This window comes from Hypanus sabinus, chromosome 26 (genome assembly GCF_030144855.1).
Source record: "Hypanus sabinus isolate sHypSab1 chromosome 26, sHypSab1.hap1, whole genome shotgun sequence".
Taxonomy (NCBI): Eukaryota; Metazoa; Chordata; class Chondrichthyes; order Myliobatiformes; family Dasyatidae; genus Hypanus; species Hypanus sabinus.
Genome location: NC_082731.1, coordinates 38,573,193 through 38,717,371, shown reverse-complemented (window position 1 = coordinate 38,717,371; position 144,179 = coordinate 38,573,193). Strand labels below are relative to the sequence as shown.

Here is a 144,179-nt window from a genome sequence, read left to right as displayed (position 1 = left end):
GTAAATGGTACTGCTCCAGGAGTGTTCATGAACATTGGGGCAATAGACAATAGGTGCAGATTATTCCAGCGTATACCAGCCCAGTCTCTCTAACCTCTCTGCATAAGACAGTCCGATCATCCCTGGAATTAACATCGTGAATCTACGCAGCACTTCCTCTATAGCCAGGATGTCCTTCCTTAACCCTGGAGACCAAAACTCTACACAATACCCCAGGTTTGGTCTCACCAGGGCCCTGTATAAATGCAAAAGGATTTCCTTGCTCTTGTACTTAATTCCCTTTGTAATAACGGCCAACATTTCAGTAGCCTTCTTCACTGACTGCTGCACTTGCTCATTCACCTTCAGTGACTGATGAACAAGGACTCCTGGATCTCTCTGTATTTCTCCCTTAACTAACTCGACATCGTTCAGATAATAATCTGCCTTCTTGTTCTTACTCCCGAAGTGGATAACCTCACACTTATTCACATTAAAGGTCATCTGCCAAGTATCTGCCCACTGACTCAGCCTATCCAAGTCACCCTGAATTCTCCTAACGTCCTCATCACATGTCACACCGCCACCCAGCTTAGTATCATCAGCAAACTTGCTGATGTTATTCTCAATGCCTTCATCCAAATCGCTGATGTAAATCGTAAACAGCTGTGGTCCCATTACCGAGCCCTGTGGCACCCGACTAGTTACCACCTACCATTCCGAGAAACCTATCTGCCAACCAGTTTTCTATCCATGTCAATATCTTCCCCCCAATGCCATGAGTTCTGATTTTACCCAACAATCTCCTATGTGGGACCTTATCAAATGCATTCTGAAATACAATTTGTAATACAAGTCCATCTTTCCCTTCAACTGGGAGCAATAGTAGCACGGCTGTGGAAGTGGGTATATGGTCTGTTATGTTTCGCCAATTTTCATGTAGAATGTAAGATAGGATATTCATTGTAATAACTTTATATAAAACACTGGTTAAACTACACCTGTAGAGTTTGTACTGTTCTGGTCCCCACACTACGGAAACATATGCGAATGCACTGAAGAGGATGCAAAGAATATTCACCAGCATGATGCTTGGATTGGACTAGTTCAGAAATAAGGGGAGATTGATAGACTGTAAGAGTTCTCTTTGGAGCGGGAGAGGCTGCGGGGTGAACAGACAGAGTGAAACAAAATAATGAAGGTTGTACATCTGGCAAATAAAGAGACTGTTTGCCCCGTGAAATAAATGTCTAATATAACAGGTAAGAGGCTTCAGGTGAGAATGACGGGGTATTGGTGATTGTTTTCTACACTGAGGAGGTGGTAGGACAAAATATTTTAGAGGCGTTGTGTACGCATAAGAGACTAGGCAACAAGAACAAGTATGCAGTATAATCTATTTAGTTGGTTACTTAGTTGGTAGATTTTTTTTTGTATTTGGGCACCTGTCTTCTTTTGTGTATTTGCTGGGTCTTTGTAGAGAGATTTTCATTCATTCTATTTTATTTGTTTCTTCTGTAGTGAATGCCTGCAAGAAATTGAACCTCAGGGTTATACATGCTGACAGATGTGTAAGAATTTTAACAATAGAGTTACATTGGTTTAAACTTCAGTAGAATCAGACTAGAGGAATTGTATCCCCTATTACAACTGGTTACTCTACAGCACGGCGCAATGAACAGAGAATTGTTTGACTTCCAGTAAAATGGTCCCCCTTACTCTTTCTCTTTGCTCTTTAGCTACTGAGTTCTTCCCACATTAACCTCGGCCACGTGTCTCTTTTTCTTTCCCGTCCCAGACCCACACTATTAGCCCGTCACACACACAGTCCTCCGACTGGTTCACCTCCCCCTGGTTGCCCGTCTCCCTTCTCCCTTCATTCACATGACTACATTCTCATTCTCCTGGATTGCTGGATGTTTTGCGTTCTTGTGAGTTTCTATTTTGTGATCAGTTTTTTTGGTAGTAAAATGTAAACATTACTGAGCAAGGTATATGATCAGTAATTCTAATCTCTCTCTCTCTCTCTCTCTCTCTCTCTCTCTCTCTCTCTCTCTCTCTCACACACACACACACACACACACACACACACACACACACACACACACTTGCTTTCTAGTGAACTTCGTGGCGATCGAGATCCTATCCCGGGGCAAGTGCGGTCTCTCCAGATGCACTACTCTGTACTTGGTGTCCATGGCTGCGGCGGATCTATTGACCATTATCACTCAGGTCATACTACGACGGATCAATATTTACTATTTCCCCTGGAATGTCCTGCGCATGACTCCTGTCTGTAAAGTCCTCTACGTCCTCAGGCACGCAGCCAGGGGCTGCTCCGTCTGGTTCACCGTCACTTTCACCTTTGATCGATACGTGGCTATTTGTTGCCAGAAGCTAAAAGATAAATATTGCACCGGGAAAACTGCAACGGTGGTTCTGACAGTAACTGGCGCTCTGGTCTGTTTCAAAAACATTCCCAAGTACTTTATACTGAAACACTGGGTAATCATCGATGGCATTTCTTGGTTATGCATTTTTAAGCCAGTTTACTTCACTGAACCGGGGTGGGTGGGATTTGACTGGTTTGATGCAATTTCAACCCCGTTGCTTCCATTTGGTTTAATCTTGTTGTTTAATATTCTGACGGTCAAACATATATTGGTAGCCAGTCGCGTACGCAGATCACTAAGAGGTCAAAACAAAGGTGAGAAGACCAGTGACCCTGAGATGGAGAGCCGTAGGAAGTCTATAATTTTACTCTTCACACTCTCCGCCAGCTTCATCCTCCTGTGGCTGCTCTACGTTATAGACTCCTTCTTCTATTCCATTGCCGGGATAGCTACCAGGGATTACAACAATGCTCAGTACATCTTTCGTCACGTCGGTGTTATGTTTCTGCATTTAAATTGCTGCACAAACACGTTTATCTATGCCGTGACTCAGTCCAAGTTCAGAGAGCAGATTAAGGGCATGGTCAAATATCCTGTAACTTCAATTATTCGATTAATTAATAAATAATACAATTTGAGTTCTACTATTATTTGAGTTCTACAAGTCTATTGGGTCGGGACAGGGAGTGGACTCCGTGAGTGTTTGCAAAACTAAGCCGAGGTTTATACGTGTAAACCAAAAAAAAAATCACATGGACTCGGCTGTTACCTCCAGAAGCAAATTTCTCTTTTATTATCAGCGGATGTCAGCTGGGAACTCAGTCGTCCCTGTGTGAATGTCCCTTATCCAACGTGTTCACTCTTCTTACGCTATGTCGGATGTGGTTTATCTCCACTAAATCTGCCCAACATGCACCGTATTTATGGAGAGTTTAATCGGCCTTTTGCAGTTTGCCACAGGGCCTGCGCGTTGCGTCAACTGTGTGTAGTTTCGCTTTTACGTCATATGTACAATGGGAAGCCTCCGTCCTGCAGGTAATGGAATTGTGAGGGGGATAACCAGGCGTGAGTGTACTACAGTTTGTAGCTCGGACCTGTTTGAGCCTGTGACAGACTTTCCCTAACTTGTACCAACCCTGTACAGTCCCCAATCCTCCATGTGCAACATAATTATCCACCTACCTCTCTCTGAACTTCAGGGCAACTTTCCCTACTACTGAGAGTCAGTTTGTATCCTGCTGATTCCCCTGTGGCGAGATGTGCCCATGATGCGAAGGCAAAAACCACGAATCTCCGCAGCTTCGTACATTATTGCGCATTTAATTTATCCCACAAACCCACCATATAACCATTTAAGTTCTATGCCTATGACAATGAAGGCCTACCTCACCAACTGATATATCGGTGCTGACACCTTTTTTAATTACTGGACTGAGATCCCAGGTACCAACGCTCCCTCTATTTTTAACAGCTGCACAGACCACCCATTGCTCTGTGAGGGAATTTTTTACACGGCCTGGTCGTTTAGCAGCTCTTTAAATGTTATTTTATAATATAAATACTTCGAATAAAAATTTAAAATTCAATTCCTTTTGATTCTATTTATTAATTGAAGAGTTTAATAAAATACAGCACAACAAAGAAAATCTTTTGAGATTCGTAAACTTCTTATTTCTGTCTTTATTATGAATCCATTACCCACAAACACGGACCAGACTAATTTCACATCCAGGTGAAAGACGCACCTTCATCCTCATTAGAGAGTTGACAGTTCCTCAAATTCTTCATTTCTAAGCACTTAGTACAAAATATCAGTGAACGTCTTATTTGCATCAGTGTTAAATATCTCTGAACTTCCATTATGAGTTTCTCGTTACAATTTGTGTCAGTGTTGTGATGTGAGGAGCTGAAAATGCAAATACGTTGAAGCTCTAACATGTTTCAAAGTAAAGTTTGTAGTACGTTTATTTAGAAAATGTATGGATTATATTCATTAGCAACATTACTTACATAGTATTTCACAATTATCAACAATTTTCATGTTACTTGTAAACTTATTAATCACAAACATTCATAACCAGATCGTTAATGAAAATGACAAACAGCAAGGGTCGTAGCATCGATCATTAAGGTAGACCACTGGACTTTCGAGTCACCATTCTCCCTAATTCCTGTCACCAAGCCAACTTTGGATCCAATGTGCCAACTTGATCTCGTTTGTTCTAATCTTATGTATTGGTCTCCTACGTGGGACTTTGTCAAATGTCTTGATGAAGTCCACGTAAACTGTGCTGCCCAAATCAATGTGTTTTGTTATTTCTTTGAAATGAAAAACTAATTACAGCAACAGAGTCATAGAAAAGTACAGCACAGAAACAGGCCTTTTGGTCTACCTAATACATGTCGAAACACTTCAACTGCTTACTGCATCCTCCTACAGCGGGACCATAGACCTCCATACCCCTACTCTCCATGCGCCTATCCAAACTTCTCTTAAGCCCTGAAATCGAGTTTGTATGCATTACTTGCACCGGCAGCTTGTACTACACTCTCTCGTCCCGCTGAATGAAGAAGTTTCCCCTCGTGTCCCCTTTAAACTTTTCACCTTCAACCCTTAACCTGAATACTCTGGTTGTAGTCTCACCCAGCCTCACTGTAAAAGCTATCTTGCAGTTGCTCCATCTATACTCCTCAAAACTATTTTTCATTCCTTCTTTTTACCCTGTGTATTTACTGTATGCCCATGGCAATAAATTTGAGCTTCAATCAAAGTTAAATTAAGTCATTGTCTTTCTATATCACTGACACCCATCATCTTCTGTGCTTCGTTGATTCAAGTCGTTGACTCTGCCCGCAGTGGTAACTTTATTAGATTCTCCTGAACTCCTGCTCCTTAATGCAATATATTTAATCAGCCAATCATGTGGCAGCAACCCTATGCTTAAAAGCATGCAGACATGGTCAAGAGGTTCAGTTGTTGTTCACACGAAACATCAGGATGAGGGAGGAATGTGATCTATGCGACATTGACTGTGGAATGATTGTTGGCGCCAGAAGGTGTGGTTCGAGTTACTTCAGAATTTTCTGATCTCCTGAGACTTTCAAGCAGAACAGTCTCTAGAGTTTAGAGAACTCTGTTGAGCAGCTCTGTGGGCCCAAACACTTTGTTAATGAGAGGTCAAAGGAGAATGGGCAGTTTGGTTCAAGACGACAGATGGACAAAGTAACTCAAATAACCATACGTTGTAATGGTGTACAGAAGAACATCTGTGAATGCACAACACATCGAGCCTTGAAGTGACGGGCTACAGCAGCGAAGACAGATATAGAAGATACCTAAAAGAAAAAATGGCCACAGGGTGCATATTAATATTGTGAAAGCACCTGTTTCCAGCATGCCATTGGGCAGTGTTTCAACTTTCAATACCCTTTGGATGAAAACAAATATTTCCATCCTCTAATCTTACACTTCACATATTAATTATATTCTCTTTAGTGTTAAGAGATCTCCTTTATGGAGAAAAGCTCTCATCTTTAAAATTAATGCCACTTTAACAGGTTCCAACTCAGTCCAAGGAAATCAAGCACAGCCTATTCAGAGTATACTCATGACAAAAACATTCCCTCCTAGACAGCATTCCGGTGAATCCTATCTGCACTTTCTCCAGAGCCATCATGTTCTTCCTGTTAAGTGGTGACCAGAAATGCCCTGTGGTCCAACCAAAATGTTATAAAACATGACTTCAATGTCTTTTGTTCTCTGACCAGCTAATAAAAAGTAGCAGATTACTTCTTTACCAACTTTTCTACTTACTTCTTTCAGGAACAAATGAACGTGTACCAACTGTGTTCCTCAATGTTCCCTGTGACCCTACCATTAAATTTATATCGTACCTCAGTCCTGACAGACTCGTCCCGAAATGTTCACTACTCATTTCAACGGATGCTGCCCGACCTGCTGAGTCCATCCAGCTTTTGTACATGTTGATTTGGCCACAGCATCTGCAGTGTACTTTGTGTTTACATCCAACCTCTAGTAGACCTCTCAAAACGCATTGACTTGCACTTATAAGAATTAAATTCCATCTGCAATTACCATGCCTGGTTTGGCAGCTAATCAATACCTTCAATAATCTAACACCATAATTATGAATTTGCCAGAAGTTTTCCCTTCGCTGGATATCAACTTCAACTTCAAACAACACACACAAAATGCTGGTGCAACACAGCGAGCCAGGCAGCATCTATAAGGAGAAGCACTGTCGACGTCTCGGCCTGAAACGTCGACAGTTCCAGCAATGGCTAGCAGTCTCTTCAAGTGTTCTCTGCAAACTTTATTTTTAGCTCCAACTTTCTAATTTACACAAGAGAGATTTGACTTGCATGTAGTAATCTGTCATAATTATTTTTAAACAAATATCTTAGAAGGTTCCAACTTTGAAATCTCCCCAGAGATCTTTCAGCATATAAGAGAAATGTTCAGAGACGCTGGCACTTCGGAGCTGCTGCTGCACAAGGTCGCACGTCTCTTCAGGCCGAACATGCATCTACCGGTTCAAACCGCTGCCAAGATCTGGTACACGATCATTGCTTTTATGGGAGTTCCTGGTAGGTTCCTACTACCTTCACCGTTTAATCAGTCTCTGGTTGTGGGCGGATCGTTTCGTCTGAGACTATTTTGGTTAAAGTGAAGGTTTACTGTTGAGCACTGTATAAATCAGAAATTAGGAAATCGGATTGTTGCACTTGCCGTCCTGAATTAGGGCGGCACTTTATCCCGCAGCTAAAATTAAACTTGTGCTCAAAATGCGGTAAACTTCTGGATTTTAAATCAAGTTACTATTGAAACATATTTGGACAATGTATCATCTCCTGTCCATACGGTTTCACTTATTACATACCATCCTCTCTTGCTACACACCTGGTTCTATTTGCCCATCATCTCCTCGTCTGCCCGTTGTCCTCTCCCCATCTTGTTCACATCCCCCACCAGCCTCCACCCTAATGCTACTTACCAGCAATATTTCCGTCCGCGCACACCCTTGTTGTAACACCTCAATCCGAAAAATTAACTTATACCTTTTGCATTCACAGAAGCTGATCTGAGTTCATCCAGAGCTTTGTTTTTATTCTAGTTTTCAGAATCTATTTTCTCTTGCACAACACAGCATTGAGAACACATGGCACTAAATGTAGCAAGCTGATTCGGGTGTCATGGAGTGTGTAGGCCTCCGTCAGTCTCAATAGACCATGGATTTGCACCTTGGAAAGTTTCCAGGTTGCAAGCCTGGGCAAGGTTCTATTTTATGGAAGACCGGCAGTTGCCCAAGCTGCAAGTCTCCCCTCTCCACGTCACCAATGTTGTCCAAGAGAAGGGCATTAGGATGTCAGTTGGGTATTTGTAACTGAACTTTGTACTATTCCCGTGTTCTAACCAGAGGGGACCTTCCTAATGCGGCTGTATATTACTGACAGTATGTTGCACTAGAGAGCTTTGATTTTTGTGGGCTGCCAGCTGGAATGCAATGCTTAACTCCATCAAGCATGTTACAATGTAATTTTCTGCTAGGTATGTGCCAAGATCTTGGTTTGAGAATCATGACCTCAGTGTGTTAACGTCAACATTTATCACTGATATTTACTGCCTGTTAAAAACACTGGGATTCCGGAACGTAGTCACTAAATGGAAGTTGATCCTATCACGTACAAAGTGATGCAGTTTGGAAGGTTAGACAGGTGTTGGATGTACATGGTAAATGGTACTCCGCCAGGGAGTGTTCGTGAACATTGGGACGTTGTAATACAAGTACATCGCTCCCTTCAACTGGGAGCAATAGTAGCACGGCTGTGGAAGTGGGTGTATGGTCTGTTATGCTTCGCCAAATTTCATGTAGAATGTAAGACAGGATATTAATTTTAATAACTATATAAAACACTGGTTAAACCACACCTGTAGTGTTCTATACTGTTCCGGTCCCCACACTACGGAAACATTTGCGAAGAGGATGCAAAGAATATTCACCAGCATGATGCTTGGACAGGACTAGTTCAGTAAAAAAGAGAGATTGATAGACTGTACGAGTTCTCTCTGGAGCGGGAGAGGCTGCGGGGTGACCGGACAGAGAAATACAAAATTATGAAGGTTGTACATCTGGCAAATAAAGAGACTGTTTTCCCCGTGAAATAAATGTCTAATGTAACAGGTAAGAAGCTTCAGATGAGAGTGAAGGGGTTTAGGTGATTTTTTCCACATTGACGAGTTGGTAGGACAGACACTCTCAAAATATTTTAGAGGCGTTGTGTAAGCATAAGAGACTGGGCAACAAGAACAAACATGCAGTATAATCTATTTAGATGGTTACCTAGTTGGTCGATTTTTTTTGTATTTGCGCACTTGTCTTCTGTTGTGTATTTGCTGGGTCTTTGTAGAGAGATTTTCATTCATTCTATTTTATTTGTTTGTTCTGTACTGAATGCCTACAGGAAAATGAACTTCGGGGTAATACATGCTGACAGATTTATAAGAATTCTAACAACAGAGTTATATTGGTTTGAACTTTAATAGAAGTATGCGAGAGGAATGGTATCCACTATACATACTGGTTACTCTACAGCACGGCACCATGAACAGAGAATTGTTTGACTTCCAGTAAAATGGTTGCTCTTACTCTTTTTCTTTGCTCTTTAGCTACTGAGCTCTTCCGACACCAGCCTCGGCCCGGTGACTCCTTTTCTTTCCCGTCCAGGAACCACTCTATTAGCCCGTCACCCACACAGTCCTCCGACTGGTTCACCTCCCCCTGGTTGTCCCCGTCTCCCTTCTCCCTTCACTCACTCGATTCCATTCTTCTTCTCCTGGATTGCTCGATGTTTTGCGTTTTTGTGAGTTCCTATTTTGTGATCAAATTGATGTTTCTGGTAGTAGACTGTAAACTTTACTGAGCAAGGTGTATGATGAGTAAATTCTAATCTCTCTCTCTCTCTCTCTCTCTCTCTCTCTTTCTCTCTCTCTCTCTCTCTCTCTCTCTCTCACACACACACACACACACACACACACACACTTGCTTTCTAGTGAACTTCGTGGCAATCGTGATCCTATCCCGAGGCAAGTGCGGCCTCTCCAGATGCACCACTCTGTACTTGGTGGCCATGGCAGCGGCGGATCTATTGACCATTATCACTCAGGTCATACTGCGACGGATCAATATTTACTATTTCCCCTGGAATGTCCTGCGCATGACTCCTGTCTGCAAAGTCCTCTACGTCCTCAGGCACGCAGCCAGGGGCTGCTCCGTCTGGTTCACCGTCACTTTCACCTTTGATCGATACGTGGCTATTTGTTGCCAGAAGCTAAAAGATAAATATTGCACCGGGAAAACTGCTACGGTGGTGCTGACAGTAACTGGCGCTCTGGTCTGTTTCAAAAACAGTCCCAAGTATTTTATTCTACAACCCTGGGCTGTCATCGATGGCATTTCATGGTTGTGTTTTCTCAAGTCAGTTTACTTCACTGAACCGGGGTGGGTGGGATTTGACTGGTTTGATGCAATTTCAACCCCGTTGCTTCCATTTGGTTTAATCTTACTGTTTAATATTCTGACGGTCAATCATATATTGGTAGCCAGTCGCGTACGCAGATCACTAAGAGGTCAAAACAAAGGTGAGAAGACCAGTGACCCTGAGATGGAGAGCCGTAGGAAGTCTATAATTTTACTCTTCACACTCTCCGCCAGCTTCATCCTCCTGTGGCTGCTCTACGTTATAGACTCCTTCTTCTATTCCATTGCCGGGATATCTACCAGCGATTACAACAATGCTCAGTACATCCTTCGTCACGTCGGTGAAATGTTTCTGCACTTAAATTGCTGCACAAACACGTTTATCTATGCCGTGACTCAGTCCAAGTTCAGAGAGCAGATTAAGGGCATGGTCAAATATCCTGTAACTTCATTTATTCGATTGATTAATTAATAAATAAAAGAATTGAGTTCTCCCATTAGTGTGTACGAACTGCGGCACGGTAGCGTGGTTGTCAGCACAACGCTTTGCAGTACAGGCGACCCGCTGCCTGTAAGGAATTTGTCCATTCTCCCCGTGATATCATGAGTTTAATCCGGGCGTTCTGGTTCACTACCACAGTCCAAAGACGTACAGGACGGTAGGTTAATTGGTCAGCGTAAGTTGTCCCGTGATTATGCTGAGATAACTTCGGGGGAATTGTTGGGTGGAGCGGCTCGACGGGCCGAAAGGACTTCATCGGCGCTGTATATTAATAACTAACTAACTGACTGAACAGATGTATTGAGTCGTAGACACGTGTAAACGAAAAATAAATCACACGGAATCCGACGTTCACCTTCAGAACAAACTTTCTCCTTATTACAAGCGGACGTCAGCAGTGGAGTCACTCGTCCCGGGCGAACGCGGAGGTTTTCGCAAATAAAATGACATGAGTCCTTTTTCCGTAAAAGAAAAGCCGTAACATCACATTAATTGTTCTCCAAACAGTAACCACAAAAATCAAAGGGAACAGAACTTCGCCTAATACGTCATCACGTCCGATCAAACTCTTATGAGGGCCCCCAACTAAATGTCGGTGGTTTGAGAATCATACGTGTTTCTACCAAACATATTACCCGGCACAGCCCCACCCCAACCCAGAATTCACTAAAACGTGTGTTGTGCGCCTGTCGCGAGCTCGGACGAGCCGATGTTCGGGTCCGATGTTCCCTGCGTGCAGAAACAGCAGGTGCTTCTGACTCTTTCAGAGGTGTGGTAATCCGCTCACAGACGGCAGGGGCATGGTAGCGCAATCCTCCACAGTTCAGTGGATCGCTTTAAGGCGATACCGAAACACATGCGGATTTGCCCTTCTTATCTGGGATAAAATCTTTTCCCTCCGTTCCAAAACGCGGAACGGGCCATCATAAATAGGCCTTAAGGGATGTTAGTGTGCATCAAAACCGACGAAAACAAAGAAGCCAAAATGTAACTCAAGACTGTTGCACTCCATGACGGGAGGTAGGAATAGACGCAAAGGAATTGATTTTACTGAGGAGAGTGGAATTCTATTGATGCACCATCAAAAACTCTCGGAGACGGGAGGCAAACGATAGGCTTTTATTAGCTTCAAAAGTGACCACAACATCTTGGAGACTGAGGGAGGAGCTGTGCCTCCAATCGCCTTTATACATGGGTCTGTGGGAGGAAACACAGGAGCAGTCAGCACAGGGGCGTGTCCAGACAGGTATACACACAGTTTACCACAACTATTGAGAGGCCAACCAGGTGGTCATGATGGTGCCCGTCTGCCAGTTCTGCTGCAGACCACTTCAGATCCTCCTTTGGAGCTCCTCTGAGCCTCAGCAGAGCTTACGGGAGATGAATATGACCGAACTTATTGGTCAGGGAAGCTCTGAACAGCCTTTAAGGAGCGCTGTGAAATCGCTCACATAGGCCATTGGACTGTGGGTGATAGGCCGTGGTGTGATGCCATCTCTGGCAGAGGTTCTGGGCCATCGCAACCCAAAGGTCTGATATGAACTGGTTACCGTGGACAAACAGGTGGGGTGCCAGCCTCTGGTCAACTGGTGGTCCAGTCCACTATGGGAAAGAGGAACGTGCAACTGTAGACAGGACTGTGAGGCAATAAGGTCCGCATTGACGTTGTCCAGCCATCCCCCCTCAAAATGTGCAATGGTGCCTGTACATGACGGTTAATTTTTGTCTGCGGCCTCTCCACACAGGCTGTACTGCACTCACGCATGTCCTTTCGAAGGACTTGCCACACACATTTTAGTGAACCCAGTTTCTATGGGGTCTTCCAGATGCGAAAGTGCATGTTTAGCGCAAAAAAACAGTCCGTCTCCAGTCTGCGGGCACAATGGTGCGAGGGCGACCGGTTGAAACCGCAAAAGAGAGAAACCCCAGCCTCCCCGAGCTTAATGTCAACCAAAAAACTCAGTGAGCATTGAATCTGGGATGGCTGGCCGTGAGATGCAATCAGCCACAGCATCGTATTTTCCCCCTCGATACGTTGGATATCAGTTGTGAACTCTGATGTGCAGGCCGGGTGGCGTTGGTGTCGTGCAGACCGAGGGTCTGATCATTTGGCCGTCGCATACAGGAGGGGTATGTGGTCCACTAACGCTGTGAAATGGCGACCCTCTTCGAGAAGAAAGTGAAAGTGGAGGACTGCCAGATAGAGACCGAGAAGCTGCAGTTCTTTTCCGGGGGGCGGAGCTGCCGGCTGAAGAGGGCAAGCGGCGGCCACACGCCCCCCACCAACTGATAGTGCACATCACTCGCGGTATAGTTTGAAGCGAGAGTAGTAACGGTAATGGGTGCGTTGGGGTGCAGGTGCGCCATTGGGGTCGCGTTGGAAAGAGCTCGTTTGATCTCCCAGACCAAATGTGCAGGTCAGGTCCGCTGAGCAGTCGAGCACTTGATAAAGGGTATTCTCTTCAAGTAAAGTTAAATTTATTATCATTTAAATTTGTGCAAGTATCTAACGTTTTCAACCATATAACGTGTACAGAAACGAGACAACGTTTCTGCAAACCAGGTTATAAAGAACAGTAGTGCACATAACACACAATACACACGATAACTTATGAAGGTAAGGATACAACCTACAGATGAATCGCACATAAATAACAAACTAAAGTGATTTGATATTCACAGATTAACACTTCGAATACGTTGCGCCTTCCTGAAGTCTACAACTATTTCATTTGTCTTCTCCTCATTCAGGCTTAGGTTCTTCTCCTCTCACCAATCCACCAGCCGCTCCACTTCCTCTCTACACTCCGTCTCGTCTTCGTTCTTGATAAGGCCAACCACCGTTGCGTCATCCGCAAACTTGATGACACGGCTGGAGCTGGATCATGTGAGATAGTCATGCGTCAGCAGTGTGAACAGCAACGGCCTGAGCACACAGACCCGGGGAGCGCCAGTGCTCAGCGTAATGGGAGAGACGCTCTTGCCCACACGGACTGACTGACTGTCCTGTTGAGAAGTACCTTATCCAATTGCAGAGAGAGATGTTGAGACCTAGCGAGGACGTTTCCCCCAATACTTCCTGTTGTATGATGGTGTTGAGAGTCGCAAAGTTCCATAAACAGAATTCTAGCCTATAAGACCCCCTTTTCCAGGCGGGACTGGACAGAGTGGTGGGCAGAGGCTATTGCGTCATCAGTGGAATGATTTGTCTGATAGGCGAACTGGAACGCTTCCAGGGTAGCTGGGAGAAAGACTTTAATCTGCTCCATGACCAGCCGCTAAAGTATTTCATAAAGGTTCTCTCAGCCATCTTGGCAAGCTCCCTCTCGCCTTTCACAGTTGCACTATTTGAACTTGATCAGGCATTTGCTGTATGAAGAGTTCAACGTTGGAGACAGCACGTGGTCCATTAACGCCGGGAGTTTAGCATCGCCGAAGCCAGGCACGCAGTAAAACTTCTTGGCTCACTTAGACTCCGATAGTCGGTAGAAGCTGAGTGCTCAGCGGTCTGTATTTATCGCGTTCAGGCGGGTGTTCTAGTAGACTCGCTGCTCTCGCAGGCGTGGAGTTGCTGAGCGTCGTTACCACCAGACATATTTTGTGTTGTCGGCGGGGATACCTGGCAGCGCGAACTGGGCCTCAGCTCGTACAAACAAAGCAAAGCCATTTTACTCCCAAAACTGCAGTTAACTGCAGTAAACTCGGGCCTGGTTAACAGCTTCAGAATTCCATAAAGTGCAGAATTCCAAAGCTTCCCATTGTACACATAGTGTCAAAGTCACACGGGTGATATCTCCGACCGGTTTGAGCCCGTTACAGACTTTCCCTGCCTGGTACCAACCCTGTAAACTCCCCAGTCATCCATCTGCAACATAATTATCCCAATGTCTCTCTGTACTGCAGACCAATGTCCCCATTACAAAACGTCGACCAGAAACCCTGTTACCGATGGTGCGAAGGGATGGGCCCATGGTTAGGCAGTCCTGCTGAAGGTTCTTGGCCCGAATCGTCGATTATACTTTTTGCTCCCTGGCCTTCTGGGCTCCTCCAACATTTTATGCGCGCTGCTTAGATTTCCAGCATCTGTATATTCAATACTTATTTAGGGATGTCCACATGACGGTTAGCATGGATCTAAAAGGCCATGCTTTATGATTCCGGGACTCTAACACGGAATTTACAGGTTTCAGAAAATGACATTCGAACCTTTTTTCTAATGTTCCAGTAATGGCGATCATTCTTTTCGAGTGTTCTCTACAAACTTCATACTTAGCTTCCACTTTCTAATTTAGACGAGAGAGATTTAACTTGCATGTTGTAATCTGTCATAATTATTTTTTAAACAAACATCTTGGAGAGTGTTGCAACTTTGGAATCTCCCCAGAGATCATGCAGCATACATAAGAAATGTTCAGAGGCTCTACCACCTCGAAGCTCCAGCAGAGAGAGCTCCTACAACACAAAGTCATACGACTCTTCAGGCCTAACATGCATCAACCGGTTCAAACCGCTGCCAAGATCTGGTACACGATCATTGCTTTTATGGGAGTTCCTGGTAGGTTCCTTCTACCTTCACAATTTAATCAGTCTCTGGTTCTGGGTGGATCTTTTGGGCTTGATAAGACTATTTTGTTTTAAGTGAAGACTTACTGGTGAGCACTGTATAGATCAGCAATTAGGAAATCGGTTTGTTGCACTTTGTTGACGTCCTGAATTCGTGCGGTGCTTTATCCCTCAGCTAAAATTAAACGTACTCAAAATGCGGTTAACTTTTGGATTTTAAAACAGGGTAATAATGAAACATATTTGGATAATGTATCATCTCCTATCCATAAGGTTCCAGCTATTACATACCATCCTGTCTTGCTCCCCACCTGGTTCCATCTGCCCGTCATCTTCACGTCTCTCCATTATCTTGTTCACATCCCCCCACCAGCCTCCACCCTAATCCTAATTACTGCTAATCTTTCCATCCGCATGCACTCCTTTTGCACTACGTCAATCCCAAATTTTAACTTATTCCTTCTGCATTTACAGATGCTGATCTGAGTTCATCCAAATCTTTGTTTTTATTCTAGGTTTCAGCGTCTATTGTCTCTTGGACAATACAGCATCGAGTACACATGGCACTAACTATAGCAAGCTGATTCGGGTTTCATGGAGTATTTGTAACTGAACTTTGTGCTATTCCCGTGTCCTAACCAGAGGGGACCTTCCTAATCCGGAACTTCCTATATTACTGACCGTATGTTGAACTAGAGAGCTTTGATTTATGTGGGCTGCCAGATGGAATGAAATGCTTAACTCCACTGAGCATGTAACGGTGCAAAATTGTGCTAGCTATGTGCCAAGATCTAGGTTTGAGACTCATGACAGTGTGTTAACAGGACCATCTATCACTGAAAAATATTTACTGCGGGTCAACAAAACTGGGATTCCTGACCGTAGTCACTAAATGGAAGTTGATCTTATCACGTGCAAAGTGATGCAGTTTGGAAGGTTAGACAAGTGTTGGGTGCACATGGTAAATGGTACTCCCCGAGGAAGTGTTCATCAACAGTGAGACGTTGTGTTATAAACATAGAAACATAGAAACATACACCACAGTACAGGACCTGCGGTCGACATAGATGTGCCGATCATGTCCCTACCTGAGAACTACCTAGGTTTTACCAATAACCGTCTATTTTTCAAAGCTCCATTTAGCCATCCAGTAGTCTCTTAAAAGACTCTATCGTTTCCACCTCCACCGCCGCCTGCAAACTATTCTATCTAGTACCTGTGTAAAAAACTTACCCCTGACATCTCCTCTGTACCTACTTCCAAGCACCTTAAAACTATGCCCTCTTGTGCTAAACATTTCAGCCCTCTGATTATCCACACGATCAATGCCTGTCATTATCTTGCACAATTCTATCAAGTCACCTCTCATCCTTCGTCGCTCCGAGGAGAAAAAGCCGAGTTCACTCAACCTATTCTCATTAGTCATGCTCCACAATCCAGGCAACATCCTCGTAACTCTCCTCTGCATCCTTTCTATGGTTTCCAAGTCCATTTCTCCCTTCAACTGCGAGCAATAGAAGCATGGTTGCAGAAGAGGGCATATGGTCTGTGTAGCTTCGCCAATTTTAACATAGAATATAAGACAGAATTCTCATTGTAACAACTTAATATAAAACACTGGTCAAACCACACCTGTTGTTCTGGTCACCGCGCAATAGAAAAATATGTGAATGCACGGAATAGGATGCAAAGGAGATTCGCCAGCACGGTGCTTGGATTGGACTAGTTCAGTAATAAGGAGAGGCTGATACACTCTACTTTTTTCCTGGGAGCAGGAGAGGCTGAGGGATGACCGGATAGAGCAGTAACAAATTATGAAGGCTGCAGATGTGGCAAATAGAGAGACTGTTTTCCCCATGAAATTGATGTCTAATTAAGGGGAATGAAGGGGTTCAGGTGAATCCTTTTTCCACACTGAGGAGGTGGTAGGACAGACACTCTCAAAATATTTTCGAAGTGTTGTGCAAGCATGAGACTAGTCAACAAAAACAGGTATTCAGTACAACCTATTTATTTAGTTACTGAGTTGGTCTGTGTTTTTTGTATTTGGTTTAAACTTAGAATAGAGGAATGGTATCCCCTATTACAACTGGTTACTCTACAGCACGACGACATGAACAGAGAATTGTTTGACTTCCAGTAAAATGGTCCTTCTTACTCTTTACTCCTTAGGTACTGAGTTCTACCTACATCAACCTCGGTCCGGTGACTCGTTTTCTTTCCCGTCCTAGACCCACACTATTAGCCAGTCACCCACACAGTACTCCGACTGGTTCACCTCCCCCTAGTTGTCCCCGTCTCCCTTCCCCCTTCACTCACTCGATTCCATTCTCCTTCTCCTGGATTGCTGGATGCTTTGCGTTTTTAAGAGTTTCTATTTTCTGATCAGATTGATGTTTCTGGTAGTAGATTGTAAACTTTACTGAGCAAGTTTTATGATGAGTAAATTCTAATCTCTCTCTCTCGCTCTCTCTCTCTCTCTCTCTCTCACACACACACACACACACACACACACACACACACACACACACACACACACACACACACACACTTGCTTTCTAGTGAACTTCGTGGCAATCGTGATCCTATCCCGGGGCAAGTGCGGTCTCTCCAGATGCACTACTCTGTACTTGGTGTCCATGGCTGCAGCGGATCTATTGACCATTATCACTCAGGTCATACTACGACGGATCAATATTTACTATTTCCCCTGGAATGTCCTGCGCATGACTCCTGTCTGCAAAGTCCTCTACGTCCTCAGGCACGCAGCCAGGGGCTGCTCCGTCTGGTTCACCGTCACTTTCACATTTGATCGATACGTGGCTATTTGTTGCCAGAAGCTAAAAGATAAATATTGCACCGGGAAAACTGCTACGGTGGTTCTGACAGTAACTGGCGCTCTGGTCTGTTTCAAAAACATTCCCAAGTACTTTATACTGAAACATTGGGTAATTATCGATGGCATTTCTTGGTTATGCATTTTTAAGTCAGGTTATTTCACTGAACCGGGGTGGGTGGGATTTGACTGGTTTGATGCAATTTCAACCCCGTTGCTTCCATTTGGTTTAATCTTGTTGTTTAATATTCTGACGGTCAAACATATATTGGTAGCCAGTCGCGTACGCAGATCACTAAGAGGTCAAAACAAAGGTGAGAAGACCAGTGACCCTGAGATGGAGAGCCGTAGAAAGTCCATAATTTTACTCTTCACACTCTCCGCCAGCTTCATCCTCCTGTGGCTGCTCTACGTTATAGACTCCTTCTTCTATTCCATTGCCGGGATTTCTACCAGCGATTACAACGATGCTCAGTACATCTTTCGTCACGTCGGTGTTATGTTTCTGCATTTAAATTGCTGCACAAACACGTTTATCTATGCCGTGACTCAGTCCAAGTTCAGAGAGCAGATTAAGAGCATGGTCAAATATCCTGTAACTTCAATTATTCGATTAATTAATAAATAAAGCGGTTTGAGTTCTAGCATTATTTGAGTTCTACACATGTATTGGGTCGGGACAGGGAGTGGACTCGGTGAGTGTTTGCAAAACTGAGCCGAGGTTTGTGCGTATAATCAAAAAAAAAAATCACATGGACTCGGCTGTTACCTCCAGAAGCAAATTTCTCTTTTATTATCAGCGGGCGGCAGCTGGGAAGTCAGTCGTCCCGGGACGAATGCCCCTTATCCAAAGTGCTCACTGTTATTACGCTATTTCGTATGTGGTTTATCTCCCATTAACTCTGCCCAACATGCACCGTATTTATGGAGAGTTTGATCGGCCTTTTGCAGTTTGCCACAGGGCGTGTGCGCTACGTCAACTGTGTGCAGTTTCGCTTTTACGTCATATGTGCAATGTCCTGCAGGTAATGGAATTGTGAGGTATAATCAGGCCTGAGTGTACCACAGTTTGTAGCTCGGGCCGGTTTGAGCCTGTGAGAGACTTTCCCTAATTAGTACCAACCCTTTACAGTCGTATATCCTCTGTATGCAACATAACTATCCCCCTATCTCTCTGTGCCTCCAGGGCCACTTTCCCCACTACTGAAGGTCAGATTGTATCCTGCTTATACCCCTGTTACCAACGGTGGGGCGGGATGTGCCCATGATGCAGAAGGCAGAAACCACGAATCTCCGCAGCTTCGTACATTGTTGCGCATTCAATTTACCCCACAAAACCATAGAACCATAGAACATTACAGCTCAGAAACAGGCCCTTCGGCCCTTCTTGGCTGTGCTGAACCATTTTTCTGCCTAGTCCCACTGACCTGCACCTGGCCCATATCCCTCCATACCCCTCTCATCCATGTACCCCTCCAAGTTGTTCTTAAATGTTAAAAGTGAGCCCGCATTTACCACTTCATCAGGCAGCTCATTCCATACTCCCACCACTCTCTGTGAGAAGAAGCCCCCCCCCCAATGTTCCCTTTAAACGTTTCCCCCTTCACCCTTAACCCAAGTCCTCTGGTTATTTTCTCCCCTAGCCTCAGTGGAAAAAGCCTGCTTGCATTCACTCTATCTACATCCATCATAATTTTATACACCTCTATCAAATCTCCTCTCATTCTTCTCCGCTCCAAGGAATAAAGTCCTAACCTATTCAACCTTTCTCTGAAACTCAGTTTCTCAAATCCAGGCAACGTCCTTGTAAACTTTCTCTGCACTCTTCCAACCTTATTAATATCTTTCATGTAATCCTTCCTTTACCACCATGCAATTATTTAAATTCTATGCCTCTGACAATGAAGGCCTTCCTCACCAACTGATATATCTGCGCTGACACCTTTTTAAATTACTGGACTGAAGTCCCAGGTACCAATGCTCCCTCTATTTTTAACAGCTGCACAGACAACCCATTGCTCTGAGAGGGAATTTTTTTTTTACACGGCCTGGACATTTATCAGCTCTTTTATAAGATAAATACTTTGAATGAAAATTTAAAATTCAATTCCTTTTGATTCTATTTATTACTTGAAGAGTTTAATAAAATACAGTACAACAAAGAAAAGCTTTTGAGATTCGTAAACTTCTTATTTCTGTCTTTATTATGAATCCAATGCCCATAAACACTGCCCAGACTAATTTCACATACACGTGAAAGATACCTCTTAATTCTCATTGGAGAGTTGACAGTTCTTTAAATTCTTCATTTCTTTCCAAATCTTTATTATTATTATTATTATTATTATTATTATTATTATCCAAAATAACAAGAGTACATCAAAGTAGGTAACACAATGTCTCAAAGGGAAAAAGAAAACAATGTTTTAAAGATTGAAAAATATGGTGACACAAAGAAGACAAGGAAAAAAAACCTACTAAAGCAAAGAAAGGTGAGAAAAAAAAAGAAACCATTAGGTGTTCAACCCCGGAGCCACGCGTCATACAAAAAGACCCATTAGGTGTTCAACCCCGGAGCCATGCGTCATACAAAAAGACCCATTAGGTGTTCAACCCCGGAGCCATGCGTCGTACAAAAAGCTTCTAAAGATAAACATCAAACCACTAGCAAAAATAAAACTATACCAAAATTTACAATTAGATCGTGGAGAAAATCTATCAATTAACTCAAATGGTAATAATGAGCAAATGAACCCCATCTTTTCACAAAATCAAACATAGGTTCGACTTCTAATTTTCTCCAAACTTAGACATAACATCACTTGAGAGAACCTTTGTGACAGAGTGGGAGCCGACGTATTCTTCCACTTCAACAGAATGGCCCTCCCAGCTATCAATGTAACAAACGCAATAACATGTTGGTCAGACAAAGAACTATCGCGGGTATTTTGAGGAATTATTCCAAAGAGCGCAGTTAACTTGTTAGGTTGTAAATTAATTTTAAGTGCTTTAGAAATTGTAGAAAAAAACTGACGTTCAAAACTGTTCCAGTATAGAACAAAACCAAAACATCTGTGTCAGTGTAGCTGGCTCAGTTTTACATCTAGCACAGTAACTATCAACATTAGGAAAGATTTTAGACAATCTCTCCTTCGTCAAATAGTAATGATGTACAATTTTAAATTGAATCAGTGAATGACTAGCACAAATTGAAGAAGATTTAACCAACTTCAAGATCCGCATCCAGTCCTCTGTCGTAAAAGTCGAATTAAGTTCCTTTTTTCCAATCTTGGTTAATCTTAAAGAAAGGGCGCTTATCCCATTGTAATAATAAATTATAAAATCTTCCAATGGAACCCTTCGATGAAGGGTTCATACTCATAATAGTATCGAACAGGTCGGCATCTAATATGTAAGGAAAATTACTTAAATTCTTCATTTCTAAGCACGTAGTACAAACTATCAGTGAACGTCTTACTTGTACCAGTCTTCAATATCTCAGAACTTCCATTATGAGTTTCTTGTTACAATTTGCGTCAGTGTTGTGATGTGAGGAGCTGACAATGCAAATACGTTGAAGCTCTAACATGTTTCAAAATAAAGGTTGTAGTACGTTTATTTAGAAAATGTATGGATTATATTAATTAACAACATTAATTACATGGTATTTCACAATTATCAACAATTTTCATGTTACTTGCAAGCTTATTTATCACAAACGTAAATGAAAATGATAGACAGTAAGGGTCCTAGCATCAATCACTATGCTAGGATATGATTTGATGCAGTCCACGTAAACCGTGCTGCCCGCATCAATGTATTTTGTTACTTCTTTGAAATGAAAACCTAATTAGAGCAACAGAGTCATAGAAAAGTACAGCACAGAAACAGGCCTTTTGGTCTACCTAGTCCATGTCGAAACATTTCAACTGCCTACTCTCATCAACCTGCACCGGGACCATAGTCCTCCATACCCCTACTCTCCATACGCCTATCCAAACTTCTCTCAAGCCCTGAAATCCAGTTTGTAGGCATTACTTGGACTGGCAGCTTGCTTCACATCCTCTCAACCCGCTGAATGAAGAAGTTTCCCCTTGTGTTCCCCTTAAACTTTTCACCTTCAACTCTTAACCTGAAGCCTCTGGTTGTAGTCCCACCCAACCTCACCGCAAAAGCTATCTTGTAGTTGCCCCATCTATACTCCTCATAATTTTGTATACCTCCATAAAATCTCCTCTCAATCTTCTATGTTCCAAGCAAGAAAGTCCTTACCTATTCAATCTTTCTTTATAACTTTGGTCCTCCGAACCCAACAACAGCCTTGTAAGTTTTTTCTGTACTCTATCTACCTTATGCACATCTTTCCTGTAGGTAGATAATCAAAACGGCACACAATACTCCACATTAGGCCTCAACAATGTCTTCTACAACTCCAACATAACAGCCCATACTAAACGCATTGATTTATGAAGGCCAATCTGTCAAAAGTTTTCTTTATGACACTATTTATCCTGTGGCAGCACTTTCAATTAATTATGGACATATTCCCAGTTCCCTTGTTCTCCCACAGTCTCAGTCTCCTACCGTTCACTATATAAAACCTACCCTAGTTGGTGCTACCGACGTGCAAATCCTCACATTTGTCTGCATTATGTTTCATCTCCCATTTTTACCAGCTGGTCCAGATCCCGCTGCAAGCCATGATAGTGTTCCTTGCTCTCCATTACACTACAATCTTGGCATCAACCGCAAACTCACTGATCCAGTTAATCACAAGCAGACTTCAATTATATCAGTGCCCAAGAAGACCTTCCTCAATGACTATCGTCCAATAACACTTAACTCCACAGAGATGGAGTGCTTTGAGAGGCTTGTGTTGAAGCATTTCAACTCCTGCCTACGAAGCAACCCCTCCAATCAGGAAGATGGTTAAGGAACTCACACCAAGAGGTTCAGAAGTAATTACTACCCTCGAACCACAAGGGATAACTGCACTCAACTTCACTTGCCCCATGACTGAATTATTCCCACAACCAATGGACTTATTTTCAAGGACTCTTCATCTCATGTTCTTGGTATTTATTGCTTATTTATTATTTATTTAATTAATTTTGTATTTGCAAAGTTTGTTATCTTTTGTACAATTGTTGAACGCCCAAGTTACTGTGGTCTTTCATTGATACTGTTATGATTATTATTCTATGGATTTATTGAGTAAGCTCACAAGAAAATTAATCTTGGGTTGTATATGGTGACGTACAGAATATGTACTTTGATAGTATATTTATTTGAACTTTGAACTGTTCCCCCTGCTCGATGGGTTTTGTGAGAAGGGAACATAGCCTGGATGATTCGGGGGAGTGGGGAGGGTCATTGATTATTGATGCTGATTTCCATTGACAGGATACCTTGTAAATGGGGAGGGATTTACTTGTGATGCATTGTGCTGAGTCCACAACCTTCTGCAGACTTCTCCATTCCCAGGCATTGATATTTCCATACCAGGCCTTGATACAGCCAGGTAGGAAACTCTCCACTGTGAATCTATAGAAGTTTGTCAAAGATGACATGCCGAATCTACACAAACTTCCTATAATTACCTTCCCGGCTGCTCTTCTTCAATAAAGTAAATATATTTTCTTCCCTCCAGTCATCTTGCACCTTATCTGTGGCTAGTAAGCCAGTAAATATTTACAAATCTCTGATTGTTTCCCATCAGTCCCTTCCCTTACTCCTCGTAGCAGTCAAGGATACATTCACCTCGTGGATATCTAATATCTCCTTTTTAAATGTTAACAAGTCAGGAGCGAATAGAGTGCAGATGCCCTAGTTTTCAAAGTAAATGCTATTATTAATGTATAAATACAACATATACAACTCAGATTCATTTTCTTGTGGGCACACTCAACAAACCTATCGAATAGTAACTTTAACAGGATCAATGAACTAGAGTGCTGAAGACAACAGTGCAAATGCAAATATAAACAAACAGCAATAAATAAGGAGAACATGAGAGGAAGTGTCCTTGCAAGTCAGCTCATTTGTTGTGGGAGCATGTCAATGATAAGGTGTGCGAAACTGAGTGTAGTTATCTCCTTTTGTTCAAGAGCTTGATGGTTGAGAGTAATAACTGTTCTTGAACCAGGTGGTGCGAGTCCTAAGGATCTTGTACCTTCCGCCTGGTGACAGCAGTGAGAAGACAGTATGTTGTGGGTGGTGGGGTATCCGTGATATTCGATGCTGCTTTCCTACAACAGCGTTTCGTGTAGATGTGCTTAATGGTTGGGAGGGCTTTACCCCTGGTGGACTGGGCTAAATCCACTACTTTTTGTAGGATTTTCTGTTCAAAGACTTGGATGCCTCCATACCAGGCTGTGATGCAGCCAGTCAATATACTCACCACTCATAATCTATAGAAGTTTGTCAAAGTTTTAGAGGTCATGCCAAATCTCCGCAAACTCCTATGGAAGTAGGAGCGCTGATGTGATTTTTTTTATATCGTGCAGGTCCTCTGAAATAGTAAGACCTAGAAATGTAAAGTTGCAAACCCTCTCTACCTTTGAGCCTCCATGGGGACAAACTCATGGACCTGTAGTGTCCCTCTCCTGAAATCCATAATCAGTTCCTTGGTTTTGCTGACATTGAGGAGCTTGTTGTTATGGCAACTCTCAGCCAGATTTTCAATTTACCTCCTCTATGCTGATTAATCACCACCTTTGATTCAGCCCACGACAGCAAATTTGATTAAGGCATTAGAGCTCTGCTTAGCTACACAGTCATAAGCATAAAGCAAGTAGAGAGGGGGCTAGCGCACACCCTTATGGAGTGCCAGTGCTGATGGAGATGGTGGAGGAGATGGTGGAGGAGATGTTGTTGCCATCCGAACAGGCTGAGGAAATCCAGGATCCGAGGATCTATTTTCAATGATGGGGGATTAAGTAATCTGTTGATTTCTCTAGTTTAGAAGAATAAGAAATATGGCCAAACCTTACATGCAAAATGATTGAAGTATCAAGACCAGGGTCGCAGTATAATAATAAACAGTATGAATTTGGGATCTGAAGAGAGGATAAATGTCTTCTCTTGCAGATGGTAAATCCTTGGAAATCTCGGCTGTGGATGATTACAGAAGTCAGGTGACGACCCGAGAGAGTGTTATCTAACCAGTTCCCAAGAGAACACAAAAATAACCCTCATCTAACCCTTAAAGGCTGAAATCTTCAGCAACAAATGAGGTTTTAAACACTTTTATACTCACTCGACTTCATTATGTTTACTTTCTGTAAGTTATGTATACCTTACACAAAGTTAAGTTTATACTAATGTAAGTTTGTCATGTACTTTGTTGTCATATAAAGAACTATTTTTCATCTTTTTTACATTATGTATGTACTGTATGCCCATAACAATAAGTTTGAGCTTCAAAGTTAAATTAAGTCATTCTCCTTGTACATCACAGACACCCGTCATCTTCTGTGCACTGATGATTCAAGTAATTGACTCTGCCCTCAGTGGTCACTTTATTAGATTCTCCTGCTCATTAATACGAATATCTAATCAGCCAATCAAGTGGCAGCAACTCTGTGCTTAAAAGCATGCAGACATGGTCAAGAGGTTCAGTTGTTGTTCACACGAAACATCAGAATGAGGGAGGAATGTGATCTAAGCGACATTGACTGTGGAATGATTGTTGGTGCCAGATGGTGTGGTTCGAGTTACTTCAGAATTTTCTGATCTCCTGAGACTTTCAAGCAGAACAGTCTCTAGAGTTTAGAGAACTCTGTTGAGCAGCTCTGTGGGCCCAAACACTTTGTTAATGAGAGGTCAAAGGAGAATGGGCAGTTTGGTTCAAGATGACAGATGGACAAAGTAACTCAAATAACCATATGTTGTAATGGTGTACAGAAGAACATCTGTGAATGCACAACACATCGAGCCTTGAAGTGACGGGCTACAGCAGCGAAGACAGATATAGAAGATACCTAAAAAAAAATGGCCACAGGGTGCATATTAATATTGTGAAAGCACCTGTTTCCAGCATGCCATTGGGCAGTGTTTCAACTTTCAATACCCTTTGGATGAAAACAAATATTTCCATCCTCTAATCTTACACGTCACATATTAATTATATTCCCTTTAGTGTTAATAGATCTCTTTTATGGAGAAAAGCTCTCATCCTTAAAATTAATGCCCATTTAACAGGTTCCAACTCAGTCCAAGGAAATCAAGCACAGCCTATTCAGAATATACTCTTGACAATAACATTCCCTCCTAGGCAGCATTCCGGTGAATCCTATTTGCACTATCTCCAGTGGCATCATGCTCTTCCTGCTAAGTGGTGACCGGAAATGCCCTGTGGCGCAACCAAAATGTTATAAAATATGACTTCAATGTCCTTTTATTCTCTGCCCAGCTAATGAAAAGTAGCAAATTACTTCTTTACCTTTTCTACTTACCTATTTCAGGAACAAATGTACAAGCACCAATTGTGTTCCTCAATGTTCCCTGTGATCCTACCTTTAAAGTTACATCCAACTTCAGTCCTGACGAAGGGACTCGTCCAGAAACGTTGACTGCTCATTTCAATGGATGCTGCCCGACCTGCTGAGTTCATCCAGCTTTTGTACATGTTGATTTGACCACAGCATCTGCAGTGTACTTTGTGTTTACATCCAACCTCTGGTAGACCTCTCAAAATGCATTGCCTTGTACTTATAAGAATTAAATTCCATTTTTAGCTACTATGCCTGATTTGGCAGCTGATCAATATCTTCAATAATCTAAGACCGTAATTATGAATCTGCCAGAAGTTTTCCCTTGGCTGGATGGAGAAGCACTGTCGACGTCTCGGCCTGAAATGTTGACAGTGCTGTGCGTTCCTGCTGTGTTCCACCAGCATTTTGTGTGTGTTGTTTGTATTTCCAGCATCTGCAGATTTCCTCGTGTTTGCTCTTTAAATACAACTTCAAATGACTTGCTCTCTTTGTAAGATTCAGAACAGACTACTTCTGTGTGAGAAATCCATCTGTGATGTTGACTAATTAACTCACTGTGATTAGCAATTTTTTATGTTCCTTGACCAATTCCTATCTGTCCATTTGACTGGACAACTCACCCCCTTGGCAATACTGGCCTCACCTAATCACAGATATTCCACATCCTCATCACTCTTCCCACATAAAACTACCACATTATTACTTATTGATCACAGAACCCTTTGACCTGGAATGTTAACTGCTCCTCTCACCATCGATGCTGACTTTCTTGGTGAATGTTTCGCGCATTGTGTGGGTTTTAACACAGATATACAGCAATGGCAGTTTTCTGATTTTCAGTTTAAATTTCGTTCTTTCAACATACAATTTGTCTATTCTTTCAGAGATTGGTTCCTAAGGCTGTTATAGCCGTGTGCTAACGGACATAAGCTCCCACTACCTATTAAATGCCTCTGAATGTTTGTGCCCCGAATAACCTCTGACAACCAAGTCCAGCTCCTGGTTTTTATATGTGTGTTAGCTACTAAGCCCAGCAGAAACTGTTTCTATTGACAGAAGAAAAGGCAAAGGCAGGTTACTGGAGCCTTAAAACCAGTTGTTTCAGGCAGATGGGCTCATCATCTGTGGCTCACAGCTCCAGGAGAAGGAGAACCCTGATCTCAAACCTCCGCTGCTGTCTTGCTATAGCCATTCATGGAGAAGACCTCCGGAGTAAACCCCAAGGGAAAAATCCAGAGCAGAAATTCCCCAAGGTACTGCAATATTGAGTTCAAAACTGACTGGGATCTCCTGTGATGCTGCTGGTGCCAAACTATCAGTCTCTGCCATTCCTTTCTGTACGGAAGTAAGGAACTTGCTACAAGGGCAACCGCATGCTCTCCATATCGTTGTGTTCAGGCTAGCATACCTAGAGGGCTAGAACGCAACATCCAAGGTCAACCCTGTTCAACAGAGACCTCACAGAAAGAAAGACACTAAATGAACAAATTTGTTCTTAAATACAACTTTTATTGCTCATATCTTTACACATGCTACTAAGGCAGACTAAGGTAACATCCACCTGCACTTGTTAATGAGTCAGTTGTAACAGACATCCATGAAAATATTGCCATTTCCATCACAGGAAGTTCTTAGAAACCCTACGGTGCTCCTTCCATGCTCCCTGGCAGTTAATGAGTAGGTTACATGAGGGGGGGTCTGGATACCACAGTTTAAGGAGCATCTCGACTCTTCCAACACACAGGAGGGAAGTTAGATGTCACATGTTCAAAATTCCAAGCGGGTTTCCCTGACAGGAAATTCTCTCCAGGAAGTTGACGGCCAAGGTCAAACACCTTTAGCTACAGGCTGGCTTAATGAGCTTTAATTGTCCTTTATTCAGAACAACCGTTAGCATAGAGAGGTGATTACAGAGTACACTATATAGTAGCAGTTCCAACCATGTTGCAGATCCATTTCTGCTCCATACAATAGAGAAAATATTAGTTGATTTTTTTATGTCAAACATCTGACCTTTAATAGCAACTGCCAAGTCTACAAAGCACAATTACTCACCATTTTGATTATTTTTATTCTTATCCCTCAACTATCAATGATAATATACACAACTTTAATACATTTATATTTTGTAACAGACTTTAGCAATGAAATTCAGATTTGCTGAGGCTACTCCCTAATGTACTTTAGACAATAATCAAACCCTCTTCCCCTGAGTTGCATTCTCCGGTATAGCTCTCAACTTCACGGCAACATATATTTAGTGTCTAAGTTACCTTTAAATTGGCACATTAACAGCAGCAAGTCACACTGTATTGACTATGAAGTTGCCGGAGAGTTTACAGAGCAACAGGAAGTTCTTGACAGAACACTTACAAAGCCAGTTTTCCGGATACACCAATACAAATTAAACCAATGCAAGAAATTAAAGGTTCTGAAATCAAGTATGAACCATGGATAATTAAAGAGAATATTGAATACCACACACCATTCACACAGAAACGTACATGGATTAGATTTAGCTGAGGTGGCTTAGTGTAAACTGAGTAAGCTTCATCTCTTTGTTGGGAAGGATGCCCCATGTTCAGCAGCCAGAAGTGGCCACTGGAATGGTCTGCAACCCTTCTGGAGGATCCCAGAGTCTCAAATAAATTCCCTACACTACTGGGACCACCTTTGGACAAGAAAATGGTATAAGGAGCTTTAGCTGTGCTCTAGTAAACACAACTCTTTGATTAGAGAGGTCGTTGCTGAACAAACTGATTTGCAGTGACTCCATCCATAGCATAGATCCAAGTCTCATCTCTATTCAAAATGAAAATTAACACCAACTGATGCTTTAGAACCAACATGAAATATTTAATACTACCAAATGCGGGGGGGTGGGGGGGGGGGGCGGGCATTAAAAGTAAAACATTATTTTATGTCACAGCCTTTGAGCAAGTCATTGCTGAAGGAGTGTAAGAGGTTTTGGGAACACTGTAGGAAGCAGACTTAGCAACTATTTCAGCTATGAAGCAGAAGAGAGTAAATTGTGGGACAGCAACTAACATACGTCTCCTTGTGCAACAAGGGGAAGAAAAACTGGGTGGTGGTGGAAGATGTGCAGGGCTCATTACAGAGAAAAAACATCTACTAGACCTTCTTCACCTTTTGCATTGAAGACTTTAAAGCACTGGGGCTCGTCAGTTTATTCAAATCACAATGTCCACTTGCAAATAAGCTTAAGGCACTGTGTCCCCTTTCCTCTCTCGTTACACACAAGCAAGAAGGTAGAAAGTGTCCAAAGAGACATCTTTTTGGATCACATTATATGTTTTGAATTCAAGTGTGTGCTTTGAGGAGAAACCTGTAACCTAGAGTTGTGGTGGAAGGGGGAACCTGCTAACATCACATTGCTCTGCTGTGTTACTGCTGAATGACCTTGCGGTCTGTTGACTGAGCTAGTTCCTGGCATAGTTCCTCCATTTGTTTTAATACTTGGTAATCCACTACCTGAAGTGTTGTGAAATACAAAGCCTTTAAATGACTTCACAATATGGACATTGCTACAGGGTGTTTATGCTCACAACCAGCTGACTACGTGCAGTGTCGCAGCCAACACCACTGGATTACATCGGTACTGCTGTTTATGCTGGAAAGTGGTGAGATACTGGAGAAGGAACATGACCCGCAAGCCAGTGGTTTTGGTGACTTCAGTTTGTCATCAGAGAGCTGTGTCGTTTCCTGAAGACCACATTGTCCCAGTCATGATTATGCGCCTGTGTCTTAAGTTAGGAAAGGCAGTCATTCCCACACAACAAGAGAACTTAGAAATTATCTTAACTGTCTGCTCTATAGCACAGCAGTATCTGCAAGCATTATGAATTACTGTGCAATATCAGGAAGGCAATGTCAGATCTGATTACATCCATTGTGAAGAAAAAGCTGAGGGGAAACAGAATGTCCTGTAAACAGCTGAAGATGGATCCTCAGTTATCTCAGCAGGTTTCTCAGCTCTTCTCCACCACTGCCATAAACCTTTGTATTACTGACATCACTGTACCTGAAATCAGGTCCCCATCTGAGTCCTGGGTACACCGAGAGGAAAGTCTGGCTCTGAATTTCACCGTAAGTATTCAGACTACAATGAAGTCTGAAGATGGCAGCTATACGATTTTGGCCAAGACCTTGATTGAGGTACATAAAATTCTGAGAGGTGTTGACAACGCAGACTGCAGGAAATCTTTCTCCATATCAGGCAGATGGAACTAGTGGAGATGGGTTTAGGGGAAGTGGGAGAGAGACTTAGAGTGGATCTGAGGGTGCAACAAACAATCAGCTGGAGGAACTCAGTGGGTTGAGCAGCAACTATGGAAAGGAACCGTCGATATTTCAGATTGAAGCCCTGCATCAGGACAGACCGTGAGAGGGACCTTCAGCAGAAATTACATGAGAAGCACTGCCTGGGAGAGTAGTAGAAGCTAGGTCACTGGCAGCACTTAAGCCAAATGCTGGGAACTGGGGTTAACACAGAAGGGTAGCCACAGGGTCAGCAGTGAAAAGGGCTAAATGGCCTTTATGGTCATATAAGCAAAGATGCGCAGTAGCAGCTCTGGGATGTACAAGCCACCGAGGTGATGTACAGATGTCAATATTAGTCTTATTCTGGGCCAACGCCAGCATCAATGACCAGCACTTCCCATGGACTGAAGCAGAGTGTGCTAATATTTTTCATGTCCACATTTTTTTCACTTTTCTGCCTTCTTTGTCCCAACATTGGACTCCACACACCCTCACCCTGCGCTCGAAGCTTTGATTCCTGTGGGCCATACTCTGCGGGAATTATCTGGTTCCCATTGATGTGAGACAGGATGCAGCAGACTCTCTGGATCTGAGCCTATGTTGAAGGGTAGACAGCTGGGAACCCAGGTTCCTTTCCCCTTTCTGTAATTCACCACAGAACTTTCAAGGAGAATTTCTAGAGTTCCTAACGGCCCTAGAGGACACCTAAAACCACGAGACTACTGCAGAAGGCAAAGTGTCATTTCCATTAATACAAAGGATGGCAGAGCTGACAGAAGCAACTGAAACAAGGTCCAAAAGATTTGCTTCCTTATCTTTGTAATTATTCTCAACACAACAAGCTCTATTTTGTAGTCAGAACACATTAGGAAATATATGAGATCCACAGACCAAAACAGAGGCCAATAAAACACAAACCAAATATCAGAACATCATCTCTCCTCCTAAACCTGGTGGAATACTTCAGTCAAGGAAGAAAAATTGGCCCTTTTAACTGATTTTTACTTTTTTCTTTTAACCAAGCTTTTATCTGAATGTATGAAATAATGTTTTCTGTGTTACCGTGACATATACCTTCAGCCAACTGGCTTACAGGTGTACGGAACACTTGACATCATTCATTTTGAGTTATTTGTGCTGCGAGGGGACAGGGAAATCAGGAATTCACCATCTGCCAGGTTAATAGCCATCAGACGCCTCCAATACCCAACAACCAACACAACTCAGATCTACAGGATGAGAAACTGAAAGGACATCAAAGGTTCACCATAATCAGCCTACATTTTGGAAATCAGGGGGTTAACTGGAAGCCATCTTGTTGACTTGAGATGAAACTCATTGACATGCACATGGAGGTGTGCTGGGTGGAGCTGAGAATCAAGAGTGTGGTATTTACTTTTCAAAATGGTCTAGGGGGTAGTGCTCTCCATACATCTTCAGATGCCTCTGCAGGGCCTCCTGCTGTTTCTTCAGCACGACTGGGATTTCTTCGTACACGTCTGAGAACAAATAGTCCACCTTGGGCTTCAGTGCACGTTCAGCCTCCTCGAAGGCTTCCATCACCTGGCAAGGGGATGACAGTCAGCTGGTTAAACTGCTGATAATCCAGCTGTTTTATTGCACTGGATGTTGTTGTCTCCTAAACTGCATTGACGCAACAGCCCAACCAATGATGACTCTTCAATTTTTTGCTTTTCTACTGAAACGTCATGCCCATATCCCTCAGCCTCAATAGCCACTGTCCCTCCCACAACTGCCCCTTTGAATCCCTCCACCTTCTTGAAATGCACCCTCATTCCCCAACAGCCTCTTATCCTTCAAAGCCAGTGCCTAATCTCAGTGCTGAGAGGGAGGAAGAGAGAATTGAGAAGATGTTTGGATGTTACATTGCAATTGTACAAGACACTGGTGAGGCCACATTTTTGGAATGTCATGTACAGTTCTAGTCATCCTGTTACAGGAAAGATGCCATTATGCTGGAAAAAGTATGGAGGAGATTTTCAAGGATGACACCAGCACTCCAGGGACTTAGTTATGTAGAAAGCTTGGGACGTTTTTTAATTGAAGCATAGGAGAATGAGAGGTGACCTTATAGAGGTATACAAAACTATAAAGGGCTAAAATGGACCTTTTTCTCCTGGTTGGGGAATCAAGAACTCGAGGGCACAGGTTTAGGATGAGAGGTGGAAGGTTTGTTAGAAACCTGAGGGGCAACTATTTGACCCAGAGAGTGGGCAGTATATGAAGTGAGCTGCCAGAGATAATGATTGAGGCCGCTATATTAACAACATTAAAAAGTATTTGCCTTTACATAGATAGGAGAGGGTTGTGGATCAAACATGGGAAAATAGGACTCCTGGTTGATATAAGACCAGACAGCTGAAGGACTTGTTTCGGGTCCTGTATAACTCCATTAAAAAGACTCTGGGAGGAAGAACCCCAACTTCACTAACCTTTCTAAACATACTCCCTATTCCCTGGAACCATTCTACTGTATCCTACCTAATACTCTTACTCCACTCTAACAGTCTGGTAGATAGAACTGCATAAGACATATGCACTTGGAAATCTGGCACGCCTTCCTGGCTTTAGTACTCTTTTGCCTTTACTTAGAAAGTTCCAAATTCTGTATGTTAAGAGTTCCTTTAAGTCTCTTATTATTTGATATTGCCTTGGAACCCTGGGCAATCACTGTTCATGATTCATCCAACATATTTGGTATTATTCGTGGGAATGGGACACATATGCTATCACTATATGCAGATATGCTATCACTATATCTCTAACCCAGAGAAATCCATCCCTGCAGTAATACCACGACTTGATCAGATAAGTAGTTTTTCTGGTTACAAATTGAACCTTAATAAGAATTAACTTTTCCCATTAAATATGCAAGTTCCTAACTATAGACAATCACCATTCAGACTGGTTACTGATTACTTATTTGGGTGTTAAAATTACTAAGAAGCATAAGGATTTATTTAAAGTTAACTTTTTACCCTTAATTGATCATGTTAAACAACTGTTTACTAAATGGTCCCCATTGTCCTTATCATTGATTGGTACAATTAATACCATTAAGATGATTATTTTACCTAAATTTCTGTATCTATTTCAGGCGGTACCAATTTTCATTTCTAAATCCTTTTTTGATATTATTGATTCTAAAAGTTTTTCATATATATGGCAGAATAAAAATCCTAGGTTAAGTAAGAGTTCCATGTGGGATATCAGGCAAGCATGAATTTAAAGGAATGCTAAATAAGTACTTGAAGGAGAAGGTGCAGCAATTTCTGTGTACCTGGCAGAATACTTACCCGTTTCCTAGACTGCTTTCTCCATGCTTTTTCCTGCTCCTCGTCCCACCATCCCTTGTTCTCCATGTAGTGCCGGAGCCTAGAGATGGGATGATCCTGCTTGTCCCAGTAGTTCACTTCATCCACGGATCGATAGGCTGAGCTGTCATCGCTGGTGCTGTGATGGCCAATCCTGGGGAGATTCACAACACAGATCTGTAATCTGTTTCAGCACCGAGAAACAAGATCACATTCCAAATTAACACTCCCCGCCCCTCTCCAGAAGGCACAGATTCCTTACCTAAATGTGATAACACAGCTGAAGTCAACATGTACTATTAACCCAGTAATTGTTACACGCATTAGCAGGTTAGTTAACCACAGAGCACAGCAGGGCATGTGTCACAATCATGGGTTCTGCTGCAGGGTCTAGATGCTCCCATAAGCAAACTGTGCAACAGGTTCAGCAATTGTACACCCAAGTATGCAAGTTCCAGCTAATTATTGTTTTATTATGGCAGCATTTAATTCCCTTCATTTCGTTGCAGTCTTGTCGAGACTTGAGCAAAGCACAGCAACATTATGCTCCCTGCTTACCTTCATCCTTGTCTGAGAAAATCATTTCAACTGACGCTGGAAATGAACAGTATTGCTTCGTATTACATATTACATTCAGCCACAGTGTTGGCGTTTTGCTTTCAGTTTGAGAGCTTTAGTTAACAGTCCAGTTGGCCAATCGCTCCTTGTTTTCCTTTCCTTAAAAATTCTGCAAAGTTCACATTGAAGTCTGTGAACTGTCAACCTGGTGAATTGTCTCTCACTCTCTGAACTTGGGCCACATCCAAACTTCGACAACCTGATTCTCCCTGTTCCAGCTCAAACTAGCGTAACTAGAACTAGCGTCACTCTTTTACCTTGTTATTTCATGCTCATCATTTATATTGATCCTGTTTACATTTACTGTTCCATAGAAGTATGCCCACAGAGAAAAATAATCTCAGGGTTGTACATGGTGATGTGTATGTACTCTGATAATTTATTTTACTTCGATTTTCACTTTGAACAGCAACAGGAGTGCTCAGTGGTACTCTTAAAACTCATGTTTGTGGAGTTTGCAGTCTTACAAAGCACCATGACCCAAGAGTCTGAGGTTATAAGTTCAAAACCTTGAGAATATAACCAGAACAGTGTAATGGTATGTTGCACTACCACTGGTGTTCTCCTTCCATGATTTGTGTAATGAAATTCAATCTCCACTGAATTGGTATTAACTTTTAACAGACTTCCATGGAAATTTAAAGAGCAACACCAGGGACAATATTTAATTGCACCAATAGATCTACTGCAAGGAGCAGAGGTGGAGTGGGTTAGCAAATTTAAATTCCTGGGTGTCACTATCTCAGAGGACCCATCCTGGACCCATCATATAAATATTATTGTGAAGAAAGCTTGCCAGTGCCTCTACTTCCTCAAGAGTCTGCAGAGGTTTGCCACGTCATCAAAAACCTTGGCAAACTTTTATAGCTGTGTGACGGAAGGTGTGCTGCTTTATGACCTAGTATGGAATCACCAATGCCTTTGAGCGGAAAATCCGACAAAAGGTGGTGGATTCAGCCTAGTAGATGAGTATATCTACATGAAACGTCACTGTAGAAAAGATCCTCACCACTAGGCAATGCTTTCTTCTCACTGCTGCCATCAGTAGAAGAGGACAGGAACCTCAGGACGCGCACCACCAGGTTCAAGAACAGTTACTACCCCTTGACTATCAGGATCTTGGACACAAGGGGATAGCTACACCACCTTAAGGACTCATTTAAGGGCTCTGTTATATTGTTATCTCATGCTTGTTATTTTTTGCTATTTATTATATTTATATTTACATTTGCAGTGTCTATACAGTTAACAGTTCCTGATGTTTACAGTTACTGTTCTATAGATTTGCTAAGTTTGCCCACAGAAACAAAATCTCAGGATTGTATGTACAGGCATATATGTACTCTGATAATAAATTTTACTTTGAACTTTGAGAGTGGTTTTTCCTGTTTATTACAGTAGCTACTGTTAACTCATTAAAAAGCCCTCACTGCACTTCATTGGACCTGGAGGCATAATTGCCATTTACAAATGAACACAATGAAAGCTACATAGTCAGAACAGAGAAAAGTTTATCCAGGATTTTATCAGTCTTGATGGAGGGTCTAGATCCAAAACGTCAACTGTTTATTCATTTCCATTGATGTTGCATGACCTGCTGAGTTCCTCCAGCATTCTCCAGCTTTGGATTTCCAGCATCTCCAGACTTTCTCACATTTCTGCTTTATTACTTACTGAAAACTTAAGTCTTGCATTTGCACAACACCTTGCACGTCACCAAAATGTCCAAAGGTCCTCACAACCAATGGGAGTAGGAGGATTACTGGCCAGGAAATTCCCTGCATCTCTACCGAACATCACACTGACTACGGCAGTGTGACTTTTCAAAGCAAACAGATTAGCAGTATTCCTTTAGTGAATGTGTGTGGATGCAGGTTACTGTCTATGTGGCAGTAACCTGCATCCCTGTCAGTTATGTACTGGGTGTGGCGTCTGCATTGGCTCAGTTTCCAGGATGTCAGCAGGTGATGTCTGGCAGAGCCCTGAGAAACCAGCATTAAGATTTCTTAATTCTTTGACATTCCTAAAAGGGGGACTCAATTGAGAGACCTCAATGAATGACCAAATGATGAGAATATCAAATGACTCATTAACTAATAGTACAATGAGGACTCAATTATTAACGAAGCATTGTAATTCAGTACTGGTCTTACTGGACTTCAGTAAGGCCTTTGACAAGGTCCCGCATGGGAGGTTAGTTAGGAAGATTCATTCGCTAGGTATTCATGGTGAGGTAGTAAATTGGATTAGACTTTGGCTCAGTGGGAGAAGCCAGAGAGTGGTAGTGGAGGATTGCTACTCTGAGTGGAGGCCTGTGACTAGTGGTGTGCCACAGAGATCAGTGCTGGCTCCATTGTTATTTGTCATCTATATCAATGATCTGGATGATAATGTGGTAAATTGGATCAGCAAATTTGCTGATAACACAAAGATTAGAGGTGTAGTGGACAGTGAGGAAAGTTTTCAAAGGTTGCAGAGGGATCTGGACCAGCTGAAGAAATGGGCTGAAAGATGGCAGATGGAGTCACAGGTAGATAGGGCAGTAAAGGGCATTGGCCTTTAGAAATCAAAGTATTGAGTATAAGAGTTGGAATATTAGGGTGAGGTTGTATAAGGCATTCGTAAGGCCGAATTTAGAGTATTGTGTGCAGTCTTGGTCACCGAATTACAGGAAGGATATTAATAAGGTTGAAAGAGTGCAGAGAAGGTTTACAAGGATGTTGCTGGGACTTGAGAAACTGAGTTACAGAGAAAAGTTGAATAGGTTAGGACTTTATTCCCTGGAGTGTAGAAGAATGAGAGGAGATTTGATAGAGATATATAAAATTATGATGGGTATAGATAGAGTGAATGCAAGCAGGCTTTTTCCACTGAGGCTAGGGGAGAAAAAAACCAGAGGACATGGGTTAAGGGTGAAGGGAACATTGGGGGGGGGGGGGGATTTCTTCACACAGAGAGTGTGGAATGAGCTGCCAGATAATGTGGTTAATGTGGGCTCACTTTTAACATTTAAGAAAATCTTCGACAGGTACATGGATGAGAGGTGTATGGAGGGATATGGGCCAGGTGCAGGTCAGTGGAACTAGGCAGAAAAATGGTTCGGCACAGCCAAAAAGGGCCAAAAGGCCTGTTTCGGTGCTGTAATGTTCTATGGTTCTAATCAGATTTCAGTTCAGCTTTACAGACCAGAGGAGAGCAAATAGATTAACTGCCCAGGTGAGAGCAACATGCCAACCTGATGCTTGCTCCAGAGTCACAACCAGCCCAAACCATGAATTAAAGTCTTTCCTTTCTGTGTATTTAACACAAGTAATGAGTTATCCGGGAACTTCAGAGGAACGTTATCAGACAACAAAATGGCAATAAGCCAACAAGGCTGATAAAATACCATGTTAAAGAAAGGTGTTTCTTAAAGATAGGTATGTTTAGGAGAGCAGAAACATAGAAAATAGGTGCAGGAGTAGGCCATTCAGCCTTTCGAGCCTGCACCGCCATTCAGTATGATCATGGTTGATCATCCAACTCAGAACCCTGTACCTGCTTTCTCTCCATACCCCCTGATCCATTTAGCCACAAGGGCCATATCTAACTTCCTCTTAAATATAGCCAATGAACCGGCCTCAACTGTTTCCTGTGGCAGAGAATTCCACAGATTCACCACTCTCTGTGTGAAGAAGTTTTTCCTCATCTCGGTCCTAAAAGGCTTCCCCTTTATCCTTAAACTGTGACCCCTCGTTCTGGACTTCCTCAACATCGGAAACAATCTTCCTGCATCTAGCCTATCCAATCCCTTTAGAATTTTATACGTTTCAATAAGATCCCCCCTCAATCTTTTAAATTCCAGTGAGTATAAGCCTAGTCGATCCAGTCTTTCTTCATATGAAGTCCTGCCATCCCAGGAATCAATCTGGTGAACCTTCTCTGTACTCGCTCTATGGCAAGAATGTCCTTCCTCAGATTAGGGGACCAAAACTGCACACAATATTCTAGGTGCGGTCTCACCAAGGCCTTGTACAACTGCAGTAGAACCTCCCTGCTCCTGTACTCAAATCCTTTTGCTTTGAATGCCAACATACCATTTGCCTTTTTCACCGCCTGCTGTACCTGCATGCCCACCTTCAATGACTGGTGTACAATGACACCCAGGTTTCATCGCATCTCCCCTTTTCCTAATCGGCCACCGTTCAGATCATAATCTGTTTTCCTGTTCTTGCAACCAAAGTGGATAACCTCACATTTATCCACATTAAATTGCACCTGCCATGAATTTGCCCACTCACCTAACCTATCCAAGTCACCCTGCATCCTCTTAGTATCCTCCTCACAGCTAACACCGCCGCCCAGCTTCGTGTCATCCGCAAACTTGGAGATGCTGCATTTAATTCCCTCGTCTAAATCATTAATATGTATTGTAAACAATTGGGGTCCCAGCACTGAGCCTTGTGGTACCCCACTAGTCACTACCTGCCATTCTGAAAACGTCCCGTTTACTCCCACTCATTGCTTCCTGTCTGCCAACCAATTCTCTATCCACCTCAATATCATACCCCCAATACCGTGTGCTTTAAGTTTGCACACTAATCTCCTGTGTGGGACCTTGTCAAAAACCTTTTGAAAATCTAAATATACCACATCCACTGGCTCTCCCCCAACCACTCTAATAGTTACATCTTCAAAAAATTCTATAAGATTCGTTAGACATGATTTTCCTTTCACAAATCCATGCTGACTTTGTCCGATGATTTCACCTCTTTCCAAATGTGCTGTTATCACATCTTTGATAACCAACTCTAGCATTTTCCCCACCACCGATGTCAGACTAACCGGTCTATAATTCCCCGGTTTCTCTCTCCCTCCTTTTTTAAAAAGTGGGGTTACATTAGCCACCCTCCAATCCTCAGGAACTAATCCAGAATCTAAGGAGTTTTGAAAAATTATCACTAATGCATCCACTATTTCTTGGGCTACTTCCCCATAATTGGGCAATTACTGTGATGTGCATTTAACTATTGGTGGATGAACATTGACCAGAATTTTATTGAATATACTCTTCATTTCTGAAAAAGTATATACATTCACATATATACATCTAAGGTGCCTAAGACTGTTGCAAAGTACGGTATATGTGGAATGGAGAGGAAGTTTGTAAATATGGCAGGAGCAAATGATGTTGGGAACGGTGAGGGTGGAGTGCCACAGGAGGGTTGCAGGAAAGGTGACAGAGGAGGAGTGCTGGGGCTTTGGGTGCAGACACACTGAGCCCTGTTACACTAAGCAAGATCATTTGATTCCAAACAACTGATGTACTGATCATTACAAAATGTCTCTCTGCTGCTTCCTGCTCCCAGCCCTCCCCCTTCCCCTTTACCCAACCATTATTCCCTTCTCCCTGCTGAGACGTTAAAGGCTTAAAGGGTTGAGAAATGATTTCGAAGTCTTGGAAATAACTGCAACTTCTGATTGTTCTGTTCTAAGTAATCTGCTTATGCTACTTTTAGACTAACAACTTTGCTGTTTTGTGGATTGAGTTCTGCTTATTTGTCACATACTTCCTACTATATGGTTTCGTAAGAATTAAAATAGCGCCCTTTGTCTCGTAAGATCGTTCCATAAATTGTTAGACAAAGGTTCAATATATTTTGTTTCCAAATATGCGGAACTATAGCTAGAAAAATGAGGAATTATGTCATTGCGCACACTGTCCAAGTTGTCTGAATTTGACTGCCCTTTAAGGTGATCAAGTGGGCTTTGCCTCGAAATACTGCTGTTGCTAGACATGTGATTATGAGGGTAGCTAAAAAAATTGTTTCCTGCGTAAGTGACAAAAAAAAGACTAAAAACTCTGTATCTCTGTGCTTTGAGGAGAGAGACCTCCCATATGGACCCCCTGTGTGTGCCTAAGGAGGGCTCTCTCTGGTAGCAAGCTACTAAATAAAAAGCTGTTGCTTTATCCTCCGTAGTACTGAGTGTTCTTGCACCTGGTAACGGGTAATAATTAGAAATAAGGTGTAACACTACCCCCTTCTCATACTCAGTCCAACAATACCCATATCATACAGTACAGAACATTGAACAGTGCAGCACAGGAACAGACCATTCAGCCCACAACGTTGTGCCAAACCAGCCAAAAAGCAAATCAAAAACACCCAAACACTAATCCCACCTACCTACACCATGACAATATCCCTCTTCCTTTCTTACATCCATGTGCCTATTCAAACATCTCTTAAAAGCCACCAAGTATTTGTCTCCACCATCATACCAGTCAGTGCACTCCAGGCATCCACACTTCTCTGAGTAAAAAACTTACCGCGCACATCCCCTTTGAACCTACCTCCTCTCATCTTCAATGCATGACCCCTGGTATTAGACATTTCAACCCTGGGAAACAAATACTCTCCGTCCACTTTATCTATGACTCTCATAATCTTGTAAACCTTTATCAGATCTCCCCGCAGCCTCCAGCACTCGAGCGAAAATAACCCAACCTCTTATGATAGCACATGCCCTCTAAACCAAGCAGCATCCTGGTAAACCTCTTCTGCACCCTCTCCAAACCCCTGACATCCTTCCTATAGTGGAGTGAGAACTGTAAGATATAGATGTAGTCTACATGGACTTCAGCAAGGCCTTTGACAAAGTTCCACATGGAAAGTTAGTTAAGAAGGTTCAGTCATTAGGTATTAATGCTGGAGTAATAAAATGGATTCAACAGTAGCTAGATGGGAGATGCCAGAGAGTAGTAGTGGATAATTGTTTATCGGGATGGAGGCCGGTGACTAGCGGGGTGCCTCGGGGATCTGCTTTGGGCCCAATGTTGTTTGTAATATACATAAATAATCTGGATGATGGGGTGGTAAATTGGATTAGTAAGTATGCCGATGATACTAAGGTAGGAGGTGTTGTGGATAATGAGGTGGGTTTTCAAAGCTTGCAGGGAGATTTATGCCGGTTAGAAGAATGGGCTGAACGTTGGCAGATGGAGTTTAATGCTGAGAAGTGTGAGGTTCTACATTTTGGCAGGAATAACCTAAATAGAACATACAGGGTAAATGGTAGGGCATTGAGGAATGCAGTAGAACAAAGAGATCTAGGAATAACAGTGCATAGTTCCCTGAATGTGGAGTCTCAAGTAGATAGGGTGGTGAAGAAGGCTTTTGGAACGCTGGCCGTTATAAATCAGAGCATTGAGTACAGAAGTTGGGATGTAATGTTAAAATTGTACAAGGCATTGATAAGGCCAAATATGGAACATTGTGTACAGTTCTGGTCACCGAATTATAGGAAAGATATAATTAGAGAGAGTGCAGAGACGATTTACTAAGATGTTACCTGGGTTTCAGCACTTAAGTTACAGAGAAAGGTTGAATAAGTTAGGTCTCTAATCATTGGAGCGTAGAAGGTTGAGGGGGGATTTGATCGAGATATTTAAAATTTTGAGAGGGATAGATAGAGTTGACGTAAATAGGCTGCTTCCGTTGAGAGGAGGGGGGGATTCAAAAGAGGACATAATTTGAGAGTTAGGGGGCAAAAGTTTAAGGGAAACACGAGGGGGTATTTCTTTACTCAGAGAGTGATAGCTGTGTGGAATGAGTTATAACTAGTAGAGGCCAGTTCAGTTGTGTCATTTAAGGTAAAATTGGATAGGTATAAAGGAGTGGAGGGTTATGGGCTGAGTGTGGGTAGGTGGGACTAGGTGAGATTAAGAGTTCAGCACCAACTAGAAGGGCCGAGATGGCCTGTTTCCGTGCTGTGATTGTTATGTGGTTATATGTATGCAATACTCCAGATGTGGCCTAAGCAGAGCTTTATAAAGTTGTAACATTACTTCAGGATCAGGTTTATCATCACTTAAATATGACATGAATTTTTTAATTGCAACTGCAGTATAGTGCAATACATAAAATTACTAGTACTGTACAAAAGTCTTTGGCACCCTAAGTACATATGTGCCCAAGACCACGTGCACAGAACTATATATGTGATATTATGAATCAAATTTACTTTTGAAATATAAACAACAGTAGAAACAAATTCTGCAAGTGTCAATAAACTCCCAAGTTCTACACCACCACAAACTGGCTAAAAAAAACTTGCTCATTTAAAATAAATGTGAAATAAGTTATTCAAGGTCACGTCACATTTTCTTCCTGTATATGAAGCAACAAGGTAGCAATTTACTGTGAGCCTGTCTTAGACTCTGGACTGTAATCACCCAGGAGTGTGGGGAAACTCTGTCTGCCAAAATGAACCATAGGAACTATTAACTAGGAATGGTGCAAACTGATAATCGGAGTCACTGAAAGGCCTTGTGCATGCACCTGCACTTACCTGTAAGTCATTGCTTCAATGAGGAAGGGCTGGTTTTCGGCCACTGCTCTACGCCGAGCTTCCTTAGTGGCATTATAGACAGCAAAGACGTCATTCCCATCCACTCTGATCGATATTATACCATAACCAGGACCTCTGGCAGCTATTGGAACAGATAAAGTGTCAAAGGAGGAAAATGGTCCAAAAATTACCATTTCTATACATCATGTCCAATAATACAAGAGCCGTTCTAGGTCACTCCAGGCCCCAAAGCTTTATTATGTCAAGTTCAGCCAAACAGCACTTCGACATCACCGCCAACCTGATAACACTGTCTGTGTCCCCCTCAGTCCCAATAGTCCCTAAGTCACTCCCAATATTGTTACTCTGTACATCACTCCAAACCCCATAGCCTTGAAAGTCACTCTCAATGTTACCTCTGTAACAGCCCTCAACTCACCAGAATTTTTGGACATCGAAACTTAAGAACGTCAGATGATGGAAAGGGAATTCACCGGGATGACTGAAAGATGGATAATTCAAGTAAAGTGAGACTAGGATTATTCATAAAAGGATATATACATTTGTTCGAAATGTTAGATATCTTGAAGGGTTTCTAAAGATTGAATAATAAATTATTTCCAGTGACGGAGGATTAGTAGCTGGACGGGACAGATGGTAGCTCATAATCAAAAAATTAAGATGCTATTTGAGGAAATACCTTCCACTAAATTAAGGCTATAAAACTAGGAGCAGAATTAGGTTATTCAGCCTATCAAGCCTGCCCTACACTCCATCATAGCTGATTTATTATCCCTCTCAACCCATTCACCTTGACGAATCAAGAATCTTTCACCCTCTGTTTTAGATATACTCAATGACGTGGCTTCCACAGCCATCCATAGCAATGAACTCCACAGATGCACCACCCTCTGGTTATTTAAAGAAATTCTTCCTCACGTCTGTTCTAAATTAAGGTCCCTCTATTCCGAAGCTGTGCCCTCTGGTCAGACTCACACACTATAGAAACATCCTCTCCACATCCACTCTATTTATATTTCAATATTCAATAGGTTTCCATGAGATCCCTCCTCATTCTTCTAAATACAGGCCCGGAGCCACCAACTCTCGTTAACCCTTTCATTCCTGGAATCATTCTCGTGAACCTGCTCTAGACCCTCTCCAATGCCAGCAAATCTTTTCTAAGGGGCACAATACTGCTCACAGTATTCCAAGTGTGATCTGACCAATGCCTTATAAAGCCTGAGCTTTATTATTGAATCTGTACCCAACTCCCGTCGGAAACTTTCAGCTAAATGGGTTCTCTGACTGGCAGGAGGCAAAGAGTGGGAATAAAGGAGGCCTATTCTGGTTGGCTGTTGGTGACTGCTGTTCTGTAGGGGTTAGTATTGGGGTTGCTGGGTACAGATTCAATAATAACTTTCAAATCAGAAACTATTATGAGGAAGTGGCATGTTTTTTCTGTGACCAACTGGGGTTCCCATGGATGCTGCCACCTCCTCTCACATCACATGTGTGTAGGTTGAGGCTGCTGTAAATTACTCATAGTGCTGGTGGGTAGCAGGAGAATCAGGGGGCATCTGATGGGCATATGTGGGGAATGGAGCATATGCAAATACTCTGATGGCAGAACAGACTTGATGGACATAATGGCCTGCTTCTCTGGCATAAGGAAATAAGAGAAAGGAGTATTATATTTATGTTGAGATGCAGCCCTTCAAGTCACGCTGCCCAGCAATGCCCCAATTTAAATCTAGCCTAATCACGGGGCAATTTACAGTTGCCGATTAACCAGCTGACTGGTACATCTTTGGACTGTGGGAGGAAACCGGAGCACCGGGAGGAAATCCATGCGGTCACGATGGGGAGAACGCACAAACTCCTTACAAGCATTAGCAAGAATTGACCCCACGTTGCCTGTGCTGTAAAGCGTCATGCTAACCACTACGCTACATCGCACTACTGGCATGCCGAGATGCAGAGTCCCTTTGTGCTTTCTACCGTCGGACTGGAGGTACAGATGCCTCAAGCCACTACATTCAAGAACAGCTACCCGTCCAGTTCCTGAACCACTTCACATAACCCTGATCACTGCAGCATTACGACCACTCTGTTCACCTTGCACTAAAATGAACATGCTGTTCCTTCTTGCAGAAATTCTGCATAATGTATCATTAGTTTAGGTTTTTCCTGTGAATGCTACTTATATACGTGCCTGTGATGTTACTGCAAGCACGTTTTTAATTGCACCAGTGCAAATATATCTCTGCGCATATGAAAGTAAACTCGACTATCTCAACGCTTTTGGTTCTATGAATTCTTCCTCACATTGTATGATCTAACACCAACACCATCTCCCCTGTACGGTTCTCCCGGTACCTACCAATGCCATCGCCTCGGTACTGCTCGTGAGTTGGTGTCGATATGGCATAGCCATTGTTTCTGCAGAAGAATATGATGGGACACTCCAAAGTGGCCGAGAAATTGAAGCCTGCGTGAGCGTCCCCTTCACTTGCAGCCCCTTCTCCAAAGTAGCAGATGACTGCGCGGTCTGCCTGGCTGATTTTGTAGGCATACGCAGCCCCTACGGCTGGGAACAAAGGAGCAGAGACAGTCATAAATATCGCTGCAATCTGCACCACCAGAAATACAACCAGTACAGACTGAGTATCCCACCAGTGAGGAAGAACAAAACCATGCCAACTGTGGGAGAGAAACTCTGTTAGGCAAGTAACGGTGAAGAGGGTTGGTATTACAGGAAGGATGTGAAGCTTTAGAGTGGGTGCACAAGAGATTTATAAACAAGCTACCTGGAATAGAGAGAAAGTCTTATAGGGCTTTCCTCTTTGGAGCAAAGGAAAACAAAAGGTTACTTCATAGAGATGTATGTAGTTGGTATGAGGCATAGACAGAGTGGACAGCCAGTGTCTTTACCCCAGGTGGAAATGGCTAAGATGAAAGGCACGATTTAAAAGGGAAATACGGCGAGGATATCAAGAGAGAGGATTATTTTTATACTAAGTAGTGGGTACATGGAACACATTGTTGGGAGCAGTGGTAAAGGTATATACATTGGGAACATTTAAGAAACTTGGATAAGCACCTGAATGAAAGAGAAATGGAGGACTATGTAGGAGGAAGCATTAGATTGATCTTGGGAGTCACTTAAAAGGTCGGCACAACATTGTGGGCCGAAGGACCTGGACTACGGTGTACTGTTCTACGTTCTGGTCGCTCCAGCACGCCTCGGGCTGCCCCTTTCCAGCACCCTATAACCCTCCCTCCATGCATTTGTGGTGGCTTTGCAACTTCCATTTTGAGAGTTGGACTGGAAAATACGGCAGCACCTGGCGAGCTTTGAGGAGGCAGCGAGAAGCAGCAGAGGAAAGGTGGTGGCAGGGAGAGAGGGCAAAGCATTTAGATTGGAAATCCTTACCCTGGGGTATTTGTGTTGCTAGGGGAGACGAAATGGTAACAAAATGCAGGTCTTTACTGCTGTAATGAACAGGCATTTGACGGCCCTTGCCCACATCATTGGCACTGGCGTAACACTGCGCCATGAAAAGCTCCAGAGGGAAGTCTCGGTACATTAGAACACCTGTAAGAGACACAACATACAAAGAGAGTAATGGTAATGAATTGGCAGTGTAAATAATCAATCCCAATCCGTATTTTTCTTAACTTTACATTGGAGCCCAGATACACACAGCAAGATTTCATTAATGGCAAACAAGGGATTAAACTACTGTCTTGGGTATTGTGCTCAGAGGAGAATTATTGGCCAAGGTGCTGGAAGAACTCTCTAATCTTCCTCTACTGATGATTATTGTGCTCCAATGAGTTAATGACAATTGTGGAGACACAAGAGACTGTAATATGGAGCAAAATAAAACCGCTGAAGGATCTCAGTGGGTCAGGCCGCACCTCTGGAGGCAGAGAGAGGGTTGAAAGCTTGCACCAAGTCTGAGAGTACAAAGGTGAGACTGTTTCCTTATTCAGAGATACAAAGGAAGCCATTTGGCTGTCTTTAAAGGCAAACCACAGTCAGACACTCCCAGGAGCATGATAAACAAAGACAGCAGCAGGCCTTTATGGCCTGCACCCTCCCCATCTCACACACAAAGCCAGTAGTGTGTACTAGTTCCTTTCACACACTATATTTGCAGAAGAATAGAGAGTGCATGTTGGGACAGCCCCCTCCGCCACAGGACGGTGAATCTGAGCAATTTGTTGCCACAGATGGCTGTGGAGGACCAAGTAGTTAGGTTTGTTTAAAGCAGAGGTTGGTAGAAAACAAAGCTTATGGGGAGAACGCAGGAACATGTTTGAAGAGGATAATAAATAGGCCAAATGACCTAATTCAGCTGATAAGTCTTGTAATGTTCCACCCCTACCTCCACCAGCCCCCATCCCCAACACCCACCTTCACATCATAACTTAGGCACAGGAGAAAGCTTTTATATCTCTGCTATCTTTACAGGAGAGCAAACTAGCCAGCCCCCATGGTCTTCTGTGTTATTTATTTAGCCCCACTGCCCTGTTCTTTCACTACAGGTCAACAATTTTCTCCTCATGTCACCATGCCGGTCTCTGAATGAAAAACCATAAGGAAAGAGCAAAATTAGGCCATTCCACCCGTCCCTGTCATATCAACTTCCACCTTTCAAACAATACATTCCAGATGACACCACTTGCTTTGCACATTTCTTCATTGCTCTCTAATTCTTCTGGCAATTTTGTAAATCTTTCTCCAATGAATACTGTCCCTCATGCCTGTGGATGGACGGACGCACGCACGCACGCACACACGCACACTAAATAGTTAAATTTTTTAAAAATAAATAATGTGAAGTAATGAAGTAGTGTTCATGGATTCCATATCCATTCAAAATCTGACGGCAGAGGGGAAGAAGCTGTTTCTGAATCGCTTTGTGTGTGCCTTTGGGCTCCTGTACTTTCTTCCTGATGGTAGCAATGAGAACATGTCCTGAGTGATTCTTCTGTGGAATGTGCCTTTATCTTTCTATGCTGCTGAACAATCTCAGCTTCCCTAGTTTATTTAATTCCTTTTGTCTCCAGGAACCCTAGTGTCAGCCCTATCCAAGGTCTTAATTTTCTTCACAGTGGAGTCCGGACCTGGAGACGCATGAGATTGCAGATGCCAGGATCTCGAGCAGCAAACAATTTACTGGAGGAACTCAGTGTGTCAAACAGCATTTATTGAAGGAAAGAATTTGTCAACGTTTTCAGCCACAGGACTAAGGCGAGATGGCCAGTTAAAGAGGAGAATGGGAGTGATGAGACAGATAACTGGAGGACTAAGGAGGGAATGACAAGGAAGTGGTACCAGATAGAGGAGAGGAGCAAATTTGAACAGGTGAATTATAGATGGAGGCAACAAGAAAAAAAAGATTACTTTGACTGGTAGATAGGGCATGGTATAGGTTGGACAGCGATGAATGGAGAGAAATAAAGCTGGAAAACAGAGGGCTACGAGTGTTGGACTCTGATAAGTTAAGGAGGTGAGAATGGGAACCTTTAGGGAAGAGAGGAATGGCAGCTAGGACAAGAACCAGATGAAGTGCAAGTTTTAACCAAGAGGTGGAGCAGATAGATGGAACCAAGATGGGGAGAGCAGGAAGGCAAGTGAGGGGGAGTTGGGTGGGGTTTGAGGGAAAGCAGACTAAAAAGGGAGTGTCAGAAGGAGCGAGGAAGAAAAGGAGGGAAAGCAACCCATCTGAGGGGCGGATGACCTAAAAATGGAAAACTCTACGTTCATGCCACAAGGCTCTAGATCACTGAGGCAGAATATCGGATGCCGTCCACTAGCATGGATCCCATTTTGGCAGAGAAAGGACAGGTCAATGTGGGAATGGGAAGAAAAATTGAAATGGCATGCAATTGGACTCAGTACTCCAGATGAAGTCTAAACGGTGCTTTATGGCGAGGTTCATCTGCTCCCTAAACATACATCTCTCAGAGGACTGAATGGGAAGCAGGGACTTGCTGGGAGAAGAAAGACATTGCAGCTTAATCTTTGGAAGATCTACTTAATTGGTAACTCAGTCCCAAATACTCTGCAACTGAGGCACTTCAAATGCTGCAATAAAGTCCCTCCATAAAGTTGTTTGTCGTCATCGGTATTTGGGCAAAGTGAACAAAATGGGACCCATCTCACTCTCCGCACAAGGATGACCACTGAAAAGCAGAGAACTCATCAGCTTTGTAGGATCATACTCAGATGTCTTCCGCACCAGGCCAACCCAGAATGTAGTTGTACAGGCATGATCACACCCACAACTCTGGGGTGGTGAAGACTGAGGGGAGGCATGATAAAAATGTAGAAAAGTTATCAGAGTCGTAGATAGAGTAGACAGCCGTTATATTTTTCCTAGGAGGGAAACAGTGAGAAAGGGAAAGTGGTGGGTGCGTGGAACAGTGGTGGAGGCGGATATAATAGAGTCTTTTAAGAGACTCTTGGATCGATAAATGGAGCTGAAAAAAAAAATAGAGAGCTATGCAGTAGGGAAATTCTCGGCAGTTTCTAGAGTAGGTTACATGGTCAGCACAACATTGTGGGATGAAGGGCCTGTAACGTGCTGCAGATTTCTATGTTCTATGAAAGTGAGTCATAGAGTCATAGAACACTGCAGAACAGAAACAGGCCTTTTAGTCCATCTAGTCCATGCTGAACCATTAATCTACCTAGTCCCATCATCCTGTACCTGGACCATAACCCTCCATGCCCCTCCCTTCCATGTACCCATCTAAATTTCTATTAAATATTAAAATTTTACTCACATCCACCACTTACACTGACAGCTCGTTCCACACTCTCATCACCCTGTGAGGAAAGAAGGTCCCCCTTATGTTCTCCTTAGACATTTCACCTTTCACCCTTACCTCATGATTTCAAGTTATACTGTCGTCCGACCTCAGTGGAAAAAGCCTGCATTTACCCTATCTATACCCCTCATAATTTGGTATACCTCCTACAAATCTCCTCTCAATCTTCTGTTCTAGTGAAAACAGTCCTAACCTGTTCAAAACATCCCAATAACTCCAGTCCGCAAGTCCCAAAAACATGCTTGTAAATTTTCTCTGTGCTCTTTCAATCCTATTTACATCTTTCCTGCAGGTGGTTGAACAAAACTGCAAATACTCCAAATTAGACCCCCTCAATATCTTCTCCAATTTTAACATAACATTCCCTCTCCTGTACTCAATACATTGAGTTATGAGGGCCAATCTGACAAAAGCTTTCTTTACAGCCCTATCCACCTGTGATACAACTTTGAAGGAATTACGGATGTGTATTCCCAGATCTCTCTGTTCTACTGCACTCCACAATGCCCTACTGCTCATCGTGTAAGACCTTCCCTGGTTAGCTCTCCCAAAGTGCATGCAACACCTCACACTTGTCTGCATTAAATTCCTTCTTCCATTTTTCAACCCATTTTTCCAGCTGGTCCAAATCCCTCTGCAAGCTTTGACAGTCTTCCTCGCTGTCCACTACGTCCCCAGTCCACTAATCTGCTATCCTTCAATCCTCCAGCATCTCGCCCGTGGTTAAGGATGCTTTAAATATCTCTTGGTAGGGCCCCTGCTATTTCTTTACTAGCTTTCCATAAGGTCTAAGGAAATACCTTGTCAGGCCCTGGGGATTTATCCACCCTGATTTGCCTCACGACAGCAAACGCCTCCTCTGTAATCTGTATAGAGTCCATGACCTCACCGCTGCTTTGCCTCTCTCCTGTGTCTGTCTTCCAAGTAAATACAGATGAAAAAATCCACTTCAGATCTTCCCATCTCTTTCAGCTCCACACATAATTACCACTCTGATCTTCCAGAGGACCAATTTTGTCCCTTGTTACTTTTTTGCTCTTAATATATCTGTAGAAGCCCTTATGGTTCTCCTTCAACTTGTCTGCTAGAGCAACCTCATGCCTTCTTTTAGACTTCCTGACTTCCATCTTAAGTGTTCTCCTGCATTTCTTATACTCAAGTACCTCATTTGCTCTTGCCTGCCGATATCCACTAATGTACATCTTTCTGTTTGTTAACCAGGGCCTCATTATGTCTCAAAAACCAAGGTTGCCTAAACCTGTTATGCTCAGCTTTTATTCTGAGAGGGGCAAACAAACTCTGTGCTCTCAACATTTCACTTTTGAAGGCCTTCCACCAAGTGTACCTTTGCCAGAAAACAACATATCCCAATCCACACTTGCCAGATCCTTTCTGATAACATCAAAATTAGACTTTCTTCAACTTAGAATCTCAACCCAGGGAACAGCCCTATTCTTTTCCATATTTACTTTGAAACTAATGGCATTATGATCACTAGATGCAAGTGTTCCTCAACACCAACTTCCATCATCTGCCCTGTCTCATTCCCTAATAGGAGATATAGTATTGCTCTCTCTCTAGCTGTGACTTCTATGTACTGATTAAGGAAACTTTCCTGAACACATTTGACAAACCGTTTCCTGTCCAGCCCTTTTACAGTATGGGATTTGCAGTCAATATGAGGAAAGTTAAAATTACCTACCATCACACCTTTATGTGTCTGTAATATAATCTCATTAATGTGATCCTCAATCCTACCCAAAAAGCCTCATTAGATGAGCTCTCCTGTCTAGAGTACTGCTGTGACATAAACACCTCTCCCGCTGTAAAAGAACAGACCCCCGCAACATTGGGCTGCCAGTCCCTCCTGCAACCAAGTCTCACTAATGACTACAATGTCGTAATTCCACACGCTGATCCATGCCCTAAGCGTTCCTACCTTTCCTGCAATACTCCTTGCATTGAAATATACATAGCTCTGAACATTAGTCCTTCCCACCATGCTCAGCTTTTCGATTCCCGACTTTGCACGCAGGCTTAACAACACCTTCCTCCACAACCACTCCACTATCTGTACCCATCCCTCTGCAACTCTATTTTAACCTCCCCCACCCCCACTACCCATGCAGCACCAGCAAAGCTTCTTGCCAGGAAATTAGTTCCCCTTCTAGTTCAGAAGCAACCTTCCCTTGTTTCCATGTCCTGCCTTCTACGGAAAAGAGCCCAAAAATCCAAAAACCTGAAGCCCGACCCTTCTGCACCGACTCCCTGGTCTAGCGTGCACTACTATAAGTAGTAGTGGAAGGAAATACAAAAGAGTTTTCAAGCTGGGCATATGAAAATGCTGAGAATGAGTATCTGTCATCTGTCAAGTAGGATCCTGATTTGGTGGGGACGGACGTGAAAAGCACGGAGGAACATCTGGTGAAACCTCTGAAATGCCTGTTTCGCTGCCACTGCTACTGTGCGATGGAGAAATCTCCGGAAAGGAAGGCCCCGAATCCTCGGCTTTGCCTGTGGCTTGGTGGCCAGGGCCGGGGTCGAAGCGTTCGGCAGAGACGGTGCTCGGTGTCGGAGGGCTGGTCGGAGGCTCGAAGTTTTTGGACGGACTCAGAGTTGGCTGTGGTCGGACGCTTCCAGGGTGCTGCATCGGCAAGTTTGCGGCACTGGAAGTTCATGGCAGGAAGTTTTTCTTCCTTCTACCGTCTGCGTGAGGTGATGGGCTATCGGAGACTTTGAGACTTTTGTTTTTTACCGTGCCCATGGTCTGCTCTTTGTCAAATTACAGCATTGCTCTGCACTGTTGTAACTATATGTTATAATTATGTGGTTTTTGTCAGTTAGCCTTGGTCTGTCTTGTGTTCCTGTGATATCATACTGTGGAGGAACATCGTATCATTTCTTAATGCATGCATTACTAAATGACAATAAACAAGGACTGAGTGTCCTCATAATCTAATCTAATGTGGATCGTGCAGACAGAAGGGATTAAGTGACAGAAGGGATCCTGTTCTGTTCCATACTATGTTCTGACCCAATAAGCAGGATGCACTTGTTTACATGGTACAGCAAATAAGACCTCGTCCGACAGCCCCGGATGCAATCCACACATTCAGCTCACCTGCTTCCCTGTACTGTCCAAACACCAAGTCATCTGGTTCCAGCGCAGCTGCACTGCCTACGTGTGTGCCCTCTTCACCGTAGTTTGTCATATAAAAGGATATACGACCCTGTAAGATAAATGGTGGTCCAGGAACAACTCAACAACACAAACTACAGGCTATCCCAAAGCAGCTCAATCAAGGAAGCATTCGCTGACGTGTAATCTCTGTCAGCCAACTCAAAAGCTAGCTGACATACAGCAACGTATTTACAACCAGGTAAAAATCTGCTGTTCGGAGATGCTGGTTAAAACCAGGAATTGTGTTTATTTGGGGCATATGTAAGATATATAAATTTGAGGTTCCTGGGCAGCACAGTCTGGATGGACCGGAAGGGCCAATTCCACACCTTATCTTAAAAAATAAACAAACAATAAATAATAAGGAAATCAATACAAAACTATTTGGAAACTGCACAGAACTCCCCTTGCTCTCCTAAAAGAGCTGTGGGATCTCACTGAATAACACTGTCATTCAGTTCAGCACCAGGAGCATTAACGTAAAACCCAGGTAAAAATTATTAGCACGCTCAAGGGACAGAAGCAGCGGAGTAAAATCTGAGCCTCTCGCTGTCTTGTGCTCACTTGTCGCTGAGATTCATACAAAATGCGATCCATAGTGTTCAGCAGTGTCATCTTCTGATAGAACTTGAGTACCATCTCCTTCGGCAACTGTGGAAAGGACAGAAAGAGCAGAGTAGATCTGTAAACAAAGGAAATGCACAGCAGCCCAGCCCAATGAAAAGATGACATAACCACCTCAGGCAGTGCAGAAATATAAACACTGCTGCTGCTCCACAAAGTCTTTGAGAAGGGGTTAAAACGCCATCATTTAACACAACCCAGTTCTTGGTAAAAAGAACACTTTCAAGCCTTTCTGAATTCAACATACAATAAAATACATTTTTATCAGGGGTAAAGGGAAGTGTCAGTGGGGAGGAAATGCCACACAAACAATGGCTTCCTTTCGAACGTACAATTTCCATAATCTCCTACTTCCCCTAGATGTTATTAATGCTGTAATATGTAATTCTGAAACAGTCGCCTCTTCAGGATATCCCAAATACTTTACAGATACTGATTAACCTTCACTATTGCAATGTATGAAATCTAGCAACTATGCTGTGATCAGAATCAGGATTAATATCACCGGCATAAGTTGTGAAATTTATTAACTTTGCTGAAGCAGTACAATGCAATATGTAATATAAAAAAATAAGTTACAGTAATTATATGTATATTAAATACTTAAGTTAAAATTTGTAGTGCAAAAGGCAGAAACTAATTAAAAATACAAAAATACAACTGCAGATGCTGTGGATCAAAGAATACGTACACAACCCTGTAAGAACTCAGCAGGTCAGGCAGCATCCAGGAGAAAAAGAGTAGCCAACATTTCGGGCCTTTGCCTCACCTCCATCAGTAATCCTCTGATCTCGATTTCCTTGAATACATATGCACATCTCTATGAAGATCCCTGATAATTTTACATTTCAGTCAAGTTCCATCTCACTCTTCTAAACTACACAAGAACCTGGCCCATACAAACTTGCTCCTCTTGAGCAATGCATCCTTTCCAAGTATTAAAGTTACCTCGCATTCTTTTAAACACCAGCATAGTCTGGCCTGTTCTACTTTTCCCATAAGACCATAAAACAGAGAAGAATCAGGCCATTCAGCCCATCAAGTCTGTTCTGCCATTCCATCAGGGCTGATCTATTATCCCTCTCTCCTTCCTTCTCCCTATAATTTTTGACCCCCTTACTAATCAAGTACATATCAGTCTCCACTTTGCTTCCGCAGCCATCCGAGGCAATGAATTTTGCAGATTCATCACCCTCTGGCTAAAGAAGACAACCACTCATAAGGCAACTCATCCATTCTGGTCGTCAGCCTACTGTTAAACAACTGTGGTCTCCCAACTGCTATTAAGCTATAACCTGACATCACTCCTATGAAACTGAAAGTGTGTGAAACTGAAGAACTGGCATAATATTTACACAATCTACCTTAATCATTACATATTGACTGATAATCCAAGCTTGATTTATGGAGAAAACAAACTGCAATTTATTAATTTTAATCAATGTTTTCAAATCCACCTGATAGGGAAATGTTTTTTAATCTCACTGATGAACTTGCAGTCTGCAATACGAGTTACTGTAGCACTTGCACCACCTAGTGGCTGAATGATGCCATTGCTCTTTAATTGCAGGACAACTAATTACAATTAAACGCAAATAACCAGAAATCCTTCGGGACTGACAGCACTTACGAAACGTCTAGACTCTAGATAAACACTTAAGTGGTCTACGTATAGAAGGCTGTGGGCCAAGTGTTGGAAGGTGAGATTAATCTGGATGGGTGCCCACTGCTGAACATGATGTACGAAATGGCCTCGTTCCCTGCTGTATGACTATAACTTCGGGAGTACCAAACTGACAGATTTTCTGGACTACATTTGATATTGCTCTTATTTAAACACAAAATACTGCTCTTTTTAAGGAAGAAATACGATAAATTTTCCAGTAAACCACAGGAGCTGAAAGGGAGCATGGGAAACAAAGCCCTGGAAGAGCTTAAAGCAACAACGGGCTGTTGAGTTAAAAAGGCATATAGCCAGCCGTAGGGTCCCAGTGTGCCTGCCATAGCATTGGAATCAGAGCTGGGCTGAGTTTTAAAGGAAAATGAGAGTGGGGTTCCAGTGAGTTTAAAGGGAAAGCAGAAACATGTCCCTGATGAGTTTAAAGGGAGTGCAGGATATAAAATCAGATGTAGAACCATTGAGATTATGGGAGATTTGTGTAAAATTTATTATTTACACTCTGAAAATCCAGAGCCTTCACTCAAAAATCTGGTTTTTTGTGAAACTATACAAGCAGTGGCATTTAAGTCCATCCAGATTCCTTGGATTTTAGAAAAATGAGGTAGGGCCACATTGAAAACATAAGATGTTAAGGCAGCAAAACATATACACACCGTGGCCACTTTATTAGGTACATCCTCTACCTAATGAAGTGGCCACTTTGTGTATGTTCCTGGCCTTCTGCTGCTGTAGCCCATCCACTTCAAGGTTTAGTGGGTTGTGCATCCAGAGATGCTCTTCTGCACAACGCTGTGGTTTCGTGTGGTTATTTGTGTTACTGTCAGCTTGAACAATTCTGGACATTTTCCTCTGACCTCTCTTATTAAGAAGCGGGTTTCACTCACAGAACTACAGTTCACTGGGTTGTGCTTTTTTTTTGTTTTTGCACCATTCTCTGTAAACTCTAGAGCAGGGTTTCCAACCTGGGGTCTATGGACCCCTTGCTTAATGGTATTGCTCCATGGCATAAAAAAAATGTTGGGAACCCCTGTTGTGTGTGTTGACTGTTGTGCATGAAAATCCCAGGAGATCAGCAGTTTCTGAGATACTCAAACAACCATCTGGCACCAACAATCAGTCCGTAGGTCAATCACATAAATTATATTTCTTTCCCATTCTGATGTTTGGTCTGAACCTCCTGACCACATCAGCATGCTTTTATGCATTGAGTTGCTGCCACGATTGGCCAATTTGTAATTTTCATTAACGAGCAGGTGTACAGTTATACCTAACTGTACATTGACATGTTACCAGAAATGGAAATGTTTTATACTGGAATCAGAGTTATAAGATGCAACTGACAGGAATCAGAGGTTTCAAGGGTTGAGTCTCTGCCACAGAGCCCCAGCAGTGCAAGTTCAATACTGGTAACTGGTGGCTGGAGCTCAGTTTATTTTCTGAGCTTTAGAGTTCTTCCGGGGGTCAGCAGTGAAAAGCAGTCTTAATTCTAAGATTTTAGTTTCTCTTAGAATACTGTCACATACCCCATAACCGGGTTAGAAAATCTGCAGAAATGGAGAATGCACTGGAGTTTGGTTTTACTATAAACTAATAGTTTATTAGTAACTAAGCAATGCAGTAATATAAATGCAAATATATTGAACAGGTTGGCGTGTGTGTGTGTGTGTGTGTGTGCACGCGCGTGTGCGTGTGTCTGTGTGTGTGTGGGCGCGCATGTGTGCGGAAGTAGGAATGATGATGAAGAGAATTCAGTTCAAGATGGTTAGTTGAGTAATGTTGGGGGAGGAGAGGGGGGCGGAGGAGAGGGGGGGCAGAGGGAGGGGGGAGAGGGAGGGGGGAGAGGGAGGGGGAGAGGGAGGGGGAGAGGGAGGGGGGAGAGGGAGGGGGGAGAGGGAGGGGGGAGAGGGAGGGGGGAGAGGGAGGGGGGAGAGGGAGGGGGGAGAGGGAGGGGGGAGAGGGAGGGGGGAGAGGGAGGGGGGAGAGGGAGGGGGAGAGGGAGGGGGAGAGGGAGGGGGAGAGGGAGGGGGGAGAGATATCGCACCGTTTCACACTGTGAGCCACGGATCAATTCCCCAAATCAATCCTCCAAAACCACACCTTCTTGAGGGTGCAACAAAGCTCCTTCAGTGTCCCAACTGTGTGTCTCGTGGTGCGTCTGTCTGTGTAACAGCGGACCTGGTTTTTAACTCCACATGTTGAACACCAGCTGTCCATCAACCTGCTCCGCCCTCCTCTCTTTGCAGGAACTTTTACAAGCAGGCAAGTGTCCTTGTGGAAAGGTAAATATCTTGCAGAGAAACCATAACATCAATCTTTAGAGTAGTTTCTGTCTCTCTCTCTCCCTCTCTCTCTTAATAGCAGTTCAGTTCATAGGGTCAATTCTGGACCTCAACACAAACTAGGGTTACCCATGACAAGCAATCTTAATTCTAAGATTTTAGTTTACCTTAGAATACAAATAAACATTCAAATCCTAAGCAAACTGAATAAAGAGAGAGGATACTGAGGTACATGATGTGAAGACAAAGGAATAAAGAAGCCAAGACTGCATCTCTGAAAAATCTATCACTTTTATAAGATAATAAAAATTCCTTAGATTGGAATGAATTAGTTAATCAGATACATAATTAAAACAATTCCATCACATGGGCAATATGCTAATACTTAGCCAATGAAAACTGAGAAAGGGATGAACTGTTTGTTTAGCTGCTATACCGCTTTCTGCCAGTGAGCTGGGATGAACCACCAGATACTGTGTGAAAAATACATGTTTGTCAAAAAGTACAAACCTTATTCAAAAAAGTATTTAAAAAAGCAGTGGTTTCCAACAATGGGTCTTATATATTCTGCCTGTGGCTACGTGGGTCTCCTCTGGATTATGGATTCTTCTTACGTCCCAAAGATGATTATCTTAAACGGGTGCCATAGTAGCACAGTGCTTTACACAACACTATGCAGTACCAGTGACCTGGATCAATTCCCACCGCTGCCTGTAAGGAGATTGTACAGTTTCACCATGAACGCATGGGCTTCCTCTGGCTGCTCCAGTTTCCTCCCACCATCCAAAAACATACTGGTTGCTAGACTACTTGGTTATTGTAAATAGTTCCGTGAATTAATTGGGAGACTGTTGGGCAGCATGGCTCAAAGGGCCTGAATGGCCTACTCCATTCTGTATGTCAATAAAAATGAAAATGACAAAGATAAATGGCTTCCAGTGGGCTTCCAATGGTAGATTAAGGGTGGAGTTGATTTTAATGTGAAGAGAATAACATAGGCTTAGTGGAATTGGTTAGTGCACGATGGTTAGTGCATATTTGTTTTACTAAAGAATCTGTTTCCTTGCTGAATGACTTTATGGTTATATAAAAGGGCATCATTTAAAACTGCAGTGCATACGAAGTTCTTCTCAGGGGTTGGCGAATCAGTGGAATTTTCCACCCCAGAGGATGGCAGACACTAGATCACCAGAGGTATTTAGAGAAGTAGATAATTTTCTCTGTCCACCAGAGAAAGCAGGATCTCCCAGTAGCCACACGTTTTAATTCCATGTCCCATTCCCATTCTGATATGTCTATCCATGGCCTCCTCTACTGTCAAGATGAAGCCACTCAGGTTGGAGGAACAATACCTTATATACTGGCTGGGTAGCCTCCAACCTGATGGCATGAACATTGATTTCACTAACTTCGGTTAATGCCCCTCCTCCCCTTCTTACCCCATCCCTGACATATTTAGTTTTTGTTTTTTTACTCTCTCTCTGCCCATCACTCTGCCTGTTCTCCATCTCCCTCTGGTGCTCCCCTCCCCCTTTCTTTCTCCCTGGGCCTCCTGTCCCGTGATCCTTTCCCTTCTCCAGTTCTGTATCCCTTTTGCCAATCACCTTTCCAGCTCTTAGCTTCATCCCACCCCCTCCGGTCTTCTCCTAACATTTCGCATTTCCCCCTCCCCCGCCTACTTTCAAATCTCTTAGTATCTTTCCTTTCAGTTAGTCCTGACGAAGGGTCTCGGCCCGAAACGTCAACAGTGCTTCTCCTATAGATGCTGCCTGGCCTGCTGCGTTCCACCAGCATTTTGTGTGTGTTATTTTGTGTGTGTTGTTGCTTGAATTTCCAGCATCTGCAGATTTCCTCACGTTTGCACTTCGTGTGTGTTGCTCATTTTTTAAAAGATTGGGTGCAGAAGAGAAGTTGAGACCTGGAACAGATTCAATATGATAACACCAAATGGTGGGACAGGCTTAAAGGACCAGGTGCCCTATTCCTGCTCCTACAGTCTTGATTTCCTGCATATGGAATGGAGAAATAAAATAATCTTTCCATAACAACAGTCCTCTCATTCTCCTCCCCCATCCAAGTTCCCATTTGAATTCTCTTCCCAATCATTTCCTACGTCAATTCAATCCCCACCCTAGTTTTGTGGCAAACCACCCATCACCAAGTATGGTCAATGGAACAGTCATATCCTGCACTGGAAGAGTACGAGAGACGACGTACATGTGCACGTGTATAACATGCTGCCACTGCTTTCACTCATCTCAGATTACTCTTTCCACAGTCACAGTGAGGATCTAGTCACTGGGTCAGGTTACAGTCCTGTTTGTGGAGACAGCGCACAACTAACCTTGGGGTCTTCGTCTGGGTTCACGATCTGTCCCTGCCGGTCCATGACCCGATAGATGGGAATGCCGGATATCACGTTGGGCTGAATAAACTCCAGCCTGTCCACAAAATCTGCAGAGGCCCCTGGGAACTGGGGCTTCTCATCCAGGGATGTGAACTGCTGCTGGCAAAGTGCATGCTGGAGAGAAAACAGGAAACTGTCAGGTGCTGTAATAAAGAAAATATATGCAACATACCTACTAACAAGCAGGACTTCAATCCAACAAACCTATTCCACCACTCAATAAGATCATCATACATCAATTCTGAACGTCTACCCCAAAATCCTTTCACCTCCTTGCTTGACAAGAATCCATCTATCTCCGTCTTAAAATAAACTCAGATTCTTCTTTCGTGGCTCTTTGAGAAAGAATTCCAAAGACTCACACCCTCAAAAGAATAATTTCACCTCTTCGCAGTCTTAAATATATTACCTTTATTTTTAAATAGTGACTCCTGGTTCCAGATTCCCCTACAAAAGGAAACATTCTCCTATATCCAGCTTGTCAAGACCACACAAGATCTCATATGTTTCAGTCAAGTCCCTATCACTCTTCTAAACGTCAGTAGGTACAAGCCTATCCTTATAAAAAAATCCCAAACATAAAACTAGTAAGCCTTCTCTGAACTGCTTCTAGGAGTCCGCGGAGTTTCAGCACAACAACTAAAACTTGGACAACATTCTACAGGTGTGTAGTGGAGAGTATATTGATTGACTGGCTGCATCACAGCCTGCTGTGGAAACACCAATGCTCTTGAACAGTATATTCTGCAAAAAGTAGTGGATACGTTCAAGTCAATCACGGGAAAAGCCTTCCCAACCACTGAGCACATCTAGATGAAATGCTGTCGCAGGAAAACAGCATCAATCATCAGGGACTCCGACAACACAGGACATGCTCTCTTCTCGTTGCTGCCATCAGGAAGAAGGTAAAGGAGCCACAGAACTTACACCAGTAGGGGTTCAGGAACAGTTATTACCCCTCAAAGCAAAGGGGTAACAACTCAACTTCATTTGCCCCATCATTAAAATGTTCCCACAACCAATAAACTCACTTTCAAGGACTCTTCATCTCATGTTCTGGATAGTTACTGCTTATTTATTATTACAGTGGCATGCAAATGTTTGGGCACCCCACGTCAAAATTTCTTTTTTTTTTGTCATTTTTTTTTATATAGAAGTTCATCATCAAACATTTCCATAAGATGTATTTCAGACATTGTACCTATCTATCATATAATCATATATATCACAAATCTCCACAAAGTATTTATCTGAGGTATACACTTATAGAAAAGAGTGGAAAGAAAAAAACAAGCAAAAGGAATAAACTATGTACAAGTAGGGAGTGATCTTTTTTTTTTAAACAACATATTCATTGATTTGTGGGAATAAAATCAGGCCTATGAGGCAATATGTAGTTAAACCATTTTTCCCAGTATGAATCACATTGTTCCAGTTTATGATTAACAGATGCTGTTATCCTCTCCATTTTGTAAATGTCCATTGGAATTTCCATCCATGCATTTAAAGTTTTTACCAGCCACCAACAATATATTCATTATTTATCTCTTTTCAACCATTCTTGAGGTATATATCCAAAATATATGGTCTTACTCTCTAAGGGTATTCACATTTAAAGATGTCTTGTAGGGCATTGTGTATCCCCCTCCAATAGTTTTTGATAACAGGGCAGTCCCAAAAAATATGATAATGATTTGCATTTTGATTTCCACAATTTCTCCAGAAACAGGGAGGTTACTATCATAGTGGGATTTCTGAGAGGGTGTAAGAAAATATCTTATCAAGTTCTTCCATCCAAACCCCCTCCATTTCTGTGAACTGGTACACTTCCATTGATACCTCCATATTATCATCCATTCTTCCGCAAATATAATTATCCCTCCTTCCTTCTCCCATTTTGTTTTAACGTATGAAGTTGAATGTGTTTTAAGATTTGACAACCGCTTATACATGCTTGAAATGATTCTACTACTGTTATCTGAATTATATGCTTTTCTAAATAGCTCTATCAAGCATGTACTTGCCTTGGTTACATTTTTAAGCGTCTTATTAACATATTGTCGCATCTGTAAATACCGATAAAAATCTTTTTTTTCTAATAAGTGTTTCTCTTTCAGCATTTCAAAACTGAACAGTGGTCCTTCTTTCACTATGTTGCAAAGAACTGTTATTCCTTTAGCTGTCCAGTCCTTAAATCTAGCATCCAATTTATTTGGTGTAAAATCCAAGTCATATGCACACCATTTAAAAATTACAATATCTCCTTCTAGATTATATTCTTTTATAGTAGTTTTCCATATTTTAAGAGTCAATTTCACCCATAGGTTATCAATAGTACTTATGTACTTTTGCAGGTTGTCATCAGCCAAAATTGCTTGTATGGGGATGGGAAATACCCGTTCCTCAGTGTTTTTCCATTGAGTGTCATATGATGGGTTGCACCAACATATCACAGCTCTCCACTGTGCTGCAAAATAATAATCTCTAAGAGAGGGTAGGCCCCATACCCCCTTTTCCTTTGCAAATTGCAAAATTTTGAGATGAACTCTAGGCCTTTTACCCTGCCAAATATACCTCGATAACATCTTGTTCCATTCATGGAATTGATTTTGATTAATCTCTATTGGTAGGGTTTGAAAGAGATATAACAGTCTGGGCAGTATATTCATTTTTATGGACTCAAGCCTTGAAATGAGACTGAAAAAAGGAATCAGGTTCCATCTTGCCATATCTTCCTTAATTTTGTTATATAAAGGCTTATAATTACATTCTGATAATTTCGCCAAATCTTTTGGCATAATGATGCCCAAATATTTGAAAGACTCTGTGTGCCATGCCCAGGGATATCTACTTTCAATTTCTCTTGGTGGGCTATAGTAATATGAAAGTAATTGGGTTTTATCTACGTTGATCTTGTATCCTGATAATTGACCATATTGTTCAAAGGATTGCATCAACTTAGGTAAAGAGTATGTTGGTTGCCCTAGATCAGGGGTCAGCAACCTTTACCACTGAAAGAGCCACTTGGACCCGTTTCCCACAGAAAAGAAAACACTGGGAGCCGCAAAACCCGTTTGACATTTAAAATGAAATAACACTGCATGCAACGTTTTGTTTTGCCTTTATGCTATGTATAAACAAACTATAATGTGTTGCATTTATGAAATTGATGAACTCCTGCAGAGAAAACAAAATTACATTTCTGCATGCAACAAAAACATTTTGAACTCCGAAAAAAAGACGTTGGGTTGAAGGTTACTTTTAAGTAAAATACTCAACGTCTATTTGAGTCCTTCTTGTATTTATGAAAAACGCCAAACTTAAATTTGCCGCCAGCAGCAAACCAAAAATAACGTCAGCCAGCTGTCAACCTGAAAAATAAAAGGACTATTTCACTGAACAATGAAAACATATGAATATACGTAAAATAATAGGCAATTAAAATATTTATCATACTTGGTCAGGTTGACTCACACCTGACAATGCAGTCGTATTCAGTAGGGATGGATCGATGCTTAGGGGAGTGACCGGGAAGGATAATGTGTTTTTTTCCTCTCTGAACTCACAGAAGCGTTTCCCAAACGATGTTTGCATTGCGATGATTGCAGAATGTAAATACTCCGAATTTATCATGTCGTGACCTTGTTTGAACTCTCTCAAATGGGGAAGTGAGACAATGTGCCTTTCTGTAAATCTCTGGCAAGCACTGTCAACTTGCGCTCGAATGCCAAAACATCCTCCAACATGTGCAGGGCTGTACGTCCTTACCCCTGAAGAGCTGTGTTCAGCGTGTTCAGGTGCGCTGTCATGTCTACCATGAAGTGTAGCTTTTCCAACCACTCTGGCTGTTCCAGCTCAGGAAAGGTGGGCCCTTTGCTGCCCAGGAAAGTTTTCACTTCTTTCAGACACGCGACAAAGCGTTTCAGCACCTTCCCTCTGGACAGCCAGCGATAAAAACACGTTGTAGCGGTGTGCTACACGCAGTCAGTAAACTGCAGTCAAAGATAGCTTTATTCGAACTAAACAGCCTTGCTTTTAAGCCTCCCTCAACCCGCCCCCCATGGGCGCGGATGCTGCAAAAGACACGTACTCACAAACCCCTGTAGGCTATCTCCCTTAGCCTGAACGCTGGCTAATTGTGAGCCGGTTCGGATGTGTCAGGAAATGGGTCACCACAACGTCTTAATTAGATTGTACAAGATCACCATAATCTTCAAATTTAGAATTACATTTCAAAAACTAACATAAAATACATTTTAATTAAATACTGACCAATTATTTCCCAAAGCAACAGGGAGCCGCAGCACAGACGTAAAAGAGCCACATGTGGCTCTGGAGCCGCGGGTTGCCGACCCCCGCCCTAGATAGACCAAAATGTCATCCGCGTAACAAGCCAATTTATGCTCTGTCCCTTTAATAGTAATTCCCCTGATATCTTCATTTTGTCTGATGTATTGAGCTAATGGTTCCAGATATAACGCGAAGAGAAGTGGTGACCATGCACAACCCTGTCTCATGCCCCTTTCTAGAGTAAGACTATTTAATAAATATCCATTGATTTTAATCCTAGCAGTAGGATTGTCATATAGTGTCTGTATAGTTTTAATAATTGTCTTGGAAACCAAATCTATGTAAAACTCTGTAAAGAAAATTCCAATTAACCAAATCAAATGCCTTTTCAGCGTCCACGCTTATCACTATTGTTTTGATTTTATTTTTTTGTACATGATCCAAAATGTGAAGTCTCCTTCGTATATTGTCTTGTGTCTGGCGTTGTCGTATAAAACCTGTCTGATCGTTATGTATCAGAATGGGAAGAAACTCCTCTAATCGTTTGGCCATGATGGAGGTAAATAATCTATAATCTACATTAAGAACGGATATTGGTCTAAATGACCCGCATTCCATTTTATCCTCGCCTTCTTTCGGTATAGCTGAGATTATCGCTTCCTTCCAACTGGGTGGCATGTGATTTTTTTAGAGCCCAGTTCAGTGTGGGGAGTAAAACAGTAATTAATTCATTTTTAAATTCTTTGTACCACTCTGCCATATTCCCATCTGATCCTGGTGACTTGCTTAATTTAATCCCACTAATTGCAGCTTTTAATTCAACTTCAGTTATGTCAGCAGCCATCATTCTATTTTGTTCTTCACTTAAAGTGGGCAACTCTAGAGAATTCAAGAAGTTGTCAATTTGGGTTATGCTTCCCCCTGGAACTTTGGAATATAGAGCTTTGTAAAACCTTCAAAAGCTTCTTGAATTTCACTCAGCTTATTTTTTTATCATTGGGTCCCTAATTCTATGAATTGTATTTTCTGCTTTTTTTTTCCAGTTTCCACGCCAGTACTTTCATAGATTTTGATCCACTTTCATAACGTCTGTTTCAGAAACATTAAATTTTTCCTGAATTCTTGCGTAGCCAAACAATTAATTTCATTCCTAATTCTTTTAATTTCCCCTGATGTATCCTGTGTCAAATTCAATTTGTTTTTTCTCTAGTTCCTTCAGCCTATTTTGTAATTCCTCTAATGTTTTATTCCTTGTATGAAGATATCGCTATAATTTTCCCTCTAAGACAGCCTTCAGAGTATCCCATAAAATGGGATGTGAAACCTCTCCATTATCATTAAATTCTAAGTAGAGACCAATTTCTTGTTTAATTTGTTCCTTAAAGTACAGATCATTGAGTAGACTTGAATTTAGTTTCCAAATAGTATTCTTTGGTTGTAGGTCAAAATCAACAGATAAATATATAGGTGTGTGGTCACTTACAATTATTGTCCCAATTCCACAGGTGTTTATTTTGTCTTTGTCTTTTCCAGATGTTATGAAATAGTCTATTCTTGTACATAGAGAATGGGGAGCAGAATAATGAGTGTAATCCATTCTGTTGGGGAAAAGATCCCTCCATATACCAATTAAACCAACATCCTCGAAAAGTGTATTAACTTTCTTATGTAAGGATTTTGTTTCATAAGTTTTTCTATTGGAAGAGTCTGTTTGGTTGTAATTGTAAATTTAAGTCTCCCCCACATATCAAAAGACCTTCTGTTTCCGCTACCATAATATCGGTAATTTTCTGAAAGAAACCAATATCACTTCCCGGGGGTGCGTATATATTCAATAGAGTAACTAAATTTCCGTCTATATTCCCCCTTACCAGAATATATCTGCCCTCTTTATCTCCCATTTTGAATACTTTTTCAAAATTTAGCTAACTTGAGATAAGAATAGCCACTTCTCTCCTATGTCCTGATTTATATGACGAGATAAACAAATTAGTGAAGCCCATTCTCTTTAGTTTTCTATGCTCATTATCACTTAAATGAGTTTCCTGTAAATAATTCCTGTAAATATACTACATGGGCTTGTTCTTTTTTCATTTTGGATAAAATTCTATTACGTTTGATTGGATTTAATAGCCCATTGACATTTAAAGAAATGAATTTTACCTTGTCCTTAGCCATCTGTATTTATCTGTTAACGTATCATTGAAATTAGCAGAATAAAACCTAACTGATCTACTCCCTGAATAAATAAGAACCAAGAAACGCAAATAATAACAAAAATGGCAACGAACGTGTGATTCCAAGGCTAAGGTCTCTAGTAGATGACCCTGCGCTGAGCTAGAGGAAATATCTAGCTGTGGGGTATAATCCCTCCTACTTGTGAGTTGAGTGCCCCCATTGCAGTATTCATAAAAGTCAGTGAACAAATCCATTACACAGAAAAGATTTCCCTGTGTACTTCTATATCTATATATATATACACACACACACACACACACACACATATATTACATTCGTACACATATATATACTCATTTTGGTGGGGAAAAAGGAGTAAGTGAGCAAATAAAGCATAACAACTAAGTAATATAAAATCCACATTATAATAAGTATTTCTCGAGATAGGTATATCATCGTCTATTTTTGCTTCTGTTTAGCTTCTCAACATCTTTAAAGTAAGCCAAACCTTATGGCTCTTCTGAAGGGGGTGAGGATTGTCTTTGGGACACTCCCGGTCTCTTCCTGATACACTTCTCTTGGTCTCCTCCCGTCTCAATTCCCATATTATTTCCCAAGCGGAGCGGGATAATTCCTCTGCCAGGCTTTCCCTCGGTTTGATCACGCTAACGGGCAACCCTGTGGCCTTCATGTATGTAGTCACCTCTTCCACTCTCTGGTACAACCACGTCCTATCGTCATAAAACACTCGAAGTTTAGCAGGGTATGGAGTTTGAAATCCAATCCTTTTTTGCTTTAGTACTCGCTTTACTTCAGAGTATTTTTTACGGTTCTGCAGGACCACCGGGGGGGGGGGGGTAATCTTGGTCGAAATATATTAATTTATCACCTAAAAACACCCTCTTCCTACCCCAGGCCCTTCGTAGAATCTCTGCCTTAGTACTGTACCAAAGGAATTTCATTATTATTGAGCATGGCTTATCTTGGGTAGACTTTGGGACTAACGCGTAATGCGTTCTCTGGATTTCCAGCTCCATGGTTGAGGGAAGCTCCAGCACGTCCCACAGCAACTTTCTGACAAACTCTGTCATAGTCGGACCGTCCATTCCTTCGGGAACGTTGTAGATTCTGATATTATTCCACCGTGATCTTCCCTTCAGGTCAAGCAGTTTACCTTCTTGGTGATTTACTATTTTTATTGTCTTACTCAGTATCCGTTCCATGTTTTGAACGCGATCTTCCACCTTCTTAATTCGAGTCTCTGCCACCGCTGTTTTTTGATTGATGTTGGCGAGCTCTGACTTAATATCATGTAGCTGCTGCTTAATATCTTTCTTAAACTCCCTTATCTCTTTCAGAATTTCGATCATATTTGCCGCTTCCCCTGAACGAGGCCCAGCGTCCACCTCGCTAGCACGCGGTCGTGTAGGAGAGCCGCTTGCTGCACTCCTCTCAGCCGCAGGCTCCGCAGTGTCGCTTTTTTTATTTCCACTCCTTTTCCCCATTCTTGCCCCTCTTTTCAGTTCAAATATTTTTCAAAAAATACAATATTTGATGGGTTAAAGGGGCTTAATACTCGTTTTTCCGGAGGAGCTAGTGACTTAAGCTGCCATTCTCGACGACGACATCACCGGAACCCTCCACATCAAAATTTCTGTTACTGTGAATAGTTAAGTGAGTAGAAGTTGAACTGATCTCCAAAAGTTATAAAGATGAGACATTCTTTTCAACATTTTAAGCAAGATTAGTGTATTATTTTTGTTTTGTATAATTTTCGAGTGAAAAAAAGGAAAAGAGCACCATGCAAAAGTTTGGGCACTCCGAAGAGATTTGAGCTCTCAGATAACTTTTACCAAGGTCTCAGACCTTAATTAGCTTGTTAGGGCTATGATTTGTTCACAGACATCATTAGGAAAGGCCAGGTGATGCAAATCTCAAAGCTTTATAAATACCCTGACTCCTCAAACCTTGTCCTAACAATCAGCAGCCATGGGCTCCTCTAAGCAGCTGCCTAGCACTCTAAAAATTAAAATAAATGATACCCACAAAGCAGGAGAAGGCCATAAGAAGATAGCAAAGCGTTTTCAGGTAGCTGTTTCCTCAGTTCACAATGTAATTAAGAAATGGGGAGACTTCCGGTAAGATGGTGATTGTATAGTCACTTCAAACTTTTGTTCCATTATATTTCTGACCTTCGCACTATGTACCTCTTTTCTTATTCCAGTTTGTTAATTTATTTGTCTTTCTTATCTGCCTGCAAATACATCTATTTCACAATGACTACAAAGGTTCCTAGATCTGGGAAAAAAGCTTCCACGTCTTTGTCTGCCGATATTCTCTCTATTCTGGAACAGAATCGACAGGACATTATAATTGATATCAAGACTGAATTTTGGGCTTCTATCAGTCAGCTGGAGTCAAAACTGGGTCAGATTAACGCCAGAGTGGATGACCAAGCCGAACAATTATCTCGCATCGACCTAACTTCCGAAGATTTAAAGCCCCACGTTCAGCAGCTGGAAACTCTGTGCTCCAACTTAACAGAGCAAAACAGCAAACTTAATTCCAAAATGGCGGATCTCGAAAATTGGAGCAGCTGTAAAAATTTACGAATTCTTGGTTTGCCAGAGGCCACTGAAACGGACTCTCCCATTGAATTTTTCTCTTCTTTCCTATGTGAGATCTTCGGGAAAGAAATTCTTCCGACTCCACCTGAGTTAGAAAGAGCCCATAGAATATTTATTCCTCCAGCTGTTTTGGGTTCCAGAGCACACCCAATTATCCTGCGTTTTCATCGCTATCAGGTGAAAAATCTTCTGATCATGGAGGCACGCCAGTGACGTACCTTGACTTACCAAGACAATACCATTCATATCATTGAAGACTTTGCCCCCCAGGTTTTGAAGACGCATGCCGAGTTCAAAGGCGTTACGGAAGAGCTCTTTAATCATGGATTCAAACCTTCCCTCCATAATCCTGCCAATCTTCGAATTACTCTTACTATGGTGGACTATAAATGGTTTAAGTCGGTCAAGGAGACTGAGAAGTTTATTGACAGTCCCCCAGCCATTTCGACTTCTTTGGACCGGTTTGACTTTCTAAAATGACTGATAAGTACTGACTAAAATAAAAGCCTTTTTGCGGACTCAGAACTTATTTGAGTACCTTTAAATATCTTTAACTACTGAGAATCATAAATGGTTTCAGTCGGTTTCTTTTTGGACTTGGTGTGATTTTCTTAATTGGTCAATTAAAAAGCTTTCCTATGTACTCAGATTTAATCTGTGTAACTTTGTTTACTTTTGAATAACTTTGAGAACCATAATTGGTCTCAGTTTATTCAAGAGGCTTAAAGTTTTAACTGAAGGTCACCCTGCCAATTTATTGGATTTGTTAAATTTACCCCTTTTTTCACTTTTTCGTAGTTTCTCACGGGTAGATTATTTTTCCATTATTATTTCATATTCATATATTTTCTCCGATGATATTGTTTCTGTTTGCAATTCTGATTTGTAGTGCATAAGTTAGCTAGTTTTTGCTATATTATTTAAACGGAGCTTATGTCAATGCACGGAACTAGAAGTTGGTTTTTGGGGTGTCTTTTTTCTTGTAGAGCTACCTGCTTTTTTAGGTAGCCATCTAGTTTTGGGTTACAAGGGTGGGGTGGGTTCTCCAGTACCAACACTATCTAATGTTTTTATTGTTTTTCCTTGTTATTCAGGACTTGTCTGTGTCCTGATCTTACTGATTTATGTTTATATTCTTGCTCCCAAACTGTTATTTCAATGTCTGACCTTATATATGCCTATTACTTTTTATGTTTTAACAATTGATAATGGTTAGTCCATTGAAATTTGTGAGCTGGAATGTAAAGGGATTGAATCATCCTGTTAAAAGAAGTAAGGTCTTCTCCCATATTAAGCAACTTAAAGCTGACATTGCCTTCCTCCAAGAAACTCATATTCGTAGTTTCTACAATTCCCATCTTATGTCAAGATGGGTGGGTTAGCATTTTTATTCATCCTTCCCAGCCAAAGCTGGGTGGGGAGAGGTTTCTATTCTTATTAATTTAAATGTTCCTTTTGAACTCCATAGTAAGATATCTGATACAAATGGCCATTTTTTATAGTTCCTGGCAAATTATATAACACTAAGGTGGTACTAGCTAACTTGTATGCTCCTAATTCCGATGATGTTAACTTTTTTGAACGCTTTTTTCCTTCATTACCAGACCTGAATTTATACTCTCTTATACTGGGTGGTGACTTTAATTGCTGGTTAGATCCTGCTTTGGATCGATCGTCCTCTGTTCCTAGATTACCTACTAAATCTGTTTTAGCTATTTATTATTTTCTTTCCAACTACGGTATCTCCGATATATGGTGTTTTCTTCAACCTACTGAGAGAGACTTTTTTTTTCCACATGCTCACCATACTTTTACTAGAATTGATTATTTTTTAATTGATAATCAACTTATTTCATTTGTTCACTCTTGTGAACAAGAGTATATTGAGTACAATCAGAGTATATTGATTTCCGATCATGCTCCAGTCACTTTGTCTCTAAATCTTCCCGGTCTCCCTCAGAGGAATAAACATTGGCGTTTTAACTCGACTTTGTTACTGACTGATGATTTTTGTAAAATTTATTAAGGATCAGATAACTTTTTTCCTAAACACAAATACATCTGAAATTTCATCCCAGATTGTCTGGGATGCTATGAAAGCATATTTGAGGGGTCAAGTAATTTCATATACAACAAATCTTAATAGAAAGTCCTGTTTAGAGCGATACGATTTGATTAATCAGATTAAATTATTAGATCAACTATACGCCCAGACTAAAAACCCCGAATTGTACAAAAAGCCTGTAGAACCCAAACTAAATTTGACCTTCTCTCTACCCAACCAGTCGAATGTCAACTTCTTGAAAGTAAGAGTCACTTTTATATTCATGGTGACAAATCTGGCAAGTTTCTAGTTAATCAGTTGAGACATTCTAAAGTTAAGCAACATATTACAAAGATTCAGAAGGAGAATGGGGATATTACATCGAATCATTCTGAAATTAATGACATATTTAAGAACTTTTATTCTCGGCTAAATGATAATATTTCTGTTGACTTTTTTAAAATATTTTGAATATCCCTTCGCTTTCATCTGATTTTAAAGCAAAGCTTAATGAGCCTTTATCACTATAAGAAGTATCTTTTGCTATTTCTGCACTGTCATCAGGTAAATCTCCCGGACCTGATGGGTTTCCTGTAGAATTTTATAAATCATTCTCCTCACTACTTTCTTCTCAGTTACTCTCAGTATTATCTGATTTGTTTAATCATGGCAAATTGCCGCCTTCATTTAATGAGGCATGTATTATTCTTCTACCAAAAAAAGGCAAAGACCCAACAGAGTGCTCCTCTTCCAGGCCGATTTCTTTGCTAAATGTTGACGTCAAGATTTTGGCCAAAGTCCTGGCCCATAGATTGGAAAATGTTATACCCTCTATTTCTGATGATCAAGCCGGTTTTATTAAAAATCGTCTTCCCTTTTTTTAATATACGGCGTTTATTCAATATCTTATACTCACCTTCAATTGAAACTCCTGAATGCGTTATTTCTCTCGATGCGGAGAAAGCGTTCGACTATATAGAGTAGAATTACCTTTTTGCAGTTTTAGAAAGATTTATCTCTTGGATTAAATTGGTATATTTTTGTCCTACCGCCTCTGTTCTGACCAACTCCCAGCAATCCCAGTTGTTTAGCCTTAAACGTGGCACCCATCAAGGATGCCCCTTAAGCCCCTTCCTTTTTGATTTGGCTGTAGAGGGTTGCATTCCAAAGCTGTCCTGAACTGAATCTGGAGGGGGGGGGGGGGGTTGTTAAGCATAAAGTTTTTCTTTACACTGACAATTTATTACTTTTTCTTTCAAATCCATCCACATCCTTACCCCCAATGTTTTCACTTCTTGATCAATTTAGATAGGTTTCTGGCTATAAACTTAACCTACATAAGAGTGAACCTTTTCCAATTAATAAAGAAGCACAAGCATTAGCAGTTCACGACCTCCCCTTTTAAAGTAGTTGATAAGCAATTGATTTATCTTGGTATTACAGTCACAAGAAATTTTAAGGATCTTTTTCGTGAAAATTTTGCCAATCTTTTGAACTCTACAAAACAGAGTTTGTCACAATGGTCACCTGTATCTATGCCTTTGGTAGGTCGTGTTAATGTTACTAAAATGTATATCCTCCCAAAATTTTTATATTTATTTCAATCTATTCCATTTTTATTCCTAAAACCTTCTTTGATTCCTTAGACTCTATTATTTTATCCTATCTATGGAAGGTTAAGCGCTCTAGACTTAATAAAGCTTATCTTCAAAAATCTAAAAAAAGGTGGCATAGCTTTACCTAATTTTCATCTATACTATTGGGCAGCTAATATTCATTGTCTTATCTTCTGGTCCTTTTTATCATATCCAGCCTGAATGCCCTAAATGGGTAGCAATGGAGCTGAACTCTTCTAAAGATCTCTCTATTTCTGCACTTTGTGGGCCTACACTCCCTTGTAGTTTGCCTAGACTAATTGTTAACCCTCGTGTCAGACATACTCTGCAAATATAGGTCCAGTTTAGGAAATTCAATCGTTTCCATGGTTTTACCCTTTCTAGTCCTATTTTACATAATCATCTTTTTTTTACCTTCTATGCACGATTCAACATTTTATGATTGGTACAGAAAGGGCATTAGGCATTTTGAAGATCTTTTCTTTGATAATCGTTTCGCATCTTTTCAACAACTCTCTGCTAAGTTTAATCTACCTAATGCCCATTTCTTTAGGTATCTCCAAATCAGAACTTCATTAATCCTTTACTACCCAACTCTCCTGAGATGCCCGAGGAAAAACGCTGTGGACTTGTTTCTTTCTATTAATCCACTGGGTAAGGGCTTAATATCTTGTATTCATGATAAATTTGATTAAAATTAAAATGGCCTGGGAGCACGACTTAAATATTTCCTTATCTGATGTGGTCTGGGACTCAATTCTCAAGTCAGTTAACTCAACTTCTCTTTGTGCTCGCCACTGTCTTTTACAGTTTAAGATTGTACATCGGGCTCACATGCCCAAATCTAAATTGTCCCGATTTTACTCTAACATAAGTTCTGTTTGTGACAAGTGCAAAAGTGGTGAGGCTTCTCTTATTCATATGTACTGGACCTGCCCTAGTCTAGAGAAATTCTGCAGAGATGTTTTCCTAACCTTATCCCATATTCTGAATTGCCACCTAGAACCTAATCCTCTGATTGCTCTTTTTGGTTCCTCGGCTGAGACAGATGTACATTTGAGTCCAACTAAATGTCGAACATTATCCTTTGCTTCTCTTCTGGCTGGACAGTTAATTCTTCTTAGGTGGAGAGATGTTGCCCCACCCACTCATGCTCAATGACTTAATGATATTGTGTCCGGTTTAGACCTTGAAAAAAATTCACTACTCGCTTCTTAATTCGGACATAAAGTTTCATAAGGTGTGGGTACCTTTTCTTGAATATTTTCATAACTTTTCCTTAGACTAAGTTTTTTTTTTCCAGTCCCTTACATTCAACTTTTTTCTTGGTAGTAGGCATTATTATCATTATTATCTTTTGTTCTTATTTTCATGTACAGTTTTGGGGGTTTGAATGTTCTGATTTACATTTCCTACATTTTGCTGTGGTTGGTCTGGAGTTTTTTTTTCTTGCGGAGGGAGTGGGTACTAACTTTACACGTCTTTAGTTTGGGTGCTTTTTTATCACTATTTTGAATCATATTATTGTGTGGTTATCTTGCACTGTATTAACCTCTTATTTTGGGCTTGGTTTTTTTGTTGTAGTGTTGTAGAAATGCATAAAAAAATCAATTAAAAAATAAATTTAAAAAAAGAATGAAATGACACTTAACAGGAACGGTGGAGGTCAAGTTGAGGTCTGGAAGATCAAGAAAACTTTCCGAGAGAACTGCTCGTAGGATTGCTAGAAAGGTAAATAAAAACCCCCGTTTGACTGCAAAAGACCTTCAGGAAGAGTTAGCAGACTCTGGAGTGGTGGTGCAGTTCTTCTGTGCAGCGACACCTGCACAAATATGACTTTCATGGAAAAGTCATCAGAAGAAAATCTTTCCTGTGTCCTCACCACAAAATTCAGCGTCAGAAGTTTGCAAAGGAACATCTAAACAAGCCTGATGCATTTTGGAAACAAGTCCTGTGGACTGATGAAGTTAAAATATAACTTTTTAGCCACAATAAGCAAAGGTATGCTTGAAGAAAAAAGGGTGCAGAATTTCAGGAAAAGAACACCTCTCCAGCTGTAAGCATGGGGGGGGGGGGGTGGATCGATCATGCTTTGGGCTTCTGTTGCAGCCAGTGGCATGGAGAACATCTCTCTGGTAGAGGGAAGAATGAATTCAATTAAATACCAGCAAATTCTGGAAGCAAGCATCACACAGTCTGTTTAAAAAAAGCTGAAGATGAAAAGAGGATTGCTTCTACAACAAGATAATGATCCTAAACACTCCTCAAAATCCACAATGGAATACCTCAAGAGGCGCAAGCTGAAGGTTTTGCCATGGCCCTCACAGTTCCCGACCTAAACATCATCGAAAATCTGTGGATAGACTTCCATGTGCATGTGATAAAGTTTAAGGGAATTGGGGGGATTCTCAGATTCCTGTAAATAATGGGTTAAGTACCGACTAGGTCTGTGTATTTTGTGGGTGACTACAGAGTGTTTGAATAATGTCTCACAGCTGCTTCTTTGGAGCAAGGTAAGGGTTAAAGTCCACACAGATCCACGTCTCCTGACTTTTCACACCTTTTGGTTTCGACAAAAGGCGGTACCTGATGGAAATTAGACAGAGGACATTCTTTTCTTAATTAAAGCACAAATTGGTGGATGTTTTTATATTTGTAATTTAAGTTTTGGCTCCAATAAACCAGGTAGGACATTCCTTTCTGTAATTGAAATGGCTGGAGTGCCTATCAAACTGGTTGTTCTATCGTATCAACAGTCCATTGACTTGTCTGGCATGTTTATAAAACTTACTGTTCTTTTGTATCACTGACCTTATAAATTGTAACAATTCCGATGTCAGACAGCAAACTTGCTGAACCGCCAGAGGGATGAGACGCTTCTCCCCCGATGTCGGGACCAAGCTCCCTTGCTGGCTGAGCTCGAAGAAATAAACCAATGAAAAGTAACGATCTTTTTGTGCTGCCATTATTTGATCCGTCAAATTTACGTGTACACAAGCAAGACGTCCCAAGCGTCTCGCAGAACTAGAAGCCTTTTGCAAGGAAGAATGGGCGAAAATCCCTCAAACAAAAATTGAAAGACTCTTAGCTGGCTGCAGAAAGTGTTTACAAGCCATGGGGGGGGGGGGGGGGGGTGTTACTAAGACCATGCAGGGTGCCCAAACTTTTGCTTCGGGCCCTTTCCCTTTTTTGTTATTTTGAAACTGTAAAAGACAGAAATTAAAAGAGTAATCTTGCTTAAAATATTAGAAGAATGTCATCTTTAACTTTATGCCTTTTGGAAATCAGGTCATCTTTTACTCGCTTAGCTATTCACAGTAACAGAAATTTTGATCGGGGTGCCCAAACTTTTGCATGGCACTGTACTTCTTTTCGTATTTGTACAATTTACTCTCTTCTACAATCTGGTTGAATACCCGAGTTGGGCAGTTTTTCACTGGCTGTTATTCTATAGATTTATAGAGTATGCCCACAAAAAAATGAATCTCATGTTGTAAATGATGACGTATAATATTATACTTCAATAATAAAATTTACTTTGAACTCTCTAATGCACCCTATTAAAGAGATAAATTGAATGTACACAACTCCAAATGCTGTTTGTTTTTAGAATAAAGAGATGTCTCCAAATAAAACATGTACAATGTCCTGTGTATGTTACTCAAAATGGATTTTCTGGTTTGTTAAGAGTAGGAATGCTCCTTTGATAAGTGTTTCTCTCGCAGTTGTTTTGCTTCATACTTGTTGATATGGTAATTGTATTCATTTGTTAACCAATGGGGAATGTTATTTTGTCTTGTGAGGCTGGGAACTTGGGGGAGGGGTTTTTCGCGGGCTTTTGGTGGAGAGCGGGAGGAGGACATCAAGGAAGGTGGACGTGCGCGGCACTGCTCGGAAGACCATCGGGCATGGTCCTAGGTGCGAAGACGTGGAGATCGGAGGAAAGCGACGAGGGGTCGAATGGTTCGAGGTTTGAGCTCCAACGATGTGCACTAAACTGACCAAACTTTGATAAGTTGGCGCCTTTTTGTTTTTTTCCCTTGCATATATATTGTATTGCTCAATACTCTTTTAATTTTAGTAAACTCTTTAAAGTGTATTTCATAACGGTATTTGTTGTGGGTTTGATACTGTGGGCGGGCACGAGGCATAAACTCGATTCTCACAGCACCTGCATGTACGGGAGGTGGGATTGGTGTGTGGCTGGATCTCCTTTTCCCCTAGACATATACCAGCCTGTTGGGCAAGTGTTACAAACATAACAAATTTGCAAACTGGAGAAAGGAGAGAGATGGCATGTCTTCAGAAACACAGTAATCTAACAGTATTAGGAATGATTTAAGTTTTCCAGAGAGACAGTTCTCCATCAAAATGAGGATGGGAGAGTTTTCACTGAGATATATTAAATTCCATAAGCCACTTTCTGAAAGGGAAATTAGGGCAAACTCAATAACTTTGTAAAGGAAAAATGAATATATACTTGAAATGGAAAAAAATATGCAGCAGATTTGTATCTTTGCAAACATGAAACACAGTCCAATTGACTTCCCAGCTCATGACTTTACCCCTCCCCTTCTCCCAGTTTCACCTATCACCTACTACCTTGTAATTCTTCCTTCCCTTCCCCACCCTCTTACTCTGACTTCTAATCTCTTTTTTCCCCAGTTCTGGTTAAGGGTCTCGGCCTGCTCCCTGCTGAACATCGACAGCTCCTCAGTAGAGATCGTTAAGAGCACCAAATTTCTTGATGTTCACCTGGCAGAGAATCTCACCTGGTCCCTCAGCACCAGCTCCATAGCAAAGAAAGCCCAGCAGCGTCTCTACTTACTGCAAAGGCTGAGGAAAATCCATCTCACACCCCCCATCCTCATCACGTTCTACAGGTGTTGTATTGAAATAACTGCCTGGTTCAGAAATTGCACCATCTTGGATCACAAGACCCTGCAGTGGATAGTGAGGTCAGCTGAGAAGATCATCAGGGTCTCTCTTCCCGCCATCACAGACATTTACACTACACACTGCATCCACAAATCAAACAGCATTATGAAGGACCCCATGCACCCCTCATACAAACTCTTCTCCCTCCTGCTGTCTGGGAAAAGGCACTGAAACATTCGGGCTCTCACGACCAGATTATGTAACAGTTTCTTTCCCCAAGCTATCAGACTCTTCAATACCCAGAGCCTAGACTGACACCTTGCCCTATTGTCCTGTATATTATTTATCGTAATGCCTGCACTGTTTTGTGCACCTTATGCAGTCCAGTAGTCTAGTGTAGTTTTTCACATAATTCAGTCTAGTTTTTGTACTGTGTCATGTAACACCATGGTCCTGAAAAACATCTCATTTTTACTATGTACTGTACCAGCAGTTATGGTCGAAATGACAATAAAAGTGACTTGACTTGAAACGTCGACTGTTTACTCTTTTCCATAGATGCTGTCTGGCCTGCTGAGCTCCTCCAGCATTTTGTGTGTATTACTTTGATTAATACAAAGTAATTAATCAATTTCCAGCATCTGCAGATTTACTCTTGTTTGTGATTAAGCTGTAACTGGGAAATATGTCCTTACTCACATCACAAATCATCAGGAGAGTCGAAGAGAGTCCAAGAGAATTTCACATTCCTGACATATCTTTTAAGCACAACAATAACAATAAACAAGGAACTCCTTTCAAAGGCGATAATTATCTACTAACGTTAACTGGTTGAATATTCAGGTATCTTTGCAGAATTATATATTTAAAATGGCTGCACATAGCAAATAGTAGAAGCCTTTGAATACTCAATACTGAGGTTTGTTCTGAAAACTGAGCACAAACACCTGGCACCAAAAATTACACTGTTGAGGGATAGTTTCCAGAATATACAATAAGGTGACTGTGATATGCCTTAAGTGATGTGGTAAAAATACAGGAGATGGCCGTTTAATGCCTTCCCAGATCTCAATTTGAAGTTTTCAATAATGAACAATTAACATGAACATTCAGCCACCATTTTCAATGGGACAGAAATAGAATGTCCCACACCCAATGACTGGCTTCATTAGCCTAAAGGTATCAGTTGAAGTTAAATTATGAGCAGATTTCCTGAAGACTGGTTCTCATTTTAATTAATGCATTATTTCATAACTGCAGAATAATCCCTAACAATCAGCAATGAGAGAGTGAAGTAAATAATGTTGTTTAAATAATTAGTGGATTCTGGACCAATACATTTTGGCTCGATTAAGTGGCTGCCCAATCAGATAAAAAGGCAAACTACCATTTAATTGAGCAACAAATTATCTACTGGAATTAAATACAGAACAAATTAGAACACTATCAATACTACTACAGTACTCTAAAACTGTGTATTAGCCTAATAGTTATTGACAGAGTTCTTTTCTTGACTATAAATGAACAAAATCAGCTCAAATTATCTTCACCCAGTGAAGATAATGGACTGCCTTCACACAACACTTTCGACGACTCCATCCTCCAAACCTTCACTTCCATCGCAACATTCAAGATGACTGTCTATACCTTGTAATTCTTCATAGTTCCCAAATTGCTGAAATAGTGAAATCGTTTCATATTCACTTCCAGCCGTTTCTGGCACCTGCAAGCCTCAAAGCTTGAAACTGCAGTGAGCAGACCAGTTCTGAATTGCCTTATTGCTTATTTCTCACCGACTATCAGCAACAAAACTCACTGTTTTCTGAACGCAAGCACACCTAACTGACACAATTTAAAAATTGCTCACTCTAAGAGGGTATAGTCCTAACAGCCACACAAATGCATGCAACTGATGCGAGTTCGAAACTGTTCAGCAAGTCTCCTGTTCGAACTGAGCGGCCTAGTGTCCCAAATAAATGAAGGGAACCACAGCTGTTTCCTTGTTTAGTTTTTGTTCTTTAAGATTGTCCCAAATAAGACACTGCCCCGAATAACTAATGGCCCAATTAACCCGAATCCACTGTACTTTAATTAAGTGACAAATATTATTTAGGATTTTGACCCATCAGAGAAGGTTCAGATTCAAGTGTGTTGTGGTCCTGCAAAAATTGACTTTGCAGATTCAGATTTATTTATCAATATACCTGAAACACAAAGTAAGAAATTTGAGTTAAAAACCAATAAGGATGTGCCGGAGGGAGCCTGCAAGTATGGCCACACATTCCGCTATGCACAGCATTACAAAGAAAACAGCAAGGAAAACAACAGCAACAGTAAAACACGCCACTTTCCTACTCCCACCCCAACCCACCCGCAGACAATTCTCCAACCCCAGGGCAGGCGTTCAGTCTCCAGGCTTTAGCCATCGACTTCCAGACTTCAGGCATCGAGCTTCAGCATCAACCCCTCCCCCCCCCCCCCCCCCCCCAACGACTGGCCAACGATGGGACCCCCACCAGCCCAGGCTCACTTGCTACCTGCTCACATGGACATCTGATCCTGGGCACAAGCTGACATCCACAGATAACCCCTGTCACACGTCCATGTCATTAGCCTTCAAGCATGGCAGCCCAGATTCCAAATGTCCTTCATCATATCGCTGGCCTTCAAGCACAGAGCAAAGGTCTAGACGTCAGATGGTCTTCAACACCCAGTCACCTAGCTGGCCTTCAAACGTGGCACAAAGGCTTAGACTCCAGCCTGACTTTTAACTCCGCCACATCCTTGTTCCTAACATGACCCTTAACTCCCATCTATGACCATAACACCACCCATAGGAGCTTAAAAAACTGTTGTCTATGTCACAGCGTTGACAAAGACCACAGTTCAGCATCATCTTAACTGGGATTCCACTTATATATCAAGAACAAGTATACCTTAGTTGCAGGGACAAGTTGTCAGCTACAAAAGTGTATTTGGCTTTCAGAGGACAAGGAAATGAATGCAGGAAATAACTTCTGCATATCACAAATATGAGAAAGCCTGCAGATGCTGGAAATACAAAACAACACACACAAAATACTGGAGGATCTCAACAGGCCAGGCAGCATCTATGGAAAAGAGTAAGCAGTTGACGTTTCAGGCCAAGACCCTTCATCGGGACTGGAAAGAAAAAGATGTTGGGGGAGGGGAGGAAGAAGTACAAGGTGGCAGGTGATAGGTGAAACCAGGAGAGGGGGAAGGAGCTGGTAACTTGATTGGTGGAAGAGATAAATGGCTGGAGGAAAGGGAATCTGATAGGAGTGGACAGAAGACCATTGAAGAAAGGAAGTGGGAGGAGTACCAGGGACAGGTGATAGGCAGGGAAGGAGATAAGGTGAGAGAGGGAAACAGGAATGGTGAAGGAGAGAAGGGGGGGGGTACAATTACTGGAAATTCAAGAAATCGTTGTTCATGCCATCAGGTTGGAGGCTACCCAGACAGAATATAAGGTGCTGTTCCTCCAACCTGAGCGTGCCTTCATTGTGGCAGTTGAGGTGACCATGGACTGACAAGTTGGAAAGAGGAATCGGGAATGGGAAGTACAATTGAGATTCAGTGTACTCAATTATAAACCACAGTAAATAACAGGCTCAAAATGAAAACAGAATATGCTAGAAATACTCAGCAAGTGTGTCTGTACCTGCGGAAAGAAAAGCAGATTCAACATTGCATGGCAAGGGTCTTTCACAGCTAAGTCACAGCTGGCAGCCCGCTTGCGCCGTGAGAGTCCGAAAGTCCTTATGAGCAGGGCTTTGAATTCCGTGTATTTGCCGTCCGCTGGGGGAGACCGTATGAAGTCCTCAACCTGGGCCACTGTGTCCTGGTCGAGGGAGCTCACCACATAGTAGTAACGTGTGTCCTCCGAGGTTATCTGCCGAATGTGGAATTGGGCTTCTGCTTACTGGAACCATAGGTGAGGTCACAGCGTCCAGAAGCTTGGCAGTTTCAACGAAACTGCATGAACAGATGCGGCGTCGGTCATCTTTAGCCCAAATATTGTTTGGGCCATCGGGGTCACCAATTGTAGCGGTGTGCTACACACAGCACTGAAATTACGACATGGAGTCGATGAACTGCAGTTACAAAAAGATTTTATTCGAACTTCGTGGCCTCGCTTTAAAGCCTTCCTGATCCCGCCCTCCGCGGGCGCAGATGCTGTAGGGGGCACGTATTCACAGTCCTGTCCCATGCGCGGATGCTGTAGGGGGCACGTATTCACAGTCATGTCCCACGCGCGGATGCTGTAGGGGGCACGTATTCACAGTCCCGCGCGGGCTTTTCCCCTTGCTGGTGAAGCAGACTTGGCGCCCTTTTGGGACTGGCCTTTATGCCGGCGCGTTGGCTATTTGTGAGCCGGTTCGAGTGCGCTAGGAAATGGGTCGCCACAGTATCTCCATTGGTATTTCAACTCTTATCCAAAGATTTGAATACATAATTCAGGTCAAGATTTAAGATTATTCATCATGCAAACATCAAAACATACAGTGAAATGTGTCACCACTATGTTGAAGCACAGATGCTTCTTCTTGAGAGAATTACACATGCCTCCAGCTTAAAACTCAACTATTCTAATACAGGGGAAGCTGCAGATGTTGGATCAACAACATCAAGTGCTGTGTCGTACGACATGGGCGATTGTGGTCTTCCACCTTTCTTTAATCTCAGAAGTTCTAATAAGCTCTTCAAAACTTGAGTCCATCTCTTGACGAAACTCACGAAAGCCATTCACTGTCAACCGTGACTTTTCTTCGACCAGTTTACCCCATCACTGCTCAAGCTCCTCTTTCCTCAGTAAATGTCCCACAGGATTTCCAGCTGCCGTTTCTGATTGATATCAGCTTTCTTCTTATTCCACCTTCACACAACACTTCCTCAACTGTTACTCTGTCCTTCCATGATATTTTCATCATTCATCTCAGAAACATTTCTGCAGCTTCGAGCCTTCCTCATTTTGCTTTGATACTGTCCAACACTTAGAAATCGTGTTATTTTTTAAGTATCTTGCTCAATAGATGTAGGAATCTAGAGCTAAATCTAGGGTCAGGTAGTATTGACATGGAGTGGGGGGGGGGGGGAGAGGGCTGTGGAATTATATGCAGAATTAAAAGGGCTAAAACCTAACTGACTTATTGGCAGCTTGACAAGTCGTGTTGTGAAAATCATGTATGAACAAAGAAGACAACACACACAAAATGCTGGTGGAACACAGCAAGCCAGGCAGCATCTACAAGGAGAAGCACTGTCGACGTTTCGGGCCGAGACCCTTCGTCCTGACCACCAGCATTTTGTGTGTGTTGTTGTTTGAATTTCCAGCATCTGCAGATTTCCTCGTGTTTGCTCTTCAAAAGAACAAAGAGGTGTTTGTTGCACGAGAAAGCTTCTCTGTCTACATTTATCAAAGTATGTATGTGATAACAAATGTTATCAGCAGCAGCCCAGACTGTTCTTGAGGGCTCACTTGATTTGCAGGTTTTCCCAGGCGCTGGAAGTGGGGATTCTGTTTTGCCAACTAAGCAACACAAGCTTGCTAATAAATAATATGTACTTTTAAGTAAACTGTTTTTGACAATTCCTGCAGAGGGAAGATAATGCAAAGAGAAGAGGGGAAAAGGTGTGATAGTTGTCAGGAGCACGAAGCAAATATGAAAGACAACAGCACTAGTTGTTGTCCTGACTAATCTTCATCATTCTATTCCACAGAAACTGGATGGCATCCAATATCTATCTGGAAGTCATCCCAAGTTCTGATCCCCATCACAGCATATTGCTCCAATTTCCCCAATTCTCAAATTTCTTTCTCTTCAGCATCGAGAAAGCTGTTAACCTTGTGCAAGGACAGCGCAATAAGTGAGAACCTGAACACGAGAATTCAACAAAAAGGTTCTGTCAATTATTCCTCCTTAAGGAAGCACTTTAAAATCTCTCACTTGAACTGCGTTTCTCATCTACCTTCATAAGTTCTAGTGTAAGAAGTTTGTCGGGTACATTTTGAAGTATCTTTGGAACTGTTATGCTTGCCAAGCTGAAGACGCTCTATAAACAAGTTATTAAACAAAGAAAAATTGATATTAATACAGACAAGTGGATAGTTCAGATAGCTAGGGGTGAACTGTCAGCAAAATTAACTAACCTATATACAAATTGTATGAGGGAGAGATGCGAGAGCAAGACATATCAAAATATTAATATTGTATACAACATACATAGAACAGAGAAGTGTACAGCACAGGCACAGGCCATTTCACCCACAATGTTATGCCAAAGCAACTAAAACATGAATCAACGAGCAAACACAAGGAAATCTGCAGATGCTGGAAATTCAAACAACACACACAAAATGCTGGTAGAACACAGCAGGCCAGGCATCAACCCCCCCCCCCCCCCCCAAACACTAATCCCTCCTTCCTACACAATGCCCTGTTCCCTCCATCTTCCTCATTCAGACATCTCTTAAGAGCCTCGAATGTATTTGCCTCTACCACCATATCAGGCAGTGCATTCCCGGCATCCACCCCTCTCCGAGTATCCCACTCACATTTCTTTTGAACCTAACCCCTTTCAACTTTCAATGCATGCCCCCTGGTACAAGACATTTCTACCCTGAGAAGCAGATACTCCCTGTCCACTCTACCTATGCCCCGCATACTCTTATAAACCTCCATCAGATCTCACCTCAGCCTTCACCACTCCAAAGAAAAGTTAGTTTGCCCAGCCTCTCGTGTAGAGACACACGCATTATGTTAAAACTAAAACACAAAGCTGTGAAGTGATCAGTGATTTACAGTAATGTACTGGAGTGACTGCGCTGCTAACAGGGTGCTTACTTTGGGAGTAATTCCAGTAACCCACTCATGGAAATGGTTCAGTATGATTACGACATTCACTCTGTCTGCCACAAATGGTGGTAATTCCAGCATATGCCGAATCTCTTGCGTATACAATTACAGTATTGGTAACATTGCTCTGGCTTCAAACTGGTGACAATAATTTAGAGGATTTGGCAGAAAATACTTCTAGTAGCTCTCCGCTGCTGAAATACTTCGGGCAAACTTGTACTCCTTCCCCTAACCCCTCCTCCTTATTCTGGATTCTTCCTCCTTAGTCCTGGAGGGTCATGGACTGAAACATCAACTGTTTATTCCTCTCCATCAATGTTGCCTGACCTGCTGAGTTCTCCAGATTTTGTATGTTTATTTAATGTTTTTCTTCTTTTGAATGCAGCTTATAGAAAAGTACAACACAGAAACGCCCAACAGGCTATCTCGTCCGGGCTGAACCATTTAAACTGCCTAGTACCATCGACCTGCACTCGGACCATAGCTCTCCTTAACTCTCCCATCCACGTAACTATCCAAACTCCTCTAAAACATTGAAATCGAGCTCGCATGCACCACTGTACTGACAGTAAATACAAAGTACACTGCAGACGCTGTGATCAAATCAACACGTACAAAAGCAGGTCGGGTAGCATCCTTTGAAATGAGCAGTCAACGATTCGGGCCGAGACCCTTCGAAGGGTCCAGCTTTTGTACGTGTTGGCTGTACTGACAGCTCGTTCCCCGCTCTCACCATCACCTGAATGAAGTTTCCCCTCATGTTCCTTTTATACATTTCCTTTTTACCCTTAACCTATGACCTCTCGATGTAGCCTCACCCAACCTGTGTGGAAGAAGTCTGCATGCATTTACCCCATCTATACCGCACATAATTTCGTACACCTCTACCAAAACTCCTCTCGCCCCTCTACATTCAAACCTGTACAATCTTATGTGATGCTACTGCAAGTAAGTTTGTTACCACTCTTGCGAATACCGATATAACAATACACCTGACTTTGCTTCTACAGGTTGGCGGCCCCGGGGCAACAGAGATGCCGGCCGGCCGTCCTTCAACCTTGTCGGCGCTTCCCCTCCCCGAGTATCGCCCCGGAACTCCGCTGACTTACACTGGCCGAGAGAGCCCGCCGAACGGTGGCTGTGAGGAACCGACGGCTGTAAAAACTCCTGCCGAGGCTGCTCCACACTCGACCCAGGTGCCCGACCACCGCCGCCATCTTGACCGTCTGCCCAGGTTGCTGCTGTAGTCTATTCTGAGCGCGTTCGTAAGGCGGAGTGCGTATGACGTCAGAACGCGGGGTTTTCGTAAGTCGGGAGTCCGCCCGCTGAACGTGTTCAATACTGCGGTGTCCGGGTCACAGTCAGCTGACTGCCCTCGGAAAACGCTCCCACTACCACACAGAGCTGGACAAAAATAAAATCAAATAATTATACCATTAGATGATAAGTAACCGCGGGGTAACCAACTCTAATTAAATTAAGGCATGAGTTGGTCACCTTTGCTCGAAGGGACCTGACTTGATCGAAGCGGCAGCAGTGGGCGGGGAGGGGGCTGCGTCCCAGACTCGCGGGTTTTGATTGGCTAGAGCTATGAGGAACTAATCGACTGCAGGCAGAAACAGAAAATGCCGCGGATGATTGGCTAGTGACAAAGAGTACTGCGAATAATTGGCTTAGAAGGTGCTGTTGGTAATTGGCTAGAGGTGGAGGGTGCTGCAGCTGATTGGCTAGAGGTGGAGGGCGCTGTGGCTGATTGGTTAGTGCAGTGCTGTTGATAATTGGCTAGAGGTGGAGGGCGCTGTGGCTGATTGGCTAGAGGTGGAGGGCGCTGTGGCTGATTGGCTAGAGGTGGAGGGCGCTGTGGCTGATTGGCTAGAGGTGGAGGGCGCTGTGGCTGATTGGCTAGAGGTGGAGGGTGCTGCGGATGATTGGCTGGAAGGAGTCGGCGCTGAAACCGATGGTGGTGCTCGCTGTCGGTCAGCGGTGTGGCTAGGCCTTGGCGTGGACCGGAGCTGACGATGGGAACGGCCAGCGCTGAGGCGCGGATGCTGCGGCCGTTCACCTGCGAACACGGCCTCCTGTCCCGGCCCGACGGCTCGGCCTGCTTTACGCAAGGTGGGTGATGAGGCGCCGTTTGCCCACACGGGGAACTTGGGAGCGAGCCGAGGCCTCGGGGCCAGAGCGTTGATCGGGTGCAGATGCAGCCCGCGCTCAGTTTAAACCGATCGCCTGGTTTTACCCTCACTCCGCGGCCTGGCATCAATCTCTGTTCCGGCAGTCCCTCGGGATGGAGGTGGCCTTGCTCACACTCCTGTTCACCTTGATGGGGAGCAGATCTATCTGTCTAGGTGGACAACGGAGAAAGTGGAGAGCTTGCAGCCAGGAGGGAGCTGCCTGATGGGGTGGGGTAAAAATGCTGTTCACAGATGTTCCCCATTGGAAGCTCTCTACATCATCCTGAATGCTTCTCCACTTTAACCCGTAAAAGGCGATTGGCTAATTCTATTAGGTCTCCAATGTATATGATGCGGCATAACCTGCCACGGAAGTCTGGTGTTATTTGTACAGTCGGTGGATTTAGTGCAGGCAGAGTTGGTGGCATTTTTTAAAAGTTCTAAGATGCCTACTGTAAGTGGTCTGGTTCTCAAAATCATTCATGAAGGGTAGGATCGCTGCTGCCAGCAGACAGAATATTATACCTGGACTGAGCTCTTCATCTTCAAACATCTTTTTACCTCATTCAACCAAAGGGTGTGCTTTGGCATTGAAGGTGATAGTAAATGTGGTCATTGGTGTCTACCAGCACAGTGATTAACTCAAGACAGATGTGATTCTAGATTACTGAATTCTGGTCACCGAATTACAGGAAAGTTGTCAACAAAATCGAGAGAGTACAGAGAAGGTTTACTAGAATGTTACCTAGTTTTCAGCACCTAAGTTACAGAGAAAGGTTGAACAAGTTAGGTCTTTATGCTTTGGAGCATAGAAGGTTGGGGGGGGGGGAGACGATAGAGGTATTTAAAATTATGAGGGGGAGAAATAGAGTTGATGTGGATAGGCTTTTTCCATTGAGAGTAAGGGAGATTCAAACAAGAGGACATGAGTTGAGGGGGAATTTCTTTACTCAGAGAGTGGTAGCTGTGTGGAACGAGCTTCCAGTAGAAGTGGCAGAGGCAGGTTCGATATTGTCTTTTAAAGTAAAATTGGATAGGTATATGGACAGGAAAGGAGTGGAGGGTTATGGGCTGAGTGCAGGTCAGTGGGACTAGGTGAGAGTAAGCATGGACTAGGAGGCCAAGATGGTCTGTTTCCGTGATGTAACTGGTATATGTGTAACCCCCTGGGTCTCCTCAGGCTCGCTCAGCTCGTTCTCGTCTAGGGGGAGCAGCCTTCGGCCCCGCCAAACTGGGTAATCAGCTTGTGTGGATGCTGTGTGATGTCCCCGCCTCGCCAAAGAACAGACAGGACACCATATGTGATTAAATTATTATAGTTTATAAAGATTACTGTAACTAAGTAATTAATAACGTTACAGTATACATGAAGGAAAAGAAAATAAAGAAAAGGCGCCAAACTTATCAAAGTCCAAACCACTTCGTGCACAACTGTTGGAGCTCAATTACCGAAGTCTTCTGGCCACCATTTGATCCCCTCCGAACTCCTCGACTCGCAGCTCAGGACCACCCAAAGTGGTCAACAAGCACATCTATCTTTGTCTCCTCTTCTCGGGGTACCTCCTGGTCTCGGACCCCCGCTTGGGGTCCGTTCCTCGCCCAGTTTACAGCATCGTGTCCTCTCTCCCCTCACGCCGATCTCCCCAAAAGCCCGCCAACAATAGCTTACAGACTCAGAAGAAAGAATAACATTAATCCCAATTGGTTAACAAAGGAATACAATTCTCATTATCAGTAAATTTTAACCCAAACAAGCTTCCAGCACTCTCTCGCAACAAAGAAGCATTCCTACTTTTAACAAAACAAAGAAGCCATTTTGATTAACATACGCAGTAACAAAGAAAAAGAAGAAACTCCCTTTACATGTGAATTTTTGAGGTGTGGCAGCCTTCTTTTGTACTGTTGCTATTTGCCTGCCCTAATATACATTTTTAATTGTAGGAGACACGACAGTACTGGCTGCTGTGTATGGACCAGCAGAGGTGAAAGTGAGCAAGGAGATCTTTGACAAAGCCACACTGGATGTCCTACTCAAGCCAAAAGTTGGGTTACCAGGTGAGTGTTGACTTCCCACAAGGCCAACTATTGGAAAACATCTGACTGATATCCGAGAGAGGGGTAAAAAAGATTGATTAAGTACAGCAGTATTGCAGATGTCATGGAGAACTGGGTGAATTGCAGTCAAGTAGGAAATAAATTTTTAAATATGTGGGTTATGACAAAAGAACAAAATGACCGGAGTCACTTCACACTTTATTGCAAGGGTGTTAATTACAGATAACCAAAATACAAAACTTGCAAAATATAACAAAAAGAAAACTGCCAATATTTATAAAAACATATCTACCAAAAAACACAATAAGTTCTAAACTGTGCAACACAGGCAAAATGCTGGTGGAACACAGCAGGCCAGGCAGCATCTATAAGGAGAAGCACTGTCGACATTTCAGGCTGAGACCCTTCTGTTCCACCAGCATTTTGTGTGTGTTGCTTGAATTTCCAGCATCTGCAGACTTCCTGGTGTTTGCTTTTGAATTTCCAAACTGTTTTTGTCCAGTCTGAACTCCAGGCAGGCAGCCTCTCTCTTCACATAATTCACAAACAGACACAAAATCTACTTTGCGAAGTCGAAGGAGAAATAAAATGTTAATAGAGCTCCCTAATCGATTAGAAAGTTCAGGGCGTCAGAGCAGGCAGCTCAGTTTGCTGCTCTGCGATATTTACTTGGCTCTGTGCTGAACAAAGGTTGTGGCTTCATGTCTGGATGGACTCTCTTTCGTGGACCTCAGTTTTGAATGCTTTTATTGTTCATATGATGTGGGTTTTTTTCCCCTGCACACTGTGGTGTTTTATGGGCCTTTTCTTTGGGTTCTCTTGGATACCTTTCCTTTGTGGCTGCCTGCAAGTTGACAAATACGTATACATACTTTGATAATGAGCCTTGAACTTTGGACAAATGCGGGAAGGGAGAAACGTAGGTGAGATTTGGAGCCCGTTGTGATAGAGCAGGGAGCAGAGGTGGGGAGAGATCAGGCGACAAAGGTCTTGTTGTGAATTAGAGAGCCAGTAGTGCTTCAGTGTGGTGCTAGGTCAAGTACTAATGGAGTCTGGGTGGAACTGCTTGGTGAGGTTGTGTGAACGCGTCTAGCATTTATTTTTATTTATTGAGATAAGTGCGGAATAGGCCCTTCCAGCCTGTACAGCTGCACAACCCCCGGATTTAACCCTAGTTTAGTCACAAGACAATTTACAATGACCAATTAACCTACCACCCAGTACGCCTTTTGGACTGTAGGAGGAAACCAGAGCACCCAGACAAAATTCACGGAGAGAATGTACACAGTCCTTACAGGCAGTGGCAGAAAATGAACCCAGGTCACTGGTACTGTAAAGTGTTTTGCTAGCCACTACACTGCCATGCCACAAATGGGGCTGCCGGAGGAGGTAATACAGGGAGCGGAGATGTGAAACGGATAGCGATGGTAAGATATTGAGGTATGAAACTTGGCCCGGAAATATAAGGTAGCACACTGATTGAATCATCCTGAATGAGCTGTCAGGGAATGGAGTGAAACTTGTAGAAATTCAGAGCAAGGAAGGTTTGGCCAATCAAAGTGCCAAGCCAAATTGGAAAGGTTACAGACAGGCTAAATCAGGTCAGCAGGTCTCGCAAAAAGTGGCAGATGGAATACTGTTTTGGGAAATATATGATGATGCATTTTGGTATAAAGAACAACAGTCTGGACAATTATCTAAATGGGGAGGATGTTCAAACATCAGAGGTGCAGAGGAGTCCTCATGCAGCACACCCAGAAGGTTAATTTATAGGTTGATCTCTGGTAAAAAAGACAAATACAATGTTGGCATTTATTTCAAGGGGAATAGAATATGAAAGCAAGGAGATAATGCTGGGCCTTTATAAGACAATAATCAGGCCGCACTTATGACCATATAACAGTTACAGCACGGAAACAGGCCAATCTTGGCCCTTCTAGTCCATGCCGAACGCTTACTCTCACCTAGTCCCACCGACCTGCACTCAGCCCATAACCCTCCATTCCTTTCCATATACCTATCCAATTTTTTTTTAATGACAATATCGAACCTGCCTCGACCACTTCTGCTGGAAGCTCGTTCCACACAGCTACTACTCTCTAAGTAAAGAAGTTCCCCCTCGTGTTACCCCTAAACTTTTGCCCCTTAACTTTCAACTCATGACCTCTTGTTTGAATCTCCCCTACTCTCAATGGAAAAAACTTATCCACCTCAACTCTCTCTATCCCCCTCATAATTTTAAATACTTATATCAAGTCCCCCTCAACTTTCTACGCTCCAGAGAATAAAGACCTAACTTGTTCAACCTTTCTCTGTAAGTTAGGTGCTGAAACCCAGGTAACATTCTAGTAAATCTCCGCTGTACTCTCTCTAATTTGTAGACATCTTTCCTATAATTCAGTGACTTAAGAGTATTGTCAACAGTTTATGGCACTGTATGTCAGAAATAATGTGTTGTCATTGGAGAGTCCAAGGGGGGTGGACGAGGATGATTCCGGGGATGAAGGAGTTAACATGAGGAGAATTTGGAAGCTTTGGGCCTGTACTCACTGGAATTTAGAAGAATGCGGGTTGATCTCATTGAAAGGACTAGATAGGGTGGATGTGGAGAGGATGTTTCCTCTGGTGGGAGTATACAGAACTAGAGGGCATAGCCTCAAAATTGAGGGTCAACCCTTTAGAACAGAGGTAAGGAGGAATTTTTTTAGCCAGAGAATTGTAAATCTATGGAATGCTCTGCCACAGGCTGCAGTGGAGGCCAAGTTTGTGTGTATATTTAAGGCGGAAGTCGATTGTTTCTTGATCGGCCAGGGCATTGAAGGATATGGTGAGTTGGCAGGTGTATGTGGTTGGGTGAGATCCTGGATCAGCCATGATGGAATGACAGTAGACTTGATGGGCTGAATGGCCTAATTCTGCTCTTAATGTCTTATGGATCCAAGAACATCTTGAAGCAGCAGGGCCTGCGTTGAGAGCACATCAAAGCAACGGGGCCAGGGTCCAAAATCGAGGTATGACCAGAGATTTAGGCTGATTTAAGTGCTAGGTTGCTGTGGCCTGCAACTAACAGGCTCCTGGTGGGGCTGCGGTGATGACTGGCTTCGTGGCTGTGGATTCATTTCTGTGAACGTCACTTCTGAATGTTAATTTGCTTACTTTCATTGTTTGCAAGATTTGATATTTTTTCTCCGCACAATAGTTGTTTGGCAGTCTTCTTAATGGGTTCTATTGGGTTTCTTTGGTTAATGGCTGCCTATAAGGAGACAAATCTCAAGGCTGTATGTGGTACACATACTTTAAAAAAATGAGATCATTCAGTTGACTGTGACCTTTCCAATTGGAAAATAGGCACAGAGCTTTTTAAAAGTTAATTTATTGTCGAAGTACATATATGTCACCATTTACAGCCCTGAGATTCATTTTCTTGTGAATACTGTCAATAAATCCATAATTGAATAATAACCATAATAGGATCAATGGACAACCACAGCTTCTTGGGTGTTCAATCCATGTGTAAGGAAAGAAACTATGAAAATATAAAAAGAAGAACATATAATAATAAATAAATGAGCAATAAATATCAAAAACATGAGATGAAGAGTCTTTGAAAGTGAGTTCATAGGTTTGGTAACATTTCGATAATGGAGCGATGGGTAGAGAGAGTTTTAAAAGTAAATCGAGGCAGGTGAGGAGCGATGAGAGTGAAGGAAGAGACAAGAGGCTAGAAGCTGAAAAATGATGCAGCAAAAGTGAATTTGAGTTGTGAAGTTATTCCCTTTGGTTCAAGAGGGGTAAAAACTGTTCCTGAAACTGGTGTGTGAGTTCTGAGTCTCCTGTACCTTCTTCCTGATGACAGCAGCAGGAAGAGAGCATGACCTGGGTGTTGGGGGGGTAGTTCCCTGATGATGGATGCTGCAACAGCGTATGATGTCGATGTGCGCAATAGCTGGGAGGGCCTTACCCGTGAAACACTGGGCAGTACCCACTACTCTTTGTAAGATTTTTCATTCAAGGACACTGGTGTTTCCATACCAAATATATCTTTGGATTTGCAAACATCTATGAAACTTCTAATTTGTTGAGTTTTTTTGCAAAGGATCCCAGTGTGCTCATCAGTATTTTGGGCATTCTCCATACAGAAATGTTAAAACAAAAATACAAAATAATGGAAACGGGTAATATCTGTGGAAACATAAAGTTAATGTTTAAGGTCCAAGATCTTTCGCCAGAGCATCTATTGAATAGTCTTGACTTTTATAATAACAAGTATCTTCCATTGAGTTCCAGGATGTGTCAAGTTCCCTGTAATGCTTTCTGAGATCTGCTGCTGGCCTTTGTTGTTGTGAGAATGTTGTTGCTTTGTTTCACCTCACTTAACGTCATGGTCTTTTTCTTGTCAAAGGTGTGGCAGAGAAGAGCAAGGAGCAGATGATTCGAAACACTTGCGAAGCCACCATCCTGACTGCCCTGCACCCACGGTCCTCCATCACAGTCGTACTGCAGGTCATCCATGACTCTGGATCTGTATCCTGACCGTAGTGATAGGTCGGTCACCCTGGCAACTTCTCACCAAAATACCCTCTGTTATTAGAAGGACTTTTTTTTAAACCGAAGCATTCCTTTGCTCAGGTAAATTGACCAGTAACCACTGAAGGGCTCGCTGGTCTGATCCTGTACAGTATGACTAGGTTGAAAATTTATGCACTGGGGTACCACCAAAATAAGTTTTAATTAACATACTGGTGGAGAAACTCAGCAGATCAAGCAGATTATGAGTGGGATGGGGGGATGTGGGTGGAGTTGTCCTCATTTTGAGTCGTGACTCCATAATGATTGGGGATCTGACCTGAAATGTCAACAGCTCCTTCCGTTTCCCCCATAGATACTGCTTGACCTGATGAAGGGTCTCGGCCCAAAACAATGACTGTTTATACATTTGAATAGATTTTGCCTGACCTGCTGAGTTCATCTAGCACGTTGAGTGTGTTGCTCTGGATTTCCACCATGTGCAGAATCACTTGTGTTTATGATTTGCTACTTGACCCACTGAGTTGCTCCAGCAGATTGAATGAATGATCTTTATTATCATTAAACTCAGATACAATGAAACCTTGTTTGGCTTCCTCTCAGGCAATTAAATAGAGCAGTAGATAAAAACAAGACAGTAATAGAAAAACAGTATTAAATAGACAGGTAGCAGAAAAAAGTTGCAGCAGCACCAGAATATCACAGTAATGCACAAAGTGCCGTTAGTGCAAGTATTTGAGTCCTTGTGTGTGCTCACAGTTTCAGTCATTGTTTTGTGGGAGTGGTGTGATGGAGGCCACAGCTCTGGGGTAGAAGCTGTTCCTCAGTCTATTTGTTCTGGCTTTTAGTGTCCTGAACCTTTTGCTGGACGGCAGCGGGTCAAACAGGGAGACCCTGTTTGTTGCTGCAGATTCCAGTATCTGCAAATTCTTGAGTTTCCTGTTTTCATGACACTGGTTATGGACTAAATATTGACCAGCGCTCTGGCATTAACCTAAATGTGCCTGAGAGCACGTTGGGATAGGCTGCCTTCTCTGAATTAGAATGAAATAGTTTCAGGTCACAACTCCAGAGACCTGAACACGTATCCTGAACAAAGCTAATTATATGCCAGTTAGTCTAACCTCAGTAGCTGAGAAGACGTTGGAATCGATTGTTAAGGATGTGGTTTTCGGGAACTTGGAGGCACGTGATAAAATAACATCATAGTTGGCATGGTTTCCTCAAGGGAAAATCTTGCCTGACAGCTCTTTTGGAATTATTTGAAGAAGTAACAAGCAAGTTGGACAAAGGAGGTTTGGTGGGTGGTGTTCTCGGAGTTTCAGAAGGCCTTTGACAAGGTGCCACGCGTGAGGCTGCTAACAAGTTAAGAGCCCACGGTATTACAGGAAAGGTACGAGCATAGATAGAGCATTGCTTGATTGGCAGGAAGCAAAGAGTGGCAGTAAAGGGAGCCTTTTCTGGTTGGCAGCCAGTGACTAACGGTGTTCCACAGGGGTCTCTGTTGGGATCGCTTCATTTTACATCATATGTCAATGAATCAGATGTTGAAGTTGATGGCTTTGTGGCCAGATTTGCAGACAGTACAAAGATAGATGGAGGAGCAGGTAGTTTTGAGGAACTAGAGAGGCTACAGAAGGACTTGGTCAGATTCGGATAATGGGCAAAAAAGCACCAGATGTAGGAAAGTGTATGGTCATGCACTTCGGTAGAAAAAAATAAAAGCATAGACTATCTTCTAGATGGAGAGAAAATTCAGAAATCTGAGGTTCAAAGGGACTTGGGAGTCCTTGTGCAGGATTCCCTAAAGGTTCATTTGCAGGTTGAGTCGATGGTGAGGAAGGTAATGTGATGTTAACATTCATTTCTAAAGAACTAGAATATAAAAGCAAGGATGTAATGCTGAGGCTTTATAAAGCGCTGGTGAAGACTCACTTGGAGTATTGTGAGCAGTTTTTGGCCGCTTATGTAAGAAAGGATGTGCAGACATTAGGATTCAGAGGGGTTCACAAAAGCAATTCCGGGATTGAAAGACTTGTCATACAAGAAGCGTTTGGTGGCTCTGTGCCTTGACTCACTGGAATTCAGAAGGACAGTGGTAACCTCATTGAAACCCATCGAATGTTGAATGGCCTGGATAGAGTGTATTTGGAGAGGATGTTTCCTATGGTGGGTGAGTCTAAGTCCAGAGGACACAGCCTCGGAATAGTCCATTTAGAATGGAGATGAGGAAGAATTTAGCCAGAGGGTGGTGGATCTGCAAATTTCTGTTGAAGCTTTCGTTGCCGGTGAAATCCTTAACTGACAGGAGTAGTTGCTGTCATGTTGCCTGAATGCTACCTGCATGGCACTGATGGATGCTGGACTCCCAATGAAATGTGTCTTCTGCGGGATTACGTGTATGATCGACTCAGACAGAAACATCATTCTGGACCCGACGACTGCGATGGAGAAGGTCGGTAATATGAAATCCCTGGACATTATCAGATCCAGAGTTAATATCACCGTCATATGTTGTGAAATTTGTTAACTTTGTGGTACCAGTACAATGGCAATACATAATTATGGGGGGCGGGGGGAAGGAAAGCTCTAAATTAGTTAAATTAAATTAGTATTGCAACAATAATTTATAAATAGTGAGGTAGTGTTCATGTGTTCAATGTCCATTCAGAAATCTGATGGCAGGGGAAGAGGCTGTTCCTGAATTGTTGAGTGTGTGTCTTCAGGCTTCTGTGCTTCCTTCCTGATGGCAGTAATGAGAACAAGGCATGTTCTGGGTAATGGGCGTACTTAATGATGAACGCTGTCTTTTTGAGGCACCTCTCCTTGAAGATGTCCTGGATACTACAAGGCTAGTACCCATGATTGAGCTGACGGTGTTTACAAATCCGTACAGCTTATTTCGATCCTTTAAGTAGCTTTCCCATTACACACGGTAATGCAGCCAGTTAGAATGCTCTGCATGGTACATCTGTAGAAATTTGACATGCCAAATCTCCTCATACTCCTAATGTAATATAGCCACTGTCTGGCCTTCTTTATAACTGCTTCGACATGTTGGGTCCAGGTTTGGTCCTCGGAGATATTGACACCCATGAACGTGAAAGTGCTCACTCTCTCCACTTCTGATCCCTCGTTGAGAAAGAGTATTTCCGGACTGGGAATAAATGTGCCATTGCAGTTAGGAATTTCTATTTGTATTACATCCACTGCACACCTCAAAGTGTTTTAGAACCATAAGACCATTAGATATAGGAGCAGAATTAGGCCATTTGGTCATCAAGTCTGCTCCACTCTTTCATCATGGCTGATCCATTTCCCTCTCAGCCCCAATTTCTCCCTAAGACTTGGCCTCCACAGACGCCTGTGGCAACAAATTCCACAGATCCACCACTCTGGCTAAAGTAGATCCCCCTCATCTCTCTTCTAAATGGACGTCCCTCTGTTCTGAGGCTGTCCCCTCTGGTCTTTGATTCCCCCTCCATGCACACCCACTCCTTTGAGACCTTTCAACGTTCAATAGGATTCAATGAGATCCCCAATTCTTCTGAATTCCAGCAAGTACAGGCCCAGAGCCTTCAAATGGACCTTTTTTTTGCTGTCAGTTTAAGGATCTTTAACAGAGCCTGTACCTCCGGACACTAACATTTTTAAGTCATGATTTAATGCATTAGCTTACAAATCAAACCAAAACCTATTCTTTCTTTGTATTCAGATTCAGTTTATTGTCATTTAGAAACCACAAATGCAATGTAGTTAAAAAATGAGACAACGTTCCCCCAGAATGATATCACAAAAGCATATGACAAAACAGACTACACCAGAAAATCCACGTAACGTTTGGCAATCCCCAATTATGAGTCTGGAGAGGCTGCTGCGTATTAATATTGCGCTACCGTCCAACACATTCCCCGGAAAGGAGCTCCAAATCCACCAGACAAAAACAAGACCAAAAACTAAAGCTACAAGACCTGCACAAAACCACATAATTACAACATATAGTTACAACAGTGCGAACAGTTAGCAAAAGACTATGGGCACAGTAAAAATAGTCCAAGATATTGTAAGTTCAAAAGAAATCACCACAGTTTCCACAAGTCCCCAGGGTCCTGACAGACTCGCCATCCCATGCCGGCGGCAGAAGGGAGTACCCCCGCTATGGACTTCCAGGGCACCGCCTGACTCAGCCTCGCAGACACAGCACACACCGAAAGCGACCTGAGTCCGTCGAACCTCTGAGCCGACGACCATCACCTCCGGCACAGCTTCTCTGAGCACCATCCTCTGTCGAGCGTATTAAGACGGCCCCGCCAACGGCCATTGGCAATGTAACCCCGAGGACTGGGGGCCTGTTCTTCCCAGCAGAGTCCCGGACCTCACAGCAGCAGCAGCAACAAAGAAGGTCTTCCTGGAATTTCCCGATGTTTCTCCGTGCTTCCACGTCTGTTTTCAATCGATTATGATTGCGCACGGTAGCCCCACTACACAAATAACAGATAATCAGTTCCGGAGTGGCTGCTGCAAGCTGCGTCGCGCCGCCATCTTGGATCTCTCAATAAGGTTTACTTATAAACCTGTCAAACACCTGAGGATGGATTTAACTAATGCTGGTGAAAGTTGCAAATCATCTTTGTTAATTTCAGGGCAGTAAGACAACCCTGTCCTCCTTTCTAATTCTTGGCCTTGTTTGTTCCAGGGTGCAGCAGCCGTTCTCACCTTCTCCATCGACAGTGTTGAGAACCAATTGCTCACGTTGTCTACAAAAGGATCATATTCTGTTGAGGAGGTTGGTCTATAAAGCTCGTGCCTTTTTAATCTTTTTTCACCATCCCCCTCTTTACTGTGAAAGAAAGGGTACAGGCTTGTGAAGGATGGGGTCTGCCTTACAGGAAAATCCGCGGGGACGAAAGCTGCGTGGAGAGCAGGAGATGACTATCCGTCAGTGCTGATCATTGCATTGTTCCAGTTGAAGGTCAGGCAAGATTTGAGAAGCTTAATGGAGAACCTGCACTGAATACTAAAATCAATTATTGACATATTCTCCACTCACTAATGGTTCTTAATTTTTAAAATTAGATTGTGCTTTATGTGTCTGGCAATAATTGGCACTTGTGCAAATTATTTGTTTGGGGAAGGCTTTAATTTCTTGTCTGCAGTTTTCTCCCTAACCTCCTGCTGAATTTAAATTAGCTACTTAATTAAATCTGATAAGGGCAGCAAACTGAAGGTCTTAGAGTCTGAAAGCACAGAACTCCTCAGTGCATTGTATCTATGCTGATCAAGTAGCCCTCTGCCCTAATAGTTGTGGGTCAGTGTCAGATCTGGTCTGATATCACAGCAAGGGTTTGAAAATGTAAAGGTGCTATATTGATGCACATTCTTAGAGTCGTGGTTTTGTACAGCACAGAAATAAGCCCCTTTGGCCCTTTCTTTCTGTCACTCACCCGTCTAGATCAATTCTCTTTACCAGCACTTGGTCTGTGGTCTTCTGTGCTCTTGGTAATTCAAGAGCTTGTCCAAGTGTTGCTTAATGTTGGCAGAGTATCTGCATCACGTTCTTAGACGCTATGTTCAGATTCCTTCCACCCAGTGGACAGAAAAATAACCCTTTGGATCCAGTTTGCCGGCTTCCCACGGGCTGTCTCCTCTGGACCAGCCTTCCATGTGGGAACCTGCTTCTTTTTGAAACCCGTCACCTTTACTGTGCTATAGGCTGCCAACAACAGCTCGCCAAAGTCCTCTGTCCTGGGCTAGTCTTCCACATTGTCTTGAAGTGTAGCCCAGCTTCGTGGTGTATCCTTCCCCTCTCAGGCATGAGATCTTTGGAGCTCCTGTTGGCATTTCTGTCGCACTGGGTTTTTACGGGATAGGGTGGGGTTGCTAGTTCCATGTCCAACCCTCGCCCTCTCGCAGCCAAGCTTGGGACAATCCATGGCAGTGTTCGATCTGTATATGCTATCCCAGTTTTTACTGATGAGTGATGAAAAGTTTAAGAGGGTTGGAAGAGTTTATTTTGAACAGCAGGCTGAATGATTTCCCTGTTGTGCGTCAAGTTCAGTCACTGGATTTGGGTTCATCAGTTACCCAAGTAATATCACCACTCTACGGCCATCTCCAGTAACTCCTCTAATGTACAGTTATCTGATGATCATCTAAGTTGCAAAGTTTTGATAGCATATATCAAAACATACAGTGGGGAAATAGGTCCTTCGGCCTAACTTGTCCATGCTTACCAAAATGTCCACCTAAAATAGTCCCATTAATCTGTGTTTTGCCTATATCCCTTGAAACCTTTCCTATCCAAGTCCCTGTCCGAACAAATAGTTAATGGACCTGCCTCAGTCAATAACTGCCTTTGGCAGCTCATTCCATATGCAAAAATTTATCGCTTAGATCAATTTTAAATAGATAAATTTTAAATAGTTCCTCTCAGTTTAAACCTGTGCCCTCTAGATTCCTTAAAAAGGCTGTGTACATTCAACCTATTTATTCCCCCCCCCCCATTGGCACGTTGCCTGGTGCATCAGACTAGTAACCTGAAGGTCACTGGTTCGAGCCTCAGCTGAGGCAGTGTGTTTGTGTCCTTGAGCAAGGCACTTAACAACACATTGCTCTGCGACGACACCTGTGCCAAGCTGCTTGGGTCCTAGTGCCCTTCCCTTGGACAACATCGGTGGTGTGGAGAGGGGAAGGCCTGCAGCTTGGGCAACTGCCAGTCTCCCATACAACCCTGCCCAGTCCTACGCCCTGGAAACCTTCCAAGGTGCAAATCCATGGTCTCACGAGACTAACAGAGGCCTATATCATTCCCCCCCCCCCCCCCCACCCACTGATAAATATTTACAGCTCTTTAAGGTCATCCCACAGCCACCTATACTCCAATAAATAAAGTTCTAGCCTGGCCAACCTCTTTCTTGGAGTCCTAGTAACATTCTCTTACATCTTTGCAGGCTTACTATGTTCAGAATCAGGTTTAATTATTACCGGCATATGTCGTGAAATGTGTTGTTTTTTTGGCAGCAGCACACAGCAATACATAATAATAGAGAAGTTACTGTTAATTAAAGTGTGTGTGTGTGAAATTAAATAGGTCATGCGAAAATTGGTGGTGTAATTAAGTAATACAAAAGTAGAAATTTAAAAAAAAAGTTTTGAGGTAGTGTTCATGGGTTCAATGTCCATTCAGAACTCAGATGGCAGAGGGGAAGAAGTTGTTCCTGAATCATTGTGCATCTTCAGGCTTCTGCACTCCCTTTCTGATTGATAGCAATGAGAACAGGACATGATCTGGCTGATGGGAGTCCTTAACGATGGACACCGCCTTTTCGAGGCATCTCTCCTTGGAGATGACCTGGATACTAATGGGGCTAGTGCTAAGTTTAAAACCCTGCAGCTTGCTTTGATCCGATGCAGATGCCCCCCCCCCGCCCATACCAGATGGTGTTGCAGCCAGTTAGAATCATCTCCACAGTACATCTTTAAAAATTTGAGAGTGTTTTTGGTGATCTACCAAATCTCCTCAAACTCCTAATGAAATATGGCTGCAGCTGTGCCTTCTTTGTAGCTGTATCGATGTGTTGGGCTTAATACATATTACAGGAAAGGCCATCTTAATGACATCTTTCCTGCAATGGTTACCAAAACTGACCAGAGAGGTAATTCTCCCTTTTAGCAAATATTAGTGTTGTTACGTATTCAGGCAACAATAAATATATGAGTTCAGCAAGGGTTTCTTATAACAAACAACACGTTTATTAAACACAGAAAACAAACCCCCCAAAAGTAAACAAACACTACCGTAACCGGAAACAGCTGCTGAACGGCTGTTCAAACAGTTCGTAAAGTGATATTCCAAACAGTTCTTTAAAGTGGTATTCCAAAACAGTTCTTTAAAGTGATATTGCCAAAAGTTCGATATGCTCACAGTCCATTTAAAAAGGAGAGACTTTACAGGACGATTTAAATTCTCTTTCACGTCGCTTGCTTCGATCCCCGACGTCGAAATTCCCACGAAGAATTTACGAAACAGAACGGCTTAAAGGCACTGACCTTTCCTTCCTCACTATCCTCAATCCTTTCTGGTAAACCCAGGGATTAACACGAAGATAGTCAACGAAATCCTTCCAAATAAGGATCAAACAAAGGTCGCCCCCGTTTCACCGTAGAAAGCGATTCTCCTCGATCTTTAACTTCCAACCTTGAATCTTCACTCTCCTCTAATTCTCAAACTAACAGAATCATAAAGAACCTGTTGGCATTAACCTTTTAAACTTTAGGCATTAAATAAAAACTTCATCCTTCAACTAAACTGCGTCATCACTTCAAACACGCAGTGGCATGAAGTCAACTTGGCAAATCCAGCCACGAACTGCCCCTCCTCACAGGGTGGGGTCTACCTTTTATAACCTGTAAAAAAAAAAACCCGTCACATGATCTCTACTGGCAGGAAAATGACGTCTTTCCACCATCACAAGACCATCACCTCAAGTCCAGTACAGCTTCAACCCCAGTCACATGACAAGGGCTCCACTGTCATGTGTCACGAGTACATAACAGTGTTTATCCATATTAACCCATTCTCTGGTAATAAATCTGGGATTTGAAGCTTTCTCCATGGTGTAGCTCACGCACTTGTCTTCTGTTTCAGCTTCAGCAGTGTGTTGCAATATGCCAGAAGGCTTCAGAGAAGATCTTTCAGTTCTATAGGGACTTGGTAAGCAGAAGGTATTCAAAGCTAAATGAATAAAGATAAGTGTGGAATGGACCTTCCAGGCAGAGCCCTGCTGCACCAGAGATGAGGACAACAGAGGTGTGCTTCTGGTTTGAAAACATGGTGCTTGCTTGGGCTGTGTTCTTGAACCCCTGCAGTTGGCTGAACTTGCTGGACAGCGCCTCAGAGACTGCATCACAACTTTTGCCTTTCCCTGCATTTGGCTTTCTACGTGAACTATTGTCAAACACTGGCTGAATATGTCTGAGAGTCAGGAAGAAGGAACACTTTTTAAAAATAAAATTCTGCTGATTTTTTTATTATTGGTTTCATGCTAATTAAACATTTATCCAGTAATACCATTTCAGATTCTACAATTTAATTACAGTCACATAAGGTATGTTAACATGTTTAAAGAAACCCTCATTTCCTTTTCCTGCTGCTGAGGTCCCGAGTGCCTTCGCTATCTCTAGCTTCTTTAGTACCTCAGTCATTCCTGCCACCAGTGTGTCATTGACAAAATTGAAGCCATGGTGAAAAAAAGATCTTTTCCCTTAACAATAACACCAACTTTTCCATAGCTGTTTGCTGCTAGTGGGATACAGTTTCTCCAGAGGAGAAGGATTAGACATGCCCTTCTGTTGTGGCTGGCTCCCAATGAGCTCCAAGTTCTATGGATGGATGACTCCCTTCGGGATACACACGCAGTGGCTACTTTATTAGATACACCTGTTTGTTAATGCAAATGTCTAATCAGCCCATCGTTGCACCACTTCAAGAGAAGTGATTATGATTGTTGGTGCCAGATGGGGTGGTTTGAGTATCTCAGAAGCTACTGATCTCCTGGGATTTTCTTGTAGAACAGTCTCTGGACCTGGGGTCCATGGACTCCTCAGTTAATTGTATTAGTCCATGGTGCAAAAAGGGTTGAGAACTCCTGCTTTAGTGTTTACAGAGAATAGTCAGAAAACAACAAAAAAAAAGCTGTGGTTCTGTGAGTGAATTTGCCTTGTTACTGAGAAAGGATAGAGGGGAATGGGCAGACTGGTTCATGCTGAAAGGGAGGTGACAGTAATTCAAATAACCAGGTATTGTAGCAGTGATACACGGAAGAGCAATTCCGAACACACAACACGTCAAACCTTGAAGTTGCAGCAGAAGACTGTGAACATACACTCTTATCTGTGAACATATTTATTAAGTACAGGAAGCATTCAAACTACATTTATTATCAAAGTATGTTTACATTGTTGCCTCTTTACAGGCAGCCACAAAACAAGAACCCCTAAAAAAAAATGAACGCCCAATGTGCGGGGGGGGGCGGGGGGAGAACAATCGTGCAAACAATAAAAGTTAGCAAATAGCATTTTAGTATGAAAGTTAGTTAGTTCTTAGTCACGGAACAGGCCCCCAGCCACAGCCTCAGTTCATCACAGAGCGGAGTAAAACATCGGGGCAGTGAGCAGAACCGTTTTGTTCCTGTTCAGTCCATCGGGCCTGGCATTTAAATCGTCCAAACATTAGGTTGTATGCTGCACTAGGCACCTGAGCCCCACCGCATCAATAAAATCTGGGCCTGGACCCCACGTGTGGCCTTTCCAAATCGGCCCGGTGCTTAGATCAATCAAGTCTCACTCTCAGTTTAGGTGGACAGTCTCCGAATCTACCTCTCCTACCTAATAAAGTGGCCACTGAGACTAAATGCTCTTCCATTAAGAACTTAAATAATATTGCTTTGACATCATAACTGCAATCACACTAGAGTGTTTTCTGAAACCAATTGACCTCGTTGCCCTGTGTTGCTTTCATACGCTACATGACTGTACCGGTGAAGATGGTATTTACTTCCGTTATCAGTGTTAAGTTGTTTAAAACATAGAGCATGAGGTGCGTTACAAACTATCTCAAGCAAAATGCTGCAGTTGTACCTTCAGGGCTGCAGCAGTTCTGGAAGATGACCTTGATGTGGCTGTTGAGATGGGCAATGCGTGTTGCCCTTGTTATCTATTGAGAGTGTATGGAGAATGAATGCATAGGTAAAAGTTTCTCAGTCATTATGTAATTATTCTTTAAATACGCCGTTTTTGGGAGACTGCAGTTAATCAAACACCAGAGATCTTGCAGTTGCTGGAAATCCAGAGCAACAATTGCAACATGCTGGAGGAACGCAGCAGGTCAGGCATCATCCGTGGAAAGGAACCGAAGTCGATGTTTCGGGCCATGACCCTTCCATCAGGATTATGAAATCCCAGTGAAGGGCCTCAGCCCGAAACTTCCACTGTTTGTTCCTTTCCGTGCATGCTGCCTTTTTTGTTGCTTAAGAAACTGTAACTGTTAGAATATTGAACTAAAAAAAAACTGCTGGGAGGTACTCAACGAGTCGAGCAACGTTAGTGGAGCCAAAGGAACGGTAATATTTCTGGTCAAGGCCCTTCATTAGGGCCAAGAGTGTAGAGTGAAGATGGCCATCATACAGAGGTGAGACAGAGGATGTTGGAACCAGATTAGGAGGATGGGTAGATGGACCCAAGTCAGGGAGGGAGGAGAGGGAAATGCAGAGGCAGAAGGCTTGTAGGTGATGGGTAGATAAAGCCAGTTGGGGGAGGCATGAGAAAGCTGAAACAAGGAAGAAAAAAGACAGGTGGATGGATGCTGGGGGAGGTTAATCCAATCCCCATTTCCAGACCCTTTACACTGCTCCACATGGGGCCTCTATTTTATGCCAGATGAACCAGTTGTATGTAAAGTGATACAGAGCACATCTACATATTCCACATGTGTAACTTATACCCAGACTTCTCCTCAGATCAGACATCCTTGAGCGGGAATACCAGTCGGCTTCAGTCAGGATGGCCGGCAGCCTCTACGCTGGGATGCCCCCTTCAATGTACACTGATGAAAGATGCGGATCTCCCTTCAATGACGGTGCCTGTGGAGATTGTCACTATTCATGGGCATTCCTTGACATGTAGAGGGCAAGAACCACCACACCTGCAACATATGTACACACACCAAGGACAATGGAACAGACGGCCATACAGAAAGCTTGCTTGGAGGCAGATCTGGCTTCGTGATAATCCCCTCTGTCCATGATTTTGCTGGTCTAGAAGGGCACCAGATGAGTTATATTTTCACATGAAAGCATTAAACAGAGAAGCAAGCAAAGCTTTTTGTTCTAACGATGCATTTCAAATTGATAATCCAACAGTGTGCCACTTACTTTTCTATAGGAAGCATGGGGCTGCACTGGTGAGGTGCAGATTCACCAGGATGCTTCCTGGGGTGGAGTGTTTCAATTATGAGGAAAGACAGGGTCTATTTTCCTTGAGGTGGGGAGGGTACAGTATATTGAAGGGTATAGATGAGTGTCATCTTCTTCCCATAAATCTCAAGGGCATTAATTTAGAGGGGATCTGTGGGTTTTACTTTTCACCAAAACAGGTGGTTGATATCTGGAATTCATGGCCTGAGAGGTTGGTGGAGAACGGGTTTCTTTATTTTCCCTCTCAACCCCATTCTCCGGACTTCTCTCCGCCCTTAATAATCAAGAATCTATCGACCTCCGCTTCAAGTATACCCAATAACTTGGCCTCGTCAGCCATCTGTGACAATGAATTCCACAGATTCACCCCCCTTTAGCTAAAGAAATTCTTCCTCATCTCCGCTGTACAGAGATATCTTTCTTTTCTGAGGCTGTGACTTCTGGTCCTAGACTTTCCTTCCGTTGGAAACATCCACACCACGTCCATTATATCAAGGTCTTTCAATACTTAGTATGTTTCATTGAGATCCCACCCCTCCCCCGATTTGTCTGGACTCCAGTGATTACAGGCCCAGATCCTTCAAACATTCCTCACATGTTAATCCTTTCAATCCTGCGATCAATCTCATAATCCTCCTCTGGAGCCTCTCCAGTGCCAGCTCATCCTTCCTTAGATAATGTGGCCCAAAACTGTTCGCCACATTTCAAATGTGGTCTGAACAATGCCTTATAAAGCCTCAGCATTACATCCTTATTTCTTTATTACAGTCCTCTTGAAATGAATGCTGACGTTGCATTTGCTTTCCTTTATACTGACACGATCTGCGCCAACCATGAGGGAACCCTGCACTTGTATTCTCAAGTCCCTTTATACCTCAAATCTCAGAATTCACTGCATGTTGAGAAAATAGTTTATGCCTTTATCCTTTCTAGCAAAGTGCATGATCATATACTTCTCTACACTATATTTCATCTGCCATTTCCCTATTCTGTCCAAGTCCTTCTGAAGATTTCCTGCTTCCTCCACACTACCTGGCTCATCCACAAACATGGCCACAATGCCATCAATTCCAGGTGGATTAGTTTAGGAATAGCTCTGAATCAAGAAGGCAATTCACCAGCTTCTCAAAGGGGGTGATCTGCCATGCAGAAAGGGAATTTCAAAAGACTCGAAGCCAGGCCCGCACAGATTCTACCAGTGATATTCCCAGATATCCACTGCATTTTAATCAAATCAGAGGGAATGGTTTTCCCAAATTCTTAAAATGACGTTAAGCAACTTGGTCAGTTTGCTCCTCAACGTTCAAAACTGGAGACAAGGCCAAAGATTCTGTAGCTTGTCCTTGTGGCTAGACTAATATACCTTTGAAGACTCCCCCACAAGAACATTAAACACAAAGTACACTGCAGATGCTGGGGTCTAAGCAACATGTATGACACGCTGGAGGAACTCAGCAGGTCAGACAGCATCCATAGAAACAAGCAGTCAATGTTTCGGGCCAAGATCCTTTGTCAGGACTGAAGAGGGAGAGGGGGCAGGGGCCCTATAAAGAAGGTGGAGGGAGGGTGGGAAGGAGAAGGCTGGTTGGTGCCAGGTGAAAAACCAGTAAGAGGAAAGATCAAGGGGTGGGGGAGGGGATAGTCAGGAAAGGTGAAGGAGGAATGTAAGGGGAAAGCACCGTGTAGTAGAAGAAGGCAGAATCGTAAGAGAGGTGATGGGCAGCTGGAAGAGGAGGCAAACTGAAAATGGGATGGGGGAAGAGAGAGAAGGGAAGGGAGGCCCCCCTCCCTCTTCAGTCCTGACGAAGGGTCTCGGCTGAAAACGTTGATCGCTCGTTTCCACAAATGCTGTCCGACCTGCTGAGTTCCTCCAGCGTGTTGTACGTGTTGCTCCCACAAGAACATGTTGCCTCACCTTCTGCGACAGGCAAAATGCTGCAATTCCCACTGGCCAGAAGCAACAGAGCATGGAGAAGAGGGCGAGACCCAAGTGATCCTGAGGAATACTGAGGGAGAAAGTTCTTTCACTATCGGTATCGCTGTCGTCATCGCTGTAATGGTCAGCCTGTGAAAGAGGACAACGTCAAACAGTCCGTTATTGAAACACCCTCCATGCTGTCAGAGGACAGTGCCGGAGCCCTGGGTCTTGGGCAAGGTTTAATCGACGCGGTTTGTAGATTCGACTCTGTAGTTCACATTATGATATGTTTCTGGTCACTCCTTATTTTGTGCAATTTTGATCAGGTCAACCCGCAAATAACAAATTACACAGCACTGGATTGGGCTGAACGGAATGTGCTCAGACTCTTTTAATGACTCAGTGGGTTGGTGTTTAATATTCTGTATTTCTCACTCTATTTTTGTCATTTGCACATTTTTTTTGCACATTGGGGAGGGTTTGGTGTTTTTCTTTGAACTGATTCCACGGTTTCTTCTTTGTTTCACGGCTGCGTACTGCATACGTACTTTGATCATGAATGTAGTTTGAACCTTTTTTTTTTGAGTTTGTTATACCCAATGGAGTCCCACTTCATGGCGCAATAATATCAGCACCGGACTCCGGAGCGAAGGTTCCCGAGTTCGAATCCAGGGTTGAGTGTCGAGCTCGCAACTCGGCCTCGTAAAAGCAAGAGTAGCTTACTACGGAAACACCGTCAAAAGACGGTGCCCCAATAACTCCACTGCCGAGTTAAGGGCTATTCTTCTTATCTTCTTCATACCCAATGGGGCAGTGCGTCAATTTGTGATGAGTATACAGTGTATGTATACTAATGCAGCAGCATGGTAACGTAGCGGTTAGCACAATGCTTTGCAGTACGAGCGACCCAGGTTCAATTCCCCCTGCTGCCTGTAAGGAGTCAGTACACTCTCCCTGTGACTGTGTAGGTTTCCTACCACAGTCCAAAGATGTACCAGTTAGAAGGTCAATTAGTCATTGCAAATTGTCCCGTGATCAGGCTAGGGTTAAATCGGCGGGGGAGGGGTGGATTGCTGGGCGGCACGGCTCGAAGAGCCCACTCCACACTGTATCCCTGAAAAAAATAATCAATAAATAAAATTTATTTATCCAGGTTCTGTTTTATTGAGTGCTTATGGTAATTGGTCACCTGTACCAGGATAAATGGAACCGCTTTGTTTTGCAAGCCATCCAGATCAATCATTCTAACCTTAAAGCACATTGAAGTAGTACTAAAAGGAAAAACAGTAACTGAATGCAGAGGAAGTGTAGTGCAGATAGTAAGGTTCATGGGCCACGATGAGGGTGTTTGTTAGCTTGATGCATCAGCATTACAGGAAGACTTGCTTTTAAATAAGAATCACCCAGCCCAGGCAAAATCAAGTAATGCATTTTCAAATGATTATTTGTAAAAAGTTACCCCTACCCCACCCCCAACCTTGTCCTTAGAACATCCCACAGCTCTCACAACAAATAAATAACCATTGAAGTACAATCACTTGACTCACTGGAGGCTAACACAGCAACCTAGGATTTTACCTTACAGTAAAAATTCCCTCCGCTCTCCCCTTTTCTTCTATTCTCTACTTCGGCCTCTTAACTCTTCTCACCTGTCCCCAGTCCCCTCCTCCTTTCCACTTCCCATGGTCCACTCCTCTCCTATCAAACAACATAGAACAATACGGCCCTTTGGCCCACAATGTTGTGCCGACCCTTAGACCCTGCCTCCCATATAACCCTCCATATTAAATTCCTCCATATACCTATCTAGTAGTCTCTTAAATTTCACTAGTGTATCTGCCTCCACCACTGACTCAGGCAGTGCATTCTACACACCAACCACTCTCTGAGTAAAAAACCTTTCTCTAATATCTCCCTTGAACTTCCCTCCCCTTACCTTAAAGCCATGTCCTCTTGTATTGAGCAGTGGTGCCCTGGGGAAGAGGCGCTGGCTGTCCACTCTGTCTATTCCTCTTAATATCTTGTATATCTCTAGCATGTCTCCTCTCATCCTCCTTCTCTCCAGAGAGTAAAACCCTAGCTCCCTTAATCTCTGATCATAATGCATACTTTCTAAACCAGGCAGCATCCTGGTAAATCTCCTCTGTACCTCAGTACCTCTGTACAGTTCCTCTGTACCTCAGATCCCCTTCCCTCCTTATATATTCTGGCATCTTCCCCTTTCCTTTCCAGTCCTGAAGAAGGCTCTCAGCCCATCAACTGTTTATTCATTTCCATAGATGCTGCTGAGCTGCTCCAGTATTTTGTGTGCGTGTAACGAAAGATTTTGCCTTGAGGCAGAAGAGGCTGCAGACGCTGGGATCCGGAACAAGGTGCTGTAAGATCTCGGTGAGTCAGGCAGCGTCTGTGGAGGCAAATGGGCAGTAAGATGTGGGTGGGGTAGTGGTTAGCACAATGCCATTACAGCTCAGGGCTTTGGATTTTCAGAGTTCAATTCCAGCGTCTTCTGTAAGCAAGTTTGTATGTTCCTGTGTGCATGTGTTTTTTTTTAACTTATTGAACTACAACATGAAACAGGTCTTTCTGGCCCTCCGCCGCCCAGCAATCCCCCAGGTTAACCTTGGCCTAATCACAGAACAATTTACAATCACCAATTAACCTACCAACCAGTCGGGTTGAGGGAAACAGGAACAACTGGAAGAGAATGTACAAACTCCTTACAGGCAATAGCAGGAATTGAACCCGAGTCAAGTGTACTGTAAAGCATTGTGCTAATCTCTAAGCTACCATACCACCCCATTTTCTTCAGGTGCTCCAGTTTCCTCCCACAGTCCAAAGGTGTACCAGTAGGTTAACTGGTCATTGTAAATAGTCCCGTGGTTAGGCTAGGGTTAAATCACAAACACAACGAAATCTGCAGATGCTGGAAATTCAAGCAACACACACAAAATGTTGGTGGAACGCAGCAGGCCAGGCAGCATCGATAGGGAGAAGTACATTCGACGTTTCAGGCTGAGACCCATCCTGACGAAGGGGCTCAGCCCGAAACGTCGACAGTGATTCTTCCTATAGTTGCTGCCTGGCCTGCTGTGTTCCACCAGTTTTGTGTGTGTGTTACTAGGATTAAATCAGTTGGTTGCTGAGTGGCATGGCTGGAAGAAGGGCCTGTTCAATACTGTATCTCTAAATAAAGATCAAAGAGAAAATACTGGAGATAATTAGGAGGTCGGGCACAACTGCAGTTAAGACAGAATGAGGGAGAGTTAATATTTGGGGCCGATGATCTGTAGTCGAATTTGGGACAGTTTAAGGGGTAGGCCATTTAGAATGGAGTTGAATGGAATGGATCTGTGGAATGCTCTGCCTCAGAAGGCAGTGGAGGCCAATTCTCTGGATGCTTTGAAGGAAGTTAGATAGAGCTCTTAAAGATAGCGGAGTCAAGGGATATGGGGAGAGGGCAGGAACGGGGTACTGATTGTGGATGATCAGCCATGATCACAGTAAATGGAGGTGCTGGCTCAAAGGGCCGAATGGCCTACTCCTGCACCTGTTGTCTATTGAGAAGTCCAAATTGGGTTTAAATTTCAAAGAGAGAGCCTGGTGGTCAGCTCAAAGAGGACATCTGTAATAGCTTGGCAACCAAGGTCGTAGAGATGACAGAAATGTTGTTAGTTTTGTCTAAAAGAGGCAGGAAATTCCAGTTGGAGAAGGTGTAAACAGGGGAAGGTGTTGAGAGCAGGAGAGCAGAAAAGATGACACTGGAACACCAAGATGCACGACATGCCTGCTGGACATCTGATGCTGAAATATCCAGCGGGTCAGGTAGCATCTGTGATGAGGGATGTGTTATTGCAGTGCTTTGGTCCCACTTTTATTGCCCATGACAGGACAGAGAGCCACTGCTCACCATCTGTTAAATTAACCCCAATAGGCTCTGAATTTGAGGAGTTCCAGTACAGACCATCCCTGGTTAATGAACAGGTTCCATTTTTACAGATGTTCAGTCAATTTTGTCCCAAAAAAAAACACACAAAGATCCCTCAAAATGTTAACCATCCCTCTATAAGATTATAATAAATGGTATCAAAAGCACGTAAGACTGACTAAAAGGCATTGGTGGAACCGCACTTGGAGTATTGTGAGCAATTATAGACCCCTTATCTAAGAAAGGATGTGCTGGCATTGGAGAGGGTCAAGAGATCCACGAGAATGACTCTGGCAATGAAAAGGTTAATGTGTGAGAACCACTTGAAGGCTCCTAGCCTGTACTCACCGGACTTTAGAAGAACGAGAGCGAATCTCATTGAAACCTATGATTATTGAAAGTCCTAGATAGAGCAGACGTGGAGAGCAAGTTTCCACTCACGGGGGAGTCTGGGACCAGGGGGCACAGCTTCAGAAAAGAGGGACAACCTTTGAGAACAGAGATGAGAAATTTCATTAGCCAGAGGGTGGCTAATCTGTAGAATTAATTTCCACAGATGACTGTGGTGGTCAAGTCACTGAATATATTTAAAGTGGAGGCTGATAGGTTCTTGATTAGTAAGGTTGTCAAAGGTTATGGCAGGAGCAGGCAGGAGAATGGGGTTGAGAGGGATAATAGATCAGCCATGACTGAATGGCAGAGCGGACTCGATGGGTCGAAGGGACTAATTCCTATGCTCTTCATGGAGAGAGGGGAAACTACTTCTGACATTCATGGAAGTGTATATGACACACTTCTGATTTTAATAAAATTATGAAAGCTTGCTCATTCATAGAGGTGTTTGTAAGCCACATGTTTGTAACCCAGAGAGAGCCTGTACTGAATCAGGCAGATGAAGGAACAGTGATAAATTTCCTCGTCAGGATGTAGAGGAACATTGGGAATCATCAAATTCCCAAGCACCTCTTACCTGTAAGATGCACATTTGTTTGAAGAAGAGTATATTGGGCATGAGCTGTTGATTAGGGCTCTGGGAGAAATCTCTTTAGGGGGATTGGAACAAACTCTAAGTTAAATCAAAAAAATTACAATGTATGTAGCTTAATTACAACTCCTCTTCACTTCCCAGGCTCCCTGTCTCTCTCCCTTTCTATTCTGCCCTCTCTGCATTGCTTTTTCTTTCACTCCCATCTCCCTGTTTCGCAATCCCCCTTTCCTCTGTCTGTTTGTCACTCTCTTAGTGTTGCACTAATAAAAGGGTTTTAGGGTGGCTCAAGTTGTTAACAGGTATATTACTCTAATCCCAATGAATCACAGAGTCACAGAGCAAGGAGTCACAGAGTCATACAAAAGAACAGCACAGAAACAGGCCCTTCGGCCCATCTAGTCCATGCCAAAATCATTTAAACTGCCTACTCCCAACATTCTGCATCAGGACCCTAACCCTCCATACTCCTGTCATCCATGTACTGGCACCTATCCAAACTTCTCTTAAATGTTGAACTCAAGCTCACGTGCATCACTTGCGCTGGCAGTTCGTTCTACACTCTCACCACCCTCTGAGAAAAGAGGTTTTCCCTCATGTTCCCCTTATAAGCTTTTCACCTTTTAGCCTTAACTCTTGACCTATGGTTGAAGTCCTACCCAATCGCAGTGGAAGAATCATCTGGACTATTACTTATTTCTCACAAGTGAATGATTAGAAAACTGGGCAAAGAATAATAAACCATTAAGCATTTTTCTCCAAGCAAGCTTCGGGTGCCAACAGTACTTCAAAATGTATACAAATTCACAATGTGTATTCCACTCACAAACAAGGACTTAAGTGACAAGCAGTTATATTTTAAACGTTTGGCTCTGCATCAGAAAGATTGTGCATTTATAAATCTGAGCACATAATCTAGTCATTATCTCAGCTGAACCAGTCTAACCTCTGTCAGAAACCAATTATGGATGGAGGTCTTAAAGTGGACTACATTTTTGCTGTTATGGATTTTGACCATGTCTCCTTTTAAATTCTGAATTGTTGTCATCAGTCACAAGGTGGTTGCAGGCTCCCACCACTAGATGCAGGTGTGGACGGGGTTTCTGATATCTCCAGCCCATATCTGTCATCCAGTCCAGGGGTTTCTCAACATTCCTTTCTGTGAAATGACTTTAAAGAAATGCTTCGCCCACATGACCCAATATAACTAATAATAATTGGCTGACTATAAATCAAAGGTTCATTTATTATCAACTCTGAAATACTTCTTCTCCAGCTAGCCACGAAACCAAAAAGGAAAGAACAGCAGCACAATCACCAAACCCCCAATTCCTTCCTCCCCAAGCAAAACACAAAACAGGCACATGGATCCCAAATCCCCCTCCTCCAAAACAAAACAAGAAAGGTCAGGCAAAAAACACAATACAATATAACCATAAGGTTGGAAAAAAAAGTCCATCGTCCAAATCCACATCCAAAATGGGGAAAACTTGGGCAACATTCTCCCTCTCCGTAGCAGAGCAATCTTGCCAGCAATTAAAAAGACAGATAAAAAAAACGAAGTCCATCACAGGTAAAACCCTCCCCACCATTGAGCACGACTGCACAAAGTGATGTCGTGGGAAAGCAGCAGCCCTTAGCTTGCACTGAGTTATATCTATTTATTATGCCATGCAAGTTCTGTATAATTTATATTCATATGTAACTTATGTTTGTCACGTACTCCGCTGCTACAAGAAGCTAATGTTCATGCATTTCTACCCTGGGTATGTTTGCCCATGGCAACATACTTGAACTTGAAGAACTTAAGTAAATTTATCACTTTCACAATAATGAAAAATAAATGGGCTAGGCATAAGCCTGTAGAGCCGGTAACTCACAGCTCCTGCCTCAGCATCATCCCCCAACAAAGCAGTCATCCATTCTATAAAAGCAGCCCTTCTGGCTCCTTGGAAACTCCGTCAAGGCTTCCTGATGCATGAAAATCCTCTGAGCAGCTGAAGTCCCAGACAAGCAACAGAAGAATGCTTTTAGGAGGCCAATGTAGACAATAGACAATAGGTGCAGAAGTAGACCATTCAGCCCCTCGAGTCTGCACCGCCATTCTGAGATCCATGGCTGATCATTCACTATCAATACCCAGTCCCTGCCTTGTCCCCATATCCCTTGATTCCCCTATCCATCAAATATCTATCTAGCTCCTTCTTGAAAGCATCCAGAGAATTGGCCTCCACCGTCTTCCAAGGCAGTGCATTCCACATCTCCACAACTCTCTGGGCGAAGAAGCTCTTCCTCAACTCTGTTTTAAATAACTGACCTCTTATTCTCAATCCATGCCCTCTGGTACTGGTACTATGTGGAAAATAGTTTGCCCAAATCTCCAGGATCTCCAAATCAATGCAGTAAAATGACACATTATCAAATCAATGCATGCAGTATAAAGCGCATTTTGTCCATGCCAGCTGCCAGAGGCCAATTCAGCCATCCTAACATTACCTCCTTGTACCATACATATCATTTATTCATTCTCTCTCTCCCTTCTGTTCTTCCTCCCTCCTCCCCCCAGTCTACATCAACATTGTTCAGGTTGGGAGGGTTCAGAGTTTCAAGTTCCCAGATGAAAACATCACCCGTAGCCTATCCTGATCCAACCACGTTAATGCCACAGCCAAGAAAGCTCAGCCAGAACTCTTAATACCTCAGGAGGCTGAAAAAAAAATTCAAAATATCAACTCTTACCAATTTTTATCACGGCACCATGGAAAACATTGTGTCCGGGTGCAAAACAACTTGGTATTGCAACCACTCTGCACACGGCTGCAAGAAACTGAAGAGAGTTGTGGGCACAGTTCAGCACATCACAGGAACACTGTCCATCTTCCTGCCTCAGTAAAGGAGCCGGAATAATCAAAGAACCCACCCATCCCAGGCGTTCTCTCGTCTGCCCTCTTCCACTGGGCTGCAAGTGCGTACCACCAGGGTCAAGGACAGTTTCTAAACCACAGTTAGCAGGCTCTTAGACAGAATTCTTGTACGTTAAGATGGACCCTGGGCCTTACAATCAACCTCAGGATAAAGTTGCACTTTATCAATCATCTGCACTGCACTCTTTCAATACCTTCTAAACTTTACTCTGCATTGTTACTCTGCATTATTATAACCCAATGCTCTGTGAAATGAGTTGGTCTGTATAAACGGCATAACCACATAACAATTACAGCATGGAAACAGGCCATCTCGGCCCTTCTAGTCCGTGCCGAACAAGACAAGTTTTTTTTAACTCTATCGAGGTGCATGTGACAATAATAACGTGGTGGGTGTCTATCATGTCTAACAATGACAGGAAACCTGTGCAGCAGAGTTGCACAGTGGAAAATCCATTGTAGTGAGGCACTGTGTCGACCTCAGAAGTCCAGGACCAGCGGTACTAACAAGCATCACAAACTGGGGTCTTCCTTGGTTTCAGTGGATGCCCATGAGCTCTTCTGTGCCTTGTCGTGCCCATTGCTCTCCATGGCGCATTGCAGTCCCGCTTTCCTGGCTGTTAGATCTCATCTGCCCAATCCGCCGGAGATGACTTCGCACACTAGGGCAGGCATACCCGTAACTCGCCAAGATACGAGACCCACCGGACACCTTCACCTGGCTTAGCCTGCCTGTTGTCGCGCTGTACCAGGGTGTGACCGCTGTCACATGCAAACAGCTGGTTGGAGCCACAGGTGAGAGCTGAGTGTCCGCTGGGGACCAAAGGCGAGTGAGCTGCCCCGGAATGGACATGACGAGCCCCCCTCACCAGAGGGGCCTGGGCACCCCATACACCCAATAATGTGACAATAATAAACAAAACTAATAATTACTTACATCAAAATATAATCTGCAGTTGCCAATTAATCTACTAACTGCACATTTTGCGATATGATACTACATTGATTGGCCTTATCTCAAATAATAACGAAGCAGCCTACAGAGAAGAGGACTTCGCCCTGACACAGTGGTGTCAAGAAAACAACCTCTCCCTCAATGTCACAAAAATAAAGGAGCTGGTTGTGGAGTACAGGAGGAACAGAGACGAGCTCGCCCCTGCAGAGAGTGGTGCAGACAGCCCAGCGCATCTGTGGATGTCAGCTTCCCACTATTCAGAATATTTACTATGACAGGTAAAAAAGGCCCAAAGGATCACTGGGGACCCGAGTCACCCCAACTACAAGCTGTTCCAGCTGCTACCATCTGGGAAACGATACCGCAGCATAAAAGCCAGGACCAACAGGCTCCGGGACAGCTTCTTCCACCAGGCCATCAGGCTGATTAATTCACGCCGACACAATTGTATTTCTACACTATATTTACTGTTCTGTTGTATATCTTGCTGTACACACTATTTATTACAAGTTACTATAATTTGCACAATCAGACTGCGACAAAACATAGATTTTTGCTCCTCATGTATGTGCAGGATGTAAAAAATAAAGTCAATTTAATTATATTCAATATGGGAAGAAACTTAAGAGTCAGGAGGAAGCCCAGTGCTTATAACTTTAGAAAATATTGGTTAGACCACATCTGGAGCATTGCACACAGTTCTGTTCACCCCACTATAGGAAAGATGTTGAGGCTTTGGAGAGGGTGCAGAAGAGGTTTACCAGGATGTTCCCTGGTTTAGAGGGCATGTGTTATCATGAGAAACTGGATAAACTTGGGCTGTTTTCCCTGGAGCGTCAAAGGCAGAGGGGAGATCTGATAAAGGCTAATAAGATTATAAGAGGCATAAATAGAGTGGGCAGGGTGTATCTACTTGGCTCATCTCACTCTTTAAACACAAACTCATTTTTTAAAAATTCCACTGCAAATCTGTTTCAGATCCCAATTACTTATATCTCCCTCTGCTCCCATGTCTTCTCCTCTATGTTGTCTCTCAACACATTGGTCATTAGATTACGCATTCAAACCATCAAATGTTTCAACCCTCCTTAACTCTGGCATCTAATGCTTTACAACCCCTTGACATCCCTTTCCAAGACTGAGCATCACAGAGTTTAGATCATCCAAGGACATCTTCAAAACCCAACATCTCAAATGGACAGTATCCACCTTTAAGGACCCCCACCCACCCAGGACATTCCCTCTTCTCATTACCACCATCAGAGAGGTACTACAACAGCCTGAAGTCACACACTTAGCATTTCAGCACCATTGTTTTGACTGCCACAAAAAGTAGAACTTCCCGATGGTCACCCATTTTAATTCCACTTCCCATTTCCATTCCAATATCTCAGTCATCTACTGCCCTGATGAGTCCACAGTCAGGTTGGAGGTTCAACACCTTATATTCCGTCTGGGTAGCCTCCAACCTGATGGCCTGAACATCGATTTCTCAAACTTCCGGCAACTGCCATCACCCCCTTTATGTTTCCCTCTCTCACCTTATCTCCTTACCTGCTCATCACCTCCCTCTAGTGCTCCTCCCCCTTCCCTTTCTCCCCTAGTCTCCTGTCCTCTGCTCTCTGCATCCCCCTTCCCTAGCCCTTTATCTCTTTCACCAATCAACTTCCCAGCTCTTAACTTCACCCCGTCCCCCTCTCCCAGTTTTACCTATCAACTCTTACCTTGCACTTCTTCCTGCCCTCTCCCCCACCTTCTTGCCCTGACTTTTCCCCTTCCTCTCCAGTCCTGAAGAAGGGTCTCGATCCAAAACGTCAATGTTCACTCTTTTCCATTAGATGCTATCCAGCCTGCTGAGTTCCTCCAGTGTTTTGTGTGTGTTGCAACAATTTAGGAACGACTTCTTTCGCTCTATCAAGAAATTTCTCCATGGGCAATGAAGCCATGACACCACCTTATTATTTTTCTCGTTTTGCGCTATTTACTTAATTTGTGTTGGCGCGTGGCCTAGTGGATAAGGCATCATTCTAGTGATCTGAAGGTCATTGGTCACATCTCAGCTGAGGCAGCGTGCTGTGTCCTTGAGCAAGGCATTTACCCCCACATTGCTCTGCGACGACACCGGTGCCAAGCTGTGTGGGTCCTAGTGCCCTTCCCTTGGACAACATCGGTGGCATGGAGAGGGGAAGGCCTGCAGCTTGGGCAACTGCCGGTCTCCCATACAACCCTGCCCAGGCCTGCGCCCTGGAAACCTTCCAAGGCACAAATCCATGGTCTCACAAGACTAATGGATGCCTATTATTATTATTATTACTTAATTTATATATATATTGTTCCTTTTTGCACCTTATGGCACATTGGGTGCCATTTTTGCCACCTCTATAGCATTTAACTGTTTCTCACGAGGCTGAGTTGCTAATCCAGCACACATGGAAAGCCTGTAAGGAGCCAGCCAGATTTGAACCTGTGCTATTGGCCTCAAAAATATACATCTTATTACATTTATACTATATCTTATGCATTACCCTGTACTGCTGCTACATAACAAAAAAAAATCACAACATATATCAGTCTGATACGATCATCACTCCATTACTGACATAAATTATTCACTCCCCAAGGAGCTACCTCCTTAAATCTTTACATCTTTTCTTTTTCCTTTTTTAATACACACCTGAAAGCTTCTGTCTTTGGTTACCACCTGAATACAAGTTGAAACTTGTTTACTAACACACCTTTTTAGTGTTTCCATACGCCTTGCTGTGTTAGTTGCTTCATGCATTGAAAATCCAGATGTGGAATGGGATTGGGATCTGTTAGGAAAGGGAGATGCACATTGGTTCCAACTCAGATTCTCCAGATTCCTTAGCAGGAATATATCAACAAATGTTGGAAATGTAAATGGCAACCTCGACCACCAAGTAGTGCAAGGGGAGTAGGTGAGTGGGAACACCACCCTTTCAAGTTGTACACCATTCTGGCTTGGAAATACACTTGTATGCCTTCATCGTCTAAGTCCTTGAATCATCCGCTGTGTACTCAGGGCCCTTAGGATCCCACCCATCCATCCAGCCTCCTGCTTCTGAACATCCACCATTGTCCCTGTACCTAAAAAAAAACCAAGGTAACATGTGTGAATGATGATACCCCATCCCTGATATATTTAGTTTCCCCCCCCCCTTCTTTTTTCTCTCTCGCTCCCCATCACTCTGCCTGTTCTCCATCTCCCTCTGGTGCTCCCCCCCCCTTTCTTTCTCCCTAGGCCTCCCGTCCCATGATCCTTTCCCTTCTCCAGCTCTGTATCCCTTTTGCCAATCACCTTTCCAGCTCTTAGCTTCACCCCACCCCCTCTGGTCTTCTCCTATCATTTCTCATTTCCCCCTCCCCCTGCTACTTTCAAATCTCTTACTACCTTTCCTTTCAGTTAGTTCCGACGAAGGGTCTTGACCCGAAACGTCGACAGTGCTTCTCCCTAGAGATGCTGCCTGGCCTGCTGCGTTCCACCAACATTTTCTGTGTGTTGCCTCAATAATAAGCAAATGCTTTGAGAGGCTGGTCAAGGACTACAGCTACAGCATGCTACCACCCACACTGGACCTCCTTCAATGTGCCTACCGACACAACCCATCGACAGATGACACAATAGCCACGGCTCTACACACTGTCCTTACACATCTGGAGACGAGGGATGCTGAGGTCAGAATTCTATTCTTGGACTACAGTTCAGCATTCAACACCATAATTCCCTGCAGACTCGACAAGAAGTTCAGAGACCTCGGCCTTCGCCCTGCCTTGTGCAGCTGGATCATGGACTTCCTGTCAGATTGTCAGCAGGTGTGAAGAGTGGGCTCCCTCGCCTCCATCCTCTGACACTCAACGCAGGAGCCCCTCAGGGCAGTGTCCTAAGCCCCCTCCTTTATTCTCTGTATACACAGGACCGTGCTGCCACCCACAGCTCCAATCTGCGAAATAAACTTGTCGACAATACTACATTGATTGGCATGATCTCAAATAATAACAAGACAGCCTACAGAGAAGAAGTCATCATTCTGACACTGTAGTGTCAAGAAAACAACTTCTCCCTCAATGTTGCAAAAACAAAGAAACTGGTTCTGGACTACAGGAATAACAGAGACGGGCTAACCCCTATTGACATCAATGGATCTGGGGTTGAGAGGGTGAACAGCTTCAAGTTCCTCAGCATACACATCACCGAGGATCTCACATGGTCTGGACATACTGACTGTCTGGTGAAAAAAGCACAACAGCACCTCTTTCACCTCAGACAGTTGAAGAAGTTTAGCATGAGTCCCCAAATCCTAAAGACTTTCTACAAAGGCACAATTGAGAGCATCCTTACTGGCTGCATCACTACCTGGTATGGGAACTGTATCTCCCTCAATCGCAGGGCTCTGCAGAGAGTGGAGCGGATAGCCCAGTGCAGCTGTAGATGTGAACTTCCCACTATTTAGGACATTTACAGAGACAGGTGTGTAAAAAGGGCCTGAAGGATCAAGTCACCCCAACCACAAACTGTACCAACTGCTACCATCTGGGAAATAGTACAACAGCATTAAAGCCAGGACCAACAGGCTCCAGGACAGCTTCTAACACCAGGCCATCAGACTGATTAATTCATGCTGATACAATTGTATTTCTGTTGTATTGACTGTCCTGTTGTACATTCTATTTATTGCAAACCAATATAAATTGCACGTTTAGTTGGAGACATAACGTAAAGATTTTTACTCCTCGTGTATGTGAAGGATGTAAGAAATAAAGTTGATTCAATTCTATTCCTCTTTAACTTTCTACCATCAAGCAGGCGATCCAATGCAGAAAGTCTAAAATGGTCAGGATGGGAAACAGCTTTCTCCCCTCAGGCCATTAGGCTTCTGAACTCCCTGCCGCATCATGTTCGAAGTATCACTGGTTGATTTGTCCTGTACCCTACAATATTTACTTTATGCGCTTTGCTTTGTTTGTCTATGTAATTCATTTGTAGATCTTATTCTTACTTTCCTAAGTTTTTTTGTAATATGTGTTACAAGTACCACTGTGCTTTGCACCCTGGTCCAGAGAAACATCACGTCTGAGGGTATATAGTGCAGTATGCAGTTAAATAGCTAAACTTGACTTGTCATGAATGGCACCACTGGGACAAAGTCCTGAAATCTTCCCTAATAGCACTATGGGCCCACCTTCACCCTACATTGGATCAATAAATCAATGATGGGATGCTATCACCTTCACAAGAGCAGTTCAGGGTAATCAGTGATGTCCAGATCCCAGAATAAAAACAACCAAATTAAAATGAATCGGGAAGAGGATGCAATACACTGGGTATCTGACTTGATTTACATCGTTACTACTTTACCTGCAACTCCAGAAATGGAACGTCCTCCACATCGATCGAGATGGTTGGAACCTTGTCCAGCCTTGACTCAAGCTCCAGGTCCAGGGGCCAGGCAAGGTTTCCAGTCTGAGCTTCCTCATTCCTGCACTCGGTGAAGGTAGTCTCACTGTAGCCTTTAAGACTCAGGAGGACCGTGGGCTCCAGTTGGAGCGCAAGGCTTGGCCTGCGGAGAGCATCCACGGTACCCTTACATGAGCAGGCGTCCATTGTGGACGGGGACTTGCTCGGAGTCAGGTGGTTCCGGGCTCTATCTGAGGGAGGTGTGGGTTTCTCCTGGGATCGGCAGAGCAGGACATGACTGAAGGGTTTGCCTTTACCCTGCTCACCCAACAAAGGTCTCTGGAGCTCCTGCAAGTCTTCCATTGCTTTGTATCTCTCTGCTGCCAACATCAATAGCTTCAGGGCGTCATGTCTGCCAAAAAAATAACGTATTTCTGTCCACTCTTAATCTTAATGTTTGCAAGCTGATAGTAGAAACTCAGACTTCGAAACCCAATGCACATTCGAGCCAAAGAATCTTCACCACATTGTACATGTGTGTTTCCTATTGTATGCTGTATGGGTGTGTATATATGCTGAACGTGTGTTGTATTCAGTGCGTCCAGTACTGTGTGTGTGTGTGTGTGTGTCCCTCTCTCTCTCTCTCTGTTTTGTGTGCCCACTATTTAGTTTGTGTGTTTGAAGGACACCTCTACAGCTTTCTGAGGACCCACCAATGGACAACCCTTTAGGAGAACATAGTATTTGTCTCAAGTGGCCACACTGCTACCTTGCTGTCTGTGTGTGTCTTCTGTACATTTCCACTCCGGTGTGTGTATGCCTTTTGTGTTATAATGGCTTAAACTTTACTTTTACTGTGGTCAACTGACTCCAGTGAACTATGGTGGGATCTCAAGAGGGCCTTTTGGCACCTGCCTCTTTAAAGGGAAAAGATTCCAACAGGCACCACATTCTGGCCTTTGCCAATGACCCCCACATCCCAGGCATGAATGTGTTACAAACACATTGGAAGCATGGCTTCCTCTTGTACTTGAGAACAGTAACAGATCTTTTGACGTACAACTGCAAGCAAGTTTTTTTTATCAAATAGACATACTTGTACAACATCAGGTTGCAAGGACGATTGGCGTTCAAATATCTGGAATGTGCCGCAAACCCACAACCTTCCATTCAGTGTGAACATGCTGCCCCACACGGCATAGCTCCTCCCAGTTTACGGTGCCTTGAAAAAGTTTTCAGCCCCTACCCATAAACGAGTATTACAGCAAGGGATCTTGATCAAATTAACTGAGAATTTTTATTTGTGAATCACATGGTCATTATTTTTACAGTAGAAAAAAAATTTACAATAGAACAGAAAATTATAAAGCATGAAAAATTAAAAATTCAAAAACTGAGCAGTCAGCAGTTCAGAAGTATTCATCCCCCTTTACTCAGTACTTAGATCAGATTCAGATTCAGTTTATTGTCATTTAGAAACCACAAATGCAATGCAGTTAAAAAATGAGACAACGTTCCTCCAGAATGATATCACAAAAGCAGATGACAAAACAGACTATACCAGAAAATCCATGTAACATTTGGCAATCCCCAATCCAGAGTCCGGAGAGGCTGCCGCGTATTAATATCGCGCTACCATCTTAGCGCGTTCCCCGGAAAGGAGCTCCAAATCCACCAGACAAACAAGACCAAAAACAAAAGCTACAAGACCTGCACAAAACCACATAGTTACAACATATAGTTACAACAATGCAAACAATAACATAATTGATTAAAAAAAAACAGACCATGGGCACAGTAAAAATAGTCCAAAGATGTTAAAGGACTATAAGTTCAAAAGAAATCACCACACAGTTTCCACAAGTCCCCAGGGTCCCGACAGACTCGCCATCCCATGTCAGTGGCAGAAGGGAAAACCCCCGCTATGGACTTCCACGGCGCTGCCCGACTCAGCCTCGCAGACGCAGCAGACAATGAAAGCCTCGTCGAACCCAGCCTCGCAGACACAGAGCACACCAAAAGCACCCCGACCACAGTGGACTCCGAGTCCGTCGAACCTCCGAGCAGACGACCATCCCCTCCGGCACAGCTTCTCCGAGAACCATCCTCTGCCGAGCGTATTAAGGCGGCCCCGCCAACGGCCACCAGCAACGCTACCCCGAGGACTGGGGGCCTGTTCTTCCCAGCAGAGTCCCGGACCTCACAGCAGCAGCAACAACGAAGAAGATCTTCCTGGAGATTTCCCGATGTTTCTCCGTGCTCCCAGCTCTACTCGTGGCTGTTACAGCCAGTAGTCTTTTTGGATAAGTTTCTTATTAGCTTTGCACAATATGATGGAGCAAGATTGCCCATTCGTCCTTGCAAAGTTACTCAAGTTAGTTGGAGAGCGGAGGTGGTCAGCAATCTCGAGGTCTTGTCATGGATGTTTCACCAGGATAGGGTCAGGGCTGACTGAGCCAGTCAAGGACATGAATTACATTCATTTGAAGCCACTCCGTGGCTGCTCTGGCAGTGCGCTTCAGATCATTGTCTTACGAAAAGATAAACTTCCTCTCCAGTTTAAGCCTTCTGGCAGAAGCCAACAGGTTTTTATCCCAGGATCTCTCAGTAGTTAGCAACATTCAACTACCTATCAACCCTGACCAGATTGCCAGTCCCTGCTCCTGAAAAGCATCCCCACAGCACGATGCTACCACAGTAGGGATGGTGTTAACTGTATTGATGTACCACTTAGTGTTGAAGCCGAAAAGTTCCACTTTAGTCACATCTGACCACAAGATCTTCTTCCATATCTTTACAGTATCTTCTAAGTGACACTTTGCAAAGTATTTACGGGCAAGGATGTGCCTTTTTTTTTATTAAATAGCGGTATGCGTGGTGTAAATCACTAGCCAGGTAACATCATCCCAACTGTAAAGTATGTGGGAGGTAGCATTGTGCTAAGAGAATGCTTTACAGCAGCAGGGACTGGAACTCTAGTCAGGGTTGATGGGAAGATGAATGCTGCTAACTACCGAGAGATCGTGGACAAAAACCCGCCAGCCTCCATCAAAAAGCTTAAACTGGGGAGGAAGTTCATCTCTCAGCAGGGAAACAACCTGAAGCAGGATAGACAAAGGAGAATTGGCTGATGTTGCGTACTTGGGTTTTCAGAAGGCCTTTGACAAGGTGCCACACGAGGCTGCTTAACAAGCTACAAGCCCATGGGATTACAGGAAAGATTCTAGCATGGATAAAGCAGTGGCTGATAGGCCGGAGGCAAAGAGTGGGAAGAAAGGGAGTCTTTTCTGGCCAGCTGCCAGTGACTAGTGGTGTTCCGCAGGGGTCTGTGTTGAGACCGATTTTTTTTTACATTATATATCAATGATTTGGCTGATGGCTTTGTTGCAAAGTTTGCAGGAAGACAGATGGAGTGGTAGGTGGCTTTGAGGAAGTAGAGAGGCTACAGAAGGACGAAGACAGATTAGGAAAATCAGCAAAGAAATGGCAGATGGAATACAGTGTTGGGAAGCATATGGTCATGCACTCTGGTAGGAGATTTGAAAGGGTTGACTATTTTATAAATGGACAAAAAAAATCTGAGTTAAAAAAGTAACTGGGAGTCCTTGTATAGGATTCCCTAAAGGTTAACTTAACAAGTTGAGTCTGTGGTAAGAAAGGCAAATGCAATGTTAGCATTCATTTCAAGAGGAGTAGAATATAAAAGCAAGGATGTAATGTTGAGACTTTATAAAGCACTGGTGAGGCCTCATGGAGTATTGTTAGTAGCCCCTTATCTTAGAAAGGATGTGCTGAAACTGGAGAGGGTTCAAAGGAGGTTCACAAAAATAATTCCAGAATTGAATGGCTTGTCACGTGAAGAGCATTTGATGACTCTGAGCCTGTATTTGCAGAATTGAATTATGGTTTTGAGAATAAGGGGTAGGTCATTTAGGACAGAGTTAAGGAAAAACTTCTTCTCCCAGAGAGTTGTGGGGGTCTGGAATGCACTGCCTCGGAAGGCAGTGGAGGCCAATTCTCTGGATACTTTCAAGAAGGAGCTAGATAGGTATCTTATGGATAGGGGAATCAAGGGATATGGGGACAAGGCAGGAACAGGGTATTGATAGTAGATGATCAGCCATGATCTCAGAATGGCGGTGCAGGCTCGAAGGGCCGAATGGTCTACTTCTGCACCTATTGTCTATTGTCTATTGAATGGCTTGTCACGTGAAGAGCGTTTGATGACTCTGGGCCTGTATTTGCTAGAATTCAGAAGAATGAGGGGGTGACCTCATTGACACCTATCAAATGGTGAAAGGCCTTGATAGAGTGGATGTGGAGAGGACGTTTCCTACAGTGGGAGAGTCTAAAACCAGAGGGGACAGCCTCAGAATAGAGGAGCATCCTTTTAGAATGGAGATGAGGAGAAATTTCTTTAGCCAGAGAGTGGTGAATCTGTGGAATTCTTTGTCACAGGCAGCTGTGGAGGCCAAGTCTTTATGTATAATTAGAGGTAGAGGCTGATAGGTTCTTAATTGGTCAGGGCATGAAGGGATACAAGGAGAAGGCAGGAGATTGGGGCTGAGAGGATGAAATGTCAGAGCAGACTCGGTGGGCCAAATAGCCTAATTCTGCTTCTATATCTTGTGGTCAAAGCACACTATCAGGGCAACCACAGAGTGGCTTGAAATGACGAAAATGGGTGTCCATAAGTGGCTCACTTTGACCCGACTGAACACCTCTGAAAAGATCTCAAGATTGCTGACTACTACCGCTCTCCGTCTAACCTGGCACAGCTTGAGCAACTTGGTAAGGAGGAATAGGCAAACCTTGCTCCGTCACGTTGTGCGAAGCTAATAGAGACTTACCCAAAAGACTACTGGCCGGAACAGCCACGAGTGGTAGGTCAACTAAGTACTGAGCAAAGGCTGGATGAATACTTTTGAACTACTGACATTTCACTTTTTGATTCTTTTTTTGTTTTTTTATGCTTCACAACTTTCCCTGTTTTTGGGCTGTACCATGGAAAAAAGGAGCATGTGATTCGCACATAAAAGTTCTCAGTTAAATTGATCAAAATCACCGGTTGTAACACTGACTTATGTGACCAAAGGGGCTTAAGTTATTTGTCAAGACACTGTACATCTTCACATACCTTCGTGGCATATTTCTGTATAATCGAGAATGCTTTGACAAAGCTGGGGTCACTTCATGCTCCCTAGTTTGACTCACGCAGTGTTCATCTTTGTTCCCCAGCTCCACACTGGCTTCCTGCTTGACTTTCACACTGATGCATTAAACCCACTCCTAATGGTACTATCGCTGTGTGACATTTCTGTACAACATCTCTCTCAGTCCAAATCACCAGTGACTCATTCAGTCAGAAATGCAACCGAGGAGAGAGAATGGATACCGAAGTCACGCGGAGCTGTGGTAAATAATGAGATCTCTCCATGGGCCACATTAATGAGGTTTCTATGGGTATGGACGGTGAAGTCACAACTTGGTAAAGAAACTGCAGCCCAGCATACAGAAAATGAACATTTTCAAATGAGACAGAAATAAACACGCCCACAGCCTCACACACACACACACACACACACCTCATGCGCACAACCACATGCAAACAGATACAATCACTTGCACCCACAACCTCATGCACACACACACACTCACTCACACAGAAAGAGACACACAAGACACGGGCACACATACTGTACATATTGAGAGACACAAATGTGCATGATCCACCCCCCCCCCACCTCTCTCTCACAAACACATACACAAATAAAATTCAGGGCTGGTGGGGGCTGGGTATTGAGTGTCAGAGGGAGTCAGGGGATTGAAGAGAGGGGATGATTAGAGAGGCTTTTGGGGAGAGAAGGTATTGAGGAGAGGGGGAAAGGGGTAGGGGAGGGGTAGGAGAGGGGAAGAGGAAGGAGAGGGGAAGTGGAATGGGGAGGGGATATTGGAGAGGGAGCAGAAAATAGAGGGATAATGGGGTAGTGATGGCTCAAGGAGAGAGTGAGTGAGGGGTGTAGTGGAAGCAGTGATAAGAAGACGGGATGAAGGAAACCAGAAGAATGAACAAATGGCAATAGATGGATTTAAGGAATGAATTAAAAGCAAAGAGGAGGAATAAAAAACGAAAGATCAATTGTTGAATCCGAGCTGAACAGACACGGAGAGTGAGTGACTAATGACGAAGGCATATTGTGCAGCGTGAAAAATAGACTGAATGGTGTGACGTTAATGTGAGAAATGGTTCACTGACAGACGAGCCCACACTCGCAGCAATTCCAGGTCCCCATGATGTGTTAATATTTTTGCACATCGGCATCCAATGCTTCAGGAGACTTGATCAAAGTTCCCGCTGCTGTGCAACGCGTGCGGGGGCGATGTTTGGTTGGCAGGCGGGGTATGGGGAACGATTGGGAAATGGGTCACATTGGGATGGGGGCTGGATGCAAAAAAGGTAGCTGGGGTTAAAGGGAGATCACACTGGGGGAAGGAAGGTGAGGTGGGGGTCCAGGTTGGGGGGCATCAGGTGACGGAGGGTGAAAGCTTGGCGTGCGGGAGAAAAAAATGGAGGGGGAGGGGTGTGAGAAAGGCGGAGTGGGGGTAAAGGGTCGGCGGTGGGGGTAAGGGTGGCGGTGGGGGTAAGGGTGGCGGTAGGGGAATGAAGGTGGGAGAGATGGAGTACGGGAGAGTGAAGGAGGGTGAGGGGAACTGAGGGAGGGAATCGAGGATGCGATTGCGTGAAGGGATTGCGGAGGGAGTGATGTGAGGGAAGGGGTGAGGGTGGGCGGATGTACTGGGGGAGGGTCCCGCTCACTTACCACCCGGCCGTGTCGTTGCTGCGTCTCCGCCGACAAACTTTCCGCTCCGTGTGCCGCTTCTCTCTGAACGAATCGCAGTACCAGCAATCCCGCAGGATGCACCCTCGGTCCTATTGCCCGCCGGTTCCTACAGCTGCTGCTTGGACTGACTGAGCGCCTGAATTCAGACCCTTCCTGACCACGGGCTGCCTCAGACTCCAAATTCTCCCCACTCTGGTTGAAAGTGGCATCACGGGTACATAGGGTCGTAAAGAGAGCGTTCGGTACATTGGTCTTCATAAATCAAATTACGGAGTACAGGAGATGGGATGTTATGTTGAAATTGTATAACACATTGGTGAGGCCTAATTTTGAGAACTGTATTCAGTTCTAGTCACCTGCCTACAGGAAAGATATAGATAGGGTTAAAAGAGTACAGGGAAAATTTACAAGGATGTTCCTGGCTCTGATAAACCTGAGTTATAAGGAAAGATTGATTAGGTTAGGACTTTATTCCTTGGAACATAGAAGATTGAGGGGAGATTTGATAGAGGTATACAAAATTATGAGGGGTAAATTATAGGGTAAATGAAAGCAGGCTTTTTTTTCCACTGAGGTTGGGTGGAACTACAACTAGAGCTAGGGTTAAGGTTGAAACGTGAAAAATTTAAGGGGAACATGAGGGCAAGCTTCTTCACAGAGAGGGTCGTGAGAGCGTGGAAGGAGCTGCCAGCACAAGTGGTGCGTGCCAGCTCGATTTCAACACTTAAGAGAAGTTTGGATAAGCACATGGATGGTGGGGCATGGGGGGCTGTGGTTCTGGTGCAGGTCGATGGGAGTCAGCAGTTAAAAAGTTGAAGCATGGACTACTTGGGCCAAAGGGCCTGTTTCTGAGCACTGCTTTTCTATGACTCTATGATTACCACTTATCCTCTTTTCCTCCCCCTCATCCTCTTCACTTTCTTTCTCACTAATGCCTCCATAATCACCTTCCCAACTTTCCCTCCTTACTCTTCCTTCCAGTTCTCACATTCCACTCAATACCCTCCCTCCTCTTATCAGCTTCACTCCTGACCCTCCTTCCCCTTCCTTTCATATCCTCCCTCCTCTTCCCTATTCAACTGCCTCACCTTCCCCCCCCCCCCACCTGCTCACTTTCTTCCAGCTCCTCAACCTCCCCTGTCCCTTCACCACCTCCCTCATCAGCCTGGTGTCGTGGAGTGAGTTTGGTGGCTGTTGGTAACCCTCCGACCTGCTGCTGTCTGTGGTTTGGTGTGCAGCAATGAGCTGGAAGCTTGTGGCTTCACTTCCTCGAGAGGCTTGGCCTGGAAATCTATACTGCCATGGCAGTGCGGAGTGAATGCAGTTCTGTTGGAGGTTCTAACCTTCAGGTGAGAGGTGAGACCAAGTCTACATCTGTCCAAAGGTATCATTTTGAACAAGAGTAACAGATATCTCCCTGGCATCCTGGCCAATATTAATCTCTTGGTCGGCATCCCATTACAGTCTGTGGGAGCTTGCTGGGCACAATTTAGCTACCACCTGCTCTCCTGCACCTAATAAAGTGGCCACTGAGTGTACGTTCATGGTCTTCTGCTGGTGTAGTCCATCCACCTCAAGGTTCAACACGTTGTGCATTCAGAGACGCATCTCTACACACTACTGTTGTAATGTGTGGTTATGTGAGTTACTGTCATCTTCCTGTCAGCTTTAATCAGTCTGGACGGTCTCCTCTACCCTCTCTCCTTAACAAGACACTTTCACCCAGTTAACTGCTACTCACTCGACATAAGAAACCCGCAGATGCTGGGCATCCAAAGAACAAGCACACAAAATGCCCGAGGATCTCAGCAGGCCAGGCAGCATCTATGGGAAAGGGTAAACAGTTAATGTTTTGGACAGAGACCATTTCATCAGGACTCTTCCCATAGACACTGGCTGGCCTGCTGAGTCCCTCCAGTACGTGTTGCCTCTCACTGGGTTCACTTTGATTCATTCTCTGTAAGCTCTGGAGGCGATTTTGCTTGAAAATCGCAGGAGGCCAGCAGTTTCTGAGATACTCAAACCTCCCCATCTGACACCAACAACCGTTCTATGGCCAGAACCACTTTAATCACATTTCTTCCCCATTCTGATATTTAGGCTGAACAATAACTGAACCTCTTGACCGTGTCTGCGTGCATTGAGTATCTGCCATATGATTGGCTGGCAGATGCTTCCATTAACGAGATGTACAGGTATACCCAAAAAAAGTGGCTACTGAGTACATATTGAAGCAGCGGCTACTTACTGGCTCTCTGCTTTTCAGACAGCTGGGTCTGAGTGTGAGGAGTCAACCAGACACATCAAACATAGGTGAAGGGTCTTTGCTTCGAACTGGGGGAAAGAAGGGGAGAGAGAAGAGAAGACTTGCATTTCTATAGCAACCTTCACATCCTCTGGAAACCCAACTGTCATTAATTTCAGAGGCGGAATGGCTACAGCAATGCAGGAAAATGTACCTCAACTGTACTTTTTTTCCATAGATGCTGCCTGGCCTGCTGAGTTCCTCCAGAATTTTGTGTGTGTTGCTCGTATTTCCAGCATCTGCAGACTCATTCTGTTTGTGCAAAGTAGGAAATGCCACACAAGAACCCTCAAATAGCAACACATGGGCAACGAAGTTTGGGGAATGAATATTAGCCAGGAATCTGGGAGGGCCTTTGTCCTGTGCCCTTCTTAGAAGGAGCACCTTGAGATACCTAAGGTCCACCAGCCCTCATCTCGGACCAGCACACAGGACCATAAACTTGTTAGTGTTGAAGCCACCAAACAAGAAAGTCTTCTCCTGGATGTGCACTAGGCACTCATTTCTATGTGCTGTGTCCCCATTATGGGAGATAAAACATGCTGTTAAACTCCTGCAACACCGGTTCAGTTCTCATCCTAAAACCGTGTGTGAGACCCTGACCAGAACGTTGAACCATAACTGCGTTAAAGTTGCAGCCACCTCACAGATTTTTGTTTTATTTTATTGAGACCCACCACCCAACAAACCCCTGTTTAATCTGAACCTAATCATGGGACAATTTATAATTAACCTAACTGGTATGCCATAGGACCATGGGAGGAAACCAGAGCACCCAGAGGAAACCCCCCACCCACCCCCCAGTCATAGGGAGAACGTACAAACTCCTTACAGGCAGCGGCGAGAATTGAACCCGGGTCGCCTGTACTGTAAAGCGTTGTGCCGACCACTATGCTACCGTGCCACACACAGCTGTGTACACCTTGTCCCGCTGTGATACTGGTTCAGTTTTTGCCCGCAACACTCTCCGTGTGGAGTCTGCATGCTCTCTCCTGTGGTACTTCATGGAACTGGCTCGGCCGTAAACAGCCAATTTACCTCCTTCAAACCAAAAGCAAGATTTGACAGAAAAAGAAAGGTGCTGTGGTGTCCTGCGCAAGGTGATGACCTAAATTTGAAGATTGCAAGTATATCAGAACTAAGTGTGCGAGATATTATTGACACTGTGAGGGATCGTTCGATGTGAAGAGCCATGATCGCCCAAACATGTAACGTGCAAGGCACATGAAGAGAGAGAGAGAGAAGAATATCACAATCATTGTTATTCAAGATTCCTTAAGGTTGTTATAGGGGGTGGTAATGGGGGCAAGCTCCCACTGCCTATTGAATGCCCACAATGACTTGCACCTCAAGTAGCCTCTGGCAACCAAGTTCAGTTCCTGGCCTTCACATGTGGCTTAGCTACTAAGCCCAGTGGAACCATTTCTGCTAGTAGAAGGAGAAAAGGCAGGTTATTGGTGCCTTAAAACCTGTCACCGGGTAGATGAGACTCGTCAGCCGTGGTCGGCAGCTCATCTAGGAGAAGGAAAACTCTGATCGCAAACCTCCGCTGCCTTGCAGCCATACCCACGCATGGGGAAGACATCGGGAGGAAACTCTGAGGGAAAATTCCAGAGCTGGAGTCCCTGAGGGAGACCTATGTTGAGTTAAATGCTGACTGGCAACTCCTGCGACGCTGCTGGTGCCAAACTGTATCAGTCCCCGCTGTTCCTTTGGGCTCATCACCTGCCTGAAGAGGGGGAGCTTGCTACATGGGCAACAGCTTGCTCTCCGTATCGTACTGAACTGATCTGTGTATCTAAATAGCTAGGATGTGTCCTGATGAAGGGTCTCAGCCCATAATAGCAGCTGTACTCGTTTCCATCAATGCCGTCTGACCTCCTGAGTCCCTGCAGCATTTTGTGTGTGTTAATGCTGGAACTCAGGAGGGCAGGTAGCATCTGTGGAAAAGGGTACAATCGACATTTTGGGCCGAAACCCTTCGGCAGGTGTGCATCTTGATAGGATGCAACAAGCAGGGACGACTCTAAATGACGGAGTTGAATGACCACTCTGAATGACAAATGACAAAGTTGCCCATAGGAGAAAGGAGGGCTCTCGGAGGCAGGTGTGATTCCCCAATTAAACAGAGTTCTGCTGTTCTCTCCCTCTCTTTCCTGTATCTTTTCCCCAGAAAATCCAGAGCCAAATCTGCAAAAGGGGAATAATTATATAAAGCCTATGTAGGGCATTTTCTGTGTGTCTCATCTGTTCATGATTCGCAGGCGCAGCGGAGATTACCAGCTTTCCAAAAATAACTCAAACAGATCAGCCTCCTCTTCATTTATAGTCTCACATTCCCACTTGGGCTGGTTCAGCCCACGCAGAGTCAAAGGCAACAGATCCATTCGGATTCATCCTGTTAATTGATTTCATGCTTCTCAGCTTCATGTAAATCCCTGACGGCGGGCTGGTTATACACACCATCCCTCTGCGTCGTCGTGACTCACTCTCCTAGAAGGACAGTCCCAGGGACCTGACTCTGGCTCCAAGACCATCTGCATTGTGAGGTGAGGTCCAAGCCTCACCTCACCTCACTCAGAGAACAGAGTACAGCACAGCATAGCAACAGGCATTTCGGTCCACTCTACTGTGCGAGAGTAATTAAATGCCTGACTAAACTAATCCTCTCTGCCAACTCTCCATTCACACGCCTGTCCAACAGCCTTTTAACTGCCTCTGTTGTACTTCCCTCTCCTGCCTCCACCCTTGGCAGTGCTTTCCGGGTAACCGCCCCTCTCTGTGTACAAAGACTGTCTGCTTGGAACTTACCCCATTTCACCTTGAATGCATTCCCTCCTATATTAGATTTTGACCCAGGGGGAAAGACATCAGCTGGGTAGCACATCAATGCATCGCATGTTCCAATAAACTTCTGTCGAGGCTCCCCTGCTCCAGGGAATGCAGCCAGTTTAACCATCCTCTTCTCACAGTACATGCCCCCTAGTCCAGGCAGCATCCTTCTGCACCCTCTCCAAAGCTCCCACATTCTACTCGTGACAGGGCGGCCGGAATTGAATGCGACCTTGAAGGTTAGCTGTACTTGTTACGTGTACATCGAAATGCGCTGTTCTGGGTCAACAACCAACACAGCCTGAGGATCTGGATGGGGGGATGCCAGCCGCAAGGGTCGCCACCATTCAAGCGGCAGGATAGCGTGCCCACAACTCATTAACCCTAACTGTTCGTCTTTGAACGTGGGAGAAAACCAGAGCACCCAGAGGAAACCCACATGGTCAAGGGGTGAACATGCAAACTCCCTAGAGACGGCAGCAGGAACCCATAAGACATAGGAGCAGAATTAGGCCATTCAGCCCATCGAGTCTGCTCCGCCGTTCCCTCATGGCTAATCCCGGATCCCACTCTACCCCATACACCTGCCTCCTCTCCATAACCTTCGATGCCCTGACCAATCAGGAGATATCAAGTTTTGCTTTAAATATACCCATGGTCTTGGCCCCCATGGCTATCTGCGTCAGAAAATTCCATAGGTTTATTACTCTCTGGCTAAAAAAATTCCTCCCTGTTTCTGTTCTAAAGGGTCACCCCTTAATTTTCAGGGTTGCTCTCTCGTTCTGGAGGCCTCCACCATAGGAAACATCTCCACGTCCACCTGATCTAGTCCTTTCAACATTCAGTAGGTTTCAGTGAGAACCCCCCACCCCACATTCTTCTAAATTCCAGTGAGTATAGGCCCAAATCTGCCAAACATTCCTCATATATCAGAATCAGAATCAAAATCAGACTTTAATCGCCAAGTACCTGAGCACATACAAGGAATTTACTTTCAGCAGATGTTGTCTCTCTGCTCATAACAATAATAATGATAAATATAAATGAAAATATAGATTATACATACAGGTAGTGCAATCCAAGTAATAGTTAGCCGACAGTTAACGGGCAGTTAACTGTTCAGCAAAGTGACCACAGTAGGGAAAAAACTTCTCCAGTGCCTATTAGTCTTAGTCTGGAGGGATCTGAAGCGCCTACCAGACGGAAGCAGTTCAAACAGTCCGTGCGCAGGATGGGAGGAGTCCTTTATGATGTTCCCCGCCCTCCTCTTCAACCTGGAAGAGTACAGGTCCACAATAGAGGGCAGGGAGGCTCCAATGATGCGCTCGGCAGTCCTCACTGTGCGCTGTAGTCTGGTTCTATCCTGCTTGGTGGCGGCTCCAAACCACACAGTGATGGAGGTGCACAGGACAGACTCAATGACTGCAGTGTAGAACTGCAGCAGCAATTCCTGAGGCAGACTATATTTCCTCAAGAGCCGCAGGAAGTACATCCGCTGCTGGGCCTTCTTCAGGATGGAGCTGATGTTCTGCTCCCACTTCAGATCCTGAGAGATGGTGGTTCCCAGGAACCTGAAGTTCCTGAATACCTGAAGTATTAACCCCTTAATTCCCAGAATCATCCTCATGAACCTCCTCTGGACTCTGTCCAATGCCAATGCATCCTTTCTGTGATAAGGGGCCATGAATCGAATTGAATTGAATTGAATTTTTTACTTACATCCTTCATATACAGGAGAAGTAAAAATCTTTATGTTACGTCTCCGTTCAAATGCGCAATGTGCAATTTATAGTAATTTAATAAGAATTGAAAATGCACGTGGACTAGGATGTTAACTGTCCTGTGCTATCTCCAGTGGGATCATCAGTTGATCTGTCACCTGTCCTCAGGAGTTTCGGCCCGCTTATGACCAAGACTCCCTCGAGGTGGTGGGCCAGCACCACCTCCCACTGATGAGCTTAACAACTTGGCATCTGCCTCTATCAGAGTCGCTTCCATCCAACAGATAGTCTTCTCTTCAGGTATCTATGCAGCTGCTGGAGGGTTTACAAAAGATGGATACACTGACCGACTATCTGCCCCTCTGGACGTACTTAGTCCACACCAATGATGATCCTGCCTCTGCTGCCTCAGCTACAGCCCTGCTGGTCAACTTGATCTCTCTTCTAGTGAAGCCATAATAAATATTATGTACAACAGGATAGTTAATATAACATAGAAATACAATTGCGTCAGCATGAATTAAGCAGTCTGATGGCCTGGTGGAAGAAGCTGTCCCGGAGCCTGTTGGTCCTGGCTTTTATGCTGCGGTACCGTTTCCTGGATAGTAGCAGTTGGAACAGTTTGTGGTCAGGGTGACTCGGGTCCCCAATGATCCTTCGGGCCCTTTTTACACACCTGTCTTTGTAAGTGTCCTGAATAGTGGGAAGTTCACATCTACAGATGCGCTGGGCTGTCCGCACCACTCTCTGCAGAGTCCTGCAATTAAGGTAGGTACAGTTCCCATACCAGGCAGTCAGTCAGGATGCTCTCAGTTGTTCCCCTGTGGAAAGTTCTTAGGATTTGGGAGTTCATACCAAACTTTTTCAACCATCTGAGGTGTAAGAGGTGCTGTTGTGCTTTTTTCACCACACAGCTGGTATGTGATGTTTATGCCAACAAACTTAAAGCTGTTCACCTTCTCAACCCCAATCCATTGATGTCAATAGTGGCTAGCCTGCCTCCATTCCTCCTGTAATCCACAACCATCTCCTTTGTTTTTGCGACCATGATCAAAGCATGATCGACAATCACTGGCACTGTAAAGCGATTGCAGTAACTGCTACCTACCGTACGGTTATATAACGCTGCAATATAACTTCCTGACTCTCGAGCTGAATGCCTTGACTAATAAAGCACGCCATACACCTTTTTTATCGTCCTATCAAACTCTGCAGCCGTGGAGCTAGGTCCTGCTGTTAATCACATTGCTAAGGGTCCTGCCAATAAATGCGCACGGTCACTGGAGTGCTGGAGCGGCTTAGCACTGATGTCAGGACCTAGGACATTCTGGAGAAAGCCCAGCCTTAACCTTACCGAAAAGGCTGAGTACTCACCTTGAGACCTTGGACTACACTTGGAAAAGCTCAGCTCTTGTTTTGGAATCCCAGGCTTCACTAGAGAGGGATCTGCCTTTGTCTTGGGGCCTTGGCCATCGTGAAGGAGTCTAACACGCACCTTGGGCCTCACCGGAGAAGGCCTTTCCTTTACTTAAGTCTGCACTGGAAAGAGTACCTTCTGACTTTGGACTGCCAGCAGTTTCGCAGTGCTCAATCCTGCGATCCTGGAGCTTGCTCGGGTGTAAGGGCCAGCACTCACCCCTGGACTCCGCTCACCCTTCGTCTCAGCAACCCATTGTGCCGGCTGCCCCAGGGGAGGAGGAGCTTTTGCTGCTCTGGAGAAGCGGGAGGGGGAGTCTCTGGATCCTCGGAGGGTGGGTGGCTGGCTGCGGGGTACAGGTGATCGACACCAGCCCGGAGCTGCGGCAGGTCTATCCCCACGTCTGGTGAGTACACTCCCGCCTTCACTGGGTGTGAAAGGTTTGAGGTTTTCTCTAGTGCCTCAGACGTTATTGGGGCTCGGACAGCTGGACTGGGCGTGGCTCAGACCGCCATTGTCGCAGAGGGTGGGGTCTTCCTGCAGTTATGAATCACCTGCGGTTCTGCCCTTGCTGTGGCACCCCACTCTTTCCACAGCTGATGCAAAACATGGGATTTAGATTTCTTTCATCTGTTCTGGGCAAATCAAAGTACAAATCGGGGGGTGGAGGGGGGCCCTTTCCCTCCTTGAGGTTAGAAAGGAAGTCTCGTATGCATATACAGTACTGTGCAAAGCTCTTAGGCATCATAGATTTTTATCTGGTTTCAGTTAGTATGACCTCCACAGAGCCCTGATCTCAACATTGTCAAGGCTCTCTGGGAATACCGGGAGAGAAAGAAGCAAGCAAGACATCCAAAGTCTGCAGAAGAACTGTGGCAAGTTCTCCAAGATGCTTGGAACAACCTACCAGCTGATTTTCTAATAAAACTGCAGGACAGTGTACCTAAGAGAATTGATGTAGTTTTAAAGACAAAGGGAGGTCATGCCAATTATTGATTTGATGTATTTTTTCTTACTGTTTAATGCTCTTCATGGTACTTTTTTTTTCAATCTAGAAACTTTTCAAATCAGCGTTTTGAAAGCATCTTGGGCTTACAGAATTTTTGTTTACGTGTGCCTGAGACTTTTGCGCAGTACTGTACCTTTTGTCAAGAGTAGGAAAAAATCATCAAATATTGACCACCTTGTGAGAGAGGCCATTCCTGACTAAGTCGGGACATCAAGGTTTGTGCACTCTGGTGGCTGGATGAAGAGGACGAGGGTGGATTTGAGGGGTCTGAGGAAAGCATGTGATGTGGCAGGTCCAGATTCTGCACCATTCGGGCTTTGCTTCCTCCCTTTCCTACTCGATGGAAAAAAAAATGATGATGTGGCGACCCACTTTCTACGCAGGCGAACCGGCTCACAAAATGGCGCGCGCGTCGGCAGAGAGGCCAGCCCCAAAATGGCACTGGGCCTTCTTCTTCACCAGCTAGGGGAGAAAGCCCGCGCGCAGGAAGAGACTTTTGTAATGCACCTCTGATGTAATTTCCTCCCGGAGAGGGCGGGAACGGAACTGTGTAAAAGTCAGTGCCGTGAAGTTTGAAAAAACTAGTCTAGGGTGCAACATGCAGACTGCGTGTCGTTATCTCTAGCTCTGTGTGTAGCACGTCGCCACAGTGAATTGATATAAACAGCTTGTGATTTGAATGTTCAAACAAACTTCTACAGACATACTGCCAAAAGTATCCCGACAGGTTACATCATGCTACGAATCAACAATTCAAATGCACACGAAATTAAGAGGCTGCAAAGAGTCATCGCCTCTGTCCAATACACTCAGGCACTTCCCTCCCTACCAATGGTAGTATCTGCAGGAGGCACTGCCTCAAGAAGATTACATCTATTCTCAAAGATACGCAGCATAAGGGCCATGCCATCTTTTCTCATCTACTATCAGGCAGGAAGAGGAGAAGTCTGGGGAACCATAGCACCAACTTCAAGGACAGCAAGTTCCCTTCAACCATTTGGTTCTTGAACCAACCTACACAATCCTGATCACTGCACCTGAGTAACACAAAGACTACTTTACACTGAAATGGACTGTGATTTACTTTTTGTTTTAATTGCATTCCTTCTTGTAAACCTTGTGTATAATTTCTGTTTATGTTTTATGCTCGTATGATGGTAAGTGCCTGTGATGCTGTTGCAGCTGAAGTTTTCATTGCACCTGTGTGTAACCCTCTCATATACAAACTTGGATTGTCAGCTAACTCTGTTAACAGCCTCTTGACTCAGCGGCGAGAAGGCCACCCTTCATAAATAGCACACGTCTATGGTTGGTATGATTTGGAGTTCAATCAAACAGGAAAGTTAGGACATCCCAATTAAGGAACATTGATTGCAGCGAATGCTGTCTAAATACTGTTCCATACACAATTAACAGTCTCCAAGAAATGACAGATTGTACATCAGCATAAAATTATAAAGAAAATACTCTTTTACAAATTTTGCCAATTTTTCAACTTTATCAACAGAAAAAAGAAGTAAACTAAAAGGGCCTATTACATATGTGCACATAAACATTGGAGCTTCTTTCTCAAGTCGTCAGGATATTTCACTTTGATTGCTGATGTGCTGAACCCCTTTCCAGCGCGGACACCAACAACAATTACAACTTCCCTTTGACCATTTCAAACTGGCCGACTCAGGACCACTGGCTCTTCCTCAGTACTATTCATCTGCACAAAGCACTTCTTACAAAGGGGGCTCCCCTTTGGGTGGGATCCTCCGAGCATCCTCTCTACACCTCCTCACAAAAGACCCCAAACCAGACTACTGTCCTTCTGAAATCTGATCCCACCCAGCTCTCTCAAATGTTCCACCGCAAATACTCCAGACCTTTCGCCAAAGCCAAAACAATAGTCAACGAAGCTTACTAACAGGACACACTGAGTTTGCAGAAACTGCTAAAATTTAAAAAAAACTCACAGCTGAGTAGTAGAAATCTTAACCAGGGCATTACATGTGCATACATGAACTTGTGCAAAGGATTATACACTGACTTTGAAGATACAGGGTCTTTCTGGGTTATTGTAGGTCTGAATCCAACTTCACAGAAATTCTCTCACATATTTTTAAAGCATTTTTCAAGAAAATAATAACAACAAAATTTTTTAAGGGATGGATACAGTATATAGTCTATCATTTTAATTGTGGGTGATACAGAGTGAATATTCAATGAACTGAAAGAATTTTAGCATATTTCTGATTTTTTGGAGAAATTCACTTATGAACATTAGCCAACAATGGAACCCATACATTAGCCCAGTAATGCCAGTACTGTACCTTATCTATCTCAGAGGTTTCAAAGTACATTTAATATCAGAGCATGTATACAGTATGCAATCTCAAATTCATCTTCTTCACAGAAGTCCAGGAAACAAAGAAACCCCATAGACTGATAGAAACATCGAAGCTTCAAAGCCCCGCCCCCCACCTTTCTTTACACAAGCAGCAGCAAAAGCATTGACCCCCACCCACGCCAGCAGAAGCACCAACTCCCCCCCACCCCACCACAAAGAGAGCAGGAGCAGGAGAGCCACAGGGTCCATTGATCCAAAGTACATCAAACTACTGTCCACAAACCAGCACTTTGGTATCTCAGACAGTCTCTCTCTCTCCAGCATGGGGGAAAGATATTGCCCCTGCAATGAGGGAGGAGACCGGAAGTTTGCTGTTCTGATGTTACAATCTTCCACGTCGCTTCTCCAAGCCCCACCCCCCGTCTCAAGGACGGGCAGGCTCTCTCCCTCGCTATCAAAAGAGGGAGAGCTGGGGGAGAAAGTCACTCGAGTACAGGGGCCCTCCTCCAACAGCGGCCAGCAATTAGCCAAGCGCGCTGCCTGCAGTCTCGGTGTTTCAGTCTCCCGCGGCGCTAAAGTCAGCAAAATCAGCGAGGAACTGGGGCACCCACAGGGGCTGCTCCCTGATTTCCGACCTCCCAGCCCCAAGGGCACAAGTCTTCCAGGCCGTTCCTAGAGTCGCGAAGCGCTAGGCCGCACATCCGGTCAGAAAACCCACCGGGGAGCGTGCAGCGCCACCTGCAAACCTCAAAACTAACTTTCACCAACTATATTGGTTTGTTATATGACAGTGCAATCTGCTTCTCTTGACGTGAAGAATCCTAGAATACTCGTAATTGTTTATTGCAATGTGAATATGACATTTATTTAGTTAAGAGCCATCATCCCCTAACTGACACTGCACAACATCCGTTAAATGGTCCTTCCTGCTTTCCGTGTTCTGTTGATAATTATTGAGTCTGGTCCTATGTTCACATTTATTTAAGTTTGATTATTCATGCTTGCACTGATTGTTACTTATTTGTGGCTGTTTGAACGATTGTCCAGTAAATTGTTGGTTGCTGTTGTGTTCTGTCATAGTATTGTCCTGCATTTTATGCTTGGCACCGAGCCACAATGAATTCTGGCATATTCACATACTGGCAATGAAGAGGTTCTGATTCTAATTCTGATCATGGTATAAAGTACTTTGTGTTCTCCAAAGGCAGCATCTGCAGCCAACATTCGCAATATATTTAACTACATCCTCTTGTCCTACGACATATTGAAAACTACTTGCTTCAGCAACTGGGAGCATTTACCTCAACATGCTCTGGATGCAAGGTTTCAACTCAGTATGTTCCTTTTTCCCACCACAGATACTGCTCAACCTACTGAGTTCCTTCAGCATATTGTTGCTCCAGATACCAGCAAGTGCAGGTTTTGTGTCTATAATGAACTCTGTTCAGTTCATGGCCGTTGTAGCACCAAATATTCCTTCTCATGTCTTGGCATGACCTTAAACAGCTGTGATGTTTCTGCTGCTGGACCATTGAGTCATCAGCCAGGCCCATCCATCTCCGGACATTTCATCCCCTAACCCGGAACATCCTCGGGATGGTGGGACAGCAGAAGGTGATCAGTCTTCTACCCCCGACGGTCAGTCTTCCAGCTACTATCGTCCCTTCGCAGCCAAAGCCAGCTGGACGCTCTCTCTGCTGCTTGAGCCACGGTGTTAACGGCTCTCCTCCTGGTTCTCCCTTGGACCCCTAAAGCTCGTCTTCCAGCATGACATGGCGGGAAACCCTCTTGCCCCCACTTCGACAGGGAAGTTCCACGCCTGCCAGCCTTGCAGCCTGCAGTCCGCCACCATGTCTTCATACCTCGCCAGCTTCCTCTCGTGGGCCTCTTGGCATTGGGTCTCCCATGGTACTGTCAGCTCTATCACCACCAGCTTCTTTGCACCCTGACAATAGTAGAATGTCTGGTCAAAGTATGGTCTCTACTATTGGTGGGAACACCAGCTTTTTTCCGAGATCAACCTTCATCTCCCAGTCCTTTGCCGTGCTCAGGATACCGTCTCTATGCTGGTTTGTTGCTGCAGCATTTTCCCCGGTCCTGATGAAGTTGATGTAGTTTGGTTGGCTGTCCTTCTTGTGGTCCTTCTTCCTCGCTGTCTCCAAAGCGTGGGCAAATGCTCTCAAAACCTGGTTGTGCCTCCATCTGTACCATCCTTGGGAAAGGGCAACAAGGATCATCAGAGATCCTCTCCACCCAGGCCATGCTCTTTTCTCACTGCTGCCATCAGGCAGAAGGTACAAGAGCCTCAAGACTTGTACCACCTGGTCCAGGAACAGTTACTACCTCTCAACCATCAGGCTCTTGAACAAAAAGGAATAACTACACTCATTTGCCCATCCTTTGAGATGTTTCCGCAACCAATAATCTCACTTTAAGGACTATTTACCTTGCTATTTCATGCTCTCATTATTTATATTAGCATTTATTAGTTTGTTATCTTCTGGTTGATCTTTCATTGATCGTATTACAGATACTATTCTATAGATTTTCACAGAGAAAATGAATCTCAGGATTGTATGTGGTGACGTACAAGGACTCTCATAATAAACTTTAGTTTGAATTTTAAACTCTCGAATTTTAGTAATCATAGTAAAAGTGCAGCGTCATCTGTGAAGCTCAAATGCAACGTGCAAATTTACTTTCATTGGATGACCTGTTTATTGCATGATTGATTAGAAACTATTCCTCTTTATAGGAAGATCATTTCTGCATCCTTCGGGATGTTTAACTCATTGGTAGTTAATATGCTTTCGGAAGTGTAGAGTCATCTCTTTAATACAAAAAGCATCTAACTTTGTGTGTGGAACGTCTAAGAAAATATAAATTAAATTCCATCAATTGAATCTCTTAGAATTCGTATTATTGTACCACATGGAAACAGATCATTTATCCCAACTTGTCTGCACTGACCGTGGGCACCCTTCCTTGTTAACCTCATAACCAATCGCTTGGTCCATCTCTGTCTATGCCTAAGTGATTCAAATACTTACCTAGACACTTTTTAAATGCTGTTTCAAGCACTGTCTCAGGGAGCACATTCCACTCACAGTGTAAAGAAAGTACTCCTCATATTCCCTTTTACTTGCTGTCCCTCACCTTAAATAAAGAGAGTACTGCATGACAAAAAGAAGCCCTTTGATCCATTTAATCCATGTTAAACTATTCTTCTGGCTAGTCACATCAACTGGCACCTGAATCATAGCCTTCCACACCCCTCCCGCCCATGTATTTATCCAACTTTTTTCTTAAGTGTTGAAAATGAACCCACATCCACCACTTCCATTAGTAGTCATTCTATACCCTCACCACCCTCTAAGTGAAGAAATTCCCCCTCATGTTTCCCTTAAACATTTCGCTTTTCTACCTTGACCCATGACCTCCAGTTCTAGTCTCACCCATCCTCAGTAGACAAACCCTTATTGCATTTCAAGTCAAGTCAACTCACTTTTTATTGTCACTTCGACCATAACTGCTGGTACTGTACACGGTAAAAATGAGACAATGTTTTTCAGGACCATGGTGTGACATGAAACAGTACAAAAACTACACTGAACTATGTAAAAACAACACAGAAAAAAAACTACACTAGACTACAGACCTACCCCGGGACTGCATGAAGTGCACAAAACAGTGCAGACATTACAATAAATTATAAACAAGACAATATGCACAGTGGAGGGCAGTAAGTTGGTGTCAGTCCAGGCTCTGGGTATTGAGGAGTCTGATAGCTTGGGGGAAGAAAGTGTTACATAGTCTGGTCGTGAGAGCCCAAATGCTTCGGTGCCTTTTCCCAGATGGCAGGAGGGAAAAGACTGTATGAGAGGTGGAGGGGGCCTTCAAAATGCTGTTTGCTTTGTGGATGCAGCGTGTAGTGTAAATGTCTGTAATGGCGGGAAGAGAGACCCCGATGATTTACCATATCTATACCATTCATAATTTTGTATACCTCTACCAAATCTCCTCTCATTCACAGAATAAAGTATTAACCTATTCAACCTTTCACTGCAACTCAGATCCTCAAGTCTTGGCAACGTCCTTGTAAATTTTCTCTGCACTCTTTCGATCTTATTAATATCTTTCCCGTAGTTAGGTGACCAGAACCAGACACAATGCTCCAAATCAGGCTTCACTACCATTTTATTCAACATTAATATAACATCCCAATTTCTGTACTCAATACTCTGATTTACGAAGGTCACTGTGGCAAAAGTTCTCTTTACGACCCTAATTACCTGTGGCACATCTTTCAATGAGTTAGGGATCTGTATTCTCAGATCCCTCTGTTCCCCAGTACTCCTCAGTGCCCTACCATTCACCATGCAAGTCCTATCCTAGTTGGTCCTCCCGAAGTATTAGACCTCACACTTGCCTGCATTGAATTCCGTTGATTTTTATCCCATTTTACCAGTTGGTCCGGATGCCACTTCAAGCTTTGATAGCCTTCCT

General features: G+C 43.5%; 4 protein-coding genes across 4 annotated transcripts; 2 read left to right on the top strand and 2 right to left on the bottom strand.

Moving 5' to 3' along the window:
- The first annotated feature begins 9,521 nt into the window (after positions 1-9,521).
- LOC132381750 (probable G-protein coupled receptor 139) lies at positions 9,522-10,343 on the top strand. Its single transcript, XM_059951321.1, has one exon. It carries the CDS (start codon positions 9,522-9,524, stop codon positions 10,341-10,343), a length of 822 nt encoding a protein of 273 aa, XP_059807304.1.
- A 17,412-nt stretch (positions 10,344-27,755) lies between these two features.
- bckdha (branched chain keto acid dehydrogenase E1 subunit alpha) lies at positions 27,756-85,754 on the bottom strand. The gene is made up of 9 exons (XM_059950903.1): positions 85,471-85,754; positions 59,788-59,964; positions 53,424-53,510; positions 52,800-52,908; positions 46,269-46,430; positions 45,216-45,422; positions 42,833-42,974; positions 33,866-34,037; positions 27,756-32,111 (listed from the first exon to the last, which is right to left on the bottom strand). Exons 1-9 carry the CDS (start codon positions 85,576-85,578, stop codon positions 31,941-31,943), a joined length of 1,335 nt encoding a protein of 444 aa, XP_059806886.1. The 5' UTR covers positions 85,579-85,754; the 3' UTR covers positions 27,756-31,940.
- Positions 85,755-86,260: 506 nt separating this feature from the next.
- Positions 86,261-102,148, top strand: exosc5 (exosome component 5). Its single transcript, XM_059950905.1, has 6 exons — positions 86,261-86,476; positions 88,477-88,590; positions 92,993-93,114; positions 95,432-95,572; positions 97,814-97,903; positions 101,765-102,148. The coding sequence occupies exons 1-6, from the start codon at positions 86,380-86,382 to the stop codon at positions 101,861-101,863; spliced, it is 663 nt and encodes a 220-aa protein (XP_059806888.1). The 5' UTR covers positions 86,261-86,379; the 3' UTR covers positions 101,864-102,148.
- Positions 102,149-102,296: 148 nt separating this feature from the next.
- Positions 102,297-128,215, bottom strand: LOC132381472 (synapse differentiation-inducing gene protein 1-like). The gene is made up of 4 exons (XM_059950904.1): positions 128,034-128,215; positions 121,174-121,624; positions 107,005-107,154; positions 102,297-104,930 (listed from the first exon to the last, which is right to left on the bottom strand). Exons 2-4 carry the CDS (start codon positions 121,600-121,602, stop codon positions 104,772-104,774), a joined length of 738 nt encoding a protein of 245 aa, XP_059806887.1. The 5' UTR covers positions 121,603-121,624; positions 128,034-128,215; the 3' UTR covers positions 102,297-104,771.
- Positions 128,216-144,179: the final 15,964 nt, after the last annotated feature.

Bases quoted from the DNA above. Each gene is read 5' to 3' on its own strand.
- LOC132381750 (XM_059951321.1), top strand. From the start codon at position 9,522: ATGGCAGCGGCGGATCTATTGACCATTATCACTCAGGTCATACTGCGA.
- bckdha (XM_059950903.1), bottom strand. From the start codon at position 85,578: ATGGCGGCGGTGGTCGGGCACCTGGGTCGAGTGTGGAGCAGCCTCGGC. The intron at 42,975-45,215 runs GTAGGTACCGGG...CTGTTCCAATAG, and splicing joins GTACCGAGGCGATGGCATTG to CTGCCAGAGGTCCTGGTTAT. The intron at 34,038-42,832 runs GTAAGTGCAGGT...GAATCTCCCCAG, and splicing joins ATTGAAGCAATGACTTACAG to GATTGGCCATCACAGCACCA.
- exosc5 (XM_059950905.1), top strand. From the start codon at position 86,380: ATGGGAACGGCCAGCGCTGAGGCGCGGATGCTGCGGCCGTTCACCTGC. The intron at 86,477-88,476 runs GTGGGTGATGAG...TTTTAATTGTAG, and splicing joins CTCGGCCTGCTTTACGCAAG to GAGACACGACAGTACTGGCT. The intron at 88,591-92,992 runs GTGAGTGTTGAC...TTCTTGTCAAAG, and splicing joins GCCAAAAGTTGGGTTACCAG to GTGTGGCAGAGAAGAGCAAG.
- LOC132381472 (XM_059950904.1), bottom strand. From the start codon at position 121,602: ATGTTGGCAGCAGAGAGATACAAAGCAATGGAAGACTTGCAGGAGCTC. The intron at 107,155-121,173 runs GTAAAGTAGTAA...CCTCTTTCACAG, and splicing joins TTCCATTTCTGGAGTTGCAG to GCTGACCATTACAGCGATGA. The intron at 104,931-107,004 runs GTGAGGCAACAT...GTGCCCTTCTAG, and splicing joins CATTTTGCCTGTCGCAGAAG to ACCAGCAAAATCATGGACAG.